The sequence below is a fragment of the Strix aluco genome, chromosome 10 (assembly GCF_031877795.1).
Source record: "Strix aluco isolate bStrAlu1 chromosome 10, bStrAlu1.hap1, whole genome shotgun sequence".
Lineage (NCBI taxonomy): Eukaryota > Metazoa > Chordata > Aves > Strigiformes > Strigidae > Strix > Strix aluco.
This window is the reverse complement of record NC_133940.1, coordinates 27,274,155-27,396,050: the sequence shown is the minus strand read 5'-3', so window position 1 is coordinate 27,396,050 and position 121,896 is coordinate 27,274,155. Positions and strand designations below refer to the sequence as shown.

The 121,896-nt window shown below is 47.2% G+C and overlaps 5 protein-coding genes and 1 long non-coding RNA gene across 7 annotated transcripts; 5 read left to right on the top strand and 1 right to left on the bottom strand.

The window, feature by feature from the left end:
- The first annotated feature begins 3,078 nt into the window (after positions 1–3,078).
- On the top strand, positions 3,079–12,117 carry LOC141927643 (putative P2Y purinoceptor 10). The gene is made up of 2 exons (XM_074834834.1): positions 3,079–3,256; positions 8,825–12,117. Exon 2 carries the CDS (start codon positions 8,827–8,829, stop codon positions 9,847–9,849), a length of 1,023 nt encoding a protein of 340 aa, XP_074690935.1. The 5' UTR covers positions 3,079–3,256; positions 8,825–8,826; the 3' UTR covers positions 9,850–12,117.
- Positions 12,118–16,423: 4,306 nt separating this feature from the next.
- Positions 16,424–22,587, top strand: LOC141927642 (putative P2Y purinoceptor 10). 2 transcript variants are annotated; one of them, XM_074834832.1, is made up of 3 exons: positions 16,424–16,758; positions 19,304–19,494; positions 20,333–22,587. In XM_074834832.1, exons 2-3 carry the CDS (start codon positions 19,491–19,493, stop codon positions 21,493–21,495), a joined length of 1,167 nt encoding a protein of 388 aa, XP_074690933.1. In that variant the 5' UTR covers positions 16,424–16,758; positions 19,304–19,490; the 3' UTR covers positions 21,496–22,587. The 2 variants fall into 2 exon arrangements, with proteins under 2 accessions (XP_074690933.1, XP_074690932.1); XM_074834831.1 differs by lacking the exon at positions 19,304–19,494.
- A 5,954-nt stretch (positions 22,588–28,541) lies between these two features.
- GPR174 (G protein-coupled receptor 174) lies at positions 28,542–37,892 on the top strand. Its single transcript, XM_074834829.1, has 3 exons — positions 28,542–28,629; positions 31,080–31,154; positions 35,188–37,892. The coding sequence occupies exon 3, from the start codon at positions 35,599–35,601 to the stop codon at positions 36,577–36,579; it is 981 nt and encodes a 326-aa protein (XP_074690930.1). The 5' UTR covers positions 28,542–28,629; positions 31,080–31,154; positions 35,188–35,598; the 3' UTR covers positions 36,580–37,892.
- Positions 37,893–50,573: 12,681 nt separating this feature from the next.
- On the bottom strand, positions 50,574–61,535 carry ITM2A (integral membrane protein 2A). The gene is made up of 6 exons (XM_074834830.1): positions 61,368–61,535; positions 57,303–57,434; positions 56,890–57,078; positions 55,358–55,468; positions 54,102–54,252; positions 50,574–51,665 (listed from the first exon to the last, which is right to left on the bottom strand). The coding sequence occupies exons 1-6, from the start codon at positions 61,449–61,451 to the stop codon at positions 51,577–51,579; spliced, it is 756 nt and encodes a 251-aa protein (XP_074690931.1). The 5' UTR covers positions 61,452–61,535; the 3' UTR covers positions 50,574–51,576.
- Positions 61,536–76,878: 15,343 nt separating this feature from the next.
- LOC141927764 (uncharacterized) lies at positions 76,879–77,958 on the top strand. The gene is made up of 3 exons (XR_012624577.1): positions 76,879–77,027; positions 77,213–77,677; positions 77,780–77,958. It is a non-coding gene; the product is annotated as an uncharacterized LOC141927764 (long non-coding RNA).
- A 30,707-nt stretch (positions 77,959–108,665) lies between these two features.
- On the top strand, positions 108,666–119,051 carry TBX22 (T-box transcription factor 22). Its single transcript, XM_074834824.1, has 8 exons — positions 108,666–108,882; positions 109,003–109,126; positions 109,358–109,459; positions 109,703–109,877; positions 110,063–110,227; positions 110,338–110,402; positions 110,485–110,570; positions 113,430–119,051. Exons 1-8 carry the CDS (start codon positions 108,747–108,749, stop codon positions 114,038–114,040), a joined length of 1,464 nt encoding a protein of 487 aa, XP_074690925.1. The 5' UTR covers positions 108,666–108,746; the 3' UTR covers positions 114,041–119,051.
- The last annotated feature ends 2,845 nt before the right edge of the window (positions 119,052–121,896 follow it).

Below are 121,896 nucleotides of genomic sequence, written 5' to 3'. Positions count from 1 at the left end.
CAACTAATTCTCCATAAGAAGATGAACAATTGGGATACAAATATTTACTTTCTGTCTGTTATAGTACAACTTTTGACCAAACTCCCATAACTTCTTGGTAGTATCTTTCACTGAATATCTGCTTTTCCATACCATGAAGGCTTGACTTGACAGCAAAATAAATGTTATCCATGTTATGACATGAAATCTAACCCTAAATCTTTATTTCAGGCAAATGTTAATGATGATATAATTTTAGTGATACTACTAATAATTTAGACATGTAATTGTTTTTCCCTTGGTTCCCACTAAAGGGCTGTAATTTATTTCATTGGAGATGATTTTTTTCCTCATGTGACTCCTTCCTTTGTACATGTGGAAAACATGCATTTCTAAAAGAAACTGCTTCAAATATTCTATGAACCAAAATGCACCGATGCTGCTATTGCGCAGTAAGACACAGCAGCAACCTAATTTTGGATTCTGGAAAAGAACTTGGAAACAGAAGCATGAAAAAGGTGCAGTAACATGTTTCTACACAGGTTCACTCTTGCACATAGAAACAAGCTTCCTAACAGACCAACAGGCAAATGTGGAGCTATTTTTCTGCATTAAAGCCATGAGAGCATGTATTGCTCAATTGTTTGTTACCTAACAGCGGTGACGCTGGCAGTGCTGTGCCACAGCAGCAAACGTCCCGGCTGCCGCCACGGTTAAACCCGACGGCTCGGGCAGCCCCTGCCCAGGGAGGTTGCTCCACACGGGCTTCTTGTCTCTACAGTGGAGGACACAAAAGTCATTCCGCAAGGAACCAACCCAGAGCGGCACAAAGCTGCTGAGGTCAAGCCCCTCCTCTGAGCTCCAGGAAATACTGCCCACGCTGTTCTGCAGGGGCCAAGCCCTCTAACGTAGGCAATTATGGTAGCGAATATTTCTGGTGAGCTCACAATTCTGGTAAGCCATAACCAAGAGTGGGAACAGTCTTTGGCATGCTATGCAAATCCGTTTTACCTACATAATTAGGGCAAATAGGGAAACTACACCTGTAACCAGTATAACTGTCTGCAAAATCCCTGGAGTAAGTTCAGTTTTATCAGCAGAAAAAGCCACTTCCTCACTCCTTGCCTGCAGGATAACTGATACGCAGAACTGGCAAGTGAGCTTCGGGGCCTCCAGGCTGGCTGTGCCATAGTCCTCTTCCAGCACCAAGCGTGCATGGTACAGGACAGGTCACTTAAAAGTGCTTTGAATGTATCTAAACTTCTAGCTGAGTCTTCCAAAAGTCCAGACAGCAAACATCCTTCTGTATCAGACAGGAAAATGTTATCCCTGCTTTACAACTGGATAAATTTAAGCACAAAGAAATTCAGCAGAACTATTCTGCAAGTGCTATGGCTTGTGCCTTTAAATCTCTTTCTTGGTCCTACATATCTCATATAACAATCTGCTCTAAACCAGACTGCCAGAACAATTTATGTGCATGAGTACAGAGCAACAGCAGGAGCTGCATCCTTTCTGTAAGTAGACCTGTTCTTAAGTATACAGTGTATTTTCACAAGCACTCTTTTTATTGTTATAGTTTACTTTTGTGACGGCAACGTTTCATGTACCAACATGTACAAGTGCAGCTGTGATTAACTTCATCTCTCCTTTCCCCAAAGATTGTGGCTTTTGCTCAGATCAGTCAGGTCTGCCAGTGACAACCGAGTGAGGGATGAAAGCATTACAGATGGAAGTTCATGCAGACAAGAGAGCAGCTGCAGAAGAGTTGATAATGTTTGTTTTCCACAAATGCTAGTGGGGTCAATCAGTGAACTGTTTCTGAATTGCTGTTCCCACATGAGGCTCTGCTTTGCTCGCTGGCCTGCAGAGTATTGTGCGGTGATTTAATGTTAAAGACAACTTTGTGATTGGATAAATTCCACCTAATATTCCCATTGCCGATGAACAACTTAAAAAATCAGCTAAACGGGATGTACTGATGAACACTGCAACATCGGCCAAAAGCTCACTATTGCTTTTCATGAAGCCCATATAAATAATTTTAAAATAAACATCTGACAATCTCCCAGCTTCTACCAACCGCCTTTGGTAATTCATGGAAACGGGACTGTCTGTAAAGCACAGCACTGCGTTTTAGGGGATGCTCATGGTGGGGCATTCTTATTTGCATCAGAGCCATCAGTTTTGGGTTTCTGAGTGGTCAGACATCAACATCTATATTGTCCCCACATCAGGCAGTAGCTGCAGTGATCTTCCACTTCACCCTCTTAAACCACAACAGAGCAGAGAGTTTAACTGCCGAGCTACAGGGACAGTGGTGTGCTGTGAGCCAGAGGCCCATCCTGAAGAGGCAAAACAGGGCAGATTCCTGGCGGCTTTCTGAAAATCCAAACAATTAGATCCTCTAAGTGGGTAGAGTCCTGGCCTCACTAATGGATTTATCCCCTGGGGTAAGGGTGAGGCTGGATTTCACCCCATTGCTTGAAGCAATTTAAGAAGTGCCACTGTTTGACATTGCTGGCAGCGAACCTCTTTAAGGTCCCTTCCAACTCAAACCATCCTGATTCTATGAACTCCAGCAAGTGTAAACCCAGCTGCCTGCTTATTTAGTTCAAGAGAAATGTCAAGCAAGGCTTACACGAGTGCTATAAAAAGCTGTTGGGAAGTTGGACTTCATCAGCAAGGGGACTTAGCACTAGGTGAAACAGCAACCACCAGCCGAGGCTCACGCACAGCAATGACCATCCACAGCCCTGCGATCAGGAGGCAAGAGCAAAGCTGAATTTCCCAGGGAGGAGCAAGCAGAAACCTCGGGAGTGTTTCCATGGGCAGCTCGTGCTTGGAGAGGAGGAAGAGTGGGAGAGGAGGAAGGGGTACCCCACACAGAGCAGCACCCAGCTCCACCTGGGACCTTCTCCCACTCAGCAGCCTGGGGGGTGCCGAGCCATCCCAGTGGAGCAGCGAGAGAGAAAACACCAAGGGCGAAGGCACACAAACCCGATTTTGGGGCAACTGTGTGTACGCCTGGCCGGGACTCAGCTGAGCGGGGCTGGGAGCCGAGCAAGTCCCGCAGAGGCACGTAAGGACTGCGAGGCGGGCGCCCACCCCAGCCCCAGCCCCAGCGTGAAGCCGCAGGCAAAGCAGCACCTTGCAGCACCCCGTGATGTCATTCAGGTCGCTGTGCACATGTAAACAAGGCTGGTGCGGTGCAGCCCGGACACTCCACTTCCTCCTGACAGCACAGTTGCACTTAGCTGGGTTTCTGCCTGAAAAGGTAAGGCTGCTTTAAGCTCTCTCTTTGCAATCTAGAACCAACCTTAACGAGCCTGTTCTGTTTCCTATGAAAACGTTGCACTCCTTGGGCTTTTTCGTAGGGGTTGGCTCTTGCCAGGAGGAGATTTGTGGTGCTTTGAGTCTTGAAAAAACAGCAGCCCAGCTTGCGCACCAATCCTCTGTATGAACACATGGAGGAGTAGAAACGGCGGCTGCATGGAACTGTTGTTGCAGGAGAAAGCAAAATGTTACAGCGTGGGCAATTAACAGTTCTCCAACTGTTCTCCGGTGTCATTACTAGGCTCAATTTCCTTCTTTTGCCTGATTTCTCAGGGAAGATATTTTATTTTAAAATCATAATTGACAGTAAGGGAAACTTGCAAATCTGTTTTTTCTGACGGTGATTTATATTGCCGTAAAAATAAATCTACATGCTGCCTGTCTTCATGCCATCCAACGCTCTTTGAGTTGCAACAGTAGGAAATTAATATTAGCCAGGGGGACACAATATGACAAAAATAACACAATTGCTTGGACTTGTTTTTGTTAATGAGAACCCTGAGGCAGTTTTAATTCATAATTCAGACTGCAGTCTGGATTAAAACTTAATTTACTTCACGGACTGAAGCTTTTAAATTGAGCTTTGTAAAAGGTGGTTTACTGAGGGGCTTGCACTCACTTGCAGCGGCAGCTCAGCCCCGGTGGGAGCCCAGGAAATAGCACATAGGCAGTTTGGCACTTATAGACAGGGTTCATAATGGGTGGCCCCGGAATCTGACATTTCTTAGAGTCAATCAAAAGGGAATTGCACCGAAGGTGAGTCAGTATGTCAAATCTGGCTTGCCACAGATTGATGTAGGAGAGGACTTCAGCAGCAGGCTGGAGCAGTAGGATGTGTGAAGTAAGAGTGTGATTTTTGTTCAAGGGCATCTTTTCTGGTGTCAAGTGAAAGTGCTGGGACCTTGGCTCTGGTGCAAACATCACCAGCCACGGGAACTGCATCCATGATGGAAGTCCATGCGTGGGACAGCCCTCACCCAGCCCGGAGCAAGTGCTCCGACGAGGTTGTCGGCATCCTGCTGCCCATCCGTGTCCTGATCCTGCTGCTGCTGGAGCTGCAGGAGTGAGAATTAGACTAGTGTTGCAAAATGAAAACATCTCATCACAACAGAACAGACAACCCAGATCTGCTCTTTTTTTTTTTTTTTTTTTTTTTTTTTGTGGAAGAAGAAAACCAGAAAAAGTACCCTTAACTGTAGAACTTTCCACTTCTGACTGCAGAGGTTTCACACCGAAGTGCGAGTGCAATAGCGCGAGATTCACGGCCACGCAATGAGGGCAGAGTGTTGAAGCATTTGTGCCTTAATCAAATCAATTAACCTGTCTGCTGATGGGCATGCCAGAGAGATCCAGGACTCTGGAACGGCAGTCCTGTGCTTCTCAGTCCTATCAAGATGAACATTTTTTTCCTAGAAATGCCACGTTTAGTTTCCACATGTCCAGCTACAAGTAACAGCGTGCACGCTTAATTATGTCCTTATTGCAACAGCCTCAGAAATACAGACTCTAGTTGGAATGTAAAAACCAGCAGTTAGATAACAGTGTATTCATTTGCTACCAATTTTTAAAAATATTTTGTATTCTGAAAACAATGTTGCAGTAGGAGCTGTCTCCCTGCAAAATCTAAATAAGCATTGATAAAATCTGCTGGAGCTTTTCAGCCTCTTCTGCCTTTGCTGTACACACACCATGCAGCAAATGACTTTGCTTTCTTTACAGCTTTGGGGACCTAATTTCAGACCGACATTCAGTGCTATCTCTGTGTGTCTGCTTTTGTGCACCTGTGGGAAGATAAAGGGACAGTGTGGGACTAAGCTTCAATCCGAACAAGAGGAGTGGGAGGAAGGGCAGATGTACAATTGTTTTGTAGTCCCCTGTGCATATGCCTGGGTGCATTTTGCCTAAAGAGATGGTTTAATCTCATTATATTTTTATGACTTTGCAATGAAGTCATTCGTTCTCAGAAAGTGCCCAGTTCCAATGAGCCAGCCATCACCCATGTATATATTAAAAGTGTTAAAGCTTTTGCACTGACAGGCAGGTCATCCTGCTCGGTCCTCTTCATTGTAAATGGCCTGACCGTGAGTTCGCTGAATGCAAAGGAGAGGCTTTCTCCGACTCCATGGGCCATACGTCTCCCATTCATCATCACAGTGTTACATTTGCTCAGGATGGTGGGATGGGACATCACCGGCATTTCCACAGGTTGGGTTTTATAACCTTTTAGCTCCAAGGTTCAAAGCAGTTCCCTAGTGTCCATCAAAGTGCAGCTCTTCAGGACTCTTCTACCTGTAAATACCAGCAATGAGGACTACTTCTGGTAGTATTTTTTCCCCTAATATCAGTTATTAGGAAATAATGGTGAGGCCCTGGCACAGGTTACCCAGAGAAGCTGTGGCTGCCCCCTCCCTGGAAGGGTTCAAGGCCAGGTTGGACGGGGCTTTGGGCAACCTGGGCTAGTGGAAGGTGTCCCTGCCTGGGGCAGGGGGGTTGGAACTAAATGATCTTTAAGGTCCTTTCCAACACAAACCGCTCTGTGATTCTATGATTCAGCAACACAAGAGTTTTGCAGTTTGGGATCACCCTAGAAGACAGCAACACAAACTCATGAGAACACAGTCACACCACCGCCTCTGCCTCCCGCAGGTCAGACAGCCCTACTCCCTTGGGGGTTAGAAAAATACCTTAAGAAGGGCAAAGAAATGAAATCTTGATTAACTCTGACACCTTGTGGACAATTAGCAGATAAAGATGAAGGCCGAGGGGGAACCTCTCCGTTCTGTGGGCTCCACCACGGTCTCAGGCACGCCGCAGCCCTCGAGGCCCAGCCCTGTGCTCATCTGCAGGCCGGGGCACAGTTTGCTGCAATCCGAAAGCGAAGGCTGAATTCTGGTATCAAGCATGTGCACTCAGCATCACCCTCCTGTCACAGCAGACGCAGCCTGAGCACGTCGGTTTACCCTAAATGGCTCCATTCAGAGGCCAGTTTGAGTCAGCAGCCTGAACTTGATTATTCTGATTGCTGATGTGGCGGTCTGGTCCTTAGCTGTCACATGAAATGTAACTAAGGACTAACTGTATCTAGGGACCTCAGTAAGCAAACTGACTGTTATATGACTCATTTGAACTGAAGAACACGTGTCCACAGGCCAGCATTTAAATATAAGCGTGTCCTTAAAATAGAACATTTTGCGAATGTACCCAATCTTCCATGGTTTCAATGGCCACCTAGCACTCGTGTCTGGGAGGAGCACTGGACAGTCAGCCTAACCTTGACATCCAAGGGAAAGCAGGCAGCTAATAACTGAAAGTAACTCTTTAATGGTGTTGTGCCAAAGTGGGAGGCCACCTGAAGGGACAGGAATTGGGTGTAGTGAGCAGTGTTCTCACCAGAGGCAAGGGCAGCAGACAGCATGTCTAGCTAGAGCTGCCCACAAACCAGGTCGAAAGGAAACACAAATCTCCAAAGTGCCAGAAATTCACAGCACCCTCAAGAAATGGGATGTAACCCCAATTTACTGCTCTGAGGAGCAACACCCTGAGTGAACACCCCAGTTCCCAGCTCCATGCCCTGTCCACTCCCTGTCAGTGTCCTGAGAAGCACCAGAAAGGAGAGCGGGAGGCCTCCAACGTTGCTTCTCAGACCAGGATAAGGCCATGGGCCAAGTGCATCCTTCCCCCTTGTTTCCAGCATCCTTTGAGCCTCTTCCCTCCTCATGAACGTGTTACGGCCTCATGGTAGGAGCATGGCTGTGGTGTCCTGGGATGGGGGCAGCTGGGGACACCCTACCACAGAGCAGAGCATCTTGTCCTAGAGCTGCCTTGGGGCGAGGATTACTGGGAGCAAAGTGCAGACTGGCGGGATTGCCCTGGAAGGATAAATCCAGCATGGGAGCTGTGCCTCGAGGCACCTGGCCTCCATGTACTCATGCCATCTTGGTGAAGGAAGGGGATTAGATAGAGGGTTTCGTGACTGCAGCATTTCTTTGATGTTTGGTACAACTGAAGGATGTAGCCCAGCTACTAAAGCTGAGGGTGCTGCAAGAGATAAACATGCAGACCTTGCTTTTTGAAGACTGTGAGAAAAGGAAAGGCAAGTTTAAAAAGAAAAACAAGAAAGCTGGCAGCAGCATCTGTTTCGGGAACCCACAAGAGTAGTGGCTAGGTGGCCCTGCTCACCGTCAGTGTCAGCCAGAGCTACGGCGAGGGTGGCCTGTGTCCCATGCTGGGACCTTGCCACCTCTGAGCATTTCTGGGGCCTGAATTACAACCCTTCCATAGTAGCCTTAAACAGTGTCTGTATGAGATGCCAAGTCCAAGTACAGCAACGATTTACAAGCTGAAAAAACAGCTATTTGTGTTCTTTGCCACTTGAGAGCTATTAAACTCTTTCTTTGTAACACAAAGGAAAAAAACATTAGTGACAGGGTACGAGTTACTAATATCTACCTACAGAGACACTTTTTCTGGCAAGTGCCCCTTGCCAGTGGTGCAGGAAATGAGTCAGAAGGAATGAATCAGTGTCTGCAGTGCCACATGAAATAGGAAGCTGATAGTCAATTTTAACCGTTACACTAAACACAGGAGGGAATCACTGTAATGAGAACTATAACCCTATGGGGAAATACCCGATAGAACCAAACTCCTCCTCCCTGTGTTGCTTTACTGAAGACAAGTTCCACTTACAAAAGCTGACAAAAGAAAGATGGCCCAACAGTTCAACATGTGACATTTCGCCATCCCGAATCATATGAATCAAAGGAGAGCCAGAAATTGGAGGTATCTAAAAATAAAATTATCTGATGGAAAAAAGTGTTGAACTGAGGCTGCTGGGGTGGTGAGAAATGGAAGTTGGTGATCTGACTAGCTCTCTGCTTGTTACATTAGCTTAAATACAGGGCAGCACATGTCAGGAGCACTGGCTGCATTTGCAACAGTCAAACTCTTCAAGCCTGCTCCCTGCTATCCTTTTCCACGTGGTCTGTCCCCATCATGCCAGAGAAGGTGGATCCAGGAGGTCCACCGGTGGGGTCAGGAGACATGTCACCCGCACAATGCCTAATGTACAACTTAATGGTGGGTATCATTCAGTGGTTGGCACCCACATTTTGATTGTTGGGCCATGCAGAATCTGGGCTATGGCACACCTTTCTGCCATGTATTCCTCCCCTGCTACCCAGAGACCCAACCACAGATGACCTTGAGCTGCCAAAAGGATGGGCAGCTTCTCCTGCTCCTCCATTAGCAGCATGGCACAGCTTCACCCATGCTCATGGCACTCAGGCAGCCTGGAAAGGGGACGGATGATACAGGAATGGTCCCCCACCTCTGTGTGAATAGCGGGAGACCCTGAAGGGGTAGCTTTGAAGAAGATAGCAGGATGTTTTATACAGAAGACATTGCCAAACCTCTACTTTGTCCTGAATAGGCAGATAGGAAATGCAAATGTGAATATTGACAACTCTTGCAGTGCCTTTGCCTTTACAGCCCTTGTTTTTGTTCTCTACAGGAATGACCCACCAGCCCTATACCATGACAGATGTTTCCAGCAGCCCAGTCATGACACAGAGCAACCAGACCTGCTCCAGTCACAACATCACGTTCAAAAACAGCCTGTATGCAACCACTTACACCATCATCTTCATCCCTGGCCTCCTGGCAAACAGCGCTGCCTTATGGGTCTTGTGCCGCTTCATCAGCAAGAACAACAAAGCTGTCATCTTCATGATCAACCTGGCCATGGCCGACCTGGCTCACGTCCTCTCGCTGCCACTGCGAATATACTATTATATTAATTACACGTGGCCTTTTGGGAGATTCCTTTGCTTACTGTGCTTCTACCTGAAGTACCTCAACATGTACGCCAGCATTTGCTTCCTCACCTGCATCAGCGTTCAGAGGTATTTCTTCCTGTATCAGCCATTCAAGGCCAAGGACTGGAAGCGGCGGTACGACGTAGCCATCAGCGCTGTGGTGTGGCTCTTCGTTGGGATAGCGTGCTTGCCATTCCCCATCATGCGTGGCTATGGCCTGGCCAAAAACACAAATACCTGCTTTGCAGACCTTCAAGTCCGGCAGATCGACAGTAAGGTGGCCACCGTGCTGATGACAATCACGGCGGAGATCTTCGGGTTCATCGGCCCGCTCATCATTATTTTATTCTGTACTTGGAAGACAAAAGACTCTCTTCGGGGCTTCCAGATACCGCTGCAAAACAGCAGTGAGAGGCGGAAGGCTTTAAGGATGGTTTCCATGTGTGCCATTGTGTTCTGCGTCTGTTTTGCACCATATCACATCAACTTCTTCTTCTACATGTTGGTGAAAGAAAATGTAATTACAGACTGCTTCCTGAGTACCATCACACTCTATGTCCAACCTTTTTGCTTAAGTCTTGCAAGTCTGGACTGCTGTTTGGATCCAATCCTGTATTTCTTTATGACTTCAGAGTTTCAGGACCAGATATCAAGGCACAGCAGCATGGTCATCAGGAGTCGGCTGATGAGCAAAGAGAGTGGCTCATCAATTAAGGAATGACAAAAAAGCCAGCTGAAAGGAAGATATTTTGTATGAAATCTGGAACTGTTCTGTGATACTTGATTACCAACTCCTTTGTGGAAGATCCTGCAAGTTTATTCAGGGGAGTTTCATGGCAGTGGAAATCTTTTGATATATAGAAGATAAAACTCTGTTTAAGACCATAAGACGGATGTGTTGGAAGCTGATGAGCGACCCAGCTGGCGTGACTACACCTACCGCACGCCTGACCTAGCTGGATGAGAAAATATACAGGAGGGAGTGACAAAGCTTTTGCTAGGAAATGGTGGAAACATCCTAGGAGCTTTTCTTCTCTTTTTCCGACTCCATGGCTCTACGATCAAGCCAAAGACAATCCCAGGTCCATACACTGACGTCTGCTGAAGTGTCTTCTCTGCTACAAACACACCACACATACAAGAACCTGAAGATGGCCAGTAATAATAAACACCAGTTTTGGTTTCCGCACTCAGGGCTGCAGACACATGACGGGTGGCAGCTTGCTTCAGCACGGCAGTCCCAGCTTACCCCTGCCCGCTCCTGGCCTTGAGCACAGACCACTGGTCACCACGCTTACCTCCACTTCACCTTCCCCGCACTCCCCCTCCCGCTCTCATTCATTATTTCCTCCTCACCCAGCTCTAAATTTGCTCCTTAATTGCCGACACATCCTGTAACTTGCACCTACAGCTGGTGCAAGACCCTCTGCAAGACAAATTCTCTCAATGGCTCCTCAAACACTCCAGAGAGTGGGTCCTTCCCTTGTTCCGAGTGAATTTCTTCCCCTCCGAGCTGCCCTGATTGGCAAAGGGGACATCAGGGTGGCCTTTGACTTTGGGCCTGAGGGGCAGGAGCACGCCGCAGGCTGGGCGCAGCCAGACTCTGCATCGGTGCAGGTGGATTTGGTGATACTGGTGGTACAGTTCAGGTCCTCACTTTCTTCTCTGTGGGGCTTCTTGGGCCCAGAGGTACCTGCAATGGATCTGCCCAGAAAATCTTGGCTCAGTGGGTTCACTTGACACATCTTTTAAAAAAGAGAGGTGTTCTTGCCAAGGTGATTTCGCTAATAGAGCATAGGCTAATTTCTTAAGTAAATTATTCATCGTGATGTTTTTCCACCAACTCCTCTTGTGATCTTAATGTTTACATTGTTATAAACAGCTATGACAAGCAGTGACAATTTACCCCTTATAATAAATTGGTGACAGCTCTTCGGCCAAGTTCACCCACTTTGTGTAACTTCAAGGGTATCCTCATGCTACCTGGGGATTGTTTTGGCTGAACACAGGCACTGATTTATGGCCTTTGAAAACCTGTGCTTTTTCAAAAGGAACGTGTACAATTCTCAGTAAGCACCAGTGCAACATCTTATATGTTGCTACAAAAATAGAAGAGATACCAGAAACACAAAAATAGAAGAGATACCAGAAACACAAAAATAGAAGAGATACCAGAAACACTTGCTAAGTATATTTTAAAGCTAACTACTCAATTCCACTTAATTACATTTTAACTCAGCCAAAAATTTTCTGCATATTATGTTTTCCCACTTGGCTGTTTTACAATCAAATGGGAAAAAGCAAACAATAGCCAAGTTTAAATAACCATTACACTGCAATTCCTCCAAAAGGCAGCAAAGACATGCTGATTAAATATAATAAGCTCTTGCAGTTCTCCTCCCATTTGTGAGATGATGATTATGGGCTACAGTACGATGAACTGAATCACACATGTGGGTAAGTGAAAATGCCAAATATACCTGTCTGAAGGAAATAACTGTCACAGAGAGTGTATTATTGCAGGCTTCTGCTGAGAAAGCTGCAGAGAAGGCAAACATCTCCCACTGGTCAATAAACATGTTTTCTCTGATTTAACTGGCAGTTCGTTATGCCAATGATACACGTTCATGTTTATATGCTGCAAGTAGCCCCTTTAAAAATGTGAGCAGAGGTTAATGTGCAGGTACACAGTTAAGCATGCATAATGAAGTTTTTGTCAATTTAGCAGTTTTCTCATAAGCTAGACACTGTATAATATTGTCTGTGAAGGACACTTGAGTTTCAATGGTTGTTTTGAGGATTTTTATGGACCTTGATCAGCTAGCACGTGACTGGGAGCTGTTTACCGCAGTTTTTTTCCTCATGCAATTCTCCATTTATCGGATGAAAACAAGTTGAAGGTACTGTTATGGTAATTATGTAGCTTGTCCTACATTTTTCTTTCAAAAAACCTGATGCTTAAAAAATAAACGCATTTTTGCAAACATAAGCTGAGTTTTATAGTTATCACTTATACCTAGAAAACTGAATGGGAATCAATTCCTCCTTGAATCAGAGGTCAAGTGATGGAGTGCATCAACTTTTATTATTCTTAAACAGATTGCTTACTTGTCTACAGAAAGGTTTTCACCCCACTCTGACTCGTGTTTATTTTTATTTTTTTAAACTCTAACTTACATTGTAAAGTGTAAGTTTTAAACTTACATTGAATTTGGAGGTATTTCGGGGTGAGGAAGGTCCTCCATGGGAATAGCTGTGGGGCAGGTGGCGTGTGACTGGGTGAGGAGCAACTGCTCTTGTCTTTATATGTAGGCAGGACCACAGAAACCATCTCTCTATATCTCATCCAACAATCATTTTGCAGATCCAAATCTACCCAGCTTAAAAAAGCACTCTCACAATTTACGACAAGATTGGTAAAGCAGAAATTGGTCACTACAGTCCCCTGCGTGATGAGAATTATAACGTGGCCCTGGCAGGGGAATACCTGCTCCAGTGTCTGAGTGTCCCAAGTGATGGTGGCTCTCCCACCCTTTACCTTAACAACGGATTTAGTGACTCCATGAAGGACAATGTTCCCCATCACCATGATGGCATCTCCAAGCACCTCAGCTGCTCATGCTCTCCCCTGTTTTTCCTGCCTCACTCACCCTCTGAACTCACTTAGACCCCCCCAAAACTGTCCTTTTTATATACTGCAGCTCCAGCCCGTGAGGAAAAGTCACACACTCAACACTTTCAGCCTTTCAAGTCACATCACTTTGATTCACAGGAGGTTAGACAACTTGGTCTAATGGTCTCTTCTGGTGTGGGGGAAAGTTGTACTGGTTTTGGCTAGGATAGTGTTAAATCAGCTGCGTGGTACTTAGTTGCAGGATGGGGTTAAACCACAACAGAAAGTTAGCCAAGAGGTCAGGACAGTGAGCTAGGCAAAAGCAACAATTCAAAGTAAAAAGAGATGAAGCAAAACTTGTAATTTTCTGAAAGCACGTAAAGAAATCAAAGACTGTCCATTTGGCCTCCACAAACCCATAGGTGAAACTCAAAGCCTTTAGTTCAAGTCCTCCAAAACCTCAGCAGCGTGCCTCAGGAGGAGAACAGATGAACCCAGCAGTACTGCTGAGGAGGACAGTATTTCAGCTGCCTTGGTGGCTGGGCAGTTGTCCTGGTTTTGGCCAGGATAGAGGCTGAGTTCAAACCACAACAGAGGTGCTGGATCCAACACGAGACCTGGGGCTGCAGGTGCTGGCTTTGACTGCCAGCACTCTCACATTTTCAAAGGCACAGTGTGCCCAGCTCCGGTTCCTTTAATTCACCCCATTTCCTGTGACCATAAAACTTGTTTATTATTTTGAAAAGAGGAAATATAATTTCATGATGTTGCTCCTGGATTATCTCTTGTGCTGGTCCCATCGCCCAGACTCACCAGCTACAAAAAGAAGACATCTTCATCCTTCTTGGGCAGACACAAAAAACAATCTTTCAGAGATGCCACAGAAAGGCAGAAGTTAACTGAATCAAGAGGCTAGGTACAGCTGTGAAGGTTTGCAGAGGATGGATCTGAAGGCACCGGGTGCTGGAGCAACCCTGCATCAAGCCTCACCTCGAAGGGAACTGGTCAGGGTGGAAACACGGTGAGGTCTCCAAGTCACCTGCACCGACAGCAGTGCATGACCCTGATGGCACAGCCCTGGGCAAAACCACAGCGTGACATATTCTCCTTCTCTAGCACATGAGCCATTCACCTGTTAGCAAAAGAAAATGCATTTCCCTGCAGTGCCAGCAAATGGCCATCCCATCTTATCTGCTATCAGAGATCTGGTAATTCCTCTCCTGGTTGAGAAAGGGCCCTCCTGTGCTTGACAGCAAACAGGTTTGGAAAGAAACCCCATGCCTCAAATTCGGAGCTGCAGGATCTTGTGAGTACTTCAGCTTCGTTTTCTTTACTCAAATGAAATTACTAGCTCCCTGCGCAGAGAAAAAAAAAAGTGTTGTAAATGCAGGATAATAGCTCAACAACCAGGAGCCAGCTCAAAAATAGGAAAATGCTTCATTGCATTTAACAGATTTCAGGGCTATGACTGGTGCATTTTCACCAAAAATGCTGGGTCTGTGGGTTACACAAGGGCTTAGCCCAAAAAGGTGGGGAGTGACAAACAATTATTTGCTGTAAAATAAATCCAAGCTTCCTAAAACTGCTGTCCCTGTAGAGACCACAGCAGTGGCGAGAGGTACCGTGTACCAAAGGGCACCAGGGACTCACCCACCCCCAGGGGCCACATGCCGAGGGCTCTGGTCAAGTCACAGCAAGTCTCTGCACAAGGGTGAGTTGCTTTGTGTGAACAAGACCTCCTCCTCCTGAATGCCCTACTGTTCTTCATACATCCTTCAGGTGCATCCTGTCAGATATTTCTTAAATATCTGAGCACTTAAAGAGATGCTGATTATATGCATTTGGCCTTCTGCCCACAGGATACCAGGCTAAAGGCTAAAGACGACCTTTTTTTCTGGAGGCCTTAGATAAAGTCTCACGGTTATTTAAAAATTCTTTTGTGTCTTCTGCTTTTGAAAGTACAACATCGCATAGCATTAAATTCATGTTTAGTATCAATAATGAGCCAGAAGAGCAGAAAAGCTAATCAAAAATACGCATGCAGTTGAAAGAAGAAAAGATAGGTTGATTAATATGTGTTGAAGGGGCTTGAGGCTTGTCAATCCACCAGCCTTTCGCGACCAGGAAGGTTGTGATCTGCAAAAGTACTCAAAAAAAGCAATGAGGAAGGACTTGACGTGGTTATGAACCCTGAGGTGTGAGTCTGACCCTCTCTACGGTCTGACATCCACTGACCCTTCCTTCCCCAGCAGCCCTGCTGTAAACACCTACCTAAAAATAGGGCTCAGACATGGCTGGATGCAGTGCTGGATGTGTGCTGTAGACACAGAAGTAGGATGTCCTAGGCAGGATATCCTGATAAAACAGCCACTTTGCTTCGGGATAAACCTCTAACCTCTGGAGAGGGACAGGGCGCAGTGCCAGCCTCCCTTCTGCGAATCTGTGAACGTTTTGCAAACACACGAGCACTGCTCTGTCTTCCAAGGAGCAGGATCAGCTGCTGAAAAAGATGCACAAGAAGAAAAGCTGGAACAATAAGCAGCTTTTGCATCTTGCAGGTCACTTTACTCTCAGCTGAGATGAGAAGCACGGGGCTTCACAGGTACTTATTTGCTAGCAGGCTACGTTTATGTGATGGATAAGCAAGTGCTAATGAAGAGCCCGTAGATATGTCTATAAAGGCTGGTATAGAAACTGTATATAAACTGGTCTTGCCTTCACTTTCATCAGGATGTTGACCAATGCATTTAAATAACTGCATCTCCACTGACCACAGGACACTTCAGGTCAAGGATCCTCTTCTCTGTTCTCTATGCTACTGTCATGAAGCACCACTTCAGGGCATGGGAGCGCACTGGGGTCCCCGTGGCCAGCACCGAGAAACCCTGGCAACTGCGGGGCCAGCAGAGCGGTGGGCTCGGATGTGTGGGGAAAGATGCTTATCCCAGACCCTGAGCTGGGCCCTTATTCTACAGCTAAAGGTTATAATAGCTTCCTTCTTTCATTTCTCTTCCACAGTTACATTTCTGATAGTTTTTCAGGGTCATAGGACAAACTACAGAAAAATAGATGGAGCAAGAATAGTTCTATTTATACATTACCTACAGTAAGAAAGGGAAAGATGCCAACAGCCATATTATCTTTGCAAGCCCTGGGCCGAAAGATGTGACACTGTATATCAAGTAAAACCGTTCAGCTGGAAATGAGGCAGCTCACAATAAGTTAGACTACAATATATGCCTGCCAGTTTTCAGCAATTCAGAAAGAAGAAGGTCATGCTTAGCAGGCAGTAAAAGAACTAAAAAAAATACATATATATGGGAAAGAAATTAAAGGAGGCAAAAAAAAGAAATAGGGAATGATGCACATTACGGGTTTTTTTTAAACAATAGTTTTTTTGGGAAGTCTCCACCTTAAACCATCATATTTATTTCTGAAATAAAGTCCAAACCCTTAGCTTTAGCCTATAGCCTTGATAGTCTGAGGCTAACCAAACTTCCAAGAAAATGAAGGAAAATTACTACCTTCCAGTAACTTACACTGGCACAGTTTTCAGTTTTCCTTTAGTGAGCACTTACTGGAAGATTTTTGCTTCTGTATTTTATAGCTTTTAGCAAGCAAATGGCAAGTGACCGTGGATAAAAGCAGAAGCAGCTCGCCTGAAGGACACCATCACAACTTCTGTGCAAAAAGAAGGAAAGAAATCCGCGTCCGAGGTCTTTCTCGGATGGCACTTGGATCAAACGTCATCGCCTTCCCAGTTGTTTTAACGTCATTAGCTGTACACGTTTTGTGTGGTGAAGAGAAACAAAATACAGGATTTCCTGTTCTGCAGACACTGTACTGGGCTGCAGATGCCGGCAGGATTCCAGCGCTCCGAAAACATGTGGAAGTTTAACAAGGAGTCGCTGGGGCTGGGATCGCTGCAAAACTCGGTGGAAAATAAAAGCAGAAAGCTCATTCCTCCTGCTCTCTAGCATGGATGTCACCCCCCCGAAGGATGGGAGTCACAGGAAGGTAAGATTGATTTCTGCTGCATGTTTTCTTCAGTAGACTGAAGCTATCGTAGTTTTCAGCAATATTATCACTTTTTTTTAGTAGTTCTTCAGGAGATCTTTATCGGGCAGAAGCTGGTACCACATCCCCAGCAGCTTCTGACTGTGCCCATGTCTGTCTCGCTCGGCTCTGAGGGCTGGGTGAGTGGAGCTCGGTGTGTCCGAGCAGGATGCTGTGCGTGGTAGTATGCGGGAAAAGCCTGTTTTACCCAAAATACTTCAGTTTTGTCATTACTGACAGAAGCTGCCGTAACTGACCAGCTCTGTTTATGCATTTCCTATTAGCGCCTAGATTAAACAAACAAAATGACTGCTTAAAACACAAGTGCCAGAAAGCCTCCACTACTTCAAATCAGGAGCTTGTCATTTCAAGCCAAAAGGGGATTTTTAATATTTTTTTTTTCCCTAGACTGCTTTTCCCTCCAGCATCCCAGACTTGAGCAGAGCTGAAGGGAAGCAGCTCTGCCCCAATCCCCCCAGCCCAGGGGCTCCCCAACCTGGGCGCTCCCCCCAGCCACTCAGCTTTAGCCTGGTTTGTCCAACCAACCCATGGAAAAGATGAGGGCAAGTTTGCCAGTGAATCTGGGAGTAGTAAATGCAAGACCGCAGCAATGTAGGGCTGGGTGGGGTGCAGAGTGATTCAGAGTAGCCAGGCGATTTCCAATAGTGACAGACACATATGCCTCCAGAAACAGATACTGCTAACATACCCAGAAAAAGAAACACGGGTGTTTTAATAGCTGCCTTAACCTCCTAATTAATTGCAGAGTTACTTTATGTTTAATGAATTGCAGTGCTACATCCACAATCAGTGATCTTACTCCTCTGGCAGTGATACTGGTCTCCCCTCTAATTTCAGCATGCAGCTGGATAAAATTCACCTTTTCCAGTTAAAAAAAGCCTCCCGTGCTCCTGCCCATGTGTAAATCTGTGCGTGGATGAAATAGGAAGACAACCGAGGAATGACAGGGAGCATTTTGTACAGGTTTTATGAAGTTGCTGAACAAAACCCCTGCCAATGCCCAAGGGAGTATCTCAACCCTGACACTGGCATCACAGCACGGGGGGGGGCTGGAGGGGCTTGGGGCAAGGCGAAAACTGAAAAACAATAATAAATAAGAAAATCCACCCTTTCAGGAAGTGCGGTAGTGAAGGAGCACTGGCCTGAAGCCAGACCAGCGGGGGCTCTGCAGGGAGCTCCCTGCTGCTTTCTCGCCAGGTGCCCTGACAAGCGCCATCACCTAAAAACTGAAAGTGTCAGGTACCAGGAATGACACCAGCCCTCCCACCAAGAAACAGGCTCCTCTGCTCCCAGGGAAAGCCAAAAAACCAGAGAAAACCAGCAAGGAGGCTCCCCACGGTCACGCCTGCAGGGACAAGGTTTAGGATTTGGGCTGAGGCATGTGGCAGGGAGGAGATGGCAGGACAGGGACGCTGGGCACTCTATAATCCTTTTCACAAGCCCAGACCAGCAAGTGCCACCCCTGTCGCTGGAAGGCTGTGACAAGAGCTGGCAATAGCTGCATTCCCCACACTCCCTGGCAGTTTCCTCCTCCCTGTTTTTCCACAGGGATGTGAAGTCAAGGTGTCCTGCCACCACTTTTCCAGGGTTAAACAGACTCAGTGCAAAGGGCACTGGCCGAGAGCAGGGCCAGAGCCAAGCACAAGCCCCTCGTGGGCTTGCAGGCGGGTGAGGAGCACACAGGGACGCTGCAGGGACCAAAGGGGTTTGTTTCTCGCTGTCCCTTCATGACAGACATCCCTGCTCCCCTGCCATGTCCCAGCACAGGGGAAAAATCAGAAACCTCCCACCCGGGGCTGCTGGCTCAAGGCCAGTCAGCAGCCAAAAGGTACACTCAGTAGCCCAGCAGCCCGCCTGCAGCCAGGGTTTCGCTTCAGCTTTGCTTTTTTTGCAGCCCTGGAGAAATAATCAAATGGGAGAAGGCAGTTTGGCTAGGGCTCAGTTTGGAAAGCAGAGTGTAAGCACCACATGGGCACAGAAATGGGGGTAAACACAGCGACCCTTCTCACATCAGAGGTGCAAGCGGTGGGCAGGCCGCCGAGAGGCTGCTGGCTGTATTTGGTATATATGTGTCTACAGATATCTATGTATATAAACATATAACCTTCCTCCTGAAACTGAAAATGTGGCAGCCCCTCTGCAGAGCTGCCTAGCTGAGGAGGAACAGAGGAGAGAAGCCTTCATCCTGTGCCTCACAGCAGCGCCAGGCTCTGCGCAGCAGCTCAGTCCCTGCTGTGGGCGATTGGCTTTTAGAGAAAATCCACCCCTGTGGCAAACACCAGGCTCAGGGCTGCGGGAAACAGCACCGCAGGCTGCTGCTTAATTAAATACTGCTGTTGGGGAGCTGGGTGGCAGTGGCAAGAGGTGCTCAGGGCTCTGCCATACGAGGCTCTGGTCTCCTGGAAGGGAAGGGCAGGCTGCCTGACACCTTGCAGGCAGCTACAGACTCTGTTTCCAAAGGGAAAATTGCACTGTTTTGTTGCAGACGATGCTGCAGGCCCTTGGTTTGTAACCTGCTGCTGCTGAATCGCCTCTTCCCGAAAGAGCAGACCCTTTCCCTGTGGGCTCTGCTCACGAATGGCAAAATCCATCACCTCTCCGGAGAGCTACACGAGTACCTGTGAACTCCCCATGACCCGCTAATACCCTCAGTGCTGGCTGGATGAGGTGAAATGGGTAAATGGATGAAAAGAATTTCTACTCTAACTAAAACGCAGATGTATTTATCTTCCTTCATGTCCTGAACTGTTGCTGGAGGATAATTTCTGTTGCTACAACACGATGCCTGCACAATGTGCCATGAGTGCCGGAATTGAGTTAGCAGGACCGGCAGAGCAACTGGCGTGTGTTCGGCCAGCTATTAGTTTATAAATCCAGCCTTAAAATCTGGAGCCAGAGCTCTGATAGATCTGTCTGCACCTCTCCCACTGGCCTCTGCTCCGGTCAGCTGCCTGCCAGCACCATCATTTGCTGATGCTAATTATTGCCCTTGCTGCTGATTCGCATCAGAACTCTGCATCTGAAAAGACACTGTCTAGATCCATTTGAAGTCCCTATTTATTTACAGTCCCATGAAATGGCTTGTAGACATAATCAGAGCACCAAATGATGGGAGTTTGACAGAAAACTCTGTGTAAAAGTGGTCCTGAAAACCCCCAGGGAGCTGAAGCTCTCTGGCATTAGCAATAGATTGATAAACACTACGGAGCTCAACTGCAACGTCAGTGTAATCGCAGCATCAACTTAGGGGGTGGCAGGGTATGAAATCCTGCAGAGCAAGTTGGAAAGGAGCTGCCTGGAAGGTGACCGGGATCGCTGCCTGTAAGCGGGGTCTGGCTCTGCACCCTTCCCAACACACACACACCCCCCCACCTTGCACGTAGGCCTGCACACACACACACCCCGTACACACACCTACACACAACTTACTCTCCTGTACTGAAGCATATTTCCTCCCTGTGGGGAAATACTGGAGAGTTTTTGGCTTTACAGCATCTGTTTTCACTCCCTACAGAAGCCCTTCACCCGCTTTCATCGCCCCATGAACCAAGAGACTCGGCCGCGATGGAGAGCAACATGTCCTCTGGGAACTGCACCGATCCCCAGATGTCCTTCCAGTCCACCCTGTATGCAACCACCTACACCATCATCTTCATCCCTGGCCTGCTGGCAAACAGCGCTGCCCTGTGGGTCTTGTGCCGCTTCATCAGCAAGAAGAGCAAAGCTGTCATCTTCATGATCAACCTGGCCGTGGCCGACCTGGCTCACGTCCTCTCGCTGCCCTTACGGATGTATTACTACATAAACCACACCTGGCCGTTTGGGAGTTTTCTTTGCCAGGTGTGCTTCTACCTGAAGTATCTCAACATGTACGCCAGCATTTGCTTCCTCACCTGCATCAGCATCCAGCGGTACCTCTTCCTCCTCCATCCCTTCAAAGCCAAGGACTGGAAGCGGCGGTACGATGCAGCCATCAGCGCTGCCGTCTGGCTCTTCGTCGGGGCGGCGTGCTTACCCCTGCTAGTGGTGAGGAGCCCAGCCTTGTCCAACAGCACAAACACGTGCTTCTCAGACCTGGGTGTGAAGCAGCTAAGCCCGGGAGCCTCCATCGCGCTGGTGACCGTGGCGGAGCTGTTTGGCTTTGTCATCCCCTTTGGCATCATCGCCTGCTGCACTTGGAAGATGTGGCAGTCCCTGCGGGAATGTCCGACACAGCTGCAAAACACCAGCGAGAAGCAGAAGGCTTTGCGCATGGTCTTGATGTGCGCGGCCGTCTTCTTCATCTGCTTCACCCCCTACCACATCAACTTCCCTTTCTTCATGATGGTGATAGAGAACATCATCCGGGACTGTGCCGTTCACAGGAGCACGCTCCGCTTCCACCCCATCTCCCTCTGCCTGGCAAGCCTCAACTGCTGCCTGGATCCCGTCCTCTACTACTTCATGACCTCCGAGTTCCAGGACCAGCTTCTGCACCACAGCTGTGCTGCCCTGCGAGCTCGGTTCACGCGCCGTGGGAGCAGTCTCTCCATCACCGAAACCCACCACGATATTCGTATGAAGAGAAATTTTTCTCGCTTTAAGTTCTGGTCTCTTCCCAAGTTCTTTGGCCGAATAAACAGTATGGAAATCCCTCCCATGCCACCTGACGAGCTTCTGCTGGAGTCCATCTCTTGAAACGGAACCCATTTCTGTCCATGTAGGTGCTTCTCATCGCTTGAGGGAAGATTGTGTTAGGTCTCCAAATGCATCTTGAATTACCCTTATGTGCAACAGATGCCAGGATCTAACCTAGAAGGACATTTCAATGCAAAAAGACTTGCTGGTTGCATTGTTGCTGCTGGGGACTGTTTGCCTTACAGCATTCTCCATTGTGATATTGTTAAAATACCCGAAACAGCTGTTGCTGATGCCAGTACTTCTCCCATGCTGAACTGTAGCTGGGTTCAGGTCCCTCATTTGTGTTGTTTCAGTGCTTCTACATACTTGTCATTTTTGAAAATCCTTCTAGATCCTGTGTTATAAGCAGGCAGCTCAGCCTCAGCGCAGCTTGGGGAGGTAGCATGGGGGAGTTTCAGCCCCGATCGCAGCTACCTGCGGCCCTCGACGACCTACAGCACCCACCATGCTCATGTGAGGCTCTAGATCAGGACAGTTAGTTATCTCCATGCAAACTGAACCTCTTCCCATTGCAAAAAAAAAAAAAAAAAAAAATCAATCATCTGGACCTAATCTAGACTGCAAGGCTATAACTCTACCAACATGTATCAAGCAAAGAGTATTAACCTATATCCACATTGGTGTTAAAGGGAGTTTTCAAACAAACTGGGCTCAGCTCACGCTACTGAAAAAGACACCAAGAGCTGAGCGAGGGAGTCTGCCTGGCTCCCGGGAGCTACAGGATGCTCAAATGATTATGGGGGGATAAATACTTGGAAGACAGACTGTTACTGGATATGCCACGAGCAAAGAGGAAGGATGAAGGACATCTCCCAGGGCACATTTACTCAGAAACCTGGCGCGAGCTGCAGCAGGGAGGACTAGTAGTTGGCATTGCCATCTCTTGTGTTATTAGGAGTCTTGTGTTGTTTGGCATTTTGCTAAAGCCTGTGGTTGCAGATTAAGATGTTATCCAAGCCTCTCAGTTTTGCTTTAAAAACTAGAAAAGGCCCCAGCGCTCACTGGGTACTGAGAAAAGTTTACAAAACTGACCCAAGTGCATCCTTAAAGCTTCAAACGCGGGAGGAAATAAAATGATCTCAACACGTACTTTTGCATCATGAGTATTATTTTAAGTGCTTGTAAATAGTCTGCACCACGTCTGCTCTCAGAGCAACACTACAATCTGCAGAGGCGGGGAGCCCTAGCTGGGGGCTCAGAGAGGCCCCACTGCCACCATGGCCCCTCGCACGGCGGCCAGCACAGGGGCTGAGAGGTTTCCTCCTTGTAGGCTAAGGCATGGATGACTGCAATGCCAAAAAAACCCTCGGGGAATTATATAAGTAAATGTAGGCAGAGGGGGTTTGATAGAAAACAGCTTTGCTGATGATTGGATGCACATTTCCAACCCGTGCAGCGTTTCTGGGAAGCGCGGAGCGGGCGGTGATTACCCTCACGTTGCCAAGGCTGGTCTTAGAAAGACGAGTGGAGATCCAGACAACCTAGAGGAATTCGCTTTGGTACTTATAGCATGCCAGAGACAGGCAGAAAACACGCTGCTCTGCAGCTTTTTCTGTCCCAAATCTCCTCCCTCTGTCACAAAAAAAAAAAGACAACCAAACCCACCACAAAAGGACACATTTTCCTGGTTTGTTTGAGGGAGAAGAAGAAAAAAAAAGTTTTCAGGGCTGAAAAAAATCTTGAGGTGGCACAAACCCAGCAGCGTGCGCAGGCAAAACAGGACACCCAAGCAAAACCTTGCCCAGGCTGTGGCAAGAGGTGGCTCTGGGCAGCCACCACAGAGATAAGTGACACCACCAGCACCTTAACTGGGAGCGTGGTTTTAGCCTGTGAGTGTCTTCCGGGAACGGAACAACCCTGTGTAGCTGGGGTGGACATCCAGGTCACCCTCAATAACCACAGCTGGATATTTATAAATCCTGCTGACTGACCACAAAGCCCGTACTGCAGCTCCAACCTTACTGGCAGCACGAGCTCCAGGTTTCCCAACACCTCCAGTTACCGCTGGGACTTCGCCAGCTTGTTTTCAGATTGCACAGCTCTTCTGAAATGTCTGCAAGGCAGCTTCCCCCTTCCAAAAAGAAAACAGGAAAAAGAAAACCAAAAAACTCTCACTAATCCATCACGTGGAAACACAACAGCAACCCTTACTCGGGCTGCCCCCATTGCCCCTAGGGCTTGCCAGCACTGCAGGTTGCATTGGAAATACAGCAGAAGAATCCTTTTTTGGGTTAGATGCACTGGATAACAAGGATTTTGCAAGCCAGACCCTGAGGAAATATCTTTTTCCAGCACAGACTGGTGCTTTCTGCCCTTCAGAGGCCACAAGATGCCTGACAGCCCTTCTGTTTTATTACAGTCCACCAAGTTCTGCTCCCACAAACACCCTGGCTGGGTACCAGGACCCAAGCCGTGGGGTTTTGGGGAGCTCTGCCATCTGGATGCCACATGGAATGGGGGGGACAGACAGGGATGCTGCTGGTCCCTTGTGCAGAGATGCAAGAGCTGGGGAGGGTCATGGGGGGCAGCAGGGCAGAACAGGCTGGGGGATGTCTGGCTCCACAGTGTCCCAAAGAAAATTTAGGTGAAAAACTGCCACGTTGAGGATTTGCTTTGCTGAGGCCAAGGTGTGTGCTAACTCCTTACAGGGGAAAAGCTCAAAGTTGAAGAGAAAGGAGAGCAAGGGACTGGGAGCTGATGTGTGGGGGAAGAGAGGGCAGGGTGAATTAAGAGCTTTGCAGGATTTCTCTCTCAAAGCTATTGCCTGTGGGCATTAAACCTTTTATTCACAGGGCAAAACCAGCCAGCAATAATCCCAGTGTTGCGCTTTAGCCTCAATAATTTTCAGGTAAGGGGAATTTCCAGGTAATTACAGACCCTGGGCATGCTCTCGGTGCTATTGCCACCAGCCCCGCTTGTGAGAGCGCATCCCTCAGCCAGGGCTCTCTCTGCCCCACGTATCACCCCCAGCTCTTCCCACGAGAGAATCCCCCGCAAATGCTCTGGGATTGTGCCAGGTGGCCTCAGCCTGATAAGCCACTGGTGACAATTTTGGCTGGGAGGGTTCCCTCCCCAGCGAGGCGTCTGAATCACCCTCCCGGGAAGGGCAAGAAGCTGCAGCAGCAGCAGGGAGAGCAGCTCAGCCTGACCTCCGCCAGCACCCACAACATCCACATATCCCAAGCTTTTCACATGCAATTAATTATTTTATAGAGCTTAATCCTTTATGACTGAGTAGAACTGCTTAGCTTTTATATACGTGTGTCCACCCATATACACATACACCCCTGCACACATGCTACACTTACATATACCTAAAATTATGCAGTATTCAGGAATATCCAAGAAGCTCTCTTGTACACAACGCTTTCTAGGGCACCACAAGAAGATGGGAAGGTTGCTTTTCTGTCTGCTAAAAATACCTTTTTCCTCCCTCTATGACCACATGCTTCCAGTCCAGCCCCAGCAAAGTGACTTTGCCTCTGGAAAACCACTCAGGCACACGGAGCTCGTACCACCTACCCGGTAGCGAGACTCAGACTGATGATTTTTGGCACAGTGCTAACAGCCACCACTGCTGGCACCAAGCTGCTTCTCCACCCACCCACCTCGTGTCGAAGAGGGGAAAATGCTGTGCCTGGCAAAGGAACAAACACAACTTCAATTCTAAGTGCAACCTAAATGCACAGAAAGCAAATTCTACTGCTTTAAGCCAAGCCAGGGAGCTGTTTTCCAGACAGTCATGATTTCATCAGACCCGAGTCCAATTTTTTGATTCGGGTGCTCAGCCAGCAACACCCTGTGAAGCCCAAGTCACTGGTGTTCAACGGGACAGCACCATTTTAGAGACCCAGGGCTGTCTGTCAGTCCCTCCTGTGCTGCAGGGTCCCGTTCACAGCATGAGGGAAAAGGTTTTGGGAACTCTGCATCGATGCCGCGGCTGCGTTCAGTGCTGTGAGGGTTAGCTCTCATCTGAGAAACACTCAAAGCCTCAACTTTCCTGCAGTCAGCAAGTCCTTTCCAACAGGAACTGCCGCACTGATCACTCAGTCTTGCCCCTCTTATCAGGGGATTTTGGTTTTGTTTTTTTTTTTTAAAAGAAAATTTCCCTGCTGTAGGCAGATAGTGCAGACACTGAAAAGGAAAATCCAGAACTTTTTAGCCCTGTGCCTGCTCCCCCTTTGCAAACATGCTCCTGCCTGGTGTGTGCCCTTCCCTGGGCTCCTCCTGGGTCAGCACTGAGCAAAACACCACCAGCTATGTGGAGAGAAGACAGACATGCAACCTACTCTCTGGAATTATTCCTGTTAAAGACTGTCAAGTGCAGACCAGAGGGACCTCAGCTGGCTTTGTCTGAGGACCTCCTACAAGGTTGTGAAGCACAAGCTTAGATGAACTGAAAATTTCTAATTTTTTTATAAGATAAAAATGTACGTATAAGATAAAATCTACGTAACAGAAGAGAAAAAAATAGGTATTAGATAAAATTTTATCTTATACCCTAAAATAATTGCTTTGTGATTTGGCACCCAGCTCCAAGTTCTCCTGATTTTTGGTGGCCTCAAGTACAGCAGGTCTGGGGGGGGGTGTCTGGCCAGCGCTGTCCCCGTGTGCCCCATGCCAGGGGACATCACAACTCCGAAACTGGCACTGGGCTGCCGGTAAAGGCATCCCGGGGTTCCCACCCACACACCCCGCGAAGGGGCTGAGCCGGCACCGGCACAAGCACCAGCCCCTGGAGTGACGGGAAATGGGATGGATGCTGGCGGCAAACGGCTGCGTGCAGAGCGTGGCACCAGCAAAACAGGATATGGCTGTGCTCTAGAAAGGTGTTTTTGAAGCACAGTCTATCCGTACAGTAAATGCACTCGCTGCCCCAAGCACAGGCTAGGCTTTCTTATAAATAGGCTGGTTTCTGCGGAAATGAAAGTGAAAAATTTAGCATCCATCACACGTTCAATTAGGAAAAGAAAAGAGAAAGAGATCATCTTCAGAGCTGAGGTGCTGTTCAGCCACGGGGGCTTGGTATTGTTGCTATTCTTGGACCCGGCCTCAATTTTGTTGTCTATTAAAGTGGTGTCCAAACTGTCCCCCTCGGCCCCACGGTCCCTGTGGGGTGCCAGGGTCACACAGGGAAAGGCTGGCGGGGCAGGAGCAGAGCCTGGGGATTGCTGGGTTTCGCATCACATGATTTTGGGTTTGTGGTGGAAGAAATAAAGGGTTTTTCTTTAAATCACTAGAGTGAAAACACTGCAAAGCATGAGAGCACACGGCAGAGGCGACTGGCAAGCACGGGGAAAGTTTTGCACCCCAGATCCCACTGCAATTAGGGAAACGCTCCAGGACTAACGTGAACAGAGCTGGCATCCTCCGCCGAGGGCTCAGCACATCTCCCGGGAGACTCCCCAACAGCAACAAGCCCCATTTAAGCAATAAACCCCAAACCTCCGCTGCTTCTAGTCCAAAAGCATAAGCAGATTAATCCATCCCCGCACCCAAGGGGAAAACTCAGCCGCAAAGATCCCACAGTGCTGAAAGCGCTAGCTCCCACACAAGATTAATTAAGGCACATTAAGTAATCAGCAGGCTTCAGAAAAAGGCTAGAAGCTTTAACTGGTAGGAGTATTAGCTGCTGAAACAGGCAAGTGCCCATGTGTTTCGGGAGGTGAGGAGCTGTGCCACCGCAGGGATGACAAACCTGGCACACTGCGAGCCTATAAAAGCCCACAATCTGCCCAAGAGATTAATTTTCTCTAAACCACAATAAAAAGAAGTCTACACAGCTACAAAACCCCGTTATAAGCTGGGATTGTTAGACAAGTAAATCAATAACGCTTTAAAGAAGTAGGTGTCACCGAGCCCCCAGTACCTGCTGCGAGCAGGGGGTGCTGCGGTGGGGACGCTGCAGCGGCCACCACTGCCTGGCCCCTGTGCAACCCTTCTGCAGAGCTGCTGCCCTCTCCATGCTGCAAAATAGGTCCTGTCCTCCTGAGCAGACATGCATGAAAAATAAATACATGCAAATTTAAAAGTTGCAAAGAATTTTTGGTTGAATTGCTACAGGAAAGTCACTCTTTTTTTAATATAGCCAAGTGAATCAAGAATCCTCAATCCCTCTAGATCTTCAAAAAAAAAAAAAAGGCTTTTAATACTTCTTGAGCTAGAGACCCCAGATGGATAACTGCAGAAGTGCTACTTTTCAAAATCACAAAGTCACTGAGCGCAGAGGCAAGCGAGCAGCCTGTGCCGCGGCCAGCGCCGCCCTCTGCCGATGGCCACCACTCGCTGCCGATGGCCACCGCCCGCCGGGCACCCCGTGGGTGCCAAGCCAGGGGCCACGGCGATGGGTGACACCACTTCGTGGCACAAGGATTCCTTGGGAAGAGAAGAGTCCTTGGCTCTGGCCCTGGCTTGCTCCGTGTGAGCTGCGAAAGTCCACTGAATAAGAAAATAATGACTGTGGAGAAGCTCCTGCTTTTGGGGAAGCCCAAACCAGACCGTGATCAGCTTCAGTGCGACTTTCTAAAGCCCCCCTCGATGCGCTGGGTGCAGGGACCTGCAGCGTTGGGGTAAAAATATCCAGATGAGAGCAAAGGAACCTTTCCCAGAAAGCTGGGGAAGGCAGAGGAAAGTAATTGATGAAGGGTCTCGCTTCATCAGCCTCATTAGCTCCGTGGCCCTGGCAGACGGGGCTCTGCGGGCAGGCACCTGCCCAGGGAGTCTGCGCTGCTTCAGGTGGGTGCTGCCGGGGTGTCAAGCCCCCCCGAGCCCCCCACCTCCGGCAGCTGCTGGGGCAACAGCAGCCTCACAGCAAACAGCGACTGTGCTTTCCAGAACACCCCGAAACCAACAGCACCTTTACATATATATATGTATATATTAAAAAAAACACAAAAAGAGAAAGAAAAAGGGCCAGGTCCGGCTGGGACCCAGGGGCAGGAGGAGCAGCACGGAAAGCGCTGCCGGCCGGGGAGGGCCCCGGTCCCCGCTCCCCCCGCGCGGGCGCAGGCTGCTGCTCCCGGCAGTTGCACTTTTGCTTTGCACGTCGAGAGGAGTGGGGAACCCGCTGCCAGCACCCACAGATCGGGGCCCACGGGGGTCACACTGGAGCAGCCCGCCAAGACGGCAAAGGTAGGACTGATACGCTTTTGTCTCTGGTTATCTTTGGTTCAGGCTAACGGGTTTAAATTGTACTTTTTTTGGGGTGGGGGGGTATTGCAACATAGACTTGGTGCTTCTTCATACTCGCACTAGAAGCGCCGAGAGGGGATGGGGACACCCCACTGAGAGACAGGAGGGTGCAGCGTTAACCACCGACCCCCATGAATCTCCAAGAGTAAATGAGTAGAAGCGAGGAGATGCGGGCTAAGCCCGGCTATGGGTGAGGAGCCAATATCTCCATTTATCAGAAGAACGAGCTCCTCTAAGTGCTCATGAGATGCTCCGTGTGTCCGAGGGAGAGGAGGGGTAGGGCTTAAGCCCAAAATAGCCAGCCATGAAATTTCAAAGTGTATTTTCTATTACTGTTGTGTGATTATCAAGAAGCTGCCTTTAAGAATAACACCAATTCTGGTGATTCTTAACCTTTGCAAAACTCCCAGCTGCTTGTGAAGGGACTTGTCTGTCAGTGGACTTTCTGAGGCCATACAGCCCCATCCCCACAAGCACAGCAATTTACTCATTTCTCTGGGTTTCACCGGGGTTCCTCTCACTGTATTTGCCCAATGGATTTTCTTAAACGGCCTGTTCCTCACAAGAGGCAGGACGCTGACTTTCCACTGGCAATTTTTCCGCTTAACTGCAAGAACCGGGGGAGGGAAGAGGCAGGGTTATCCAGCTGCGTGTCCCTGGGGGGCATGTGCTGACAGTTTGGGTGGAAAACTCACAGTTCTGGTGCTCATTACCCTGCACATTACTAGGGAGATCAGGGTGTGCCACAAAGGGAGAAGAGGGGAGGGGGGTTAGGCTGACACACAAGGCTGCTGTTCCAGGTTTATTTTCCCTTTTTAACCAGGATAAATATTAACAAGGGAGGACAAGAGCTTTTGCAAAGGATTAAAAGACAAAAGCAGCATATTTCACATGACTTTAAACTGGAACATTTATTTTTTCCTGCAGATTTCTGGAATTTACCCAGCCAAAATCCCCCTGGTGTCCCCAGCTGCCTGCCCGCCTGACTCCTGCCCACCAGCACGCAGCCACCCCCTAGCCCCTCTTCCCAGGGAGCTCCCCCAGGGCTCCAGCCCCACAGCCCCTTCCCAAAGTTTCAGTGCTCCCTCAAGGAGATGCTGGCAGCTCTGCCACCCCGGTGGAAAGGCAGGGAGCACAGGCAGGGCAGAGGGCAGGCATGCCACGGGAACACTCAGTTACCTTAATCATGAGCCAATCATAGAATCAGAGTGGTTTGGGTTGGAAGGGACCTTAAAGCCCACCCAGTCCCAGCCCCTGCCCCGGGCAGGGACACCTTCCACTAGCCCAGGTTGCCCAAAGCCCCGTCCAACCTGGCCTTGAACCCTTCCAGGGAGGGGGCAGCCACAGCTTCTCTGGGCAACCTGTGCCAGGGCCTCACCCTCCTCACAGGGAACAATTTCTTCCTTAGATCTCATCTAAGTCTCCCCTCTGTCAGTTTAAAATCGTTACCCCTTGTCCTATCCCTACCCCCCCGATCAAGAGTCCCTCCCCCCTTTCCTATGGCCCCTTTAAGCCCTGGGAGGCTGCTCTAAGGTCTCCCCGGAGCCTTCTCTTCTCCAGCTGAACCCCCCAACTCTCTCAGCCTGTCCTCACAGGGGAGGTGCTCCAGCCCCTTGAGCATCCTCATGGTTTCCTCTGGACCATTCAAGAAATGAGAAATTAATGAAAGAACAAATAGAAAAAAATCACTTTTTATTCCACTGTGCCAATGCCCCGCAGTCCTAACCTGTAAAATCTTGGCTGTTTCACTGCTTTTTCCCCTGTAACAAACGTTCACCACCTTCAGTGATTCACATTTCAGGTAACCACAGAAATCAGATGGGATGCACAGGCAGTTGCTGTGGTACCCTGCAACTGAATTAAAATGAAAAAGCCGCTCTAAGAATATCTAATAAAAACACTGTGGCCTCTATGACGCTACCAAAGAGGAAATAAAAGAGAGAAATCTTCATTTAGCACAGCAAGAGGCAACTTTGTCCCTATGGAAGATGATACAAACTCCAAATATCTACCACAAAACTGCTTCAAGGGAGAAAAGCTTTTACTCTCCCCTGACATTTTTTAAGAGAACTCAAAAGCAATCCTGTGCAGTGATCAGTTTATATTTCTATCATCTTTATTTTCAGTTAATACCTATTAATTATTACTACTAGCAGTTATCTCCCCAAAATAGGGCAGCAGCACTTCAGGTGACACAAAAACCAGGCAGCAACTGGGAGGAGCCCAGCACAGGACACAGCTGCCCTGCTCCGGTCCCTGGGCCAGCTCCCACATCTCCAGCGACTGCCCAGGGAGCAACAGACCCACCACCACACCACCTCTGCTTGCACAGCTTCAGCAGGAAACTATATTTCTATTTGAAGTTACCCCCATGTGTGTTTTTATTTTAGGCCATGGAGGAGAAGGAGGACGAATAGAAGAGAGGTTGCAGCCAGCCACACACCCCAGGCCTCCCCCCCAGAAGGGTAAGTCAGCAGGTGACACCAGGGTGCCACAGGCAGCACTAGCGGCTGCTCTGCCCACATCACCCCTGCCACAGGCTTCACATGTTTCTATAGCACCATAATAAATACAGCATGACATGCATAAATACCAGCCCCACACCAAACACAGGGTGCCTGCACACCCACTGCTCACCTGGCCAGCAGCCATCCTTGCAAGAGTGGTGCTCGGCAGCAGGATGCGGCCAGGCTGATCACATACCCTGGCTCTGGGAGGGAGCAGGAGGTGCTGGGCTCCAGGAGGGGACCAGGCATGATGCTGCAGCAGAGGCAACACCTACAGATGCTGCTTAACCATGGGCTGCTTTCCCCCAAGTGGGTTTAAGGGCCTCTCCTCCACCGAGCTGGGTTTTAAGGGCTTTGCTTCCTGGGGTAAAACCCACAGGATTTGCCAATGAGCATTGACCCAGGCAGTTATAACCACCCTCAGGTGAGGAGCCTGATTACACATGCAGGGTGTGATGGGCTCTGGTGTAGGCATGGGGCAGAGTCCCGTTGCATCCCAGACCCACAGGTGTTGTGGCTGCTCCTACAGCCCCTCCACTTCTTCATACGGAACGTATGAATCTACGGCTGCCCCTCAGCAGATAGAAAATCCTTTACACAGTGTAACTGTCCAGCTTTAACAAGCGTTAACAAGTCCTAGGTGCAAAGCCTGACTACAAAACGTACCTGGTGTTTCTGACTCATTAAGTACAAACAAGAAGTCTTCATCCAGTCCCTAGCGCCGCTGACTGTGGGGTCTCCTTGGCAAAAAAGAGGGGGGAAAAACCGTTCAGGGGAAGAAGGAAGCTGTGCCTGGGGACAGTCTCACACCTACCGCCGCAGCCAGCCCCCTGCGCCGAGGGGAAGCGAGCACAGATAATGCGAAACAAAATTTCCTCTTTCTGGAGCTTTTTTTAGCATCCTGCTGGTTTTTACATAGCGCATTTGGCTGAACTTTGCAATGTTACTGCCTGGGATTTCCAAAGTGTGGTTTTTCACATTGCTGTGTTTTTACCCCGCCTCTGAGGGCGGCTGCTCTCGCAGGGACGTTTTTGGGTGCTCTGGGTGAGCACCCTCGCTGCTCCTCGGCTTTAGTTGGGCTTTCTGGGACCCCTTGTTCTGTGGGTTTGCAGCCCCAGGGAGAGGCAGAAGGTGCTGCAAGCCCATCCCTGCCCTGGCGCCGGGCTGCAGGGAGCAGAAGATGGTGCTGCAGGAAAGTTGCTGTGCGCTGGGGCTGGGGAAATGCTCGTGGGAATGTGTGCGTGCACTGGGCTGAGAACAGACTGATGGGCTGGGACTGCACCTTGTCCTTCCCTTTGTGCATCTCATGGCCCAGCGATGGAGGCAGGGCGGGTTCCCCCACCCAGGAACGCAGCCAGAGGAAAAGGAGTGTGATTCAGCCTCCCTGACTGGGTGATAGAGGTCCCTGGGAAAGAGATGACAGGAAAGATAAGCTTGCTTTTTTTTAAAAAAAAAAAAATTTAAAAAATCACTGGAAGAAAAAGCTGGGTGATGCAGGTTTAGGGCTTTATCTTGTAAACGCCCCTGTAGATGCATCCCCTGCCCGAGCACTCGTGCATCGGCCGCAGCAGGATACACGTATGGGCAGCGAGCGATGGCACCACACAGCCACCCTTTGCTGGAGCTTCAGAGCAAACTTCAGGCAAGAAGTTGAGACATTCTAGGTGAAAAAAAAGTGGAAATCAACCCAAGGCAAAGCCGTGCAGGTCCTCACGAACCACCCTTGCTCTGCTGGGCAGGCTGCCCACATCCCAGGGGATGGAGCTGGTACCTCGGGAGCCAAGAGGAACAGAGGAGCTCTCCGGGAGTGAGAGGATGCTCCTGGTCACTGGTGCCCTGATCCTGCTGTTTGGGTGCAGCCCACGGACCTCCAATGGGGTTGTTTTGCTCAGACACCCTGGCAGGAGCAGGATGGGAAGCCTGGACATGTCATGCTGTGACAGTAAAGACAGGCACGTCTTCACAGGGCCTCGGCATCGCCATGGACAGCCAACATGAAAGAGAGCATCCCTCCCATCCTCTGTAAGCACCACTAAGCAGCTTCAGAGGCTTTCCCAGCGCAGCCTGCTCTGCCTGTACCCAGACTCAGCATTTTTTCAAGCCCAGCAAGGCAATTTCTGACCACTCGAGGAGGATGTACTGGTTTGGGCCAACTGGTTTGGCTCAATCCCAGTACAGAGGAGAAGGGAGGAACCTGCCCGAAGCAGGCACCAAAGGGGTTACCCAGCTGCCGAGGGTGAGCTCTGCAGCCCCAGCGAACCCCAGAGCATGACAGATACCACCAAAACCAGCCACATCCACTGCCCCCTCCCAGTTACTTGTGCCAGTCAAGCTCCAGCAAATGGACACCAAAGCCTTCGGCCCAAGTTACCCACCAGCGACCGATAAAATCTGATGAGTAGGTGAGCACCAATTAGTGTCCCTGCATGAAGAAGACATTACTCACATTTCTAGAATTAGTCGTGCAGGTTTGTGCATTGAAAGTTGAGTGGAGAACTAATAAAAGAATTGGAAAGTCTTGAACAGACGGCTAATTTACAGCTTATTAATCGTCGCTTCTGAAGATTAATGGGATTATTTCATGAGCCCTTTTGCTCTACTGGTTATGTTAGATGCTGGCTCCCTGGAAGAAAGAAGACATCTCAGTCTCATTGGACTCTTTACTCAATGGTATGCAAGAGAAACTATACAAATAGACACAGAAAAGCTGCGCCCCCCGCCCCCCTACCATTTCCCTGTATAGATTTTCTGTTTCCACCCAAAGCTACTTCAAAGTTTTGGTACAATCACGCTGGCAAGTGTTGAACATCAGCTCCATTAATAAATGTTCACATTTTGATGCCTATACCTCAAAGCACAGGAAAAAACCATCAAGGATTGCAGCGGGATATAATTTTGCCTTTATAAATGTGCCTTTGGCATCTTGGTTGCTACCTAAAAACTTTTCCCACTTAGACCTGTAGGTTAATTCTTCATGCTGAAGCAAAAGGGAAACCTGAGAGAGTTTGGACAGAGCGCTGAATTTCCTCTATATTAATCAGATCTGGGTTGTATTTTTTTCAGTCTGACAGGTTCTGATAATATCAGCTGCTTACCATGCAAACAATTTTAAAATAAAGTCACCTCGGTAATGATATCTGGTATTTCCAACAGCCACAGCAGTCACATGCGCAAGGTGGGCAAAGGAAAGGCTTAAAAAAAGCAGCTGTGAGAAAGTAAAATTTAATATAATGCTGGTAGTTCTGCAGCAAAAAGGGTTTAATAAGTGGGCCACTTGTCCTTGCTTGCATGTTTTATATTCTATTTATGGAAGATCAATGAAAAAGTTGACCCTGGTTCGGTGAAAGCCACTGATGTGGGACTGGCACTCTGTGCTGCAGCAGCAGCAGCTGCACCGGTGGAAAATGTTCATTTTTTGGGTGAGTGGCTCATTTACATAAGGAGCAGATTTTGTTCTGTCCTCTGCTCGGCCGTGTGCGGGTGGGAAGTTTCTGAAGGGCTTTCCCAGGAAGACCAGGGGAGCATTAAACTCCCGAGGGCTGCATGAGGTGAGAGTATCCCTCTGCCCGCGGCAGGGCAGTGAGGGCACGGCGCTTGCCGGAGCATCTCTGGGCTTGGGCACGGGGAGACCAACGCAACCGTGGCAAAGGGAGATTCGGATGGAAAAGCTGGAGCTGGGAAAGGCTCAGCTGCAGAAACCTGGCACCAAGGCCTGTGATCGGGGGCGGCTGCTGCTTGGCGGTACAGCATGGGAGGCTGGTTTGCAGCAGCAATTAAGCACATGTTCTATTTATTCCTCAGTGGTTTTGAACTTCCCCTCACTGGGTGAGACATGGTGCTTGTCAGGCAGAAGATCTGACCCCCACAGATGCCACTAGCAGTAGGATTCTGCTAGAAAGACACTCCTACCGCTCTTGCAGCTTCCCCGTCCCTCTGGTTTGCCAGGCCCGCGTCTCCCCGCAGCGTTATAACCCACCTTTCTGTCTTTCAGCTGCAGGGCCATGCTGGTTGTCAAACTCCCATGTTGACAGAAGCGGCTGAAATGCCACCCAAAAGGTGACACAGAGGTGATGAACCATCGACTGCTTCGGCACACGACGATGCATTTCGCGGTGTGGATCCCCGCCCCGTCAATCCTGTGAGCCACTCGAGGAAGGTCTGGTAACTTCTGACAACGAGCACGAGCAAAGCACGCGAGCAGGACTTTAATTAACTCACTCACCCCATAATGAAGCTCCTCCCCAGAGCAGACACAATAATCTGGTAACCGAAGCCTCACACACGGATGCCAGGGGTGAACATTTTTATTTAAGCACCGACGTCCTGAGGACAACCTGGCTGCAGGATGCGAGTGAGAGAGATGTTATCATGCCGGCGCTGAGCGCGGATCTGGAGCACAACCATGACGAACAGCTCGACCTGCACCGACACAGACCTCAAGACCTACTATGCGATTACATATACGTTCATCCTCATCCCTGGACTAATAGGAAACATATTAGCTTTGTGGGTCTTTTATGGGTACATGAAAGAGACTAAAAGGGCCGTAATATTTATGATCAATTTAGCCATTGCTGACTTAGCGCAGGTTTTGTCCTTGCCCCTGAGGATTTTCTACTACTTGACCGGGACGTGGGAATTTGGAGGAGGTCTCTGCATGCTTTGCTTCTACCTGAAGTACGTCAATATGTACGCAAGCATCTACTTCTTGGTTTGCATCAGCGTGAGACGATACTTGTTTCTGATGCACCCGTTCAAATTCAGTGACTGCAAACGCATCTGTGATGTGTATATCAGCATTGCTGGCTGGGTCGTGGTCTGCGTTGGCTGTTTGCCTTTCCCGCTTCTCAGACTTCACCAGGATGCTAAAAACACGTGTTTTGTGGATCTCCCCGTAAAGGAAGTTGACCTTCCCATCTCCATTGCAATGATGACCATAGGTGAATTGGTGGGGTTCGTAACACCCCTACTCATCATCCTGTACTGCTCGTGGAAGACTATCTTATCACTAAAAGAAAAAAACTCTGCATCACATGACCTCGGAGAGAAAAAAAAGGCTTTAAAGATGATTCTCACCTGTGCTCTGGTATTTCTGATTTGCTTTGCACCGTACCATATCAGCTTTCCACTAGATTTCTTTGTCAAAACCAAAAAGATTAAAAACGGGTGCGTCCAGAAGGTGATCTCGGTGTTTCACGTTGTAGCTCTGTGCCTTGCCAGCCTGAACTCCTGCGTGGATCCAGTCATCTACTACTTTACTACAGATGAGTTCAGGAGACGCCTTTCCAGGCAGGACTTGCAGGACAGCATTCAGCTCCACCACCTCAGTTACGTGAGGAAGCACTCCAGAGATACACTCAGGGAGCACACCATGGACTACTAGCGCTGGCCTTCCCCAAGGACTTCAAATGTTCACCGTATTTTGGGGTTTGGCCCGTTATTTTTTTTTTTTCCCCCCAGGACACCAAGAGCAACAACTCAGCCAAGCTTCTGCTGATTTCAGTGAGGATTGGAGAAAAACAAACAAAAAACCCCTCAAAACCCAAACCTGACCAAAAATATGGTGATTTAACACTTTGGTTGCAATTTTTCTCTGAATATAAATAACACTGTGTAATTCCCACAGGCCCTGTTTCTAAAATGGGCAGCCAGGAGCAGTAGCTTTGGCAGTAGGAGGATGTGGACCCGTGGCGAGATGCTGTGCCCCATTGTCACCAGTGGGCCACTACCTGGCCATGTCCTGATCATACACCCTGACTTCAGCAAGAGGCAGCAAAGACTCTGGGGTCTTGCTACACAGAAAGAATTCAATCCTAAAAATTAGTTGGTGACACAGTATTAGATATTTCTGAAGCAAAAGACAATCCAGCAGTGAGTAATTTCTATGGGGAGTGCTAAGAGCCTGCCTCAAGCCATGTTGCCCACAGGGCGAGGAGCATAAGGTGGCCCCAAAGGACTTGCCATTTAAATAATGAGCCAAGACTCCATTTTGGGGTGTAGCAAATGACATACCCCCAAATCCCAAGTCATGGAAGTGTCCAGACACTATTTTTCTGCCATCAGTTCCCATTTCTATCTTGAAAGCCGTAAGGCTGGAAGCCACGTCGCTGCCTTGGATAAGCTTTAACCATGGGACTGTGCTTTGAGGGTATTTATTCAGGCTAGAGTCTATCAAGACTTTCAGGTCCTCTTTCCACCAAAGATGGGGCAAATTATTTCCCTTTCACTGATAACTGACCCAGAGCCATCACACCTACTCTTCATTAACAGCAGCACAATTAAAACACAGTCAGAGGAACCAAACCTTCCTGAAGTTCACTGCAATGGGAACTCACTAAAGGTGCCACCCAACAAGCTATGTGAGATTTTTAAGAGAGGCTCAAATGTGGATGTATTTTTAATAATTTCTTTAAAAATCAAACAACAGAAGCGTTGGGTGTGACTGGTATTTCATTTGCACGTTCTTGTAAAATTTATTTTTCTGTGAACATTTGAAATGTTACATTTTGAAATGTAAACATACTGTGATGGTATTAGGTTTTATTTAATGTAAATGTTGTTTTATAGATTTAATTTATGAAAAAATACATGTTTTGTAGAAAAATGATGTGAATCCCAGAGAGTGTTGGAACACAGAAAGACTTTTTTTCTTTTTAAAAACCCGTCTGTATAATAAAACAAAACTCCACCACTTCATCCCTGCAGCAGTCTGAGCCAGTGTGTCTATACCTGAGTGTGTCGGCTGAGTAAGCACTGCTAATTCATGGAAACCACAAAGCACATTGTAATTTGTCCACAGCAATGAAAACATATTTTATTTTTTTTTATATCCTGTTGTGTATGATAAAAAAATCCCTTCAAAAATTTTTTATATGTAATTCTTGGCCCACTCTCCCCTCTGTAACTGCCTGCGTCACCAGTACATGCTTACAGGGACCAACAAGGGCAGCACCTGGATTGCCAACACCTCTCGAGCATCTGTAGAACATTTTAGATGCCTTTTCAAAATTGTTTTAACCTCCTTCCTGCACTGGGGAGAAAAGCAAAGGGACAAAACACACTGCTGCAAACTGCAGCAGCTCATCTGTCTGTCCGTCCCCCCCCGCCCCCGAGAGGTTTGACAAGGCGTGGTGGATTCCTAAAGTTGAAGGCCAGCACCGGCACAAGCCCATCACCGTCCTTTCTGGCCACTGTCCCCCATCCCTGCGTGCGTGGGAGGGGAGCAGGATGGCCCTTTTAGCTTCCGAGGGGAAAAGATGTTACACAAAGTGGTGTCAGAAGTTCAGAAATTGTTCAGTGAGAAAAACCTCAGTAAGCCTAATTTTTCGCACCAAAAAAATACTGTGGGTGCAACAGAGTCGTTTCCCCTGCTGCCACAGCAATATGGTTTATTCATATTAGTATTAACGGTCTGTGTTTACAGGAAGTCGGATGTAATAGTCGCAGTAGCTCACATGAGCTGAATTCAGAAGAGAACTGCCTGCCCTTGCCCTGCTGCGGCACCTCTGCTCCCGGTGGGATTTGCTTGGGCCACGCTCTCCATTGCAGAGGGCTCACAAGCCCTTGGCTGATGTTACCACGGACATCTGGAGAACCAAGATATTACTTAAGTTAACAGAAGGTGGATTTCCATGCCCTGTTGATGGCTCGGAATCCACGATACCAGCCCATGCTTGAGCCCCTGAGCAGTCACACATCAGCAGAGAGATGTTCTGCTGCATTTCTGCCACCCAAGAAAGCCTCAGGTGGGGATGGCACGAAGACAAGTAATGCCCATCCACTGCAGCAGCAGGGAGCAGTTGCTCTTTGATCACTTTTCTGCCCAGCTTCAAGCTCTGTGCTAGGCAGGATCTGCTTCTTCACCTGGACTTTGCTCAGCTCTGACTGCAGTTCTCCATTAGCCTGTTCAAAGCCAGCAGAAGCTGATATTCCCACAGAAATCTTTTCCCCAAAAAGCCTTTTGAGTAATAAATCGTCTGCAGCGTAATAAATTCCCTGTAGGACTGGGAATCTGAATGACAATGTAACTGAGAGCAAAAAAAAAAAACCAAACCCAACATCCCCTTTATTCTACATGCAGTATTTCCTCTGGTTGCTCAAGCAGCATCTCTCCCCTGCGAGGGTTGTTCTTGCCGAGGAGCAAAGCACCGAGGGCTCTGCCAACAGCCTCGCCAGGCTGGCTTTGTGCCGAAGTCACAAGTGGCTTTTTGACACAAACAGAGTCAGGTTTAATTGTGCTAGGTCAAAGGAAAAGGTAGCGTGGCCACAGCACAGATCCAGGGGAGGTCTTGAGGGATGCCTGGGGACCTTAAACTGTTCAGAAGCAGCACCAAGTGTTTTTTGGGGAAGTCTTATTTATCTACGAAACAAGGTGAACGGGGATGAGAGAGTTCCGGGTGGAAGCGGAGCTCTCGGCGTGTTTCCGAAGGCCCCAGCCCCCCGTTTCCATCGCCTCCCACACAGCCGCACGCCTCCAAACCCACACGCTGCGGAAAGTGCAACAGCTGCAGGCGATTTCATCACACCTCGGCGCCGCTTCTACCAGCTTCCTTTGTGTCGTTGTCATCAAGAGAAGAGACATGACAGGGGGTTTTGTTGTTTGTTTGTTTTTTGGTTGTTTTTTTTTTTTTTTTGCACGTCAAGACTTAAAACTGTACTTGCAAGCGAAGGCTGCTACGGAAGTGGGAGAGCACGTGCCTGCCCCTCTTCTCATTGTCCTCTTTACACCTTCACAAGACGGTGGTGTTGAGCCAGATCAGGGACCACTGAAGGGGTTCGCTCGCTGCCGATGGTAGGCTTAGGGAGAGGGCTGAAACGCTGAGCTGTGGGCAGCAATCCTGCCCGGGCCCAGCCGTCCTCAGCCGCTGGCTGTGGGGCTTCCTGCAGCTGCACTGAAAGCATCGTTCCTCAGAGCCATGAAAAGCTCTTCTGGACCAACATAGACCTGAACCCACTAATCCCTTAAAGTCCAGTGGCAACAAATTCCCTATTTTAGTTACACGTACATTGCTCAGAAACGTATCGCTATTGCTTTGAGCCGGCCACCTGACAACATCTCTCGGTGTCCCTTCCTCTTGCACCACGAGGCAGCAGTTGGTTCCCTTTTCACCACCTCTGCAGGGCTCGTGCCTCAGCAGAGGCGAGGTCTCACCCGCGCTCCGGACCCCCGGCCACCTCCTGCCCCTGTGGCTGCCGCCCGGCCGTGCGAGCAGGGCCACATGCCGATGGCCACGGCACCGGTCCTCCAGCATTTCCAGTGTCCTCTTCATCTCCTCTGCCATCACCAGCTACTGCCCATGAGCTAGCCAGGTAACTCAAAAGATCTTTCTGTGCAAAAAGCTCCTCTTACCTAAGCAGAGTTTTCCTTCCCTCTTACACTTCTTGTCTTTTCTCAGCTCTAGATTTTATTTGCTATTTTGTCATCTGGCTGCTCAACGTCCTGAGAAGACTCCCCATTTCTCTGTAGTTGGTGTTAGATTTTCGCTGCTCCGGTTAAGGCTGCATCAGCAGCAAACTTTGACACTTCTTCCTTCACTGTTTACTTCCCTTTTCACTTTTCTGTTAGAGGCTAAAAATTAGTATCATCCCCAGTGTCACCAAAACAGCTCGTTGGCCATAAAAGCACACAGAGCATCAAGAACAGCACGGCTGGACACCACAGCTCAGGCCTCAGTAACAAAAAATAAACTACAGCAAGCAACCCAGATATAAGCCAATACCATCCAGTACAAAAACAACAATAAAAAGATAAAATCTTGTCAGAGACGGTTTAATCTGACAAAAAGAGGAGAAAACCTGAAGCTGTCTAGACAGTGCCTGGCTCACGCTGCCAGGTAAGTCAGGCCAGATGAGCTCCAACATTTGAGCTCTGTATAGATGTGATCTATATGATACACATTAGTGGCCAAAAGATCTGATTTTGAAAAAAGATCCAGTTACTTAAAGCCATCAAGAACAAAATAATAGTAACAAAAAACCAGAACACATCTGCAACAGCTTTTGGTACCACCACTCGCTGCTGTAACGAGCTTGTTGGGACCAGCAACTACCATCAGATTAACTCATTTCACTCACCCTTCTCTCTAACGCGGTGATTTGCACTTCAGAATTTATCTGCACGGGCAACACTGCTGAAATAAATATGAATTTCTCAAAATTAAAAGAAAAATATGCCACAAAGGAGAATATTTGGGAAACTCAGGTGAAAACATGACGTTCCAGTTGAAACAAGCAGTCAGAGGTACAGGGATCTTTTTGCTTGTCATCAGTTCTTTCCTCTAGTGTTTTTTAATATTTTCTGCTCTGTTAAAGACTCATCCATAGTCTCTCAATACAGATGAGTTACCCCCAAACCTTCTTCTTTGTCTCACACCTTTTACATCATTTCTTATCTCCCCAGAGTGAACTCCATGCAAAGACTCCTGCTGATGCCAGCAGGCTCATTAATTTCCATGAAAACACTGACCTTCCCAGGAGAAACCAGGGATGGACACCATCATATTTTTTGGATTCAGGATTGTTATCAACCTTCTCTTCCTCAGAAAGCAACCTGGAGCCAACAGGAGGAGATGCCTGATCCAGGGTCAGGCGCATCCATCTGATACACTAAGGGCTGGATTTAATGTAGGATGGGGGTTTCTAACAATTCAGCATCACCTGAATCTCGCTGCAAGGAGTGTACCCTGGTCCTAAAAGATGGGGAAGGGATAAGGCTGTCACTGCCCCTTCCTGTAAGTATAGTCCTTGCCTAAAAAGGGAGGGAAATGGTTAAAATTCCTCCATTATTTAAGAGGGGATTTGAATCCCTGTTTCCCCTGTTAGGGAAGAGCCAAAGGTCAAAGCAGTGGGAGAAAAAAGAAAAGATCACAGCCCAGTAGGCTGCTCCCGGGTACAGAGAACAGACACAAGCATGACTTTTGGTGGTTAGTGCCATCTCCTCAGAGGGGAAGACCTGGGTGCTTGTTCCTGCTTCCAGCTCTATTTCTGTATCTTACGTCAAACCAAGACGGGACGCACGCTGTAAACATGACCAGCTGCTGGCAGGGCTTAGCTGGGGGGGTTTTGGTGGCCGCTAGCGCTCTGTTTTAAGGGATCTCCATCCTGTCCCTGTGTGGGTGATGGCTGAGCAACGGCTACCTCTACGAAAGCAAGTGCAGCAACATGCCCAGATGTCCTCAGAGCCTGTTTCAGCATGAGTTAGACCTCAGAAAAAATCCTCAGCCCAGTCGGAGCCAGTGCTCAGTTCTGGTCACACACCCAGGTGCCAATATAAAGTCAAAGGAGAGGAAAAGTGAAGGCTCTTGGAGGTTAGCTACCTCCATGGTCAGCAAGAGGCTGAGCTACGATTGTCAAGATTATAATTTTGGACGCCAGTCTGCTTAAGTTTCCTTCCACCTTCGCTTTTTTTCCCCTAAACCCAGAATTCAGAGAAAAAAACAAACAAACAAACAAAAAAACAGAACCAGCAAAGGTAGGATGAACAGAAACGATGTAACTGATTGCCACAACCTAGCGTGAGAATTAACAAATCTCTACCCCATCTCCCTACCCATTCTCCCAGTGAGCTCAACAGTGATGTAAGAAGGGAATATCTTGGGGTTCCAGCTAAGCAAAGGTCATGGCTTTTACCAACCACCACGTGCAGCCACCAGCCGTCCGCTCCAAACGCCGCACGGCCAGCTTCACCTCCCTGCTTCCCCTCCCAGAAGCCCCAAGGGAAAAACTCTATTTTAAAGTTTTTAAGCCACCCAAACTCTTGTCTTGGCTGACTAGTAACTCTAATCTGCTGTCAGCCTGTTTATCAGTCCTATGATTCAGGGCCATTATCTTGCACAAACGCCACTATTGCATGACACAGTTGATATTTAAAGAAACGGTAACTCTTTGTGGTCACACAGAGGTCTGCGCAGCTAGAGAGAAAGTTCCCAGTGACCAGTGTAAAACAGAAGCTAAAACTCACACAGCTTTGAGTTTCTAGTTTAATGAGAGGTTTCTTATTTAAGTGAATTAACGCCAACCATCAAAGCCCCACATCCCAGCCTGTTCCCGTTGGTTAACAATCTATAAAACCCAGAGCAGCACCCTCACAAACCCAAACCCAACAGCAGCACCACTGCCCATGCTGGCCTGGTGCTGTTCCTCTGAGTTTCTTCACCCAAAGTTTCTCTCTCTGGGCTCGTTTGCCCCAGCTGACCCAGCCCAGGCATCCCCCATGGGACATCAAACCCCCAGTGGCATCTAGCTCAAAAGCTCTTGGGCTGCTTCCTCGTTCAGTGGGAATTTCTACAGCAGCCATAGGCTTGGGACAGGGCCACATTCTCCGTCTGGGGCAGCAAAAGAGGTATTTACCCTCCAACCCCCCACTATATTATTATACTTAAAGAAAGCCACAGGCTACGACAAGCTCTAGGGGACATGCTGGTCATGGGACCTTGGAAACACTGCTATAAATTACAGGAAATCTCTTACAACCAAGTCAAGCAGTTCCCTTTTACTGGTAAACGGGATGTGGTGCAGCCCCCCCAGGGAGCAGATCACCCACCCCTCCGCACCCCGGCCCCTGGGTGCTCCCCCCGCCAGCGCCAGAAGTACCAGGCTGCACTTCTGCCCATCACGTGGGGGGGACGCAACCGCCGGAGCTGCCACGGATGGGTTGGCGTGGTGCAAATCATCCCCCTACTCACTCCAAACAACTGCCTCACTTCCCGTGGGTGCACGACCCTTTGCAGCCATGTAATGTGGGCAATCACAGAATCAGCTGGGTTGGAAAAGCCCTTGAAGCTCCTCCAGTCCAACCATGAACCTCACACTGACCGTTCCCAACTCCACCAGATCCCTCAGCGCTGGGTCAACCCGACTCTTCAACCCCTCCAGGGATGGGGACTCCCCCTCTGCCCTGGGCAGCCCATTCCAACGCCCAACAACCCCTTCTGCAAAGAAATCCTTCCTAAGAGCCAGTCTGACCCTGCCCTGGCACAGCTTGAGGCCATTCCCTCTTGTCCTGGTGCTGGTTCCTTGGCTCAAGAGACTCATCCCCCCTCTCTGCACCCTCCTTTCAGGGAGTTGTAGAGGGCCATGAGGTCTCCCCTCAGCCTCCTCTTCTCCAGACTAAACCCCCCCAGTTCCCTCAGCCGCTCCTCATAAGACCTGTGCTCCAGACCCAAATGCTGCAGAGTGCTTGTTTTTAAGATCTTCTCCCATTACCCAGGAGCTCTTTGTTTGGCGGTTGGTCAAAACCCACAAATTCAGCAGAAGGGAAGATTGTTTCTGGAAATCGAAATTGCTTTGGAGATGCACCCGCCCTGCAAGCAGCTCCGCCAGCACCCAACAGCACGGCCCTAAAGCCAACGTGACACCAAACTGGTCGGATATTTAGGAGTTGAAAAGAAATAAAACACCTGACTGTAAACTAGAGAAATAAGTGGGCTGAATAGGGCACATGAGTGCTGAACTAAACACAGAGGAAATCCCTGATTCAAGCCCCACTGATGACTGTTACCCATGGGTTTTGCCCTCAGCTGTGTGTCGCACTAAAGCGCATCCATGCGCTTCTGAAGCTTACTCAGAATCGTATTCGGCCGCTGCAAGGTAATCTTATGCTGGCTCAAGGCCAGGCCTAAAATCAACACTGGGCCAAAACACGTGCAGGCTCTCCACAGCTGGGTGCTGAGCCCTCGGGGGTTGGCAGTTAACATTTGCAAGGGCCTCGTGAGGGTGAGTGTGCCTCCATTCGCATCAAAGAAAGTTAAGTAGCCCTTAGTAGAAATACCAGATGAGGGACTACAACACCGTCTGCTCAAAGGCAAAAGGATGAATGCAAAAGCAACACTGCAAGGCTGAGATTTTATGGCTTCGCAGAGCATGTCCACGCTCCTCAGGGCAACAGCCACAACCAGCACCACCTCTTCGATGTGGAACAGTGCACAAGAACAACGGGGCAAACCAGGTCCCCGCTGACCATCTCCCCTATGAGGGGGTGAAGCTTTTCTGTAGGAGACGGGCCCAGCCTCAGAGCACCGACCCGAACTCACCCGCACATCAGTGTTCAGTTGTGGATCCCAGCTCTGGGCAAGGACCCATCTTTTTTTTTTTTGTAGCACTGGTGGTTTTTTGGCTAGCGGTTTTTGTTTGGGCAGTGGTGGAGTCACCATCCCTGGTGGGGTTGAAGAGTCGGGTTGACCCAGCGCTGAGGGATCTGGTGGAGTTGAGAATGGTCAGTGTGAGGTTCATGGTTGGACTGGAGGAGCTTCAAGGGCTTTTTCAACCCAGATGATTCTGGTTTTTTTAAACAAAATGTAAATGAAAACACGGAAGAGGAAGAAAATCAAATGATGCTGAGAAAGCAAAGAGTTTTGTAGAGGGAAACCATTAGTTCCATTAAAAAATAACAAATATTGTGAGTGTGCAAATAGATACTGCAGATATCCAGTGTATCTGCAAGTAGGATATTTACAGAAGAAATACAAAAGTTGTTGAGATCTGGAGCTCGCTTCTTTCTCTTACACTGAAGGCACTCAGTCAGAAACTTTGTTTTCCCTCCAGTTAGTATGAAATCAAGGGCCTTAATCTATGGTGAAAATAGGGCCTGAGAAATACCCCAGCAGTCAGCACTTTGAGGTGCAAGGTCTCCTCAGCCCATACACAGATCTTCCTCACCACCTCCACCCAAGCAAACCTTTACCACAGAAAACCCTCCAGGGAGGTCAGTACCAGGAGACCGTGTCTCTGGAGCATCATTCCTGCTACTCAGCCACCCAGATACCCACCCACTCCACGGTGGTTTGTGAATTGTCAAGAGCAGTAACACCAAAGCTTTGACGGGAGCACAACGAACCAGAGGAAAGCAGCTTACGCTGCAGCACAGATGTACCAGATAAGCAGAAATGCTTTCGTTTCTTTTCAGACTACAAACTTATGTGAAAAGCCAGCAGTTACAGCTCAGCTCACCACCACAGAAGTGCTATCGTTTACTTTGTGTGAAAGTCTGATTCCCCCCCTGCTTTTTTAATTTGTTGGTTTTTTTCTTTTTTTTTTTTTTTTTTTTCCCCACACTGTGATGTGAGGAGGCAAAGCCAGAACTGCTTCCAACTTCCCACCGGGCGATAAGGCACACAGGTAAGGGTAGGGTAGCCTGAATGGTGGCTTCTACATCCCTTATTTTTCTAAGCATTAAGGAGTGAAAGGGGCTGAGAACAGGAGATGACAAAGAAGCTACAACCATGAAGTGCAGAGAAACCAAAGTACTCAATTACTTACAGCGAGGGGGCACAGTTACTACTGATATCACCATCCCACAGGACCAAAAAAACCCTACACAGCTCTTCCCTCCCAAGGGATTTTTGACCATCAAGTGGAAACTGTGGGTTTACCTACCCATGGATCTATTCCCGGTGAATCCTGCACGCTGGTGCTCTCACTCTGGTGTAAAAGCACCAGGTTCCACTCCAACAAGGGGTCAGGTTTGTAGGAATGAAGCTCCTTGTTCCAGGCTCAGGTGTCCACACGCGGGCTTAACCTGGAACAAACTTCAAATATCAACAAGGCCTAAAATGGAACAGCTCATGAGAGTGTGAATGCATCTCTAATAGACACACGATCCACAGTCAGAATGACTTTTAAGACAGTAAATTCACTTTTGCATTTGTTAACATGGAACTTGGAGGTGTCAGAGTGCAAAAAATATGCTTAAATAAACAAAATAGATGAACTATAAGAAATAATTTCCTTTGGAGGTGGAGTGCTAGGTGGAGAGTCTTTAACTATTCTCAAAACAGGAAATACACCCATTCATATTGCCTAGGCAATATCACAAATATATACACATAATGAAGAAATAATTTTAATGAAATAATGTGACTGTAATTATACATATTATAATTATTTTGGTTGCAGTCTCGAAGCTTCAATCAGTGCTAGTGTTTGGGCTCTGTGCCATCGCTGGCAGCCAAGCCATCCCCCACACGGCTCAAAATTAGGACAGTCAGAGCAGCTTTAATCCTTCCAAGCCTGACCTCAAGCTCAGTCTCCCCGAGCGGTAGCTCAGCCACATGGCTAGCTACCGTGCCGCTGTGGAGGCTTTGTGGACTACTGCACTGCCTTTCTCTGTCCCTGCAAACGTTCTCTTCTGTTCTAGGATTGGTTTTTTTTTTAGTTTGGGGCACGTTAGGAGAACACAAGATGAAATGCAATAGATTGGGGAAGTGGTAGGGTGGAAGAGGCTGTCTTTAGTTAAATGTCATAATGGTTTTTTTCTCTCTAGCTTTCCTGAGTACTTCAAAGACCAAGAAACAAAAGCATCAGCCTACAAACCTAAAGCTGGCAGCTGCTCCATCACTAACGAGGGGACTGTCCAATTCAGGCCACCCTGCTGCAAGCAGAGCAAGAACAAATCCCAGGCATAGGAGGATGATTTAAAAACACTAAACCCGAATTTTTCGCAGGGAAATTCAGAGCTCATTTCAGTGCTCCGGTATTTCTGCCACCATTCACCACAAACTCTGCTGAGCACATCTGTATTTTCGGTAGCTTTCCCCACCATGCCAAGAACTAATGAAGCCCACAGAAGTCAGTCCAGTCTTGCTGAAGTCCTAGCAGGCTCCTCCCAACATCTGCACATACACCGTGACTTCTGCTGTGGGCGCAAGGTGTGAGTTTTTCACTGCCCCATGAAGCATGGCTGTGTTGCAACAGTCCGCAGTATAAAGTTGAGCTTATTGTGAAAAATGTCTCACTTTTGGACAACCAGTTTAACAAGTCTGAGGTGCTAAAACTCTATTTCACACCAGGCTGAGGCCTCCGTGTGTTTTTCAAAGGTTTCCACACTGTCCCCATTTTTTTCTTGCCTGGGTCTTCATCTCAATGTATTTATATATGCAAATAACAGCTTAATTGCTATGAATTTTTACAGAGTCTGGCTGGAGGAAACTCTGAAATTCTAGTGTAGACTAGCACCTACTCTAATGGAAGTGTCTGTCACACACCACCACCGCCGCCAGCCCCCCACACCTTATCAGTCACACTCAGAAAGCCATCAGGCTTCTGCAAAGGTCAAGAGCATCTCCTCCAAGTAACTAATTTGAGTTTGCTCTTAATTGTGATTTTTCTCATGTGCCTTTCTGATCAGAGTACTTAAACTTGAAAAAACCTCACATGTAATGCTGGAAGAGGAATCATCCAGAGCACTGGATTGTCAGCTTAACATTCATAAAGGTGTTTAAAACTTACATCTAAATATACTGTGTCAGAAAAACAACCTGCAAGATGGTGTAAAGAGAACTTGGCAATAAGCAAGTGCACAGATACTGCTGATGATCCCGTGCACAGGTTGCTTTTACAGTAAATACATGTATAAACAGGAACTACTATGATAAAAAAGTCTGCATTTTCATCTTGGCAATGTTATCCCTTCAGTTACCACAGTCCTGTTTGAAGCACAGTCTTACATCTAATGGGGTTTTACACAGGTTACAGTTGTATTATAAAAATATTCTTCACTAGAAATAAAAACTAAGCAAAGACACTGAACACCACACCTAGAGGAAGCTTTCATCAAACCATTTTCAGGTTTAATTTTGGCAAAATACCCCAAACCCCGTATCTTAGAATAAATACGCCGAGGTTTTACCAGTTACGCACACTTTCCACCCAAACGCTTGCTGCCTGTGCCATCTACTGGCACACGGGTGGCTTTGACTCGCAGCCTCCCTTCTGCTTCCTACCACACGGGAGCTGCTCAAACTGAGACACAGCGTTGCAAGATGCCGGGAATACCGGCTGTTTTCATACAAACAGCGTTAAAACTGCAAATCCTTTGATCTGACTGCCCCCCGCCCCCAGCCTAAAGTCACTGGGTCCAGATAATAAGCCTTGCACGTTGCACACCACACGCGTGAGCAAAACTTCAGCCACTTCCTCCATGCAAGAGCACCAAGCAGGTAAGAACAGTCTGTTCCTTCGGGTATCCTGGCATATTGCCGAGAACATCTAATAAGCTCTTAAGGAACTGACTTCATTTCTTTGAAAATCTTTACCAAAGGTAGGCTGAAACAGTTTTCTCTTATCTGGAAGCGTGTCTAGCACTCCTGTTAACATGCCTTAAGGTAGCTGGCAGGTTAAAGGCTTGTACAGCAAGAGCCACCTGCTGCCCAGGCACCCAAAGCTGGAAGAATTTTTAATTTTTATTTTTAATAAGCTTAAGTCTCAGTGCCGCGAGCAAATGCTTCTTGCTCTCTGCAACTAACGCATTTCCAAGCCTTTCCACTTTAGAGTACCAAAACAAATGAGACAGCCAACCCATCCCGGTTACCCTCACTCAATCTGGAGGAGGAGGAGGTGACCACGACAGTAACTTGCCCAACCCCTTTGCAAGTCTGTAGCAGAAACAGTGCAGCTACTTCCCCCAGCAACACAGACCCATTTCAGTAAAGCATACCTGACACCTGGTGACAATGACAAGTTTTCCACAGCATTCTACTTCAGTAAAGTTAAGGACATAATTAAATACTCTGAGAGTCACTATTTGAGAGCCAAGCTCTAGTTTTGGGACAGGCATCGCATCGCCACACGCCTTGGGAGAAGCACTGTGCTCGCTTCCAAGACAAGGCAGCAGAATTCCCTCCTGCCCAGGGGCTGCTCCTTCCCTCTGCACGGTTTCACAAACAATTTTGGAGAGCAGCTCCTCCTCTGGTCACTTCTCCCTCCCTAGTTCTGCACGCAGAAAGCCTACTTAGTGGTTTACTGCCAGCTGTACAACCTGAATTACTTTCCAGGAAAGCCAGAAGGGTTCAGCACACACTTCACCTCTCTGAGCAACCACTCACAGACATTTCAATTTAAGATCTGAGCCCAAAGCACAGCAAAGCTCACTGCTAAGTGCCAAAAGGCATTACAATAAGCTGTTGATTAACCCTCTGCTGCCTTGGTCTATTATGATATGCTAAAGAGCCTTCTCGTTAACACTGCCATAAATACACTGAGACAAGCAAACTTTAATCAGCAGCCTTATCAGCACCACTGCTCGAACAGATGAATTACAAAATGCATCCTTCCTCTGTGATACCACAGCTGACTGGTACCACCAGGAACTCTGCTCAGCGAACACAGCTTACAGCAAACATCACCCGGAACGGCCCTGGGGCGGGGGATCAAGTTTGAAGCGAGATGTCCCCTCTGTTCCCCAGGTTCGTTTTGCACCAGAAAGCATTTCCACATCAGCAGGAAAAGGAAATTCAGCTTCACAAGCTGAAAAAAAGAGGCGCGGGAAGAGGGAAGAGCAGCGCATGCTGCCACAGGCCCATACCCATCGCTTCCCCCACACAGGCCGTACACCAGCGCACCGCGCTCTGCTCCCAGTGCCATGAAGTCACACAAACGCCAAAGTTTTACAGAAACATTTATTATAGGGTTGCAGAATTTATGCCAATATAAAGTCCCTTAATAAAACTCTCAAGTTCATCAACTGCAGGACACTAACTCTTTGTTATCTTTATACCGCAGCTTTCAAAAAAAAGGAACAATGCTCTGACTGCAGTAGTAATGCTACTTGCTCATAAAAAGTTGATCTAAAAAGTTTATATAAGCCAGAGTAGTTTGAGTTTACAACTACAGTCACATTCACAAGTGAGCTATACCAGAACAGGTTCTTGAAATAGGAAGTTACAGGATAAACCAATTCATAACCAAAAATATTGACAAGCTTTAAGAGCAACTCTATCTGAATCTAACAACTAAATACCACAAAACCAAACAAAGGTAGAAGAATTAAACGTAAGCTCGGGGAAGGTTCCAAATATACATACGAATTCAATACAGTAATTGCACAAAATGAAACAGGGTAGTGTTAAAGGTTTATGATCACTGAGATTGGATTTTACATGCTTCACACATGGTAGTTAAAAGAAACGTTTAATGATACGCATCAGAAGGTTTTTTAGCCAGGATACGATGTGCAGAGCTATTCTACAGAACTACACAAGATGTGCAAACCACAGATTATTAATATTAATCATTCTGTGAAAGTTAAGGTGAACAGAATTGGTTCCAGCCAAGGAATTGGTTAACAATTTTTATATATATATATATATATATTTTTCTGCCATTCCCAGATTACACTAAATCAAACACATTCAACAGATAAACTGATATTAACCTTCTAAGAAAAAAAAAAACCAAAACCTTACTCAAATTTAAGTTTTACATGAGACAACTAAAAAGTTATACCAAGGATCAAAGAAAGCTGAAATGGTGATGTTGTCTTTTGAAATACAAGCAATACACAGAAAATGCATAAGGCTTTTGATTATCACTGCACATTTTAATTCAAGAAGTCGATGTCTAACGCTCAGACTTCTCAATGAACTAGTCACCTCCCATCCAACACCTTTCACTGTTGACAGATCTTTGTTTCAACAACGAAAGAGTTTTCAAAGTGTCTGATTGAGTGACAGTTCTCCACTGAACGTTTCTGCAGACCTGAGGAAGAGAGAAGATGAGAGCCTAAGTAAAGCAGATCTAGAACCCAGCAGCAAGTATTTACAGGGTTTGCATCATCATGAACAGCAGCAAGATACAATCATTTGGTACACAGTGTTTCAACAGCTGTGAATGGCCAGCAGAGCCTGATATCAGTTTGTTTTCCACCAGAAAACCTCCACATTTTCAGAATGGTGACAACAAGGCGGGGGCCACACACAACACAGGGGACAAAGCAAGCAAGCGCTATTTTCTACTATCCCTGCCACCATTTTAGTGACATGAGACAACACTAAATAGATTGTTTATGGCAAAGTTTCTCATAGCCCTTCCTAACCACAAAGAAAAGCAAAGCAGATTGACATAATAGGGAAAGTTTAAAAACTCAGAAAGGGTGCAGAAAACCCCCCTAGTTCTTTATCAGCACTTCCCCCCCAGCCACTATGCATTAACACAGAGTGTGCTTCTATAGAGCAGTCTTCACCTTCAAGAAAGCCCCGTGAGGATTTGCCACTCAGCTGATGATCTTAATGGTGTTAGGAAAAACTTCAGTAAGTGATTTTTCTCTATTTTGTGACATGATAGCATTGGCTCTGACACAGGCAGTTCACCTGTATCAGCTGTGAGTCTTTACAAGACAAGAATATAGTAGTTCTGCCATTAAAGATGAGCTGTTCAACTCAAGCACTTCAGTACACAACAATTAGGGAAGAAAGATTTATAGCTTGTTTAGTAAGCAGAGAATTGTTCAGAGTAAGCAAGAGAAGCTATCTGCTGAAGTCTAGAAGCACTGGCTCTTAAGCCAAATCCAGCAGGGCTCTGCTTTAGTTTATAAACACTTAAAATCAAGGCTGTGCTTCCATTCATCTCCATCTCAGGGCCTGTACAAGCCAAGCTGATGCCTAACTGGGTCTGTAACTGCACAGTCAGGATGAGCTGTCTGGTTTCTCAACTGCCGCAGGACCCGAGGTCAGTTTGATCTAACAGATGAACGCATCAACTCTACAAAAATCTGAGAGCCCATGCAGCACCAGCTAGATGAGAAGACTTCTCCACAGAAGTTACAGGAGTTTATCCATTTCAGTCTCATTATTTATACGTGCATGGCTTGTACACAGAAGGCATGCTAGAAATTCAATCTGGAAGGCAAGACAAGCCTCGTCCCTGAACAATCTTCTCCTCGGCAGCAGTCTTCCATTTGACTAGATCTCCCTCCCCAACAAGGGCAACCAAGGTTAGTTACAGAACAGACACTGGGCCAGGAAGCATTATTCATTTACTAGCATCTTTTTATGCAAGCATTCTGCAGAAGACTTTTACCACGCAGCAAAGCTGTCAACAATATGCTCTAGCAAGATGATTTAAGGAAACACCATGAGCACTTTGCAGTGTTGTCTGTAAGCTACGGTCTTCAGGCACAGCAGCAGGCAATTTAGACTTGTTCACAAAATCATCTTCGCAACAGCTATGAGCCACGTACATGCCTCTCCCTCCCATCACGGCAACATTTACTGTTTCCTCACATGCCCTGCACTGGTAGCTACACAGGAGCCGTTTGATGCTCCCACATCCAGAGCTTTCCATCCAGTAACAAGATCTAGTCTCTAGCAAACAGCAGATGCGGCTCTTGATGCTGCAAACTGTAACTGGGCTCAGGAAACTCTTGCCTAAAAGCTTGGCAGGAAAACTAAAGCAGAGAGCTCTGACAAGCCAAACATTTGCATTTTGCAAGGCTCTAACTGACAAAGGATCAGTTCGCTGTGTGTTTGGTGAGAGCAGCAAACTATGAAACGCTTTGAGAACTACAGTGAACTAAAATTCGTGGCACCAGATTTCTGTACTCCAGGCCTCCTTCCAGCACGCCAAACCACCGCCACCTCAAATTCAATCCTTTTCACAGAATGGCAGGGGGGTGGCGCGAGGAGACAAGCAATAAAGAAAGAGAGCTCAGAAGTTCCGATGAAGTGTTCTTCCTCTTTCAGAGAGGAAGTCTGGGATGTCCGGAGCTAGTTGTTCAGTTATTTTATTTTTCTTTTCAGAGCAAGTGAACCAAAGATAATGCTTTTACTTGGTGCTCCTGTAACCCCATTTTAGACAGGACAGCGACAGATTAAGCTGCACCTACAGAGACTTACATGATCAGATGAATCCATCTGAATTTTGGTGCCAAACTAACTTACAACTTCAACCAAAAGATGGAACAGAAATAGGCTTAAGTTCAAACCTCTAAATTCCGTTAAGTGAAACTCTCTCACCACATTCAAATGAAACTTCAGATACATACTTGAAACTAGGGGAAAATACCCATCAGTTCTATGAGGAGTTTCAGCTCATGTTGAACACTCATATTTCCAAGTCTAAAAACTCAGAAGGTTTAAGTATTTACCCTTTTCCTACTCAAACAATAGATTTGTTTTTTTACCGAAGGGAACTTACCCGTTATCTGGTCTCTGCGCTGAAGTCTGAATGTCTCTTTTCCAACACAGAGTTGGTAGATGAAGATACCCAAATCAGACACATTATCTATCTCCTCTGTAACCACCATTTCTTCACGGACTAGGTAAGTCTGAGGCAAGTAAGAGCCAGTCTAAAAGAGAAAAAAAAAATCCTTAAGACACAGTATTCTGCTAACAATGGGCAACATCACTAAATTTTATTCTTGGCTCTTGAAGTGCTTCATGTGCTAGATTTCAGCTTTTTTTTAATACTAAGATATGCTAGTCTTGAACAGCTGCATACCAGAGAGGTTAAAAACTGACAAAGGCTATTTCAAAAGTTGCAGTTACATCCAAACAAAGCACAGTTAACCTTCACATTGCTGGTCTCACATGAAGCAAACATAACTAGAACCTGTGCAGGTTTATTCATATGCAGCAGGAAGTTTGCAGTTAGGAGAAAAAAAAAGTATTACAAAAATTTCCATGTTTGCAGCAGTATATTTTGAATATAAAAAAGCAATGCCACCTACAGAAGTAAGGTCTTCACCTAAAAGATCACAGCACTTCACCCCTCATGACCGACTCCTAAACACGGGGACAGGGTGACACACTTAAAGCTCGTCTTCCTGCAGGTTAAGAAAATGAAACAAGCCAAGCTAGATCAGGTGGCCTCCAGCACTAGGTGCAAAGGAGTCAATGGCTTTTTTGAAAGCACATTTGACACATGATAGCTCAGTATCGCGTTTAGTCTGGAAGTAGCAGCAAGCTACTATCAACTTGATCCATAAGTCATCTTGGAAAAATACCAGTTTTAGTCACTGAAGAGTCAAAGTGCTTGTGGTGAGCTCGTAATTACAGTGCCAATAAAACAGAAGAACAAGGTAACATTGTTCCTTTCATTAAAGCTCTCACAGGGCAAGTGAGCTTTCCGGTAGTAACTTTCAGGTTTCGGCTTTCAATGGTATTTGGAGCTTTATCAAATTCCTTTATAATACCTAAATTTAACCTTATTTGCTAGTTGCTTTCAGCTTTCATAAAGCTAGGTATTAATAAGAGCATTAAGCATGAATCTACTCAACATAATATACACTGACAGCTGGCCTTAACTTCAGTGCAGTGACTGAGCCAGGGGGATTATGTACTTTGATGGCAGGAGGACTGTTCTAGTAAGAGACTGCCGTCCAGGAGCAACACCCAGCATTCGTATCAAAAGTGATCTTGTCAGCACAACTAAACAGCAAAGTTTCCACGTACCGCCAGCTTTGCGAAGAGATCCATCAAATTTCTCGGCGGCATAACTATGGATGTGTTCAGTGGAATCACGTAGCAGTTACCCAGTTGCAAGTCAAGATACGCTGTCAAAAGCTGTTTTGAAAACAAGTTTTCAAATAATTAAGCGTGGCCTTTGATTATTAGAACACAGTTCTACAAGAACTAAGGAGGAGGCTCAAGAAGCTGGAGATTGTGCATAGCTCATATCAAAGCAACACATTCAGGAACTGTCTAGTGTAAGAACTCAGCTATTGCCACTTTGGCAAAGTGTTTATAGCTATGGTTTACATGACAACTTCTGTACAAAAGTGAGAGCTGACTATAAAGGCAGTTTCTGTCATAATTCTAAATGAGTACAGTTTGTATTAATACAGAGAAAGTATTTGGGAGTATGCTCTCATAACTGAAGGCGTCCAATTAAGCGCAGAATAAACAGAAGGTATCCAACTGCTGATAAGCCATTATTTCCTGTAAATAGTTCTTCAGAAAAAGTATTAGTCTCTAGAAAGTCACATCAGCATTACCGAGCACAAGAACTGCAGAGACTAAAATTATCAACATACCAACTTGTTTTTATTATGTTTTCTTAGTGTATGTTATATATTTTATAATATATTATTTATTACGTTGTGCACAGCACTTCGCCAGAATCAACCCAAGTTCTTCAGTTGCCTGAATCCTTTAAGTTATAGCCAAGATTCTGTCAAGGCAACACAGATAAAAGCCACCGATACTGCGAACACAGGTGGCACAGCTCGGCTGCGTGGCATTCCCTGCTCCCGTAGAGGTCAGTTCTAGTGTCTTTACCGTGATTATACCTGCACTGCCAAGGTCTGATTTACAAACCACCTACAAGAGCTTTTACAGCTGAGTAAGGATAACTGTTGATACTATCAATGCAACTTTAATAAAAAAGTCAAATTAAAACCACCCTCTTGTCTTTGCTTTAGAGAAACTACATGCAACTAACCCAGCATATTCAAGTTCGAGGTTTCAGCCACTAAGTGATTTTTTCAATTCACTTATCCAAAGCCCACACTTGCCTGGAATTCTACATTTTGCTGTAACAGTTTGGCAGAATCTCAGATGGAACCCTCAGTTTCCCCATTTCTTAACTTACATTTACAGTGCCTTCATCCCTTGCTTTCATTTACACAGGATTCTTGACCAAAGAGCAAGTGTCACTTTCAGACACCCTAAGGGCCCCAGTATTTAAAGCTGAACAGCACAGAGGTGCCTTGCTCTGAGAAATGATCCAGCTAGAGTCGCTGTGGGGATGAACTCCTCTAACATTCTTCTAACACTCCTCCCTCGCAGAAGTGAAATCTACTATTATAGAGTTAAAAGGGTCAGATTTCCCACACAAACGCCTCCCCAAAGAGAAGCCTGCACTGAGAGTAAGCTTGAAAGGCCTCAAGAGCGAAAACCCTGGAGCTGTTGCGATTACCATCCGCTCCACAGTTTCCCAGTGGGCAACAAGACTAGTTATCTCTTATCACTTCACATATACTCACCCTATCAAAGTCATGAACGATCGCTGCTGGATCACTGTCCGAGAACTTTGGAACGGGCACATCGATGATGGCTATGTTATCATCCTCTCGAATGTCAGCTTCCTCAGCAATAGGAAGGAAATAAGGTTCTACCGCACGATCACGATTTTCATTTTCAAAGTAACACATTTCACCACGGTACACCTTATGCTGAAAATAAGAGCAAGGCTAGTTATTTTTATAGCCAATGGTGCTTTAAAACTGTATTTCTAACACTTATGCTATGACAAAGCACAGGGCTGTCACACGGCGCTTTTATAAAGGACATAGCAGTCTTCATGTCCCAGCTGATGAAGGTTTTCTATTATAGTGGTAATCCATTTATAATTACACTTTTTATTCAGTGATGCTTAAAAAAAGAACTTTCACATTACCTTAGGCATGAAGTACTTGTAGATGCAGGCTCCACCGACAACAACTCCTGCCAAGATGAACGCTAGACCCAGCAGAGTCAAGAGACATCTTCCAGATGAGTTTTCACCTCCATGTGTGGCAACTTCTGGATCCTTTAAGTAAAGAGGGATGACAACTTACAAAAGTGTAGGCGCTCTGAATTCCAAGTAAACTGGATTTTAGTGCTTCAGTTTGACCCACCATTTTCTACTTCTTCTAGGTGTGCAGTGAGAATTGTCAGTCAAGAATCACATAATAAGAAAACACTTACATGAAATACTACTGCATCAAACAGCACCGGAAAAGGGTATTTTCTTAGTTGTAGGACGCTTTCTAGACAAGCCCTTATCCAGGAACTATTTGAGGTGTAAGAAATTTAAATAACTGCAACAAAAGATACAGCGCTGCAGCCATGATACAGTACAAGGAGAGCGAGATTTGTAGAGCAAGGTCATTGTAAGGTACACAGTGTTTTCAGGCCTTTTCCCAAAAGCTTATTTCCTATCCTCCTCTTGCTATCAGCTGGATTAAGATAACATTACTCCTCCTTACAAAGCTGGACTAACAGAAAAAGCTAAAAATGCAACTTTGTCTAATAGCTCAGGAACAGGCATCTGACACGAGTCAAACATGCAGGCTTTAGAAGTTATAATATGCACAAGTGAACTCCACTATGAAAGAGAACCACTCGTCAGCTTAAACGCAGCTTCAAATTATGCCAAATAAAAACAAGTCCCTGTGGCACATCCTATGTTGCTGCTTCAAAACGCTATTCCTTCCACCCAACTCCCAGAGCAGTTTTGTTTCTAGCAGCCTAAAACTTATCTCTTTAGTTCAGTGACTTGTTTTCCCCACCCAATGTTCTCTCAAACAGAAGATGGCTGCATCCAAAGGAAACCAGACAGTGATGAGTTGTGTAATACTGATTGCAAAGTCAGTGACAGTGTCTGAATGGCAAGTTCAAGAGTTCTTTCAGGGCCTTTCCAGACTTCCAGGTGAAAGGCTCGCACAAGCCAAGTTGAGAGGAGAACAGCAAAAGTACTGTCAACAACCAGAAGAGACATTCCCTTTGGGCAAATACACGCTGGTTTTGGGTCGTTCAAGAAGAAAAAAAACTAAACCCAACCCCAAATGTTTAGCTAATCTATATATTTGGTCAGGTATGTCCCTTTAATGATTCATGACTCCGGTATTTAGCACCTCACTTTCAAGACCTGCTCTTCATACCGGTCAGGAAGAAAAATCGGATTTTGCAGCAAAGTATGTTTTCCTTCATGTTGCTCCTAGAGTCAGTAGCTAGATTGAGCACAGCAGCTTCCGTGGTCTTTCTTTATCTGAGTCCCACTATTTGCACTCCTGGAGATCACAATATATTTAAGTGAACCTCTGATCACAAGCCACAGTATTATTACAAAGGCTGCACATATTTCCGTGCTCAGCAAGATATAGCAGCATAAAAGTCAAACGCATCAACTATGCAAGTACTGAAACAAAAAACAAGCTGTTTTGTGAAAGTCAATACTCCTACATTCCACTCTCGCATCCTCCAAACAGAAAAATGTTGGTTCAGCAAGACATAAGCTGCTACAACTGGCTAGTTAAGCATTTGTTAAAAAAAACCCCAGATCAAACCACCTAGTTTCAAGTCAGAATTATGCCACGTTTATATGACATTATGTGAAAATCATCTTTCAGAGTTAACTGGCTTTGAAGATCAAGACTAATTCTATTCTCTTCATATTCTGCCACCTTCATCTACACCTTTCAATAAGTTACTCATCACAGTTTAGACTTAATCAGAAATTCACTGGTTTGAGCCCTTTCACTCATCTAGCTTATCATTACTTAAACAGAACAGTCTGCAGCAGTTTTTGGCACTACAGACGTCCTAGTGCTTGGATGATGTCGACATGTTATTAGCTACGCTTGCACTACACATATTTCAAACAAATCAAAGATATTTATCATATTAAGAAGCAATGCAGGCACCCTGAATCTCAGAAGAGCTGCTAAGAGAACACAATACCAAGACTTTTCTCCAGTAGGTTACAGAGCCTCTGCAAAAAATAATAAAAAGTCATAAAAAAAAAAATGGCAAAGAAAATGCAGTTCTAAGCTGTGCAGTAACAAGCAAAGCAAACTAGGAGAGGAGAAGAAAAATCACTTGTGCTAACATCTGCAGCTAGCTGAAGAGACACTGTTGACACAGTCAGCTCCAAAGAATCTGCAGGGAGAATATCCTGCAAGCTCAAGTGCTTTGTGCAGATATTCTAGGGGACTTTATTGCGCTGTTTCAGCCAACATTAGCCATTAGGCTTGTTTGCTCTGCACAAATATTCCAGGAAAAGGAGACATTAACAAGCACTAGAACAAGTTTGTCTTGGAGTAAAATTGTGAACTTGATGTTTACACGCAACTCTAAGCCCTGAAGTCAGAGTGAAGTGATGTTAAAAACCCACGTACACATGTACAAACACAGGGAATATCGTGACAGGTATAACTAAACAGTGTGTGTAGCTTCTAAATTGAGAAGAGCCACTACCACGAAAGGAGAAGAAAGGGTGTAAGCGTGTATTAGAACTATTATGCTCAGAACTGGCATGGTACAGGGCCATTTAAAATATGTATAACAAGCTGCCTCAGGAGTAGGTGATGAGTTTGTCTGACAAGGAACTGGCTAGTCTAATGACATTTTCAAAATTTAAATTAGTCATTTATCTACACCGTTTCATTACCTTCTCCCCCTCCTTTGGATCTAGTAGTTCAGTGCTACTGTATTAACTGTGCACACATACAACTCCTACAGCTCAGAAGAGCCCACTGAACAGTAACACCACTCTGCACCACTTCTACTTTTAAAGGGAGGCTATTTCAGGAGAGGCAGAGGCTCTGTAGGCTGGAAGGCAAGCTGCTTTCCTGATTACAGCTTCAAAGGGGGGAAAAAAAAAGGCACTAGAGTCCAAGTCCACAGGTGTTTTTGTTTTTTTAATAGTCCCACTTCCTGATTACAAATAAACTAGGTCCATCCCATATTCCTCCTCTAGAGCTACTGATTTATTTACCTAGACGCTGACCTTCACCTGACTAAAAACATCAGCAGGTAAGCAGGACATCTTCAAAATAAAGTCTCCCACAGATTTGGAAAGTTCAATTTAAGTCAGCGACACAGCACCTCGTTAGGAAGGAAAAGCCAACCACAGAGTACTTGCCTGGGTTTCTATTTAAAACCCTTTATGGCAAGTTTCTTAATTTAAGCTAGACATAACAGAAGCCCAGACACCTCACCACAGCGCTGCTCTCCAACTCGCTGCCTACGATGGTTTCGGAGCAGCAGCGAGCGGAGGATGAGCCCTAACCCACTTTGTTCGCCCGGAAGGCGCTGCTGGAAGCCTGCTCTCTCCTGGGGGGACCATCCTACCGCCGAGAGCACGGCGCTTTCCCTGCGCCCTTCCCCGGGCTGGCCGGGACGGAGCCGAGCCCCGGGGAGCTCGCCAGGGCGCGGGACTCACCCGCCTGCGAGCTACGAAGGTTTAAAACCCCGTCAGGAAGCACGGCCCTGGCACGGGCCCAACTGCGAGATAAACAACCGGGCCTGCCCGCGGCGTGCGGGCCCGAAGCTGTCCCGGGTATGTCAAGCCAGCCCGCAGCTCGGCACGGCCCGGGGCCTCCCCAGCGGCAGCCGGGCTGGCGGAACGGCTGTGGGGAGGGAACCGCAAACCGCTGCAGCGGCGCGGCCGGGCCCTCCCAGCCCCGCACCGCCCTGAGGGGAGCGACCCCCCCCACCCCAGCCCCGCAAACCCCCACTCCCCGGGGCAACCCGCAGAGCGATCGCCCCCACTCTGGAACGCTGCCCCAGGGCCGGGGGGAGCGGTACGGCGGCCACCAGGCACGCCAGAGGCTCGGCGGGCTGCCAGCTGCCTTCCCCCGGCCCGCAGCCGCTGCGAGAAGATGGCGGCGGCTTCCACCTCCTCCTGCCCCCGCCGCCGTCCCCTCGGCCCCGCTCCTCCCGCCGCAGCCCGGCAGCGGAGACACCCCGCTCCCCGCACCTTGTCGGCCACCAGGGCCTCGGCCGCCTCCTTCTTAGGCTCGTCCTTCTGGGCGAAGGGCGAGTTGAAGGCGATCTTCACCATCTTGCCGCTCCTGCGCACCGCCGCCTCGCCGCTGAGGAGCCTCGGACCGGCGGGGCGGAGCCACCGGGGGCTGGCCACGCCCCCCACCCCGCGCTGGGGGCGGGCCAATGCCGAGCACCGCCCCTCCTCGGGCAGGGCGGGAGGAGGGCGGCGCGCCCCCTGCAGACCGGGCGGCTCACCCGCCGCGCTCACCCCGAGGGCGGGAGAGGCGGGAAAGGTGCGACGGCGGTCACGCTGTGGGGACATGGAGCAGGGTCCCCACCTTCCACCTCGGCCCTGCAAACCTCCTGCATCCCCTCAGAAAGTGATGCTGGATGGGAGGTTTAATGACGCCCAGGCGCCGTTACAGTGGGCAGAGCGCTTGGCCCCGAAAGGGAGCGTGTCTTAAACAGAATCCCAGAATCATCTCGGTTGGAAAAGCCCTTGAAGCTCCTCCAGTCCAACCATGAACCTCACACTGACCGTTCTCAACTCCACCAGATCCCTCAGCGCTGGGTCAACCCGACTCTTCAACCCCTCCAGGGATGGGGACTCCCCCCCTGCCCTGGGCAGCCCATTCCAACGCCCAACAACCCCTTCTGCAAAGAAATCCTTCCTAAGAGCCAGTCTGACCCTGCCCTGGCGCAGCTTGAGGCCATTCCCTCTTGTCCTGGCGCTGGTTCCTTGGCTCAAGAGACTCATCCCCCCTCTCTGCACCCTCCTTTCAGGGAGTTGTAGAGGGCCATGAGGTCTCCCCTCAGCCTCCTCTTCTCCAGACTAAACCCCCCCAGTTCCCTCAGCCGCTCCCCATCAGACCTGTGCTCCAGACCCTGCACCAGCTCCGTTGCCCTTCTCTGGACACGCTCGAGTCATTCAATGGCCTTTTTGGAGTGAGGGGCCCAAAACTGAACCCACTCATCGAGGTGCAGCCTCACCAGTGCTGAGCACAGGGGTGAGATCCCTTCCCTGTCCCTGCTGGCCATGCTAGTGCTGATACAAGCCAGGATGCCATTGGCCTTCTTGGCCACCTGGGCACACTGCTGGCTCATTATCAATCAATCAACCGCCCCAGGTCCCTCTCTGACTGGCAGCTCTCCAGCCACTCCTCCCCAAGCCCGTAGCGCTGCTGGGGGTTGTTGTGGTCGAAGTGCAGAAATGCCTTGGGAGGACCGAAACTTCCTTTTCTCCTCATGTTGGTGTGGAGGACGGCACCCTGCAAGAAGCGATCGGGTGCTTTGAGCACTTTGGTGTGGGATCGGCTGGGCAAGACCACCGCTGCCTGTCCTCGGCGCTGAGGCCATGCCCGCCGCACCAAGCCCTGGCACAGGCCTTGCTGGAGCAGCCTTAATTCTCCTGGAGCTTTCTAGAAACACCGTGGCTGTTGCTGTTAGAGGCTACACAGCTCCGTGGCTGCACAGGGAGCTTCACGGGCAACAGCAGGGACCAAACTCCTGCCTGAAAAGACCTAAAACCAGCCTGAAATCTGGGAGAGGCTGACTGTGGTGGTGAGGGGACAGCAGCGAGCGGCAGCAGGAGCGTCCATTGCAACATTTCTCGAGCCTGCCTCCACAGCAATCATTTTCTTTCCTTTTAGCTTCGTGCACTATTCGTGCAGACAATCACACATATGTCTAATACTTGGTATTTTACACTGGGAGTCCATCACTGGTGTAAAGGAGGCATCTCTGGGCCACATTCGGTATGGCACAGGGATGGGGATATTTTTAGTCAAGCTGCCTCCCTTCCCTCGTGAAATACGGCCTCAGGGATCTTCAACAACCAAGGAGACAGACATCTCCATTCATTTAATGTCTCCAAAGGGGGAGAAGAAGAAAAGGCTTCATGTATTAGACTGTCTGAAATGATCTTCTCCTTCATACAGATAAAAGTCTGCGTCCGTCTCACTGGAATTTGACTTTACGGCTCTAGAAAGAAATCTGGTTTGAATCTGGTGCCTACACCATTGAACTCTTCCTCGCAGACAGCTGTAATTAAACAGAACTGAACACTATGCAAATATTGCAATAAGTAATTCCTCTAAGTATAAACAAAATGCAGCATGTATTCCAGCATTCAAAGCACGTTCCTATTCTACAGAGGCAATGCCACTGTTATTTCCGTTCAAGATCACAGGTTTGATATTGCTCCCTTTCATGTTAATAAGAATTCTGACTTTAACTTCAGTCAGAGAAGAACAAAGTCTTTTACGTCTATTTAACCTGACTTTGTCTAGCAACAGAAAACGCTTTTACCTCATTTTACCAAGAAACCAGCAAAAAAATAATGTCCATACTTCCTAGCTTTAGCATGTTAGGAATAAATTAAGCTATACTCTCATCAAATTCCCTGAAACACAGATTTTGAAATGGATTAAGTAAGTTTTCTGTTTGGCTGATGCAATATCTGTACTCTACAACCTGTGATCTGTGTGCTGTGATCTGTTGCAAGAGATGGACACACCTTGAAAAACTCTGTTCAGATAAAAATTTAAAAATATACTTTTTTTTTTTGACATTTTCACTTGCTAAATTTGCAACACTGGAACTCTCATAAGATTTGTTGTGATTTTTTGTTTCTCTGCATTTCTATCTGTAGCATCTGTGACAATCATTTATCTTAATGTGTTCAAAACTTATTTAAAATGAGCAGTGTCCAGGAGAAAGCAACTCCAGTATCATCAAACAATTTCTCCTATCCTTACACACCTGAAAACAACTGTCAATTCAGTCAGTATAAAATAAAGCTCCTCTTACAATACTCTGTATTTTGTAGAGCAGTTGCAATCTGAAGTACCAGGTCTGGGAAGACAAATTCCATCCAGAGATGCATAGACATAAGAAAATTCAGATTTTTTTTTTACCATCCTGAAATCATCAGGCTGTTTGACTGAATAAATATTAAGAGATCTCCATGGGGGACTCCACCACTTCACCTCTAAAATGCTTTTGCATCAGCCTCTTAGTACTGGCTCAGTTTGCTTTCAGACTTTTGCCATATGTTGGCTGCAGTTTAGGCCATGAAATCCCAAGATATCTAAACAAGTAATATCACTTATTCTTTTGAATTCCATAATATTTCTGATTTTCCTTTCTACTAAAATACCCTGGGTTTAGTTTACTGGTATTTATTCTGAGATCATCTTTATCACCTTGAAAGGCAAGAGATTATCCCCTTACCCTTAATTATCCTTTTAATCCTTCTGGTGTTTGTGATGTTAAAGCCACACTGCTTAAAAATTTAACAATATACAGACTAGATTGTCTTAGAGACTGGAGGAATTTGGCCAAAACGAAGGGTGAACTGGTGTGCCCTAGTGGCTATGTTTCTGTTACCTTTAAGCTTACTCACAAAGAGAAGTGAACTGTATTTCTTAAAAGTGACATTAAACACCAACATCTCCCTTTTTAGTGGTAGTTAAGATATAAGTAGCCCAGAGAGTCTAAGAATATGAAAGAACAAGGTTTGTAAGGTGAGGTAGTATCTTTTATTGGACCACTCTTTGGTTCAGCAGATAATGCCACTTGAAGCATCTTTTTGAGCAATTCTGCTCCAAACTAATTTTTACTGTATAGGCATTTAACTATTCTAATGTACTTTTTAAAAACCTCAGACTTTAAAATAATTCATGTTTATTCTATCTCCTCCTCTTGTGTATGCCAGGAGAATACTTCCTTACCTTTTGGGAACAATATGATATTATCTTTGTTCTAGTTTGTAAAGTATTCTCAGACTTTGAAGCAGGAGGTACTATGTATGTGCATAATCTTCAGTCATGTATATTGTCCTAGTTCAAACAAATGATGCCTACAGTCTGGCAAGACATGTGAGCGCACGCTTTACATTTCAACGGTCACTCACAGCGTGATGTTAAGCATGTGTTTCAGTTTTTTAGAACCGAATCCACCTACGTGGTTAAGTACTGAAGAGCATATTCGCTTCACTTGAGCTTGACGCTCGCTCTGCACATTGCACAAGTCCACGGGCACGAGGGCTGTCCCCTGCGCAGGGCGTCACACAGGCACAGAGCATGTGCAGCTGAGCCCCAGCCCAGACCCAAGGGAGCACATGTAAAGAAACAATAATTAATACATGTAATTAATAATAGTTTTAAATATACACTCTATCAATTGAATTTTTTTATGAGTAGCATAATTATTGAAAGAAGGACAACAAAAGGTAAACAAGTACGTCACGTAGGACTATTAAAAATGAAAGAGAAACTACAAACTGGCTCCTTTACGCAGGGAGACCTTCTCCGAGTTTGATGGTTTATGTTTATCCAGATGTTTGAAGTTCTACTTTGTGCCTCCAGTCCTTTTCCAGCTCTTGCTAAGACATCCTCCTTCGCCACCTCCTCAGCCTGTTTTCCCTCACTCTCTAGCTCTGATATTCACAGTCTCTGTTTCTCTAATCAGTGACCCTGGCACCTCTTTTCCGTTTCTACCTTGCTCTTGTTTACGAGGCTGTTGATAAGGAATCTATCTGTATTTCACACTATGAAATTGTCATGCTGAGGGCTACCAATATAAACTTTTGTAGAGGGAAGTTTTTTCCCACTGGGTTGAGATGAATTTGGGCCCTTGACTGAGAATCTCTGTTTCTGGGCAGCAAATGCTGTGTTGCTCCTCTGACTTCCCTGACTGCCTGGCATTCTTTTCTTCCCTGCAGCAGTATTAGGTCGGTTATCTGTGGCAAAGCAACATAGCTCACTTCACATACATTGCTCACTTCTACTGATTGCCTGTAACAGGAATATTAGTTACATGGAAAATAGCCTATTTACATGCAGGGGAAAGTCATGAGTCCATTTTCTCTGTAGTGACAAACTGTGGAAGTGATGAGCAGAAAAGTGAGCCTGAAGGAGGCAGAGGCGAAGAGGTGATTACCAGTTCAGCAACGATGTCAGGAGTGCATTCTCTGACGGCTGTGCTCAGAGCAATGTGGAAGAGGACTCTGCCCACACAGCCATTGCCTCACTGAACAGAATTCCACAAGAAATTCCAGTCCTCCGGAGAATCTGCCAAGCAAGCAGCACGCCCAGAGTGATCAGCAACTCCAAACAATTAAAGGGCCAAATTCACCTCTGGTGTAACTGCAGTGAGGCAAGCAGAGTTACACCAGAGAGATATTAGGAGCCCAGAGTCTTGGCAGGTCTAAAGCAGCATTGCTAAACGCTACTATTAGAGGAAAAACAATAAACACCCAAAGCTGCCTTCTACCGAACTGACCAAATACACGTTTTTGAACATAGATTAATGTTTACCTTGGCATTGAGGGGTGTCATCTCAGGTTCCCTCTTTTTCCTTTCAGGCACGCTTCCCCCCCACAGCACCCTTAGGGCCGGCATGCCCCAGCCACGCTCCCTCAGGTGAGGTGGGCTGTCGGGGCTCACTCCGCTCCGCTGCCCGGCAGCACCGCGCTGCGAGTTGCCCTGCCTGGGGCTGCTCCTCTGGCGAGGACCCTGGACCGAGCAAGAGCCCAGGGCTGATCAGGGGGCTGCTACTTGTTAGAAACCCTAAATGGGAGAACGCTGGGGTTAACCCCACCCCTCCATCCTTAGCATTTTCTCTGTCCCCTAATCTCTACGTGCTAGTAAGAGTTGTGGGGTGGTGTCGGAGCCAGCCCGCTGGAATGCAGCGCAGCAGCGGCAGAGCCCACACCTCCACCTGGGGCTCGGCAGACACCGCTGCGATCGCCAGCCTCCAATCAACGGCAGCAAAACAGCCCGGCGCTGTGACCACAGTCGCACTTTGGACTTAGTTTAATGGTGAGGACGGACACAGGCACATCTTGTCGGGCTCTGCTGTCCCAAACCGTGCTGAACTCGACATGGGCTTTGCCTAAGCGCGGTTAAGCCAGAGCTGTCTGTACACTGCGGCGGTGTGAAGATGTTCCCAGATCAACAGAGCTCTGTTGGCAGAGATCACTAATGCTCTGTCAAAACTGTGCATTGACTGGTGTAGCTTGTTTGACTTGTTGTGTGGGGGTTTACTTTGCCACGGGTTGATATGGCTGTGCACACAGGGGCAGCTCTTCTCCGGCTTAATGAAAATAATACCTGTAGGGATGGTACTCCTGAACTACGTAAGTGATTGCTGTGTAGGCACATCGTCAGTTTAACATCGATTAAGTCTTCCACTGAAGACACGGTTCTGAAAAAAGCTGAGGAAACAAGAGCTGTGGTTTGGTCTGTTTTACATGCACACCACTTGCATATTGAGTAGCTATACCTCTTAATATGACATTAATAAAGGATTTATAGCCAGACAACATTCCAGCCGGAGAGTTTTCCTATCCACAAGGTGATGTAATTAGGCACCCAGTCTGAGCGCTGTACTAAGAGGCTATAGAAGGTTTTGGAGCTGAGGTAGAAAATCACAGGTGAATCTTTCAGGGGCTTTAGCAGAGTTTTGTTGATCATGCAGAGGTGTATCAGAATTGGGACTGATAGTATCTAGTTAATAAAAAAGCTATAATGCAATTATAGAGACACCTTTCCTGCAAATAACACCCTACTTTCTGTCACTTTTCTGTCTAAATAAGAGCAAGTATGTATTTTAGATATCATAACAACATAACTAATTTATAAGAACTTTAAAACCAAAAAATTTTATTATATCACCTTACCTACTGAACTTCAGTCCATTAATGCTAACAGAAATCAACCTCGGACTTGCCTTTGAGTAGGAACACATTACCAATTTTTGCAGCCAGCTGCACTGCCCTTTTGCTTTCTATTACCTAATAAAATAATATGAACTTTCAAAAAAGAAGCCCTGATGGAAAGCGAACTTGCCTTCACCCTCATCTACTCCTGTGGGCACTTTTTTAGAATACAGGTGTCCCTTTCATCTGTGTGAAGCCTCTACTGTCAAAAATAGAAATACCGCAGAACACCTGTCCTAACAGCAGCTTGGAGTACAAATATTGTCAGTTAAAGAGATTTGTTGCTTTGTGTTGTGCAGATTGTCAGCAAAGTTGTGCAAGGGGGTGCAGATTTTCTGTTAAGGAGCAGAAGGGGTGATAGTGGTATCCTGTTACAGTGTTTATCTGTCAGTAAAGGGACTGACGGCTCCGAGAGGCAAAGCCTCAACGACGTTGTGGTGTCGGTTCCTGGGTGAAGATGAAGGCTGGTTCTGTAAGACGCAGGCTGCCGAGCCCAGCTTGCATTTCCTCTTTGCACTACAGAGAGGAAGAAGCCCATGATCAGACACACACACACACACACACACACACACACACACGAGTTTCCTCTTTACAGCGCAGAGAGGAAGAAACATGATCACACACACACTGATACAGACACAAGCACATACTTACACAAAATTCAATCCATATATGAAACATTATGTTGTCAAAACAGACCCTAACAAAACTGTTCATTTTTAAAATGTATTAGTTTTGAGAAGATGGCTTCTGATTTTAAGGCAAAACAAATCTACTGTCTGCACCATTGTTCCAGACTACAGGTTTTACTGCAGACGGTGTTTTCTGTTCATATGATAGACACTACATCATGCTACGGGAAATAACTTGCGGTTCTTTATTTTCCTGTTCCAAGAAATCTCTTCATACTGAGGAGACACCTGGTGATATTAGAAGTCTTTGATGGGACCCCATGTGATGCTATTTTTGAATGTGTTGACTCTCCAGAAGACAGCAGAGTGAATAGCACTTGTGTTTCCAAGGAGTGGAATTAAGAAACCCCTAAAAAATGGTAGTTTTCTTCTATTGCACTTTTGTATGAAGCCCCCCAGTTCAGAAAGTCTTTTTAAGGAAAGCAATTCAGGGTATCTTGAAATCTCACCATTAAAGACATGTGCACTGACCTGAATTTAAGATCACAGAAACATGGGAATGTTTGTTGAAAGGGAATTCTGTTGGTTTTTAGTCCAACCTCCCTCTCAGAGTAGGGCTATCACCAACATTAGATTGGGTTTTGTGTAGCTGAATCTTGAAAAACACTAAGGATGAAGACTCCTCAACCTGCCTGGAGATCCTACTCCAGTACTACACTATTTTCCTACTGATTTTTTTTCTTTAATGTCCAACCTGTGTCTCACAAGCCACAATTTGTGGCCATTGCACCTTGTTTCTATCTTCTGGCACTGCTGGCAGGAGCTTGGTTCTGACATTTCTGTAACTGCCCTCCACGTAGTTGTGGGCAGCTCTGAAGTCACCCTTTGGCCTCCTCCTCTTCAGGCTAACCAACCCAGCTCCACCAGCCTCTCGCCGTAGGTCGGGTGCTCTGGGGCCACGACCATTTTGGTGTCTCTTCCCTGGGTCCTCTCCGGTGTCTCTATGTTCTTCTTGAGCTGCGGGAGGACCCAACGCCTGTTGCAGTGAAGCTGAATGCAGCCTCCAGTTCTCACTGCGTAGAAGGGGGTAATAGTTTCCCTCATCCTAATGTAGCCCAGTACATGTGAAGACAAGAGCACGCTGGTGGCTCCTGCTCAGCCTGGCATCTGCTGTAATCCCCAGGTCCTTTCCAGCTGGGCTGCTCCCCCCCCGGCAGCTTCCCAGCCCGTACCAGGGCCAGGGCTTTTCCAGGCCTGTGCACAGGACTTGGCACTTTCCCCAGCCGTACCTCATGTATCTAATCATCTGCTCCCTCTCACTGGATCGTGTCTCTATTCACAAATTCTGCTCATAGACAGCAGTCCTTCCCAGGGCCATTTTTGACCCTTTGTCAAGGCTATTTAGGTGTTATATATTAATGCAGTACATGCTTTCCTCAGACCAGTCACTCAATAATGAGGTGAACAAGGAGGAATATCCAACTCACAGCAATATTACCTTATCACTCAACAGTGGGCACAGTGGTTAAGTAGAATGTTCTGAGTTTCTGGTTCATATAATAAATGTTAAAAAAAATCAACTGTATTATGGACTGATTGAAATGTTTCCACGCAAAGTCCTGTGTTGGGATGCTGGTGGGATGGAGCTCTCGGCCAGAACATTGGGGATGAGTGGGAAGAGCGCTGGGACACAGGGGAAGGGTGACTGCTCTAGTGCCTGACCCCGAGTGGGGCAGCGTGGGCTCTGCTCCTTGACACCATTTCGCTTCCTTTCACACCTTCAGGTCCCTTAACTCTGACATTGTGGAGGAGGTCGTGTTCCCACTGCCCCAATTCTAACTGTTGGCTGTTCCTCAGCTATGCAACTGAGTGTAGAGGATGAAGGATTTCCAGGAATGTGACCCATTTGTCCAAGTAAACAAATCTCTTTTCTTCTTTAATTTAGAAATTTCTTAAAATTTTAGCAGCTCTTTCTAAGTGTCAATCCTTTTAGCGCTCAGACCCATTTCTTGGAGGTGGCAATGCAGTCACCCTAAAGGAAGAACTGTGCCGAGGTAGCAGTGTGTTTACTTCCACTTCTCTCCGGATTGCATCACAGAGAAATACCGTTCTCGACAGTTATGGTGCAACGTTTCATCTTTTGGTAATGCTCAGGCAAACTAGGACCCAATTATGGCCCAGCTTCATGCAATGATAATCTCAAAATCCTTGTGTTGGGAATTCATATGGGATCATTTTCCCAAAGGCCTAAAGACTCTTTACAGACCCTTCTCTTGGGATTTCTAATATTTTCCGAGGAAATCAGAGCTTCTTGCACTGATAGCAGCCTGCTGCTCTTGCTGCCATGTGAAGTGGTGTCCACATGCCTGTCATGCTCAGCAGAAAAATTAGTTCAGTCTCAGCATTACTTGAGTTTCCCATGGGGCTGTCAGGAGAACGATGACCTTATTTCTAGGTTATTTTCTTCCACTTCTTCCCAGGTGAATATTTTCATTACTGAAGGACATGATCTCCCCTACTGTGTCCCGCTTACTCTGTGTCATATGCTGGAGGCCTGGAGATGGTGCCGTCCTGAATCCAAATGTAACCCTGTGACAAGTGTTCACCACCACTCTCCTGAGCTTGGCTACTTTCATTCGCCAGAGTTGGATGGTGTTTTCTGATAGAAGAAGATGCCACTGAAATTAATGACAGCATTAGAAATTCTTCCACTTACATCCTGTATAACCTCCTGGGGGTAATAAGTACACCGACTATAACAAATAGATATGTCTTTGGAATTGCTTGCTGAGAGCCTTGCTTCAATTTCTCGGATGAGCTGCTTTTTCACCTTAATTAGCAGAACTGCATCTGGTTCATTTCAAGACTTACTGAAAATTAATATTAGCTGAGGCCAGTTTCTGTTCAATTACTGAACTAGGAGGATAAGGTGCAGCCTCGGTCCTGGTTTCCATCATGCAGACATTGGAAGTGGTCATTCCACTAAAGATACTGCAGAGATTGTTGTTTTCATAATGAAGTTGCTCACCATGTTTTAATCAGTCTGAGCAGCAGGACAGGAGGAGCTGGGAAAGTGCTGGCCACAGGAAAGAGCTGGGGAGGGAAGAACTAGTGACATGAGCGGGAAAGTGGTGCAGGACAGCCCCAGGGAAGGGGGAAGAGGGAAGGAAGTATTGCTGTAATGTAAAATCCAGCGCTCTTTAAAAACATTCTGCCCTTCAGATATCCGTTCTGAGCCTCTGTGCAAGTTATTGCAGGCAGCCGGCAGCACTGGGCTGAGGGTGATGTTGGAGCCGTGTTTCTGCTGAGGAAGTGTGTCCTCAGCGTACTCAGCTTGAGCACATCACCGTCTCCTTCAGCCCCTGACTTACTGAGGAAGCACTGACGTCAGCAATTAGAAAACAGAAAAAGGGAAAGAAATTATTTACAATGCCTGAAAGTGAAGGTTTGGGTACAGGTACAACTGAGTCATTATTTACAACTTTTTTTTTTTTTTTCTTTTCGTAAAAAGGAGCTGGTACAAGAAACCACATGAAAGGGTGTTGGCTTTTCATCTGAAAAAGACAAAGACCTCTCCAAGGGTGGAGCTCCCAGGAGAGGGATTGCCCAATGCCTGGACCTGCGGCGGGGCAGGGGAGGCAGCTGCCTGCGGGAAGCCTGCCCGATCCTGCCTCTGCGGCCGCTGCCACATGGTGCTCACTTGCTTCCCAGCCTCTCGCAGCCTCCCCAGGCTCCTGAGCTTGTGCTGGCAGGGCAACAGGCAGCGACCACCCAACAGTTCTGCTGAAAGGATGTCAGCAGGCTGAGTCGCAGAGCACTGGGAAGTTTGGAGTAGGGAAACCCGGTATCGGGGTGACCATGGCAATGGATGTGCTGCTCCAGCACCTCATTCTCTCCACTCAGGCCCTAGCAAGCAGCTGGGGTTCAGGCCTTTGTTGTTCCGCTCTGATCTAGAGATAATATGATGCTAAAGGTGAAATTCAGGAGGGAGACTGCTGACCCGTGAGCTGGACCATTCCTGTGGGATCCATGCACAAAAGGAGACAGCAGGCCAGAGAGATGAGGATGCCAGAAAGTCCACAGACAAGCCAGTATTGTCCTCTACTGCCTGACGAGCTCTCAGAGCATGGGCAGCCGTGCCCTGATCCTGCTCGCCTCACTGAGGGGGACAGTCCCCAGAACAGGTGGCACCACTCTCTTGCAGTGAGCCAGGCCAGCCCTGGCTCCCAGCGAAGACCAGAGCAGGGGCATTCTTCATCAGCATATTATCTACTCAACAACATTTGCCACTCTGCCTTCCCCTCACTGAACTTTATTTCCTTATCACTTCCGAATGTAAAAGGGCACCCAGAGAGCACAGCGAGCCTTATCAGCCCCCTGCCTTCTGCTGAACTCTGAGTTGGATCCAAAAGTTGGCTCTTTCTCCCCCAACTCTTCTCCCTGCTGGCTCAGGTCCCTGCAGGGGTGGGGACTGCTGGAGCCGTGCAACTATCACTCTCAGAAGTGATGACCAAACACAGAAGATTTTTTTTTTCCTGTAAAACCCACTTTCAGAAATTTTCTAGAGCTCAAATGCCCTCAGAGAAAAATCCAAGTCTCACTTCTTTTTCCAGTTTTCTACAATAACTTCAACCAGAAAAAGAGAAACCAACCCACCAGAAAAACACTGTGCAGAACAAAAAGGCTGAGGGGAAGTGAAATCAAAAGAGAAATGAGATTTATACACACATATTTTGAGGAAATGCCTGTTGACAAAGGTCAGGGAGGAAGATTATGCTGGGACAGCTGTCTCTCTTAAATTCTGGGCTGATATCAAATGCTGAAACTCAGTAAAATATTTACATTGATAATTTTCTGTTGCCCTTCAGAAATAACTGTGGGTTATATAACTAGGGGATTTTGCAGCTGTAAAATTGAACCAGAAGGTAAATGAGAAAAAAACACAAGCCTACTGCCTCCCAAACATCTTCCTTTTATCCCCATTCATGTCTCAGCTTTTCCACAAAGTGCCCTTTCTTCTACCAACTCACCCCCTCCCAGAATACTGTATGGTATCGGAGTATGATTTCTTATTGCAGAAGAAAAGCCGCATTGTTCAACATCTTCCTCCTCTAGTTATGCCAGAGTGGCACCTATTTTGGCAGAGTCTTCATAGTTTCCTCATATCTGACTAATAAGTGATGATGAAAAACATGATTCATTAAAAAAACCACAGATAATAATCTGAGAAAATGAAACATGCATCTTTAAATGTGGCTTAATTTTCTTAAACGATCAAACCTCAAAGAAATATTTTAATCTCAAGGCTCCATCTTGTGGCAAAGTAAAGCAAATTCATTTATTGTGAAATTAATATTTGCCCTTCCTTAATTTCCACCATTTCTTCCGTAATAACCTCACGCTGTAGACAGGTACATTGAGCCTAACCCAAGCGGGAATGGAAGGGCAGGAGGTGCTGGGCAGGGGGAATGCGTTTCTTGCTGTTTCAGTAATTTTAAAGCTGTTTGCAGTTACATTAGGCACACGTGCATTTCCTAACTGACTCCCATAATCAGTGACGACAAAGGGGGCTGCTCACCCAGGGGTGGGATAAATTTGATTTAATACCCTTGAAAGCTTAGAGCAGTAGACAGAGCTGTGATAGTTATGAACCATCCCGAGTATCCTGACCTTCTGAGTATCTATGTCTAATATAATTGTGCTTGAGTGCATCTGTATGAAAAATCTCTTGCAAAAATGTAGGATTTGGCATTCAGTTTTGGTTGGCGTCTCTCATCTAACCTCGTTAAGGTCTTCATTTAGAATTGCATCAATGGTGCAAAGCAGAGCAAAGTTGTTATTATTACCACGAAGGATTTCTGATCAATTAGCAGAAATTCTGATTAAAAAGCTGGTTTACAAGGGGGAAGGTGTAACCAGCCAGCGAAGCACTGCAGCCCAGCCAGGGTGGGAATCACCTTGCTCACACCCAGGGCCATTTGGCCACTCTCTCTGCCATCAAACTGCTGCATTATTTCTTAAAACCACTGTTCCCAGTGCCGTGCCCCTCGCCTGGGAGCAGGAGCTGGGCAGCCCTGCCTTCTCCAGATAGAGCTCGGGCTTTCCGTTGGGCAGCCGGGGAGGAAGGAGAACCGCTGCCTTATCTTCCTTCCTCCAGCACCCTGCAGCACTGCGTCAGCTTTTTTTTTATTATTATTTTTTTATTTTTTGCTAAATATAAAGTAAGGCTGGTTTTTAGCATCAGGAGCTGGCAAGCTTCCCAAAGCAGGTCGTGTGCAGCAGAGACAGACAGCCACGGGTGCTCCCCCCCCGCTCCCCCACCCCAGCCAGCCTGCGAGCCCAGGGACCTCCTTGGCTGGGCCACGGAGGAGGTGAAGGTGCAACACCTGCATTGAGCTGTCCTGGGCGCTAGTTTTATCCTGATAAAATTCTTATCTCTCTTTTGTGATGCAGGCAGCAAGGCATCATCTCCCAAATCTTATCTGGGCTACCCACACTGGCTATCTGGCCGGTAACAGCTCCTGGTGTGGTTATGAGCTGAGCACGAACTCTCAGACCCTCCTGCGCCCTCCTCAGAGGGTGTCAGCGAGTGCACCCGCAGTGGCAGCTGCTGCCTTTGCTGGACATGTGGAGAACTCTTGCAATTTGGGGGGGGTAATTGTACTGATTCAGAAGCATTTAACAAACCGAAATATCGTTCTGCTCCATGCCTTTTTATTTTCTCCTGTCCCAGCTACAATGTCAAGTAACTAATGAATGCAACATGATGTGGTATTAGGTTTAAAGCAGTATTTTCCTGTTGCTGTTCCTTACATGTTGGTCTCACCCTTAACGATCTTCATAGGAAATATTTACTTTGAGGAGTTTGGTTCTAAGTATGGCAAGTGATCAAAACCAGGCAAGGCATGGTTTGCTTTCATATGACTTCAGTTTTTCCTGGAAAGAAATGGGACTAAAAAAAAAAAAATAATCTTACTCTCAAAATTAATGCAAATCATCTTGAAAATCATCTTGTCCTGATAAATGAACACTCCGTTCTTTCTCAGGCAGGCTAATATTAACTTTTATGGGAATAGAAACTCAAGGAAGAATAAACTCTGGGGAAAAGTAAAGTCTGTAATGGTGGTGCTGACCGTGTCTGGCAAGTGTTGATATATAGCGTACGTACGGGTGTTGCAGCTATATCCTTGCAGCTACCCATTTTGGGTTATTCTGAAACGGGCGTCTTGGCACTGGGAAAGGGGAAATAGCTACCCATGCAAAGCTTTCTCCTTAGTCCACTCCCCGGGTTTAATATCCTTGAGTCATTTTAAGTAAGCAAGGAAGCAGCAGTCTCACACATTGGATATTGCTTAAGGTGCAAAATTGCCCCACCCTTTGTTATTACTTCTGTTGCTTCACCCGAATTTCTTACAGGCTGAACTGCAAAGGAAAACATGCCCGCGTGAAGGTGTATGTGTAATATATACATGTGTAATGTGTGATGTACATATGTAACATGTAAATGTGTAATACATTGCTATGTGATACCGCCTCTTCGTGTGCCGTAGAGGCCAAAAGAATATGATTTTGTGAGGCCAGAAATTTCTACCCATTGCAAACCCTTGATGCCACATGTCCTGGGAAGTGGGGTTGACTCTTGTCATCCATCTGGAGTTAAACAGTGATAGAACTGCTTGGACAATTCTCTGTTAATTTATCGGGATGTTTTTCTTTGCAGGTCTTGGTTTACTAAGTACCTTGGTAACCCTTAGTCAAATGTGCAGGACCAGGGGTTGCCATAAGAAATCTCTTAGAAACGACCTACAATGATGTTTTTACATGAAAAATGTCACAGGTAAAGGTCTAATAGCTGGAATGAGGAGTGGGGGACACGCACATCTCGCATTACTGACATGGCTCAGCTGCCACCGCTCTCCAGATCCACTGGCGTTGCCCAGGTGTCCCGGCCTGGGCAGGGAAGGGGTGGCACAAGGCTGCTCATCCTTTCCCAGCCCATAAAATATATGGCCTATTGCTTAAAAACCTTTAAAGATTCTTAATCACTTTTTAAATTGCCAACATCTTATTCAGATGCTGTTGTTTCTTTGCTTTCACAGTATCTGGTAACCGATAGGACGTGGATGAATCCCATCTGGAGTTGGTTCAGGTGATGCTGGGAAGAGAGGAGAGGGCTCGGAGGAAGCCAGAGGAGCAACCCCGGTGCCCTTGCAGCGTGAGGGTGGCTGTTGCCTGTCCTGGGAGGTGATAACTTGGGATTCCTCTTGGCTTCACTGGCACTTATTCACCCTCCAGCCTGGTAGGAAAACTTTGAACAAGGAGTCACATTATTGACTCTTTACTTTGGGGATCGAGCAAGCTTTAAATGGCACTTCTCAGTTACAACCATGCACTTAGTTATAAATGATCAATAAAACCATGAAGTTAAACATGATAACAGGAATTGTGTAAGGACAGCAAGCGTTGAATTTTGTTTTCCATCAGCGTACTGGACTGTGCTCTCCCAGCGAGTCGCAGCAGCTCGCAGAGAACTTTGCTCCTTCTGCCTCCGCAACACATCGGCTCCTCTGAGACAGGTTGACCTCCAGCTTCGCTGCTGAATAACGAGACAAGGAATGTGTTTGAGCTGTGCTAAAACCCCGTCATCTGTAAGAGATGTCCCATCCTTGTACCTTAATGGTCAGGACAAGTCTTTGCGGGCTTGTCTTGTGCTTGGTGGGAATGTGCTGCTCTTCATCTTTGTCTGTTGAGCCAGGTTTTTTTTTTCTTTCATTTGTTACTGATCAGACTTGTGTAAACTGGAATTTTATATGCATTTTGCCTGTTTACTGATCCTTGAATTCCTGTGACGCCATGTACCATGTTTTGTTTGTTGCTGGGCCATGCGGCAGCGATGGAGGCTCCAGGGTTGCAGCTCCAGGGACGCTTTGACATCCACCAACACTTCAGGTACCTACTCCATCCCTTTGGCCCTGGGATCAATTCACAAAACACTCCGGTTTGATGCTGGGAATGGGCAGAGTTTTTCCAAAGGGATGTCTTTGCTTTTAGGGCAGGGAATCCCATATCTGGAGGAAAACCACCACCATGACCTTGCCCAAGCTGTCTTCAACTGTCACTGTCCCCATCTTGGTGTCGCAGCATCCCCAAATTGCTGGTGAGCCTCCAGCCAGTGCCTGGGAGCTGCTGAAATCCCTGAATAACTGCCAGGTCTGCATTTATTTTGAAGTACCACACTAGTGGCCCTTCCCAGAAGAAAACTTGCTGGTAGAACGGCCCTTCGGTGAGTGGCACCTGGAACAAATTCCAGCCACGGGTGCAAGGATCGCTTTGGAGGCTGAAGCTTGGGAAGGAGTTTGAAGAAATCCCAGGAAGAAGAAATCCCTCACGGCTCAGCAGCCCGACGGTTGCTGACCGAGATACTGACGCCACCATTTTATTTGCAGTCCCACTCTGAAGCTTCACGGCTCCTGTTTCCTCCATATCAGGGAGCACTCTGAAGGCTTCTTTCACCACCTGCAATTTCCTTGCTCAGCTGCACCTTGCCAGAGTTTGAACCCCACCGCGGAACATGCTCGTCCCTGGGCTGCCCTGTCCCCACCATCCTGTCTCCCCTCAGGGCTGTCATTACACCAGTTGCCTTCACATTTGTCTGTCTCAAATCCTCACTCTTTGTAACCTCAAACGGGTTGGCAAAGCTTTGGCAACGTTGGTGAACATGAGCACCCTCATCTTGGGTCTGCATCTGAGTGAGCTTCCAAGCTCTGACCTGCGTCTTTCAACCTTTATGGCCCTAAATTCCTCTTTCAGTGAGGTTTTTTGCCCTGTGATTTACCTGTCTTCTTTACCTGCTGCTCCCTGGTGGAGACATCTGCTATTTCTCTGCGCTGCCTGGAGCCTTTCAAGAGATCCCCATGCTATTTGCAAAATAGTTTGCAGTTTAATTTTATTAGATTGTCAATAAACCAGCAGGGCATAATTACACACCAAAATTATCTAGACTTGAAAGCACAGCGATCACTCCCTTGTTCTCCGTGAGCTGTAACTTAATGCAAAACCCTCTGTCGTTTTCCATTTTCTAGTTCTTTCATTCATTCCCGCTCAGTAATTAAAAATGGCTTATAAATAAACACTGGGGATGATTTCCGAAATGTTCTGTATTTACTTGCAAGGCTGGTACTTCTGTCATTGGCCCACTTAAGTGATTTTGAAAGATTGTATACAGGTTCCTTTTACAATGTATTTGAAGTTTGTAATCCTGCTTAAATACACAAAAATAGGAAGGATTAACAAACTGCCACACTGAGGCCAAAAGAAGACAGAGCTAAAAGCAATCAAGGAGCAGCCTATCAGATACATGAAATAAATTGGGGGAAAAGTGGAAAACTGTCAACAAAAATAATATGTTATCGATCCTCAAGCCTTTGTGTTTATGCTAGAGGAAGCCTAAAATAATCTGTGGTTTCTGATGCTTGATTTAGTTTTCCACAAGCCTAATTAACACCAGATTAAGTTTGCTGCCACTATAGTTTATTGCTGAGACTGACAAATACTTGCTGTTTATTTGTTTTCTAAAAAACTGACTGGAGGCAATAACAGTATGACACAGTTAATAAGCTTGAAAACAATGCTATAATATTCATTTTTGTAAACTCAGTCTTTTGGAGAAACCCCCATGACTTTCCATATTAAATTCTGGCCCTACAGTCCTTATGAAGGAAAAAATCCCATTGATTGAATGTCCCATTGATTTAAGATATAGCCCTGTGAATTTAAGCTAAAAATTGAGCGTGTGCTTAAGTGCTTTGCTGAGCAGAGATGGACTGTGCCATATGTTTAAAATAACTCATGTGCTCAGGGGCCTGGCCAGGTGTGAGCCAGCAGCTCTGCAGAACGGAGCTGCGCAAAGCAATGACTTAGAGATAGAAAATCCACGTGCATCAACCCATAATGTGGATGTTTTCTATGAAAAACATACTGGAGTGGCATCAGCCATTGTCTGACTCTGTCGAAATGAATGTCAAGACATCAGGATTGAACCCAATTCCCAGAAATGCCAGAATACCAACTACCACCTGGGTGAAATCCCAAATCTGCAATCATTTATTTATGCAGGCAACTTTGCTCATGCAGGATGACCCACTGAAGTCACCGGGATTTCTGATGCAAGGAAAATTCCTCGCATGGTAACTGTGTGAAGGACACCTTGTCACGTGAGAGCTGAGGGTGCAGCTCCTCAGCCTGCAGATAACGGGCTATTTATGCCAAAAGATGGCAAACAAACTTTCAGCCACATCCTTTCGCAGTCATCCTTGGAAACACATACTCCATCCAACAGCTTCATTGTGGCTCCTCTGGGACTCGAATCAAGCCAAAAGACACAGAGGTTGGCAAAAACAGACCTTAAAAAGTTACCTAAATCCTTGCAGACCTCATAGCAAGTCTGGAGTGGATGCAGATTGAGATCTGGGCAGAAAGTTGGTGTTTTACAGAGCTGATGTCCTTGATTCATGTTTTTCATTCATTACACGTCAGCAGAACCAGAATATTTCACGAAAATATAGAAGCAAAGAGCCAGTTCATACTTTTTCTTTCCTTTCTCTCTCCAGCATTGTGGAGGAAACCTGTTACCAAAGCCCTGGTGCCCAGTCTTGGGATCCATACCTCTCCCACCTTGGGTAAGTCAATCCATCTCTCTGTCTCACTTCTTCATTAAAAAAATGTGGATAATCTTTCTGTGTGTCAGAGAGGTGGCATGGAGTAGTCAAATCCATGTCTGGGATGTGCTCTGTTTCTCCAGTAATTAACTATATAACGAATCTGAGCTCTGTATCCTGCTGAATGCAGTTCCTTAATGTGTGGTGTTACCTGACCTGACTTGAAGAGTTGTCTCCATTCCCTCGGTGCTGATGGAGAAACACAGTGCCTGTGTCCCATGTCCTCACCAAATCTGTTCTCAATGTTTGAGTGTTGGCCTGGGACCAGGAGGGTGGAAATGCTCAGGTCTTGCCTCATGAGAGGATATGGAGGAAATAAGTCTCCAAATGCTTTTTCTGAAGCTACATCCCATGGAGGCCAGTGACCGTGTACCGTCACCTCTTGCAAAGACAAATCCACCCAGAAACGAGAACCCAGTATGGGAGCACGGGGATAGTGGGGAACAGGGAGCCCTAAGGAGGGAGAAGCGAATGGCAGGTTGGCAGAGCTCAGGCACTGGGCAGCATTTAAAGCCTCCCTGGGGATGCTGAGCCCCAGTTCCTAGTTGGTGGTACCTCATCAGACGCTCTGGTGCTTTTGGGGGGCTGTACTGGGCTCCTGGCAGGCCCTCAGCCTCTAAAGAAGTCATCCAGGTTGAGGGAACAGATTTTATCTGTGTGACTAAAATGTGGGCATAGATGAGGATGAACAGGTCAGACAAATATGCAGTTTCACTGCAAGTCAGAGCCAACATAGTCACCAAATTTTTGTCCTTGCATCTTCATCTCCCCCCGAAGCAAAGGCCAAAATATTCTTGTCTTCTTGATGTCCTGAACCAGAACTATTTTTGGAAAAGCTGGACAGATAGTGTTACTGTTAAGCGATACAGCTGCCAGCTCAGCTGGGAGATAAACAGAAAGTCATAAGCCAGCGCAAATGTCTGATGATAAGGGGCAAATGTCAGGACTTAGTGGCTTTCTGCTCTTTTCCTCTCCGTATTAGAAATCACTGATGGCAGCAGCTCACTCGAGTGTGATGCCGGCTGAGAGGAACCCATCCACCAAGGGACAGCTCACCTTTCTTCCTGGCCATCAGAAATCAGGGAGACACCTCTGAGGATCCTGCGTCGGGATTCTCAGGGAGCCGTGGTCCCACCTGCGTGATGCCTGTTGAGAGTATCTGAAAGCTAGTGCTGTTGTCTGAAATTCACCTTGTAAAGGATTTCTTCCACAACAGACTTTGCAGCCCCCTACTCCAAATTGCTCTGTAAAGCTCTGGTTCATACTGGTGTCAGGGGCAGCCCCAGGCTTGCTCTGAAGCCACAATCCTGCCACCCTGGACAGAAAAGGACAGGACTTAAAGGAATTGTACTGAAATGGAAGAAAAATACTGAAGTTTTCTTTTTTTCTAATGTTCAGTTAGCGTCAGGCTGAAAAACCCCACTGAAAAAGCTATCACTTTATTTAAGGTGTACTTGGGGAACAGCTATTACAGTGCTGGAGTTTATCATGCCCCATAATATTGTTAATTTTGCTATGAAGTGAGTAAGACAGGCTTGGGCTGCAGAGCCATTTGGATTTAATCATACACTTCCATACCTTCTTAGCCCAGATTTCTCAACCAACTGTGCAAGGATTTATCATTTGCTAACTGTAAGTGAATTACTACAGGGTAACACAATCCCGGGTTGAATGCAGAGGAGGAATGATGTCTTTCATATGGCAGGGGAGAGCCCACGACAGGCTGGGGCTGGGGCTGCATCCGCAGGTGGCTCCTGCTGCAGGGAACACCATTTCCTTCAAGGCAAGAAAAAAAAAAAGACATGAGAAGCCTTTTCTGGGTGTTTAAATCATATTTTTTTCTTAAAGAAGATGTGCCAGAGCCCAACACTGCTGGTCACATCGTGGGGGAGCTGGGGGATTGCCCACAGCAATCGCCCCTCTCTCCCCAAACCCCGTTTGGGCAGTAAATGGGGCAGTTGGCATCACCCAGGGGTCGGAGGCTGCAATCAGCCTTGGCAGCTTCCTTCATTGCCAGAGACTGCTGCAAAGGCAAACACCACCACGCAAAATGCCACTGCAGCTTGTGTTAAAGCAGGAAAGTGATTGGTTTGAAATATCTCGTGGAGAGAAAATGCCTGATGCCTGAGGAGATATTTTCTTGAATATGTTTTCTAATAGCATGGTAGGTGCTGAGTTATTCTGCTCTTTACCCTTCCTCTTGTCTCCTAAGCTGCTCTCCACGGCTCGCTCGTCACGTAACAGCAATTCCCCTCTTTTCCAGATGCCACCTTGTGTAACGGATCAGCAGAACCACCCGCTCCCCTCCTGCTTCTTGCATAAGAAGCTGCAAAGCTGGGGCAGCTCTGCCGCTGCTGTGCACCACGGCAGGATATGAGTAGGACCCAAGCCTCGCCGAAGCAGCACGTGTTTTCAGAACCCAAGCTCTTATAGCTGCCTCTGCTAAGTATTTCAGTCGACCTTATTCATCAGCTTCAGAAATGAGTAGCCAAGCCATATAACAGAATTACAGGGTGTTTTCCTGGGCTTTGGATGCACGCGTGTGTTTTAAATCCCATCCCCATCTGCCACGGAGGACAGGGCTGCTCGGGGCGGGGGTCAATCCCTGCCGGCATCAGGGGGGGATTCGGTTTGGGGGATGGTGTTTGGGCACAGGCTGGTGTAGTGGTGTTGCTTTCCTGGGCCATCACTGGCAATTTTAAGCACTCAGCATCCCCACCTGCTCCCCAGGGTGGAGTGTGAAGGGGTGTGATGTTTGAGGTACCTCTTCGGGCTGCCCTGTTCTTCCTAACATGACGTGCATGTTATTTATGGGCAACTGCCTCCCTGTTATCACTTCATCAGCTGCACAGCTGTGGTGGCTGCAGCCCCAGTGAAGCCTCCTCTTCCCTCCCCTCCCCGCTGTCCCACAGACACCTCTGCTGCTCAGCAGGGTTTGATGAAATGTGGGGGGCTGAAGTCCTGTTCTATGGCAGGCAGAGAAGCAGAGAAGGTGCCTGGGGTGTTCCCAGGCTGGGCAGAGACAGAGCCTGGTGGGGAGAGGAAACCTCCCTGCTGATCCCTGCTGTATTTTAATACACGTGGCAGGGACCACAGCTGACAGAAGCTGCTCTGCCTTCCTGCGCCCGGACCCTACCCAAGGGCTCTGGATTCAGGCCAGCACCTCAGAGCTGCCCTTCTCCTGGTTTTGTCCTGCCCTCCAGGGCAAAGCAAAGCCCAGAGAAGCCCGACCTCGTCTTCTCCCCCGTGGGGCTCTGGCATGCAACTACGGAGTGGTGACCCTTCTCTTTTCTCCCACTTTTTCTGAAAACACCCACTGAGATGCGACCCGACGCCAGGATCCCAAATGAATCTGTTGCTTCCAAGCAAAGTCAAGCAGACCCAAGGGCAGTTTTATCACTCAGGTAGATTATTCCATGTTGGCACTGTTCAGCTGCACCATGCCACTGCTTCTGCCTCCTCAGCCTGACCAAAACTTTTAAAAATGGAGTAGATAATCAACAGCATTTGGAGGGTTACATTTCCAGGTGCCTCATGAGCTTCCTGGGATTCCTGAGCTGTTTCACAACCCCCAGGACTCTCCGTGTTCTCACAAATAATAATTACACCCAGGAACTGCAAAGCACAGATCTGAAAAGTTTCTTTTGCTTTGGTGCAAGCCTCTGCAAATCTCTACATTTACTAAAGAGCTTTTCTTTCCTTTACTCCTTTACCCGCTTCCCTCCGTCCCCCGTTCCCTCTCCCCGCTGCTGCAGAACTCGGTGCGCTCTCCCTCAGGGGTTACGTGGAGATGATCCACTTTTTTGGGTCCTCTCGGAAGGGACATTGAGCCACCAAGTCAGCAGAGAGGTTTTGCCGAGCTCAGTGCCCAGCAGCCCCGCGGGCTGAGGTCAGGGTGTGCTCATGTGGCTTTAAGGTAAAGGAGATTTGGCGGATATTCGGCTAAAGCCTAAATCCAGGCCAGAGTTGCTTTCTTCTGCTAATCCTCTCAGTCTCATTGATGGACCACAGAGTCTGAAAGCAGGACTCAGATTTTCATGAACATCAGGAGGTCAGCTACGCCTCAGATAAAAATGACGTGTGGCAGAGTGACACATTTTATGGGACAACATCACGTAGAGATCCTTCATACAGCTCTTCCAACCTAATGTCACTTGTTCCCTGCCATCCCTTGTACAGAATGATCCTTATGCTCAAACTTTCTCTGTTAATTGCCATGGAAATTTGATAATTTCATCCTAACAGAGAGCTGAGGAAAACTCAGGAAGAGCTCAGATTACTGAAAACTGGAAAAAATTAATCTTGATTAAAGCACTTCCCCCATGAAAATAAGGACCTCCTGAACTTTGCAGAGAGCTGATTGCTCGGAAGCTGTTCTTCGGGCAGTGTCGAACTGTACTTCTGCCAGTTTTTCCTGCGACATTATAATAAAAGAATCTAGCCATCATGAGACAGAAAAAAAAAATATCTTTAGAGGTGTAATTTAGTGGGCTATTGGCAAGACCTTGCTTCAGTTCCCTTCTAAGGGAAAGTGCCAAAATATGCATATTACCCTCCAAATGCATAACGGCTGCAAAAATGCCTGTCAGCTGTCAGCGCCCATAGAGTTTCTCAGAGGAAAAAATAGGACTTGAGCATCAAAGATGTTTTGCCAGCACCAACAGAAAGAGCAAAAGAGAAAATGGAGCCCGTCTATTCGGCATTTTTAAGATGAGGAGGCAGAAGTCCCTTTCGAAAGTTCAGCGTAATACGGATTTCTGTGTTTTCTGGCAGGTTGATTCTCTCTAAGGTAAGAGAGGATTGGGATAGGAAGTGCTGCAAGTCGGCTTCATAACATTTAGGCACACCTGGAGTTTGGATTTAAAGCCAAACTGTTTATTTTATTTTATTTTATTTTATTTTATTTTATTTTATTTTATTTTATTTTATTTTATTTTATTTTATTTTATTTTATTTTATTTTATTTTAGTTCATTACTTTAATTAGGTATTTTTCTTACTTCCTTTGAGGCATACATTTGCCTGGCACTTTACAGAGCACGTGTGATGGTGGCTCTTCTCCAGCACATGCAATGTCCCTGCAGTGTCCAAACTTTCACACCCCGGGCAACGATCCAGAGCAGCACACCCATGTATTTTACCCTTTGCCCGTGTATTCGTACCCTTGCCTACCTCGTTCCCACCCACTCTCATACTTGGCACTACAGATGCTTACAATTATCTGCAGATGCAGATGCGAATACAGATTCTGTGGTTACAATTTGTACCCCCTGAAATTGTCCTTTTGAAGACTTGTCTCCGAATTTCTCCAGGCTTTCCACACTCTATTTATTTAGCAATTGACTCGCAGCATAAGAGAGCAAGCATCACCCTTGCTCCCAATCCCCCTCAGCAAAGATTTATTGTGTTATTATGCAGAAATGTGCCGGATTTGCTGGGAGGGAGAGGACGTGCCTGGCTGGAGCAACCTCAAGGTCAGTTTTCCCTCGAGTTAGGGATGGACCTACCCTGGTCCCCCAGCCCACAGAGAGGGACCGAGGCCACGGCAGAGGAGTAGCTGAGGATCTCCCCCAAGCCAGGGTAGTCAAACCAGCAAATTATTCCACCTCTTTGGGAGCTGCTTCTGCAGAGAGCTCCACGCTGCTGTGGGGTGTCTCCATGTGGATTTCGCTGCAAGACCCCTGTTGCTTCTCCTTCCAGCTGCTTTGGAGACCAGAACAAAATGACGGAGAAAAGCATGTACAAAGCAACAGGAGCCCACTTCCACAGCTGGAATTGCTACTGGAAGTGGGCATCGATGTAAAACCCAGGGCCCCACATGCTCCAGACCCGGGTTGGAATGCTGATAGGGTTCATTTCTTTAATGATAAGATGTGAATTTTGTTGCCAGGTCATCATCTGCCATCGCTTCACAGGAGATGTGCTTGCACCCTGCTGCTCGGCAGAGCCTCACGTTTCTCAAGAACGTGTTACAGCTTATGGTATGGCTCTTCACAGCCCAACCCTGCTTTTAGCTGCAGGGGCTTGAAAAGAGTTTGAAAAAACCCGTGCGCTGCCTCTGATGTGGATGAAGCACCAGCAGAAAACCACGCAAAGCTCCCAGTGAAACAGCCCCGTCAGCCAGGACTGCTCAGATGGTGTCAAATCGCTGCTGGGGGAAAAGGAAATAGCTGAAAAAGTGAAGGATTAGTCCAAGGAGGCGCATGTCCAGAGTGGGAAATGCTCTACGAGGTCTTGGCAGCACCAGCTCGTGCTCACGGCAACTTAACATGATGACCTGGTTCCTATTAAACAGATGTTTAAAAGACAAGAGAAAACCCAACTGCTGCCTACCCCAGGCGGTTCCTGTTATCCATCTCATCCTTCACCTCTACAGCTTTCTTCCCTCTGCATGGGGCTGGTTTCCCCACTTTGTGGTGGAGCGTGGAGGAACAGGGAGAAACCTCGAGCTCCCACGAGCAGAGCGCAGCCTCCTTTAGGACCTGCTGCCAGGATTTTGGGTGGATAGGGGAGCGGCACCATTCACCCCAAGCTACTTCAGTCATCCAAGGTGCTTTAATTTGTATTTTCCAGTTGTGCCACAAGAAGGCGAACACGGACGCCGGGGTGATGGGCAATGGAGGCATACTGGGAACTAGGAGCAGCTTTAGTTTAAATGTGGTGTTCATACTCAACAAAACTGATCATAAAACATGAAAAGCTAGAACTGCCAACCTTTTCTACCCCATCAGACCTCAATCTGAAGCTGCTGGAGAGTGAGTGGAAACCAAACCAGGCTTCAACAGTTACATTGCTCCCAAACACTTGACATTTTCTTGCCAATCACAAAATATTTGCGCTTTAAAAGTTTTGCCGTGATTCAGCTGGGATCCATCCTCTGCCCTGGCTGTCAGGGCAGGTCCATCCCCCCATCTGAAACCCTTCCTTGGTCCCAGTCTAACAGAGGCTTTGTGGCACCTTCAGCAATGAAAATAGAAGGAAAGCAGAAACCTGCGGGCCAAGATCCGTACCCGAGCTGCACATCCATGAGGATCCTCACAGGTTTCCTTGTCCCAGGGTAAACTTGATGCCATGAGTCTGTATTTTCCATTGTGTGACAGTTTGCTGAGAGATACCCAAAGTGGGTGCCAGCAGGCTGGATCTCCATCAGATTGGGGTGCACAGATTTGTGCTCATGTCTGCACTTGGACAAGGTCTGTGTTAGATAAAGACCTTGTGCACCAAAATGCAATAGCTGAAAAGTAATTTCCTGCAGTATCAGGCCTTCATGCAGGAGGTTTGATATATCTAAGTGCAGTTTTTCACCCTCCTTTATCACGCTGTTGAACATGATGGGGCTGAAACAGCACGAGCGAAGGGGACATGTCTGCCTGGGAAGGCTGGGACCTTCTACACCCCCTCTCCAGGATCTCTTCATCTCCCTTTCAACTACGTTTTTTGACACATTTCCCCCACAAATCACAGACATTGTCAAGTCCGTCCACGCTTCATGTCCATGACCTTGCTCATGGTCCACACGATCTCAGTGGTGGCTCAAGATGTCCCACCCCGCTGGGCAGCCCCTCCTTCCCACCCACGTCCCCCACCATGCCAGGGGCTCCACCGGTCCCACTGCACCCCAGAAGGACGTCTCCGAGGGGCCGGTGCTCCAGCCCTGGCCACTTCCCCTGGACTTCATTATTTCATTGACAGCAGTCAATATCTCCCTGCCTAGGAATGTATTTACTTATAGGCACATAAGTAATTCATTTATAAAATTGAATTATCTGACTAGGGAGATTGTGTGTTTTGATTGTGTAGCAGTACTTCTGAAACCGACTTAAAATTGATAAAAGCCAGATGGAAAGCGGAAACAGTCCATTTCATGACTCTTTAAACGTTTAAGTTGGTTAACCCTTGTACTGCACGATTTTTGAAGTTGGGGTGTAGTGTGGAAGCAATTTGTTGGTGAGTTCTCAGGATTCAAAGTGGGCTGTAAGCGCTCGCCGGGTTGTGTGCCGAGGGGGAAAAAGGAGTCTCTGCAAGGACTCTTAGTAGGAAAAAATATTTACGAGAGAGATGTTTCATCTTGGCAGTTGTTACAGCCAGAAGAATTTCTAAGAGAATGAGGAAAAATCCCGATTAAAGGGTTTTTGGGTCCCAGGAAGGTTCCTGAGGGTGAGGGATGAGCAGTAAATCGCTCAGGCAGCCCCAGCTGGGGCTCACATGGGGAGGTGGGGACAGCAAAGTCCAACCTGTCCCTCCCAGCTCTGCTGCAGCTCCCTCCAGTGCTACAGACATCCAGGAGGCAACATGGAAATAAAATTGCCAAGAAGCCGACCAGAAACAGGAGTAAAGTCAGCCTGTCTGCGTCCCTCTGCCTGCGAATGGACAGCAGAGGGGTGAACAGGAGTTTATTTTGCTTTGACTGTGTTTCAATCATCAGAGAAACAAGGAAGAGAGGAGCCACATGAAGAATAGCTTTCAGGCTGCTTGCTTGGTGGGGAGCACAAGCCCAGCCCCAGTAGTTTGTGCTGTGAATGCTCACCAGTGCATATGGATGGAGCAAACCCACAAACTCACTTTATTTCTATGTTCTGTGCTTATTTTTTCTTATATTCTATCCCCGCTTGCCATCGGAGCGTTTCCCCCGTGCCGGGCTGGATGCTGCCATGGGCTGGTACAGGGACCGCGTATGGCATAAATTCCCAGCTCAGCCGAGCAGGACTCAGCCCTGAACCCAAACCTTCCCAAAATATCTACTAGTGCAATTAAAAACCTGCTTCCAATTCCCTAATAATTAAGGAAGAACATGACACGACGGGCCCATCTTTTGTATCTGCAGCTGAAGGGAGGGAGGCGGATGCCGGGGCACATCTGCATCAAATCCCCACGCCGTCTCTGTTAGCAATAACCTCCGCAGGTGCTGGGGGTTGTGTTGTCTTCGCCGCTTACTGCATCACCATGAACACGCCAGATCTCTTCCCTCCGTGAGAAGTCTCTTAAATTAAATTGCCTTTAATTGGTTTACAGTTCTGCTTCTGCCGCGTTCACATATTGGAAAATGGAAAGCTCTCCAGACCAAAATACTTTACGATCTCGGTTTCCATTTCGTTAATATTTTCCAAGCTGGTTTCCTGTTTTCCTGTTGCCAAAAACACACATCGGCAAAGAGTAAAATAATTCACATACCAAGTGTTTGAAACAATTGTTTCTGCCCAGAAATTAGTGAAAATCCAATACTTTTTTTATCAGCAGACCCCGCTGCGATCGTTGCTCTCCCAGCAGATGGATTTTTATCACCGTTTATTGGCACAGGAAGGAAGACCAATGCTCGTGTGCCTCCCCAGGTTTTGAGTCCGTAACTCAAACACCAGGGTCTACTTCATTTTGCGAAACAATATTTTTCAGATCCTGGCAGAAGTGGGTGTTCTATTTTCATCACTTCAAAAATATTTCATCGTAGGGCAAAAATAACAGGGAAACTGTTAAAGGGCAGGCAAAGGGCTCTGGGATTGGAAAATTTCGCTCTGTCTAGAGTTACTCCTTTCAGGGCTCAATTCAGTAGAAAAAAAATTGTGGTATTGTGAAAGGCCATGAAAGGAAAAACCTTTTTACCAGGGCACAAAGCCAAGGCAACTTAGCAGGCTCCGCATCTCGCACATCCTGACAATTTTCTATATACTTAAGCTATTAAGCTGCCTGTGCCCCGACCGTTCCTTCCCCGCATCTCTGGAGATGCCAACGTGGGAGTTAAGAGCTTGAAATTTTGAAGACCTGCTGATTAAAACCTCGAGGAAATCTTGCAATAGTCCCGTTGGGATTTTTTCCTGCAGCGTGATCCCTGGGGAGACGCTGGTGGAGCACCCCTGGCTGCCAGGACGAGAGGCTCACGGCGTGTTGAGTACCTGGTAAATAAATAATAACACAAATTCCTCCAAATCAGGCTGGTTCATGACAGGGATTTGATAAATGGCAACATTTTCTATTAGTTTAAGGGGGATTTTTAAATCTAGGAGAAAAGGTAAATTATTAAAATTTCCTCTGGAGTGGCCATTTTATGAAACACGAACCAATTTTTGAAGGAAAATGTGAAAAAGGGAGAAGGCAAATTTTGACAGTACATGGAAATACTGTATTTTGTCAGTTTATTTTAGGGTTGAGTGCTTCAGAGAGGGCAGAGGTAGATTCCCAGCTCCTGCCCTTGACCACAGCCCTGCCTGCCCTGCCCCTCGGCGTGGGGAGTTGGATTGACAAAGAAAACAAAAAAGAGGAAACTATAAGTTTACAAACCCGTGTGCCTCGGATCACCTTTCTCTGCGCAGCTCCAATCGGTTTTGAAATGTTTTTGCAATGGGTGAAGCGAACCCTCCCAGGGCAGGAGGAGAACTGGCTGCAGCCTACGGAAAATAAAATAAAATAAAAGCATTAAATTAAAAAAGCAAGGAGCAAGTGCTGGCGTTCACCTCTGACAGAGCCTCGAAATGTAATATAGGATAGGTGACTGATCTGGGACAAATATAACCCAAAACTGATGTGGCTTCACCTCCCTCAGCCTATTCCAATAATCAATACAGCTCTAGAGGAAAAGGCAGAGAAGGTCCAGGCTAGTTCTATGGTGTTTTCATGGTAATTTTTGTTTGAGTTATTAAATTTAATGGAGTTAATTCTAATTTACATTTGCAGATCCAGAATCAGGAAGAAAAAGACATAAAATAAGGAAGGGGGAGGGAGAAAAGAGGAATAATTTTAATTAAAAAGAGAAGAATTGGCCAAAAAGATCCTAGAACATGAATGTATTTTTAGGAAAAATCTGGGAGATAGTGACAACTGTTTTTATCACTTGATGCTCCAAGCACTTGCTGTTAATATAATTCGATGAACAAATCATTTTATCCAAATAGTGCACTTTAACATAAAACCCAATAAAAGTTGATGATGTTTAAAAAAAGAACAGGCAATTAAAAACCAAACATTTCACTGAATTTTGATTGAGGGAATGAGGGAGGAGGAGGGGGAGAAATGAGCCGCGCACTCTCCCAGCCTCATCCAAATTCCCTTGGCCAGTGCCGGATCAGGCCCTTGATCACTCACCCCACGTTCCCTCCCTTTGTCTTATATGAAACCGAACAGTGTAAATAATACCGAATGTGAAATAATGGATTGGAGTATTTCAACGTGCAGCAGAAACTGTGGCACAAATCCATTCCTAGAGCCAAAAGCAGCAGCGCTCCAGCGAGCATCCCCCGTGGCCGCTGTGGTTTAACTCTCCCATTATCATCATTCCCTTGATGTTCCTACCTCCCTTTGCTTGTGAAAGTACTAAATCACTCACTTTGGAAATTAAATCGGGAATATTTTCTTTTCCCTGTGATTTTCTAATACATGCCTTAAAATTCATGATTTAAGAGAGATATCTTATTACTGATTGTTTTATAAAATGTCAATTAAATAATAACCAGAGTTAATAAGCTTGGTAGTCACCAGTTCTCAGAGGTAAACATTTCACCATCGTACTTCAGGAATATTAATTAATTTTCTATATTTGCCAGTAAAACTTTTCAGGGCAGAAACTGCAAAGAAGCAAGCCCAGCCCAAGGTCTGGCCCTGCCACCCGTCACGGCGAGAGTTTCTCTTCCCCTGTGGAACTGAATCGACAGTAGCGGTCACATCCTAACCCCGTGCCAGCAACAGCAATAGCACTGCTGAGAATTGATTTGTTTAAATACAAAACTTACAGGTCTACTTATTAAGGCACTTTGTTTCAGGTATATGAAATAATTTCTACAGAGAAAAAAAGAGAGAAAATTAATTTCCTTCGTACTGCTCGAGTTTCAGAGGAAATTCCATGTTATCACTCTAGAGAGCACCCGCAAAAGAAAACAGGGAGAAAGAAATCTTTTTTTCCGATCATTAAAAATAACATGTCTGCGGCGCTGATTCCTCTCGGCTGAGCAGGATGGACTGCACATGCCGTCTTTGGGATTCCTAGAAAATAGCATTCACCAGAAAACAGTAAACCAGAGGATTTTATATTTGCACCCACTGCGCTGCCTCTCCAATCCCCTGCCCGAGTGCCTGCGCCGGGAGCACTCATGTTAAACTTCACAAGCAACGAGCGTTACAAGAAAATAGGGTCACAGGCCAAGTTCCGGATCCATCAGAAGGTGTGTGATGCTGCAGGGAAATTGTCTTCTAGTGGGATTTGGAGGGTAAAGAAAAGCCCGGTCTTGCCTCAAGATGGCAGACAGGAGACTTGGATCTCGGCCGCAATATTTTACGAAGTGTGCAATAAAACCTCGACTGCCCCAAAATGTGTGTGGTGCTGGCACCACCCAACAGCCTGGTGTCAGCACCCCCAAACCCCGATGTTAACATCCCCAAACCCCGGTGTTGGCGTCCCCAAGCCCCGGTGTCAGCGTCCCCAGTCCCACACTGGCATCGCCCCAGCCCGGAGCTGGTGCTGGTGGCCCCGTGGCCGTCACCGGTCCCTGGCAGCGCTAATGAACGTGGGGATGAGGGGTGAGCTCACAGCAAAGCCCCTCGGGAAGCAGGAATATCCAGGGAGGGGATTTGGGGCACATCCCACTCCCTGACCCGCGGCTTTACGGACACACAGAGCAGCTTCCACCGCTGCTTCTCGTTAGAGATGAAAGAAGTAATTACTGCAATTACTGGGGGTTTAATTCAGCCCCACAGCACAACCGGAGCATCAACCATGGTGCAGATAATAAACATGACACGCAAGGACCTGGTGTGAGTGAAACAGCCTCTGATGCTGCAGTGGCACCGTGGCTGTGGGGAAGAGGCCAGATCCATCCCACACCAACCCCGGGCACAGGGGGGTGGCACCAGCCTCGCTGTGTCCCCTCTCACCGATGGGCATGGAGAGCCCTGAGACCATCCGGCCACGCACTTCACAGCAAAGATAAATATTATCTTGATGAAGCAATGAGCTTATTTAGTGGAGTAATATATAGGATTGAATTCCTGGTTCAAAAGATGACCAAAATACACTGATTTCAGCCCAAATGAAAGTAAATCTCTTCCTGCTTACCTGCCTGCCACCCATCTTCCCCTCCCCAAAATGGTATTTGTGCAGGAAAATACTCCAAGAAGAATGACGTTGAGTCACTCAAGCTGTTTAGTTTTGACTGCGCACAAATTGCCTGCTTTTCCTTCAGTTTAACTATATATGTTTTCTATTTTTATTATCAAAACACAAGTTTCCACCCCAGCCTGCCTGGCCAAGAGCCACCGGCTCGGGGGACCCTTGGCACATCACACGGCTCCAGCACAGCTTCCCCCTGAGTTTCTGCCCCTGCAACGCTGCCAACGGAAGGGTGACGGCATAAGGACCTGTGCATGGCTCTTTACATCAGCATTTTAGCATTTTTCTGTGTTTCCATTGTTTTGTTTGTTGTTGCCAGCTCATTATAGATATTTATAGCGTTATAAGGTGTATTCAGAAAACCTTATGGGCTAAACACTAAAGCTGCAGGGTGAGCGTGTTGGAGGGGTGGGCTAGATTTAACCTCTAAATGCAAGTTAAAAGAGAGGAAAGATGTTTGCTGAATGGATGCAGCTTTATCCCCTGGCATGAACAGCACTGATGTGGTGCACGTCTCACCCTTCCCTACCTGCAAGGCAAAAAGAGGTGACATTGTGAGATGCAACAGAAAACTCATGGGTGCATTGGTTACAATTTGCAACTCAAGGTCTCTTTTATGGTTTAAAACACTGAAGTGCAGCTTCAGTTTTGCCTGCCCACGAATTTTCTGCCCTCTTCCAGGAAACTGTGACCTGGGCGCTGACATTCAACATCAAACCACGATAGGAAGAGGTCTTTGGAAGTGAACAAATTAATATGGGATATGGGGGACCCCATTATTAGCCCTTAAAAGCATCTTTCACCCAGGCCCTGGTGTCAAACGAAGGAGGCAGAACTGCTTTTTGTGGGGAGGAGGGTCTCTCGGAGATGCCACCGCTGGGAACAGAGCCTGGTGCCCAGGCAAAACTTGGTCACATTTGCTTCCCAAGGAAGCAAACTGCGCATGACAAGTATTCAATTACAGTTTATAGCTAAGACAAAAATGACAAAATAAACATCTACTCTGCATGAAGGGCTCTCTTTGAGTCTTGGAAACTGTAAATTGAGCAGGATGATGAGCGCTGGCTTCCTGGTGTCCAAAATCCTAACGCTGAGCTCTTTGGGAGTTGATTCAGTTATGGAGGATGAAGGAATTGTTAATCCGCGCTCATCCCACGTCTCCTTGCATTTGAAGATACAGCCTCGGAGTGTTATATCATTTGTTATTAATAACATCCATCGTACGCACCCAAACCACGTCTCATTTCATGCGTCCGACTGTTTGGGCATCGTGTGCCACGGACCATATGGGCCTCGTTTGAAACCCCTCCGAATCGCAGGGGTCCATGTGCAACTGATAAAGGCCAATTTGGGGTGGATGGGAGGGGGGGGCACGGCTCTCCAGGCAAATCCAAGAAGGACGCCCTATATGTTTTCTAAGTGCTAAACCCGAGGGAAATTACTTCATCAAAACCCGATCCAGACCACAGTAATGAAGACTGTGATGTAGCCAGTGTTCAACCATGTTGACTTTACAGTACTGGAATTAATCCATCTGCATTGCAGCTCGGTGAAATCATTTCCAGCCCGTAGCAGCTCTGGGGCTGACTTCATCCTTGCAGCCCCAGATGCAGAGCCCTCGGAGTCGGGGGAATTACGGAGAGGACCGAAAGGCTGTTCTCTGTGCGCGGTGACGGCTGTCTGTCTTCGTGGGGATGTCAAATTTGTCTTAGGGATGATCCGGACCCCACAGCTCCGCCGGGCTTTTCGGTGGCCGTGCACAGCATTACGCTCATCTGCTCCCATCGCTGTGCTTCCCGCAGGGCTGGAGACAGGGGGATTTGCTGCTTCGCTCTCCCTCGATGAGATTATTCAATTTTAACCCCTATAAAAATCCCCGGTAATCTTACCGTGACCGCGGGTTATTCAGGGTGCAAATTCAGCCCGATGCTATCGGCTGTATCTCGTGCTTCCTTGGAAAGGTGCTGTGCAAGCACAGGGGCTTTCCCCTCTGCAATAAGTCCCAGCTGCTGTCATCGCGGCAATCTTTTTATCTTTTTGAAATAGAAACTGGATATTTTTGTGCTATTTGCACCACAAAAGCGCACACGATAGGATGCCCTGGCTGCGAGTGCCCTCCTGGGAGCTCGTCCCAGATCACGGAGCATCTCTCCGGGGCGTGTGGTCGGAGAAGCTGAAGAAAGCAGAAATCCCTCCAGGTCTGCACATGTAATCCGCTGCCCACCCCTGTTTCACTTCCTTTTCCTTTGTCCTGTACTTTTTAATTAACATTTTCTCAGTAAAAATGCAGTCGCCTTTTTCTTGGTAGTTGCTACAGAGCACAAGCGCCTTTGCTTTCTGTGAAAATAAGGAGCTTCTGCAAAGTGAAAAACACCACAAAAGCCCTGATTTTGGTGGGGTTTCTTCAATCAAATAAAACCGAAACACCGCGGGGATGGATTTGGGCTCCTGGGGAAGTTGGGGGTTGAAATCCCCAAGCTCACCCTTGCGCTGTGGCTGCTGCCAGAGGCTGGGGCAGGGGGGTGATGCCCCAGGGGCCCCCAGGAGCTCCCACAGTGGGGATTTGTCTGGCAAGAGGGTCCCCAAGTCAGGCAGGTCTCCACCTAAGCTTGATGCCCTGCTCGTGCCTCCACAACGCAGGGAAATTAATGGAAATTCATTGACATTCAGCTTTCTGAGGAGCTTCCTGAGCTGCTTAAACTCTCTGTGAAAGCAGGATTTTAAAACATATATAAGGGTAAATGCCTTAAATTTAAGTGAGAGGGCTCTGGACACCACTGAGGGTAGACAGCAGTGCGGGGGCACGGGCAGGTGATGCCACCTTCATCAGGCTGGAGGGTCGCAGAGTTTAGGAAAAGTGCAAAATGTGAGTATATCCAAAAGGATTTATCAATCCTTGTATTTTTGCTGGGCTTTTTGCTGTCTTACTTAACCCCTGTCGTGTAATTTAATTAAGTTTGTTTAATTTATTTTTTAAAAAAAGGCATGTGGGACTAGTAAACTTAATTAAAAAGAAACATTGTTAAGCAGCCTGATACAGCTATAATTTGATTTAAAGTACTGGATGATACCAACATTATAAATGTAAACTGATATGCCTTTTTTTAAAAAAAAAAAAACACATCTAAATGGAATTTAAAGTACTTCTTCATTTGCAGAGGGCTTTTTGAGCTGAGGTTAATTGCAAAGGCTTTCTTCCTCCCGTTCTGTTGCTGTAGGGCTTTTTTTGAGTGGGGTAAGAAGTATTTCGTCCTCAGACAAATTACTGCTGGATCATTTGTGCTTTGTGTTCTGCCTACGAGCCAGGTTTCGATACCTTTGTTCACGTAGTGCAAAATCCTGACTGCCCAGAAATCAGTGCCAGAGCTCCCGTGGGTTTCAAAGGTAGCGGGACATTAGGGGTAATTTAGATTTGTTTCTGATCTCCTGGATTTCAGAGGAGAAGCTTCCACCTGGCGCGAGTCAAAGAGGTAGAAGTTGGCATCAGAACCTGTTTATAATGCTGTTATAAACGTGCTACACGTGATGCAATGTAACACAGAGAATTGCACGATGAGCCTCAGATTCACATTTTTTTCTGATGCTTTTTGCTATTTAAATCTAAGCAAGTCCATCTCCTCATGTTCAGCAGCCCCCCAGAAACAGCAGCTTCAGTGCAAGCTTCAGTTGATCTGTGCATCCCACACCGTAAAGCCTGGATATCCTCTACTGCCCCCACCAAATCCTTCCGAAATCTCCCTGCTGGGGTCGGGCTGTGCAGCAGCCAGGGATTCACTCTCTAAGAGAGAGAAAATACTTAGGAAGTCTGAAAACTCTCCCCAGCATCGTGACCGGCAGTGCTGGGGTCGGGTACTGCTTTCCTTCCCTGCCTCTAAACCGGAGGATGGAGCTGGGTGTAAGGGCTGATGCTGAGCGGCATCAGCTTCCCTCCCCACCCCTCAGCCGTTTGCAAAACTATTTGTTAATTGGATATGAGAACGAAAAGGCTTTTCTTCCCAGCACCAAAATTATTTTGAATGAGTTGCTGGGTTTAACCTTTTCTCTGAATTATTTGCAGAAATATTCAAGAGAGGACAGGAGGTGGCTGGATGATGGGAACCACGACTTTAGCTGCTCTTTCCAGAGCTGGACAAATCTACGAGTGCAAGGCTTGTACCAGTGCAAGGTTTGCACAAACTGCAACCAGAACTGAACCAACCAAAGGCAAATAATTGAATAAATGGTAAATAGTGGGACCGTCACTAAGTTTATTTCTCTGTTTGTTTTCATGAGCTGTGGATGTAACTGTTTTGATGTCATGAGGCAGTAGACTCACAGGCAGACTTAATTCAATTCCACTTATTTTAATTTAAAAACTTAATGTATATGTAAAAATCTTAATTGAAAAGATCACAGTTATTATACTTTCCTCTTGATTTTTTCTTTTTTTTTTTTTTGCCAGTTTCTTTGCCTTTAATAATAAATAACAATAGTATCATCCTCTCCTTTCTTTTAAACCTCCAGAAGGAGGGGAGAAGGACCTGGCTGACAGACACAGAGGAAAAGCCGAGATGCAAGAGAAGGGAAACAAACTACTGAAAGTAAAAAATACCGTTTTTCTTCAACCACACTTGATTGCAGTGATCTGAGATGCAATTGCAGGCGCAGAGGCCAAGCCAGAAAGCATTACAGGTTTTTAATTTAACTTTCTTCCTTCAAACTGAAAACTTTACATAATTTTATGACTGAGAAACTGTCCGAGAGCTCCCTGCAGCAGCGCTGGCTCCAGCACGTGTTAAATCCCAGCGTGGGGTTTGCAGGCTTCTCGGTAGTAGAAAGTATTTAATATTATTTGTTGAATGGAGTCCTTGATAAATGAAGGCTTTTCTTTTTGTCTTGCAAATTATTCCCAATGTGTTCCTGATTTTTGTGAAAGTAAACAAACAGGGATAGTTTTCAAACTAGGGTTTGTTCGCACATCCAATAACCACCAGAAATCTGCAGGCTGGTTGGGGAGAGCAGCTGCCTTCCCCAGAACAGATCGTAAACCCCGCGGCCCCGCAGCCCAGCCCAGTGACCGAGTCACAGATCGGATACCCTTTTTTCTATCATTCAACTGTATTTGCCAGTCATGGAGAGATTTCTTTTGTATTTATTTTTTACTAATCCTCCTACTTGCATTTTATTGTTGATATAAATTACTGGGAAAAAAAATCCCAGTGCTGTATTTTGAATATTTATTCCCTATGATTTGGTGGAGTACAGATACACTCCTTATCTCATGGCTATAACCTGCATTATAACAATCAGAAGGTAACACATTTTTCAGTCCTCTTACCTCCAGACTCCAGCTGCTCGGACAGGGTAATACAAACCACATCGACCTGGGCCAGGCAATGCCACGGAAGGGACGGCCGCGTGTCTGCAAGCGGCCTCACAGCCGTGGCTGGTCTTTCAGGCGGGGAAATGCTCTCTCTAAGGCAACTGGGATTCACCCTCCACAGCTAACTGAGCCTGGGTGGGAGCTACGCGGTGAGCGGGAGGGTTCCTGTCTGCCGGCTTTCTCTGTTGGTCAGAGAGCCCTGGCAGCATCCCCCGGTCCCAGCTCTGGATGGGACGCTCCTGCTCGAAGCATGGCTCGCCCTGAGATGCTCGGAGGACAGTGGTGGCTCCCCACAGCTCCCCGCTGGCCCCCACCCCGTGGCTCTGCTCTGCCCGAGCAAGACCCATCGAGAAAGCACATTAAATAAAAGACTTGAGTGGTCCCCTGCCCTCCAACGGCAAAGCAGTACTGCAACGGGAGCTTTCACCACTTCTCAGTGGTTCACTGAATCTGCTATTTCAGGGGTAGGTCAGGGCTGGGAATTGGAGGATGTGCAGAGCAGAAGCATTTGGAATCATCGGTGCTGAGCTCCATCATGTTTTTCAGTGAACTGGATTAATTCTGTTCAACACGGAAGTGCTTTAAGTTTGTGGAATGTAGGACAATAAAAGCAAGCAGATGCATGAACGTAGGCAGAAATCCAGAAAAAAATATAGTCCATCTCCCTACAGCTTATAGAAACTCCCCTGCCCCTACACGTGCTCTCTGCTATGGGGTTGGCCGGTCCCGGGAGGAAGGGAAAACGGAGGGAAGAATGAAGTCCAAGTGCATGGGAGAGCCCTGAGGAGCTGCAGCTTTGGGCCGGGGTTGGTGCAGCTCTTGTCACACTGCCCTGGGCTCTGGAGCTTCTCCCAGGGAATCTCTGCAGGCCTTCGGTGTTCTGACAAAAACAGGAGAGGTTTCAAGGCCACTCATCTTCTGTGGCACAGGGCATGTTTATGTTCTGGGGCAAGATGTGTTTTTAAAAGGGTTTTTTTCAATCCAAACTACTTCTCCTGGCAGTGTAGGAGCCATCTGACCTTCTGCCTTTGGTGACACTATCATAGGAGAAGCAAAACCTGCCCTGTTGCTCAGTTTAATGCCATGTTCAGTCCTAAGCCTTCAAACACGGGATTGCTAATGAATTACCAATTATATTTTGATGTAAAATGTCCTCCAGGTTCTGGTAACTAATGGGCACAGACAGACTTGAGCAGCACTGAAAGGTAATATCACTCCCAAATACAACCAGATGTGCAAAAAATACACAACTTCTCGATGGATAAAACTTGCTGCAGAGCCAAAATCAGACTCAGCTGCTAGTTCCAGGTCTTGAGGGTTAGGAAGAGGCAAATTTTTTGTGCGTGAGCTATAATCATAACTCAGCCTTCTGGCCAAGACTGGCAGGGCAGCGTATTAATGAAGGCAGATGCTCCAGACCAAGGGCCTGATGTACGTTCCCAGGGCTGTGGTGCCCAGGGACACAGCGGTTACAAGAATTTCCAGGCTCCTACCAGTGTCTTTTCTGCCTCCTGACAAGGCTTCTCAGGAATATTATGTCCATACTCCTAATTTTAAATTGCAGCTTATCTAAGAAATAATATGCAAGGCAAGGAACTAAGATTAATGCCTTGCACATAACAAGGCAACCTATTTTGTCTATTCCAAATCTTCCCGTTCTGCAGCGTGGGCTCCAACCAAGGATGAAAAAACTCTGCAGATCATAGCAACCCTGACCGGAGAGGAGGATTTGACATTTCAGATCGGAAGATCTTTGCTCTAGCACCCACACGTTTGACTTGCTTTGATCCTGGAGACCTTGGGTAGAAAAAAATAGCTGGTAAGCTACCGTGGTCCATGCCCATGGTGGCTTTGGTGAACCCCAAGAGCGTACACGGAGTCTTGGAGCTGAGACAGAGCAGACTGATGGAGAAATGCCATGGGAACAGTGCTGGGGGGGGGGGGGGGGGCAGACCCTGAGGAAGGGCTCAGGGGAGCCCAACCATGGGATGGGGCACTGAGAGTCGAGGAGGGGATGTTCCTTGCAAGCCAGGAGCCCCGTTCCCCACTGAAAGCCAACGGATGTTTGGCCAGAGCCAGCTCCACCCCGAGCCACAGCTCTCCCACAAGCCTTCCCCATCTCACCTCGTTTTTACATTACTCGAGGACAGAGCTTGTTTTTCAGAGCAAATCCCCTGCTAACATTGCCAGGATTTGAATTTATGGCCACGGGAGGTGTTGAGCCACCAAGCCAGATGGTTATTTGCTAATTTTGATGGTTTGGAGAGGTTTTTGGATCGCAACAGACCTGTCCACATTTGCAAGCAAGAGAAAGCCATAAGCTGAACTGTTTCATCTATTAAATGATTGCATGGTTTTCTTCTGCCCTTATTGAAAAAGATCGTTTGGTTTTTGTCCGTATAATTTACAGTCCGCAGCCTGTGACCCAGTGCAGCCAGAAGGAAACTTTGGAAGGGGAGATAATACCATGGAGACAGATTTTTCTCTTCTCTTGAGCTGAAATCCCTCATGAAGCTGAAGCCTGTTGACCAGTTAAAGCTGATTTTCTTCTGCTCGAGCAACACTAGCCATAGATAAGACTTCTTTGACAGACTTTATATAGCAACTAACCTGTACATTAACATGCACAGATTGCATTGACTTATTTTGCACAACTGGGTGCTATTGGGTGGCAAGTCAATCACATTTATTTATTACTTTAAAATTAAAACCAGAAAATAATATCCATCATCCCTTAGGGGATACTTGAAAAAGCGGAGTTTCACCCAGCTTTGCACGGAGAGTTCATGCGGTTTTAATTTCAAATACAAAGAATATATAGCTTGGTTGGGGGGTGACATCACCCTCCTTAGAAAATTTCATGTGATTCTTTTTCTTGTTTTTAAAGCTATTATTTTACATATCTGCTGACAGATATTTGTATTGGCAGATCTTACGAAATATTAAGATTGTATCTTTTCTGTTCAATTTCAAAAGTCGCTTCCTAACAAAAGTGCACGCTAACGACTCAAAAAAATTGATACTTCAAAGGTGAGTGAAAGTTTCCTTGCAAACCTTTTCGTTTATTGTCCATCTCCTCAATGCCTCACCCCTTCCAAGCTTTTATTCTCATCTCTCTATATATGCATTTACAGCAATAATTAGCCGCAGTAACTGAGGATAGAATAGCAAAACAAAGCTGAGTTTCTCCACAGCCGGTCGATCTCTCCCAGGTGTGGGCTTGGTTTAAGGCCAGAGTTTGCATTTATCTTTCCAGACAAGGAGGGATGGAAAAGTCTCAAACCTGTCTTGGGGCTGACTCCTCCAGCAAAGTGCTGGTGGTACAGAGACAGCAGCGGTGGAAAGAAATCAGTTGAAACCAAGAGGCTGGAAAAGCACTCTGCACCAGAACTGGTGGGACCAGGGATAAATCATCACATCTTGTTTGGACCCACCTTCTCTAAGCCCCGTGAAGGTGGGAGCAAAGCTTATTGCAGACATCAGGATTTGGTGAGGTAGAAGAGTGAGCCCTAGAAACCTACAATTTCTGTAAAAATATTTTGTAAAAATAACATCACCTTCTTCCTTAAAAAGGCTTTTCCCCTCACTTTTCTGCCTGTGAAAGGGCTCGTTGCTTGTAAGGCCCTGACTGGGATTTCCCCAGACCCCAGGATGCTCCATGGCTGGATCCTGCCTGGCCCCGGTGCTGAGAGGGGAGCACAGGAAACACGGCCTCAGGTCTGCTCGGCTTCACTCCTGCCCGGGAATATAGAATAACTCAATATCAGCTTCCCCATAACTGTTTTAATTTCACTTCTCCTGTGTGGTTTCCCTGGCAGCTAAACTGAGATCTCTGGCTTTTCCCTCCCTATACTCCATCGGTGAGAAGAGCAGGGGTGGCCCTGGGGACAAGGGGTCCCGCCGCTCATGGGGCACATGTGGGGTCACCCTCTCTTCCCCTGGAGCTCCTCCCTGTGGTAAAGCCAACCAGGATACATTTTAGTGCCATTCTAGAGGTTTTCTGCTTCGTCTGTGTGGTTAATTTTGCTTTCTCTAAATCCCCTATTATTACACATTCTTCAAGTATTTTCTTTAAGTATTATGAGAAAAGTTCAACACGGCAGGAATTTTTCCCTTTACTTAGCAGGGGGAAGGGGCCATGTCTTGGTCTTATTTCTCAGCTCTGGAGAAGTCGTGATGAAGGAAAGGTGGTGGGAAAGCTGCTCGGTGGGATGGCTGGGCTGGCAGGGGCTTGTCAGGTGGATGTGGTTGGAGAGGGGATGGAGCAGCTTCTCCTCGTTCTCACTCTTCCCACACAACCGCCAGCCAAAATCCAGGAGCTGGGCTAGGAAAGGCAACCCTAAAAATGTTCCTCGCAGCACAGAGCCAAGAAATCTTGCTTTTCCAGAAAATATATTGAGGGTGCAGTGAGATATCTGACAGAAGCCCCTCTTGTGATGCCCCAGCCATGTTGGTGGTGCCAGGAAAGCTCTCAACGGGGCCTGCAATGACGGCCAGGGCTTCTGGATGAAAGTCTTTGTGGTGACATGTCACTTCTCGGTCCTAGAGATGCTCACGGTGGTGTCACCCTTACCCCACCCACAAGTGAACATTATTGTCTCTTCCTCATCTTCCTGGCTACGACGGGGAACACCACTAACCCTTCTCTCATCATGAAGTGATCCGAGTCCCCTAGTTTGATTTAACTCTCCCCAAATGCTGTATATATTGTTTTTACTTCACTGAATCATTTCCTTAAAGTTCAATCCTATTCCCTCTTCAGCCTTTTTCGGGGCTTATGTATAAAATAACACAAAGGAGATTTATTTTAATATATCTTTAATTAATGCAATGCACGTGGTGGTGGAGAACCTCCTTAGGAGGTCAACCAACCAAGAAACTTCAGCGCTGGCTGTCCACCACCATAAACTGGCCATTTCTTCCCCAGACCTGTCATTTTTGCCATGAAATTAATTTAGGATGTTCCTGAGAGCAAGGACAGGCTGAACCGTGTCATCACCTCCTGCTTCGGATGTCGCAGGCCCAACGGGGATGGAGGGCGCACGCTATCGCACTGCACTTGGGTGTAAGAGCAGAGGTTTTTCAAAGTTCATTATAGGCAAAATACGATGGAGAATGAAATGAAATCTTTGCTGTGGGACTGGACATTTGAGAATGTAAGGGAAAACAATCTCCTAAGTGCTGTCATGAGCTACTATGGGTGTTTTCTGCCAAGATTTACTTAGTCTTCAGCAGTTTGTGTTTAAAAGATTGGTTTTTAGGAAAAGGAAATATTTGTTAATCCGTTAATAAGTAATTAATCACTCATGTGAAGTGGTACTTACATTTACGAAAATTGAAGTTGAATATTGCAAATTCCAGTTCCCGTAGAACCCAAACTGGTGTTATTTCAGTCCACGGAAGGGTTATTCAGCTGACGGTCACATCCCCTCCAGTTGCAGCCTGTGTATTAGTAGAGCATTTAGAAACTGTTTTATTATAACTTTAACATACTCCCGTAACAAACCTTCCATCCCTTTCCTGTGTTGACAGTGGCAGCTGTTTGCGACACACTGTATCACCGTAAGTTTATTTTTTTTCTTGCACAAAAATGGTATTATTTGCACTTTGGAATATTAGATATTAGCTTGCATTTTTTCAGTGTCAGGTTTATCCCTGTTAGATCAGTGGCATCACGTACATTTGTATTTACAGCATGACAAGCAAATAGGCTGCAATCTGAAAAAAGTAGATTATTTATTTACTAGTAATAGTAAGGTTGGGAAACTGAAAAAATGCAAACTGGACTGTGAGTCCTGGAATAAACAATTAGTAGCATGTGCAAACATGGTTAAATCTGTCCTGAAGAACATTTTTACAGGAGAGGAAAGATTCTGAAAGGGAAGATGTGGTTGGTGCTGCCAAGGCTGGGGAGGGGAGAGCACACGGGGGCAAGGGACCAGCCTGGGGCTTGCTGCTTCGCTGGCTCCGGCTGCAGCTCTGCAAGAGAAGAGGAGTTGCACCACCCAAAAATGTTGCTGAGAGCAATCGCACGCTGCATACACCCAGCGGGGCAAAGAGAGGCACCCACACCCATTTGCAGCCTTGATCACGCGTTGCCTAATTAAACGCTGGCGGAGCAATCGCTGAGGCTCTGTTATGGGGGTCAGGGCTCATTTAGTAGTACACCACGATGCAGTGCTGCATCCTTCTGATTAGAAACTGCAGGTTTGGAAGCCTTTTTCTTTCCAAATGCTAAAAAAAAAAAAAAAAAATTGTCTCTAACAATTTGTGAAGCAGAGAGCAAACAATCCTCGAGTTTATCTGTCAGAACCAAAAATGTCCTAGCACCAAATTTATAATCACAGCTTTATATAAATCTATGACATATCAGGTGGAGATGTAAAAGAGAAAAGTATTAGATGCATAACTGAGTGCAGGTGATATTAAAATATTACCCCTAAGCCACAAGACAGGTTTGGTTTGCTTTGGGTTTTTTTAATTATTTTTATTTATTTTGTTCTGTTTTGTTTTGGTAAATGCAAAGTAAATCTTGGCAAAATCGAGCGCAGCTTGAACACAATTAAATCTCCTAAAGTCTGCCCCTAAACTGGTCAGGAAAGTCTGTGTTTGGAATTTACCTGCGTACTTTAGCAGATTAATGGACAGTATTAAAATATCATTTTCAAGTTAAGCAAACATTTCTGGCATATTGTATAACACTTGCTTTAAAATTAAGTTAGTTATTCTGAACTTTATGCCAAACGATTATTTGCTCAATTTTCTGATGACGGTAATACATGACATACCATCACATAATTTGGTAAAGACAATAAGATTACAAAGCCCAAGAAGGGTCTGAGTCAGTCTTTGACAGATTAAAGCTCTCCAAGTCCCCTGAAAACCCTTCTCTGACATATTAATTTGACCTAAACCCTCAAAATGTTCCTGATTATATCATCTCAATTGGGCTTTATTTTTGTTTTATTTTTCATTGTAGGAAATTAAAAAGGGTTGGTTGATCCCCGGCCAAGTTCTTGAAATGTGTTGCAATGCTAAGGAAATAAAAGATTACTCGAAATACTTTTTAATAATATGTCATGTCAGCAGAGATAAAGGTTCACACTTCATGCCCTCAGCTGGCTTCCATCAGTGCTGGGGAGCGCAGCATCGCTCCGACCAGGCTCCGGGAAGGACCCGCGGTTCACCTTGCTTTGAAATCATGAGCTTATGCTGTCATAATTATGAACATGTTTATGAAATTTGTTTCGTTTCTCTTTGGAAGAAGAAATAAAGATCTGCCTGGTGGAGCTGATCCTGCCTGGGGTGCGGGCAGAGCCAGATAACCTCCCAGAGCCTCTTCCGCCGCCCTGGTCTCCATCCATCTCTCATGGCTGGGGGTGGCTGGGGGGTGACGCCCCAGAAGACCCCCTGAGGCAGGTCAGGCACCCGTCCTGCAGAGACATCAGGCAGGAGCACCTGAAAACGCTTTGTACAAAGGAAATCCATGTCGGCAGAGTCTGGGGCATTGCGGGGCCACCGCTGATGGACATTGGGGGACAAAGCTGACACACAGTTCAGGTTACGACAGGACATAGCTGGCCACTGGATTCTGAGAGACTTTGTGAAGGCAGAGAAGCACCATTACCCTTGATAAAAGTTAAATTTCATCAGCACCAGCCTCTCTGGAGGCTGTGCTAGGAGATGCCTGTGCTCCTGCCAGCTCGGGGTGGGCTCCTCTCCTGTGTAACCCCAAATCCACACAGCTCTACAAGCCCTGGGGAAGCAAATGCAAGAAACACCCTTCCTTATACTTATTTTATAGCCGACGGACGTCTGTCCCAACTGCCACTATAAACAACACTGTTAGCTTTTCACCATGAGTTCAACAGGAGCTCAGCTGGATCTTCCAGAGCCGCATTTACAGACCGGGATGCTGCCATTCTGCTCCCAAACCGGGCTGCAGGCGTGGTCCGAACCAGAGCTGGTGCCGGGATCATGCGTATGGAGAAAATTCAGTAGCTGGAAAAATGGGCAGTTTTCAACCAGGTGCCCCTGGTCGAGCTCCAGCCCTCAGCACCTGTATCTGCACCCATCCAACATTCTCCAAGGCCTTTTCCTTAGACAAACTCCTGTCCCAGTGAGATATGCCAGGAGTTTGCTGTATAAATGTGTGTAAAATTAGTATAAATGGTTATAAATGGGTATAAATGTGTATAAATGAGCATCAACGTGCAAACCCCACCATAAGCTGAGCAACAAGGATCCTTGGAATGGGGATTTGAGGACAATGGTGTGAGATTGGGGCATTTAAAATACACAGTTGTCAAGCGTTGTGCCAGGTAGTGGCTGTCTGACGTTTGGTTTTAGTTGTCTCCACGAAGACGAGGCAGTTTTCACTCTGCTGCCAGCCCAAGGCTTGGAAGAAATGTGTGCCCCGGGATGCAGACCCTAACAAATGCAGCAAGAAATCCTGAAAAATGAAACATTTGAATAAACCAGTGCTCCCCTGAGACTCTGGGAGCGCCTGGAAGTGGGTCAGGGAGCTCTGCACCCCGTCCCCTGCCCGCCCTGAAGCTGCAGCGCCCTGCTTTCTCAGCTGGCCTGGGAATTTTATCCCTTTCCATATTTTTTTTTCTGTTAGGGCTCATCTATCCCAGCTGACCTCCCCGGAGCAGAGAGGCAGCGGGGCAAGGGGTGTGCTGGGGATAGTGGGGGAGGCAGACACCCACCCTGCTCAGCGTGAATACCACCACTTTCCCCCCCCCCCCAAAAAAGACTGAGCCCCGGAATTCCCTTTGGTGACGGCTCTGGGGGGGGTGCCCAGATGGAAAATAAATCAGTGTGATGCGTTCAAGCCAGGGTGGGGAGGTCCCCGGTGGGGGCCCGAAAATCGCCGCATAAATCCAGCGCAGCCCTTTCCCTGCGCACCTGCGGGTCCAGGCCGGAGCCCCCTCAGCTCGGACCCTCCCCCCCCGGGAACTGCCCGAGTGGAAAACTGGGATTTCTGCCCCTAATTCAGCGCAGCTGCCGCTGCGGGGCTGTGCTTTGAAGCGGAGCCGTGGAAACATCCCGAGGGTGCTGCCAGAGCAGGCGGAGAAGGGGGGGGGTTTGCTGCCTTTAAAAAAAAAACCAACAACCACCAAAAAACCCACAAACAAACAAACAAACAAACCAAAGCAAAGACGGGAGACAAGCCGCAATCCCTGTCTGGCGCTGTCACACAGCCGGGGGGTGACACCATGGTCTGTTGTGCCAGCCACACTGGGGGGGGCCCCTGTGACCGACCCATCAGGGGACCCCGGTTTGGGCAGAGACCCCGTCGCACCCCAGCCTGGAGCTCTCCACGCAGGCTTTCCCTTGCCTTTAGTCCCCCCTTTTTTTTTCCTTTTTAACTTTTTCTTATTTTTTTTTATTACTTTTTGTGCTGGTTCTGGTTAAACGTTATTTGCACTTTTGTTGGAAAAGTGGCCCCTAGTGTGCAATTATGTCAAATTTCTTTGAGTTTTACAATTTAATGGAGAACAGTAACTCTTTTATTGATCCTAGACGGGGCCGGCTCCTCTTCCCCCACTCTTCCCCTCCACCGCCTGCTCTCCCCTCCCTCCCCCTCACCCCCTCCACCCCTCCCGTTACTCCTATGAAATGTCACTCACTGTTTCTTATGCTCCCACCAGTTTCCAAAACAAACAGTGGAGGCTGCAGCCGTCTATTGACTCAGTTGGATGCAAGAGGATCTCGCCGTGGCCGCTGCCCCACTACGGGAACCGTGTGGCGGCCGGGCGAGGGTCACTGGGTCCCGGCTGGGATGGAGCCACCACCGCCTGCCTGAGCCCCGCTGCCGCCCGGGGGGACCCCCAGCCCGGGGGGGATGGCGCTCAGCTCCCGGGCTCACGCCTTCTCCGTGGAAGCCTTGGTGGGATGTTCGGCCAAGAGGAAGGTGCCGGATAATCGCGATGAAGAAACCGGGACCGGCTGCAGGCAGAGCCACAGAGCCCCGGAGTTGGGTTGGTAGCGGTGGGCTCACCCGGAGGGGACCCCCCAAGGGTTGGGGGCAGAACTCCCCATGTCTCCCCTTGCCTCCGGCAGCCTCCTGATCCACCCCCTCCTGTTTCTCTTCCCCACAGCGAAGCGGCCCAAGGCCGAGAGCCGGGCAACAGGGGCCGGGGCGCAGGTGGAGCTGCAGGGCTCCGAGCTCTGGAGGAGGTTCCATGAGATCGGCACCGAGATGATCATCACCAAGGCCGGCAGGTACCGGCTGCCCCTGGCCCTGCTCCCCTTCACTTCATTTTTCATTCTGATTTTTTCTTTTTCTTGTTCTTTTTTGGGGTTTTTTTTGGCTGGGTTGGGGTACTTTCCTTTGTTTCCATTTTTTTCGTTATGTTTATTAAGTAAAAAAAAATTTTTTTTCCCCATATCCGCGTGGTTTTTCAACCCCTTTTTGCCATTTAACTGCCTCAGGACCTTCCCCTCTGCCCGCAGGAGGATGTTCCCATCAGTCAGGGTGAAGGTGAAAGGGCTGGAGCCGCTCAAGCAATATTACATCGCCATCGACGTCGTCCCGGTGGACTCCAAAAGATACAGGTACGGGGTAGGGGGGGACACTGGTGGGGCTGCCATAACCCCCCCCCCACCCCCGCCGGGTCCCTTTCACCAGGCAGGGTGTTGGCAGCCTGCGGTGCTATCTCTCCCGTCTGCGTTTGGTGTGTTTATGTGGAATAGGGGTTGCACAGGGATGTGTGTGGGGGGCACTGCCAGGCTGGCATGCACCTATAGGTGTGCATGGGCAGGTCAGGGAAGGGCTGACCACGGCCCGGCCCGGGCCAGGTATGTCTATCACAGCTCGCAGTGGATGGTGGCGGGGAACACGGACCACTCCTGCATCACCCCGCGGCTCTACATCCACCCTGACTCCCCCTGCTCTGGGGAGACCTGGATGAGGCAAATCATCAGCTTTGACCGGGTGAAGCTAACCAACAACGAGATGGACGACAAGGGACACGTAGGTGTGGGGCAGCCCTGTTGGTCGGGGGGGCGGGGGAGGGGGGGCAGAGCATCACCCCGGGGTCAATGCGAGGGCTGAGGGCTGGGTCCCAGCCGTGTCTTGTGTGGCAGGGAAGGGGGGGGATGTTTCTCCCTGCCCGTCTCAGTCTCGGGGGGGCTCAGCCTGCCTCTCCCCCCGTGCAGATCATCCTGCAGTCCATGCACAAGTACAAGCCCCGCGTCCACGTTATCACCCAGGATTCCCGCTTCGACCTGGCGCAGATCCCATCACTGCCGGCCGAGGGGGTGCAGACCTTCTCCTTCCAGGAGACCGAGTTCACCACCGTGACGGCCTACCAAAACCAGCAGGTACTGGGGAGTGGCTGGGGGGGGCATGGAGAACCCCCAACGGTACTGGGGGTCGGGTGGAGATGGAGACCCAACAGCCCCTTTCGCTCTCCTCCCTACCCTGCAATCAGATCACAAAGCTGAAGATCGACAGGAATCCCTTTGCCAAAGGTTTTCGGGATCCTGGGAGGAACAGGTAAGAGCCGGGGCCACCCCCCTGCCCCCCACATCGTGCCCACTGGCCTTGCCACGGTGCTCAGCCCACTCTCCCCCCGCAGGGGTGTCCTGGATGGGCTCCTGGACACCTACCCATGGCGGCCTCCCCTTGCCTTGGACTTCAAGGCTTTCGGCACAGACAGCCAGGGTAAGTCCTTTTTTCCTTCCTGCCTTTTTTTTTTCCCTCCCCACCTCTCCCTGTGGTCTCGGGGCTGCGTGGCGGCCGCACGCCCAGAGGTGTCCGCCGGGGCACACCGTGGGGGGGGGTCTTAAACCGTTAAGATAAAGGAGTTGGGTCCAGAAAATGAACCGGTTGCCAACGTAAAGTTTGAGGTAGCCAATTCCACATATTTTCAGCCAAAACTGCTGTTAAAATCGATGTGAGGAGCAGAGCGCTCACCCCAGGAAGAGAGGGGTGACGGCGTGGTCTGCCTTCACTGTGAAGAAATCAGATCTAGATGTGCAGGGAAAAATATCTGAGTATGCAGGAGGCTCATTTAGAGCTGGGTTGTTGCAGCTTTGATCCCGTTACACTAATTGTTTCCAAGCCGTTTGAGAATATTAGCTAAAATCCTGAAAATAATGACTGCCGGTGTCCTGCAGCCGGCTGCTTCTGTGTGAACAAATGCATTATGCAACAGAAAGTAAAATTATCCGCTAATTAGGATGTCGCAGTCCCACAGTCTCCACAGAAATGCAGGGAAGAGGGAAAAGTTTTTCAGGGAAAACAATCTCCCCCCACTTGACAAGCACACATTGGTCTCTTACAGCCCTTCTCCAGAAAAACATCTTTGGGAAGTATTATTTGAAAACTGATTATTCATAGCGCCAAAGGAAAAAAAAACCAACCAGACTGTCTGCACGCTGGAGCGCTCCAGTTTGGGTTTAAAGTTGTCAGTTTAAGTCTCATTTATGGTAGGAACTCTTCAAAGCATTGGGGTGCACCAAATCATTCTTCTCTCTGCAGGGAAATGCTGCAAAACTGCAAAAATCCATGCTGTACAGGCGTAGGAATAAAACATCAGACTCGGGAGAAATTAAGAGGTTTATCAGGCTGTAAAGAGAACTAGAATTTTTTTTTTAATTCATTTTGAAAAGACTTTATGGAAAAAGTGCCTTTTGAACCCGTTTTGCAGGCTGTGATGCAGTACGGAGGAGAGGAGCTGCTGGAGGGGCTGCAGTGAGGGCTGAGAGAACAGCAACTGCTTGATTATTGTACAGATGCTAAACTATTAGGGCTTCCTGGGATCTTTTTTTTTTTGCTAGTCTTAACGTAATTGGTATTTTTCTTCAGAGTGAATTTCCCGGACTGATTTAAATATAGCAAAATCTCCAATTCCACTAATGGAAAAACTGTATTTCTGAAGAAAAGCTAAAAAATAGAAATCCTGAAGCACCCAAACGAGAAGGTAAATTAAAAAAAAAAACTATAAACAATAAGTTGAAGAAAGAATTGGACATAAACTTGGGATTTTTAAGCCTACTAGAAATGGCAGAAAGAATCTGCTCCTTGAAGTGCTCTGTCCTCCCCACTGGGACCCCCATTCCCAAGCTCGTGCCGGCAGCCGTGCGCTGTTATCGCTTGGGGTACCTCGAAGCAAATACTAACACCAGTTTGCTCTGCTGCAGCCAGCCATGTAGGGGTTCGTTCTCTGCTTCGCACTCATAGATCGGCTCCATCGCATCATTTTCCATGAGCAAAAGCCCCCGAGTCCTGGGAGGACGTCAGGACAGGCGCACGGGGAGAGGACGGACCCCTGCCTGCATCTCTCCTGCTGATGTCAGTCCCGAAACAGCCACTGACATCAGCGGGGAAGGGCGAGACCTTCAAGCCATAAAACATCCCCAGATTATTGCGACTAGGTGCCGCCTGCACGTTACCCAACCTGTCAGATACTCTGCTTGCTGGGAGTTCGCAAAATTAATTTGCAGTGCGTCCAAAATCTTTGTGTTTTTTTAAGGTTTGATATGGTAGCAGATACGGCTTGGTTATACAGCTGATGGTGTGCTGATGGCGTGCAAAGCCTGGCCAGATCACATCCAGACAGTGTGTCACTTGGAATTAAATGCAAATAGAGAAAAACGCAGAGTAAAAACGGGTCCACATCCAGTGACTTTGGTAAGAAATGAAAATAAAGGGGGAAAAAACCTCCCTCTGGAAGAATGTGGTAATGAATGCGCAGCAGAGACATACGGCTCTTAAATGGTGTTAGATGAAACCAGCATCTGTTCCGCACAGGGCTGGCCGCCCCAGAGCACCGTTCCCACGCCAGAGCAGCCGCCGTCACTCAGTTTTTGCTCTTGATGTTGCTCCGGAGGAGCGGCGAGCCGGGGCGGAACGGTGATGTTAGACACCAGCGGCCTCGGCAGCGCTCGCACATGCGAAGGCCAGCCGCTGTTGCTTTTCTGCCAAATTATGAAAGTGTTCATTGATTCATTTCAGAAAGGAGAATGTTAAAATGAGACGTGCATTTAAAGTTTCTGGAGACACCTCTAGTAGTCAAGGGTATGTTTCAAATTGCATGGGAAGCCAAGTAAAATTAGTCAATTCCTGTGAGCGGGAAGGTACAAAAAAATTCTCCATCAGGCTGAATACCTTTTTTTGTTCTTATGTACAAGGGGGAAAAAGCTGCCTGTAATTTGCATGAAAAACAGGGAATCTAAATTATCAGTGGTGTATGTATAGCAGGAGAAGGTGATGGCTCGTACAGCGAGGCACAGACCCGGCAGGTACCTGTATGATGGTGCTGAACTTCATAGCTCTCCCAGTTGAATGAATGCGATTAGACATGTGTGAATATTGTTCTTAGACAAGTGCCAAGTAACAACACCAAATAATTCACAGACAAATCTTCCCATTTTGCAGGAGCTGATTTTTGGAGCAGGTTTGTGCTTGGATGGACACCAGCAGCAGGGAGACGTGGAGTGGGCGCAGGAGTCCTCCAAGTGTTCCTTGGCTGTGACCGTCGGCGAGCCCAGCCTGGATGGTTTCTGTTTTTGTTTTCAGGTGGGAGCTCCAGTTCTTCGCCGGTGACGTCCAGTGGCGGGACACCCTCTCCTCTCAACTCCCTGCTCTCTCCATCGTGCTCACCTCCTACGTTTCACTTGTCAGCGAGCAACATCGGCGTGTCGTGCCCCGAGACCTACCTACACAACCTCAACGTGCCCTTCTACTACAAGATTTGTCCTACGAGCTTCTTAAGACAACAGTCTCTCATCTTTCCAAGCCACGAAAAACTGGGAGGCACCAATCCGCATCTTCTACCCCACTTCATGGTGGATATGCCAAAACTCTCTTCCCTCGGCATAACCAGTCTGAAAAATGCTAAAGCTGAAGACTTAAATGGGCAATGTCTACAAGTACCCAGTTCTGCTAGTCAAATGCTGTATGGATTACATGCATCTGGAAACGTTTTCCCATCAAGTCCCATTGCTCGGGAAGCACTTAATTGTTCTTTACATCCTCCATATGGCTTGTATGGTTATAACTTCTCTGTGCCATCTAGACTGATGAATGCAGCAAGCCATTTCAAAGTGAGTGACAGCATTCCGGCTTCTTTGAGAGATGGCAGATGTAATCACTCTAACTGGCACCCGACAATTAACCATTGCCTTTAGTGGAACTATATATTATTTCTAAGCATTGATATGTAAAGCAAGCCTTTCCTTCCTTCATACCCAAGGGCTCGCTAGTTATTGACTATGAAATACTGCATGGTACAGGAGCGGTATGTTTAGGCATTTAACTCCTTTCGTGGGCAAACGTGTCATGCTGTTGGGAGGGTGGAGGATCTGGGAGCGCGGAGGGTCTGAGACGATCCACAGCAAGGTGATACCTTTCGGTAATATTTATGTCATGGTTGTAGGTTAAGAGCAAACCGTGCAGTCGCCTTTTTAATATTTGCACTCTGAAGTGGGAACATAGACATACACATTTCTACAAATATGTTTTCCTGAAACTCTTTATCTCGCTTGCCTTTAGTTAGCTCAAAGCCCTAGTGAGCTTCTGCTCACCTCACTCGAGTTTTTCCACTAATTTCAAAGGGACTGTTTAAGACCTTGAGGCAGCAAAGGAGCCGTATTTGGCCAGGTGCTTGAGCATCTTCTCAAGTTCCCTTGGCTTTAATGGGTCCTAATTAAGGACACGGAAGAGCCTGGTTCTCCAGGACCCAGATGTCAGACTGAGGACATAAATCTAAGTATCTGCTGCCAAGGGAAAGAAAGACGGGATAAAAGATGGACGTGTTCCTACCTTGTGGGGATGAGAAAGTGGAGCCTGATGCAGGGGAGCCCTGAGAACCCTCCTCTCCATGCTCCTGCTTCTGGAGATCTCCAGGAGGTGGTAGAGCAGAGGGGCACCAGCATTGATGGTGCGGTGGGAAGGAACAGGGGATCTGGGGTCACACGTCTCCCCCATGGTGAGACAGATCCACACTGGGGGAGCTGGAGGATACACCTCAGAGAGCTGTGTGGGATGAAACACCTCCAGGGGCCCTTGCAGGGCACTCCTCCTACCCAGAGCTTTCAGCCCCAGGGGACACAGAAGATCCACATGGGATCGTGTCCTGTGCCTGCGGGAAGGGGCAGGGACACTCCTGGGTCAGCCCCAGGAAGAACACAGATCCTTTCCAGAGAGTTACAACTCTACGGGCCCTGAAACATGAGATTTTCAATTCCTTCCAAAAGTCCTGTTTGGTTTATTATAACCTGTGGATATTCCTGTTATTCCTGTAAATAATCTCTAGCTCTCAAGGGCACAATATAACTCACAATAAATTGGGGCACAGGTTTTATTCTTTATTTGATCGATGCTCAGTCCCTACCTGAAGTCAAATTTGTTACTTGATATATGACAGAGATTTGAAAATAATGCTTGACTGGGACCGGCTGCATTTTGGGATTAAGATAAGAGAATCGTGTATTTACAAGTGTAACACAGCACTGTATAGGGGTTAAGCGCAGGTTTAAGAATCAAAATTGTTATCAGAGTTTTGGTTTTATTTTCATCCATAACAGACAACAAATTAAGAACAGAACAATCAATATCAAAAGCTGTTAAAATAACAAAAAGTCACACTTTTACTTTCATGAGACGTTGCTAAAAATCAGACATTGTTTTCCCTAATTTACCTGTTTTAAATGTTCACAGAGCCCCCAGCAATACCAGTATGAAATGGTGGGCTGTGCTTGCCTCACTAAATGGTCTGTACAACTGTAAAAATGAACAAACCTGCTTTCTTGTGCTGTTCCTTAGCAGTTTATCTCATTATTTTTATTAAAAAAAAAAAAGGAGAAACTTTTTTTTTTCACTCAGGAGTCCTTATTTCCAGGCCATCCCTCATCATCGGTGGTAGCCGAGTTCCGGACAGGCTCTGCGAAATGCTGCAGATCTCAGCTCCCCATGGGCTGAGTGACCCAGTACCGGCCCCCACATGTGGTTATACTTTTGGGGAGCTGGAAGGCGCTTCCAGATCAGTCACGGATTTGTGGGTGGATGCAATGGGTTACTTCCAATTTTCCAAATATTTGCGGTTGCGTAAGATATTCCAGAGTTGCTGGCCATGAGCTGGTGATCCAACAGACCAGTGTTTGTCTGGTTGAAAACGTGACTGGTAATGACTAGAATAGATATTCTCAATTTTACAGCGATAGATATTTAAATTGAGATCAGATAAATTCCACCTACTACAGCTGAGCAAATGCTCTCTTTGACAGGACCCACTTCATTCCTACTTGGACCATGTTTGCGCACAAGCACGGGGCTTCCCCGAGCTCCCTGTTTTGCCTTTTGGCATGAAACTACAACCCCAGCGTTGGGGTAAAACGTTCCGACAGCGATGCTCAGCTAATTCCCATGGAATTGGGTCAGGTTTCAGTGCGCCTATGTGGGTCCTGTAGGAGCCCAGTTTTCGCCACCCTCCCCAATCACAGCTGCATGGAAAACACGTTTGGAGGCTGCAAGGGATGTGGGTGTCCCTCGGGAGCCAGCGCTGAGCTCCGGGGAGGATGCAGCTCTCATAGGCCTGGGTGAGGCAGACATAGAAATCCCAATTTGCTCCGTACGAGAGGGCAACACGACATGAGAGACACCGTCAGGTCTGGGTTATCTGAGGTTAATATCTATTTCCTTTGCCTTTATCTCCTGCTTTTATCCTTTCAAAAATCACTGTAATGAATGAAAAAGATGTTAGCGGTATTTTCAGGAAGTCGTAGCTCTCTGTCCTGATGCCCCCGTGGCCACCTCAGACCCAGTCAAGGCTCCCCGACTGCCCCAGCACGGAAGCATTTTCCATGCCCGCAGTGGTATCTCAGCTGAATCGCTCACACTATAACATCGATGGTTCTGCTTATACAAGCAAAATTCTGCCCAAAATAGTAGATAATGTGTATACTACTTCCTAGGGGTGCTTTGTGAAATGGCTGCGGGTGGGAGCTGAGTGGCAGAACTTGAGAGAGTACGTCAGTATAATAAATCTTTATTAAATGTGAAACTGGGGGAATCGAGGTCAATATTTCAAAAGGGACCACGCGCCTGTAAATACAAATACCTTACATGCTGCTTTGTACTTTCTCCCATTAACATTATTTGAAAACCTGTGGCAATTACATATGTTCGCTGTTCTTTAGACTTAGTGGGTGAATACAAACAAAAACCCCGTGTTACGGTGCTATTTTTAAATGGGAACAAGGAGAAAATAAAGCGTTCTTTAAGATTAAACTTGCTGAACAATCTTAGCTATTAGTCATCTGACTTTTCCCAAGAGATGTTTGAAATTACTTGGGAATATCTGATCTTTATAGCACTCAGCAAATAAAACTGACCATATCAAGGGCACCGCATCTGTACTCAACACTGGGACATGGAACGGGTTCGGTGCTCAGACACCAGGAGCTTGATTTAAAAATCAACGAGACAAAAAACCCCCAGCGATAATGTTTTTAATCAAAGTGCAGTTTACTATCCAGTTTCACCCAAATTTGAGACCTCTATTGGAGAAATCAAACGTGTAGGGGGAGCGTCGGATGTAGCTTTTTCTGATCGAAGTGCCTTGGTTTACATTTGATCTTCTGAGGTTTGGTCTGTAATTAGATGATAATTTGTATCGCAATTACGCAAAACAAACGAGGATTGGATAGCAAGATAGACCAGAACAAATAAGCACCCAGAACATTTGAAATGCATCCAGTATTAAAACGATGTACATGTGTGGCTGGGGCCGGGGGGACATGCTGTTCCAATAAAGCTGCAGAAAGGGAAAAGGCCGGTATCGGTTCCTACAAAAGTTTCAAATGCTCATGTTTACAAATTTGTATTGCACATTAATATGTAAACACACGCTATTGGAAACAGATGACTCCGCAATATTTACGTGTCCTTTCTTCTTAGTTTTGGGTGTCTGTTTGTCTCCCAGAATACACAAAATATGCAGTGACTCTTCTAAAAGATGGCTCAGAAAGCTAAATAAGAGGCACAGCATCTGAAGGCATCATTTTAAAATCACTGGTGCCACGGTGGCTCTCCCGGCCCCTCAATGTATTTTGGGTACCGGGTGTAGGGAGACGCGTCCCCCAACGCATCCCGGGGCTACGAGCACTCGATGGCTGGAGCCTCATTTTTCAGCACCACAAGTGATACCTCGTTCCTTGGCGCTTACAGACTGAACGTATTTCACAATTTTCTCTATCGCCATGTTGCTCAGAGGCACTGGAGCCAAGGCAGGCAGCCATGGCATCACCCAGCCACGGCAGCAGCCCCGGCCACAACCCCACCGGCTCAGCGGCCTCTGTGCTCTGCTGATGCTGCAGTCACGGAGCGCTGGGAAAAACAGCTTTTAAAATGGAAAGGGTTATTGTTGATAAAATAATTTTGCAAAGAAAAAGAAAAAAAACCCTTCCTTGCAATCTGTATAAATGTTGGGACTTGTTAGTCAGCTTTTCTTTCACCCGTTTATTTGCATTTTAGGACGCAAGCTCCAGGCACCCCTTTCTGTGCTCGGCTGTGTCTGTGCGAATCGCAGCCCCCCGGCCCCCGTGGAGTTAAAGTCACTGTCGGACAGTCCGGGTGCCGCAGCCGGGGCTGTTGGGAATTAAACTGGCTGCAAGGACTTTTGCAGATGTCGGGTATTGCACTGCAAGCTGTTCATGCTTAATAGAGCTCTGCTCTCACTGAGCTTGAGTAGTTTCTGAATTTTATAGTTATTTATAAACCCACTTCTCTGTGTCCCTCCCGTGACATTCACAAGACGGACCTACCGTCTACTTCCATACATCAAACAATTTCCTCCCAGATTGCTTATCCTAAAGCACTGAGTTTTAAGTTTATTGTAGCAATTAAGTACGAGAAGTAGTCCAGGTTTTGTGAAGGACCCCTTGAGCTTATAAATCAAATGACACAAACCAGCAAGTAAAATTCAAGACCTTTCTGGAGAGGAAAACACCAGCGATAAGGGACAACCCCCAGGAGAAATAATATTTGCTGTCTAAGGAGGCAGCTCCTGAACAAAAGCAGAGATGGGGGAAGGGGATCAGGATGGCTTCAAGCTCTCTGAAGTCTGAAGATATATTAGATGCACTAAAGAGGTTTTCTGATATTTTCTCTTATTTTAAAAGCCTTGTTCTTTCAGGTTTTTAGAGAACTGCTTTTTGGAGAAATTCACTTTTTCCTTCTTGGCACTGGCTCCAGATCTCATCTCTGAGCTGGGTCCCAGCTCCAACAATTTCCTCCGGGCCCTGCCCAGCAGCTGGGAGCACTTAGCAGCTCATCCGCCCCGTCGGGCTCACCTGCGAGAGCGAGCCCTGACAGGTCCATCTGCTTCCAGTCAGGCCTGCAAATAAAATGGGGCCTTGCCTCCAGAAGGAAGAAAAGAGTAATGGACTTGCATGGTTACTCAGAGTTACTCTTGCTATTACTCAGGTGATGCTCTGGGGACGGATGCTGCCTTCTGCTGCTGGTCCATCGGAGCGAGCTGCTGCATCCCTTCACCACGGATCTGCACCCTGAAACCAGCAGAAATACCCTTTTTTTATTCAGGTTTGGGAGATTATTGCTGTTGCACTTGCCAGGAAGGTTTCAAAAACACAATATTAAACACCAGTTGGCATTGCTGTGGGAAGGACCACGATACCTGTTTGCACAGTCGGATGCTGCCCTGGCTTTTCCCACCTCACCCCAAGCACTCGCAGGTTTTAACCGTCATCTTCCATCATATGTTACTTTAAACACCTTGGAGATTCTGCTTTTGATGGGATGCTAAATGCGCTGCAGAAAAAGCCCTGTATACTCAAAGCAGTTTGGTAAATTTTGGGGGTGGGATTGTGTTTCACAGGTGTCTTCAATACCAGGACAAAATGGAGTGATCCAGGAGGAGGGACTGGTTTATCCTCAACCAGCACCACATAGACTGCCATTTTAAACTTTAAAAAAAAAAAAAAAAAAAAAAGCATAAATCCAGATAAAGAGCAACATTTCAAGTGCTAAACTGTTCGTAATACAGTGTTAAAACCAGGAATTAATGTCAGATGATGCAGCACAAGGAGGGAAGGCTGGCAGTTCCGAAAGCTCTGGCGCACCCCAAAGCTGCGGGGCCACTTGAAGGCGAAACCTCCCCGTCCCAAAGGCAGGCGAGTCAAGTAAGATCCCATCCTCTCGCAGGACATGAGCTGGAATTAGGGGTTTTTCTCCCTGAAATGAGAGAATTGCACATGTCTTTCCCTAAGAATATTTGCCTGGGGCTTTAAAAGCAGGAGCGTGAGCTACAGGTACCACTGCCGGTGTACAACAAATAGATTTAAGTTTACACAAAAATCTTCATTTCTATAGTCTTGCAGCAAATCATTATGTATGAAAGTGTTAATAAACTTAAAGTGGAGAACTAATGGTCTTTAAAAAAAATATTTTTCTTCCATGGAGTAAAATCCATGCTGAGTATCCAGCTGCCCTGCTCAGGATGTGCAGGTACCACATGTCTCCACTCACCAACAACACTTTTAGCTTCAGCCCTTTGCCGAATTCTTCTTTTATCTTCATTAAAAGTCTTACTGTAAAATTAATCGAAGCTGATAAGTTATTTCCTGTATCATATTTCTTCTAACGTTATCAATATTGCTAATAAAAATATAGATTGAAACAATATGTTGTAATGTCCAGGATATAAGCCAGATTCTGCTGCAGCTCAAATAAATATGAATTTGGCCTTTGGTTTTCATAAAAGCAGGATAATGTCTCTATCTGGGCTATTCTAACGGATAACATCAGCCCCCTTTGCTTCGCTTCTCAAGACTACAAGAATTTAAGATTTTAGACTGGTAAAAGAAATATAACTTTGCTTCCTGGAGATTTTCAAGATTAAACCAAAGCAAAATGAAGTGAAGCCCCAAACTTCGTTTCTAACTGAAGCGAAACCCAACATTTCAAAAGCCTTTGTGTGTTTGAAAGCGCTGACACTTGCCATGTTGGACGGTGGGATTGCAAATGAGGAGCTCTTGCGGCAAGGGATGTCAAGGAGGGGAGAGGGAATAGCTCATCTGGATCTGGCCAGTTCCAGGGGCTCATCCCCACTCCCATTCCTCCTTCCCAAGCCAACGCTCCCACTTTCTGAGATGGTTTTTGGGTCAAATGGGGTTTTGGGGGGTGGTTGAGAGCTGCGTGTCCCAATCTGGACCTCTCCCCTTTGACCAGCTTTTCTCACCACTTTGAAGACCCTATGGAGACTCAGGAGTTCTTCGATCCAACGTGTGTGAAAGGTCCATCTGAGAGTGCATCCCATCAGCTGCTGATCCGAGGAGTTTCCAGGTCTGGCTGGCGAGACAGCCACAGCACCCTGCTCCAAACTTGAGCTTCCCAAATGACCGAAAGGTCACTTCTTTTTAAATTGTTTTTAAGTATCATTTGCGCAGCTGGAGCCGTGGACCATAAAAAGGAGGAATTTCACTGGGTAGGTCTCCTGGACACAGAACAGAGCAGAGGATGGAAATGAGATCCAGCTCTGCTCAGGCCAAAATTTTTTGGAGATGGCAAGTACCTCTGCTAGCCATCACACATCAGGCTGGCGGGGCAAGGATGCTCCTGCATCCACTGATGGCTCCCATCTCCTTGCATCAGATCCAGACCCCGCTCAGGCTCCCGGTGGGAAAATTGTCTCCAAAACTGGGAAGCTTCTGGGTTTCTGTGGGGATTCATCTCTCACCAGCCAGAGCCATGGTTTGGAGGGAGCAGGGACTGGGTCAGTGTCCCCACAGCTCTCCCCGTGGATTTGTTTCACAGCAGGTGAAAACACAGATGAGTGATTTTCAGATAATTTGTCAGTTTAAAAAAAATTAATCAAAACATCCCTAGAGTAGGAGAAAGCATTTCAAGTGGTTTATTTGCAGTAATTGGGCTTGGTCAGTTTTGATCTCAGCATTTCTGCCCTGACAGCCATGCTCGCCCCAGCGCCAGCCCCTGTGCTTTAATTCTTCTTTTTTTTTCTTAAAAT

Coding starts and splice junctions, on each gene's coding strand:
- LOC141927643 (XM_074834834.1), top strand. CDS start 8,827: ATGACCCACCAGCCCTATACCATGACAGATGTTTCCAGCAGCCCAGTC.
- GPR174 (XM_074834829.1), top strand. CDS start 35,599: ATGACGAACAGCTCGACCTGCACCGACACAGACCTCAAGACCTACTAT.
- ITM2A (XM_074834830.1), bottom strand. CDS start 61,451: ATGGTGAAGATCGCCTTCAACTCGCCCTTCGCCCAGAAGGACGAGCCT. Junction 57,435..61,367: donor AGGCCCTGGTGGCCGACAAG/GTGCGGGGAGCG, acceptor CTTTACTTAAAG/GATCCAGAAGTTGCCACACA. Junction 51,666..54,101: donor GCGCAGAGACCAGATAACGG/GTAAGTTCCCTT, acceptor TCTCTTCCTCAG/GTCTGCAGAAACGTTCAGTG.
- TBX22 (XM_074834824.1), top strand. CDS start 108,747: ATGGCGCTCAGCTCCCGGGCTCACGCCTTCTCCGTGGAAGCCTTGGTG. Junction 109,878..110,062: donor AGATGGACGACAAGGGACAC/GTAGGTGTGGGG, acceptor CCCCCCGTGCAG/ATCATCCTGCAGTCCATGCA. Junction 110,403..110,484: donor CGGGATCCTGGGAGGAACAG/GTAAGAGCCGGG, acceptor CTCCCCCCGCAG/GGGTGTCCTGGATGGGCTCC.